This window comes from Tachypleus tridentatus, chromosome 7 (assembly GCF_004210375.1).
Source record: "Tachypleus tridentatus isolate NWPU-2018 chromosome 7, ASM421037v1, whole genome shotgun sequence".
Classification (NCBI taxonomy): Eukaryota; Metazoa; Arthropoda; class Merostomata; order Xiphosura; family Limulidae; genus Tachypleus; species Tachypleus tridentatus.
In genome coordinates, this window is record NC_134831.1 from 78,315,711 (window position 1) to 78,459,889 (window position 144,179).

General features: G+C 34.8%; 1 protein-coding gene across 2 annotated transcripts; it reads right to left on the reverse strand.

The window, feature by feature from the left end:
• Nucleotides 1-20,471: 20,471 nt before the first annotated feature.
• On the reverse strand, nucleotides 20,472-90,109 carry LOC143258031 (tachykinin-like peptides receptor 99D). Of its 2 annotated transcripts, XM_076517064.1 has the most exons (5): nucleotides 89,117-90,108; nucleotides 35,536-35,636; nucleotides 29,579-29,669; nucleotides 25,295-25,471; nucleotides 20,472-20,829 (listed from the first exon to the last, which is right to left on the reverse strand). In XM_076517064.1, the coding sequence occupies exons 1-4, from the start codon at nucleotides 89,897-89,899 to the stop codon at nucleotides 25,298-25,300; spliced, it is 1,149 nt and encodes a 382-aa protein (XP_076373179.1). In that variant the 5' UTR covers nucleotides 89,900-90,108; the 3' UTR covers nucleotides 20,472-20,829; nucleotides 25,295-25,297. The 2 variants fall into 2 exon arrangements, with proteins under 2 accessions (XP_076373179.1, XP_076373180.1); XM_076517065.1 differs by lacking the exon at nucleotides 20,472-20,829 and having other exon boundaries at nucleotides 25,028-25,471; nucleotides 89,117-90,109.
• Nucleotides 90,110-144,179: the final 54,070 nt, after the last annotated feature.

A 144,179-nucleotide genomic window follows, 5' to 3' on the forward strand; every position in this document is an offset into this window, starting at 1 on the left:
CATTAACATTGCTTTGTTTCAGAGTAATTAAAATAATTCTGATCAAAGCAAACTACCAACTTAAATTTAAACTAAAAATCAACCCAATAATGGGTATAACTAATGAAAGAAACTTTTTTTTAATATTCTTACATATAAAGGTGAAAATGATTTCTCATCTGTTAACGTCATTTTCTGCATAATGTTCGGCCAGCTTAGGAGATTTAGGATTATGAACTTTAGATTTAATATTGTAATCATTTTATTTAATATAATCAGTTTCTAAGGTTAACAAAATCCACGCCATTGTAAAATATTTCTGTACAATGATATTAAGTTTTTTTGTTTTTACCCACAAAACCTTTCGTAGTTATATGTCATTAGCTTATTGTACGTATTGATAACAATAAGATTAGTTGTTGTCAGTTTCTTCGACTATAGTAAATAGTCTGTATGTCGCTGTACCTTGGTACTTTAAAGTAATGTTACTGTTAGACGTATGTTATTCGACACGAGTTTCATTTTAAAGTCAGGTTTAGTACGTCAGGTATAAAGGTAATTAATTCTCATATATATAAAATCAATTATTGATTTCTGAAATGCATCAATAAAACAGCTACTGCTGAGAACAAACTTTTTAATGTTCACTTAAGAGTCGATTAATTTAAAAGCAACAAAACACCCCGTTCAGTTTAATACTTGAAACGTGGATTTGTAGCAGTATCTCAAAACTATGGCTATATTAAATAATTCAATGGTTATAGGCCACTTGGGTTTATTTTTTGCCGATAATAAGAATGCCAGTCTTTTGCTTGATTTAGTCTACAAACAGAAGCACTCGCAAACCATTTACAACGTGGGAAATTATTAATTCACTATACTTCTCTTATTCGTGATAAAAAAGACCATTACTGTAAACGTTAAAGCATTTCGTTTGTCTTTATGTGTCTTTTCTTCCACTTTCGTTTGTTTAATCTGGTATCTATTAGTTCGTGTTCTGCTGAAGAATGTGTATCTTTTCTTTGCGAAATGTTTATCATGAGAGAGTCATACATTGCTTTCGATCTCGTATATTCTCACGAGAAAGAAAAACGAGGCATCGTGCAATCTGAAGCAGCTACTGTTGCTTAAAGAAGAAAACAGTTTCGAGCCGGAGCAAATTTTCAAAGATACCATTATAACAGAGTGAATATTTAATTGAGCCACAGACTCGGGTAATGTTTTAGTAAAATGATAAAATAAGGCTATATTATAAGAATATTTTTTATGCTACCTATTTCTGCGAAATAATAATTTAAGCCTAGGAATTTAAACTTCATAAAAGTTGTTTTGGCTTAATAACGGATTTTCCATTTTCCATAATTCAGCTACGCAGTTTTGGAAAATAATATATATTTTTTTCTATCACGTAAGAGTTTTTTACCCGGAAAGACAAATTCTCTTATTGAAATTATTATTTCGTCTATCACAATGAACATTTTAATTATTTTCTTTGTTAATAAAAATGTGAATAAAGTGAAGAAAAGAGGAGAACACTGATGTCAAGCGAATGTACATCCTTATTTATCTCAATCTTATTTTTGTGAGATCTAAGTCTTTTAGTTTCAAAACTACGTGTGTTTTTTTATTTTTACATGTGGAGTATCTCGTTTGAACGACCAGCGGTAATCAGCCATTATGCTGATGTTCCGCCTTCCCTGATGTCTTGATGAAACATTTCCTTTTGTTCTTCGCTGATGGCACCAATATTTTCTGGGAAATAGTCAGTGTGTTAGAGTAAAAAATGAGCTTTGAAGCTTCTATCACTACCCATTTCTTTGAATTTATCAAACATCTTATTGATAGTTTCATAAATTGAGTCCATTTTGTTTCCTTAACATTTATGAATAACTTCTTTTAAAGACAATCCACGCTTCATTCATAATTTTCCTCATTGTCTCTTCGACTGTTCATCCAAAACCATTTTAATAATCTGAGACCCAGCAAAATGCATTCTATCAATAAGACCTTTAGAAGTTGCTTCTGCAAGCTTAGTTTTACGTGAAGTGTAGATAACAGGACTTTTACGTTCAATGTTTTTCCATCCTGGTATCAGACTGATTCTGCGTGGCTATTATTTCTTTATCCGGTAGTGATTTCATGTTCTGCTTTCCCATTCACACAGAGACAAAGGACTTTTAAGTCTCCACAAAGTAGCCAACTTGGTTCATAAACTGCATCTCCTAACATCGGTATTAATTGAGTAATATTGTTGAAACAAGTCAGTAAACCTTCTTGTGAAAAGTATGGTATAAACCTTTTTCACTTTTCTGTTTGTTTGTTTTTTTTTAATTTCGTGCAAAGTTACACGAGAGTTATTGCGCTGGCCGTCCTTAATTTAGCAGTGTAAAACTAAAGTCATCATCACTCACCACCAACTCTTGGGCTACTCTTTTACTAACGAGTAGTAGGACTGACCGTAATATTATAAATCCCTCATTGCTAAAAGGGCAAGCATGTTTGCTGTGACGGGAATTCGAATCCGTGTCCCTCAGATTACAAGTCAAACACCCTAACCACCTGGCCATGCCTACGATTTCTGTACTAGTAAACGGACATCATCAAAGAAAGTAAGTGGTTAGCCAAAATTCTGGAGCCCCAAAATCTCTAAAAAATCCTTGGAAGGCCCAAATACGTCACCAATTTATTAAATTCACCTTATATGAAAAGTTGTGGCTCACCAGAAGTTTCAGGTTGAAAACAATCTTTATAATTAGTTTTATTGATATCAGATTCATAATCAGACAAAACTGTACCAAGAATTAATGATGGAGTACGTATAAGTACATTACCGCCCTGAACAACAGGTCTTATATCAGAATGAAGGTTCTGATAAGAAATTTCTTTTTATTTCGAGTATCATAGTTGTCCACATTACATGAGCAAAAATAGCAGTTATTTACAGTGATTTCTATGATCACACCAGACCATTGGTATTCTAAGAGGCAAAGACTTATTCTTACCTTTAGTTCACTGTCTCAACACTCCAACACAAACAGTTCAAACTTTGTGCGAAGCTCATGATTAGTCTTGGTTCCCAAGTTTTATTCAAAATACTCGTAATACGCTTTTGGGTAAATTCTGTAATGTTTTGCGTTTTTTCTTTACAACAAATTTACCACAAATATAACAGAATACGTTTGGGTTGTTTATACAATCTTTGGTTGACTAGTGACGAATAAATAATATTGAAATGAAAAACATAATTTCAAAATGCACGTATAAACAAATACCATCCAGAAATGACACGTCAAGTGGCCTGTTAACCGTTCATATAATAGTGGTGTGATTTTTGTGGGTACTAGAACGATAGATAAGACTCTCATGCCACGATTGTTTTAAAGAACTCTATATCCAATGGTTGTTTACAACCTAACATAACAAAATGTAACACCTATTTCAATGAAAATTATTCACTTATGTAAAAGAACACATGACGTTTTGTGAAAAATGTGTACGTGATGGAGAAAAATGGATATCATTTTAGCATTCAGTGTATAGAAGTTACTGTAGAACATGTAAATCTTTCAAGACAATAAATCTATTGCAGGCCTGTGTAATAAGCATGGTATTTTCAGGTACATGATAACGTATGCACTACGATTTACTGCATTACTGTATAACATCTGGAGAATCCTTCTGTGTGAGATTGCGGACTTACAGCGCTAAAATCCGGGTTTCAATTCCTTGCAGTGGATAAACAAATTTCCCCTTTGTGGCTTTGCTCTAAAGCAAGGAAACAAAACATCTTGCAAGACCTCTGTATCAGATAAAAAAATCTGTTGATACTGAGGAAACTAAGAACTATATAAAGTTATATACGAACTATATAAATATGGTCATCACACTGAGAATGTATGCATTTATATAAAATAGGGTCATCACACTGAGAATGTATGCATTTATATAAAATAGGGTCATCACACTGAGAATGTATGCATTTATATAAAATATCATAAAATATGGGGTCATCACACTGAGAACGTATGCATTTATATAAAATAGGGTCATCACACTGAGAATGTATGCATTTATATAAAATAGGGTCATCACACTGAGAATGTATGCATTTATATAAAATAGGGTCATCACACTGAGAATGTATGCATTTATATAAAATAGGGTCATCACACTGAGAATGTATATATTTATATAAAACAGGGTCATCACACTGAGAACGTATGCATTTATATAAAATAGGGTCATCACACTGAGAATGTATGCATTTATATAAAATAGGGTCATCACACTGAGAATGTATGCATTTATATAAAATAGGGTCATCACACTGAGAATGTATGCATTTATATAAAATAGGGTCATCACACTGAGAATGTATGTATTTATATAAAATAGGGTCATCACACTGAGAATGTATGGATTTATTCCATAAATGAAATTGGGGAGAACAGAGATATCATTTTATTTTTACACTTGACTTCAATAGAGAACATACATAGTTTTAAAATACCTAGACTTTCAATTACAAGAAGAGTAAGGGGAAGAGTTATCTTACTCGTAGAAGCTCAACTTCTGAAATTATAACTTTTATATCAGTAAATACACTTCTAAAATCAGTAAATAATTTAAATGTGTATTCTTCCTTAATTCGTCATTTCAAAAGAAGTAATTTTAGCACACGATTCTCTGACTCGAAAATTTATAAATGAAATAAAAATAGCATTGTTGTTTTTGAAGGTAAATACCAAACTACACAATGGGATATCTATATGCTGCTCATCTCGTGGGTCTAAACACGGTTTCTATCTCGGTGCTTCTAGTAGGCATAAGAAAAAGGGAAACACTTTTGTTGATTCATTTACAGTTATTATAATAATATTTTATTGAAAATAATATTTTTTGTTATCTAATCTTTATATTAATGTGTTAAGTATTTTATCTATATAAATCTAATCATTAACAAAAGAAAGTCATTTTCTAAGGAACTATTCATGGATAACAAAGACTGGATGAACAAACATTAATTACGCATGTTGATTGGGTGCTGATTTTTATTTAAGATTTTTCAAAACTTCATGAAACTCATTAAAGTTTTTAAGATGTTTTATGGATTTAATTCATAAATAAAACAAGTTTCAGAAACAGAGTCTTTTATGAAAGCCTCTTATCAACAATCGTCATTTTAAGGAACAAATTTCGTCAGTATCAACAGATTTCCTCATGAAACATTTTCTAAAAAAATGTTCCAATATTTTTTACTTCTAATCATTAATGGTATACTTTTAAAGGTACCTAGGGTTTCTCGAAGGACAGATTTTCATGAAACGCCTCCATTATTAAATGTTTCACCATTTTTCACTACTAATACTCAATGATATATTTGTAATGGTATCTGAAGCTTCTCGTCATTCTCTGAAGTTGTTTTTTTCTTTTATTTTGTTCTAGACTGTGGGCGACTATAGTCCACCTGCAAGTATGAACTTGTGAACAAATAATTTTATTAAATCTACAGGTATCAGAATAGATGAAGTAACTAAACTATGCTCTTTAGAAGACCAACAATTATGCATTTAAATGTGATTTGATATAAATGTCACATTATTAATACAATTGTTTCTCCTCATGCAAATCTACTTACAATCTTCTCGCATCTTCTACGCTAACAAAGAGCGTCTTTGATAACTCTCAGTTTACTCACAGTAAGTGCTGTTTGATGTTCTTCTCAAACTGTTAGTGCTTAGTACAGTTTTATTGGCTCAACTGTGCAGTCTTGTGCAGTTGGTCTAAAATACACACGACGCGAATCGTCACTAATAGTTAAAAATAAGAAACTCAAGGATATTTTCCTAACGGTCTTGTATAGTCAAGTGGTTAGGGCAACAGAGTCGTAATATTATGGTCGAAGTTTCGAATTCCCGTCACATCAAACATGTTCTACCTTTCATTTGAAAGGAGATTATAATGTGACGGTCATTCATTGATGGAAAAGTAGTTCAAGTTTTACGATTAATGAACTATTCAAGTAGCTACTACGGTAAATGTTTCTCTTAAACTAGACTTCAATACACCTTACGCTACTAAATTAGGGACAACTTGCACAGATAGCCCTGTTGTAACTTTGCGCGAAAATTCATAACTAATAAGTTTTTCAAACCATTCTTTAGTTAAGACCTCGCTAGAAACTGACATCTATTCGTTTCTCACTTACTGAAGTGGTTTTCAAAGAAATGCCGTAAAGTAGTCCAAGTTTTAAAACTATCACCTAAAACAGACACACGTACTCTCTAATAAGGGTTTCTTGTCACTCCCTTTTTGCCATAGCTTACACTAATTTTTCCAGACTCTAACGCTTTTTCTGTATAAGCGAATACAGTTTCATGTTTGTGGACGTTTAATATTTAGTTTTGTATTTAATTACGGGAGTAGATACATGGTAGATGTAAGAAAAACATTCAAGGTATTTGGGTGAAATTCTGATTTAAATACTCGAACGATTAACTTACATTGTGAGTATTTTAATAATATTTAAATACTCAAACGATTAACTTATATTGTGAGTATTTTAGTAATATTTAAATACTCAAACGACTAACTTACATTGTGAGTATTTTAGTAATATTTAAATACTCAAACGATTAACTTGCATTGTGAGTATTTTAGTAATATTTAAATACTCAAACGATTAACTTACATTGTGAGTATTTTAGTAATATTTAAATACTCAAACGATTAACTTACATTGTGAATATTTTAGTAATATTTAAATACTCAAACGATTAACTTACATTATAAGTATTTTAGTAATATTTAAATACTCAAACGATTAACTTACATTGTGAGTATTTTAATAATATTTAAATATTCAAACGAATAACTTACATTGTGAGTATTTTAATAATATTTAAATACTCGAACGATTAGCTGACATTGTGAGTATTTTAGTAATATTTAAATACTCAAACGATTAACTTACATTGTGAGTATTTTAGTGACATTTAAATACTCAAACGATTAACTTACATTGTGAGTATTTTATAAAATCTGATGAACTTTTATAACCTTTTCTTTTTGTTGTTCTTCATTTCTTTGTTTCCGACCTAACAGGCTGGAGAGAGCTTGCTTGTTTTGAATTTCTCTCAGAGTTAAACGAGGGCTATCTGCGCTATCCATCCTTAAATTAGCAGTGTAAGACCAGAGGGAAGGCAGCTAGTCATCACTACCCATCGCCAACTCTTGGGCTACTCTTTTACTAACGAATAGTGGGAGTGACCGTAACTTATAACGCCCCCACGGCTGAAAGGGCGAACATGTTGGTGTGATAGAAATTCGAACCCGTAGCCCTGGGATTATGAGTTGAGTGCCTTAACCACCTGACCATGCTGGGCCCGGGGGCGAGTGGGGGAAGTGATCCCTTAATAATGTTTTAAGGTTAAGGTTTCATGCCAATGATTCATCAAAACAATAATCTAAGAAACTTATATTCTGACATTATCTTGGCGGAATTATTTTAAGAAAGGTTTGTACTTTATTATCGCACTTTCCTGAAAAGGAAAAAAAGAAAACAATCATAATATGCTTCAGTTTTTGAAACACATATCGTCTTACCTTAACCCACATCTCAGTCAATTCAAAACTGGAAAACAGTTTTATTACGTATTTTGAATAATCAACTTTCAGATGTTAATGATATAATAAACGTTCCTTAATAAACTAATAAAACTGATTGTGTTGCAAAAGAAATGAAAATATCAGAATTTCTAAATCATTTACCATAAAATCTATGAGTTAAACTGTAAGATGTTTTATTAGACATTGAGTACTTTAAGCAAACCATAACCAAATTATTTATTATAGCTAAATGAAAACAAATTCTAAGCTGCTCAAAATATTCGCTAAAGTTTTGAAAATTCAATTTTTAGATCCAGCAGATAAATATTTTTAACAAGTTAAGGTGAAGTTATTCTTTCTAACAAAGAGAAAGACCGTTGGAAGGTTATTACAGTCTGTGCTATAACATCGAGCCTTAAATTAAACCTTTAGGTTTTTCAGGTAATTTGTTTTTAATACTTTAAGTGACTAATCTTTGTGCTAAAACATCGAGCCTTGAATTAAACCTTTAGAGTTTTCAGATAATTTGTTTTAAATACTTTAAATGACTAATTTTTGTACTAAAACATCGATCCTTGAATTAAACCTTTAGCTTTATCAGGTAATTTGTTTTTAATACTTTAAGTGACTAATCTTTGTGGTAAAACATCGAGCCTTGAATTAAATCTTTAGATTTTTCAAGTAATTTGTTTTTAATACTTTAAGTGACTAATCTTTGTACTAAAACATCGAGCCTTAAATTAAACCTTTAGCTTTATCAGGTAATTTGTTTTTAATACTTTAAGTGACTAATCTTTGTGCTAAAACATCGAGCCTTGAATTAAACCTTTAGAGTTTTCAGATAATTTGTTTTAAATACTTTAAATGACTAATTTTTGTACTAAAACATCGATCCTTGAATTAAACCTTTAGCTTTATCAGGTAATTTGTTTTTAATACTTTAAGTGACTAATCTTTGTGCTAAAACATCGATCCTTGAATTAAACCTTTAGCTTTATCAGGTAATTTGTTTTTAATACTTTAAGTGACTAATCCTTGTGGTAAAACATCGAGCCTCGAATTAAACCTTTAGATTTTTTAGGTAATTTGTTTTTAATACTTTAAGTGACTAATCTTTGTGGTAAAACATCGAGCCTCGAATTAAATCTTTAGATTTTTCAGATAATTTGTTTCTAATACTTTAAGTGACTAATCTTTGTGGTAAAACATCGAGCCTCGAATTAAATATTTAGATTTTTCAGGTAATTTGTTTTTAATACTTTAAGTGACTAATCTTTGTGCTAAAACATCGAGCCTTGAATTAAACCTTTAGATTTTTCAGGTAATTTGTTTTTAATACTTTAAGTGACTAATCTTTGTGGTAAAACATCGAGCCTCGAATTAAACCTTTAGCTTTATCAGGTAATTTGTTTTTAATACTTTAAGTGACTAATCTTTGTGGTAAAACATCGAGCCTCGAATTAAACCTTTAGATTTTTTAGGTAATTTGTTTTTAATACTTTAAGTGACTAATCTTTGTGGTAAAACATCGAGCCTCGAATTGAATCTTTAGATTTTTCAGATAATTTGTTTTTAATACCTTAAGTGACTAATCTTTGTGGTAAAACATCGAGCCTCGAATTAAATATTTAGATTTATCAGGTAATTTGTTTTTAATACTTTAAGTGACTAATCTTTGTACTAAAACATCTAGCCTTGAATTAAACCTTTAGCTTTATCAGGTAATTTGTTTTTAATACTTTAAATGACTAATCTTTGTGGTAAAACATCGAGCCTTGAATTAAACCTTTAGCTTTATCAGGTAATTTGTTTTTAATACTTTAAGTGATTAATCTTTGTGCTAAAACATCGAGCCTTGAAATAAACCTTTAGATTTTTCAGGTAATTTGTTTTTAATACTTTAAGTGATTAATCTTTGTGCTAAAACATCGAGCCTTGAATTAAACCTTTAGATTTTTCAGATAATTTGTTTTTAATACTTTAAATGACTAATCTTTGTGCTAAAACATCGAGCCTTGAAATAAACCTTTAGATTTTTCAGGTAATTTGTTTTTAATACTTTAAGTGACTAATCTTTGTACTAAAACATCGAGCCTTGAATTAAACCTTTAGAATTTTCAGGTAATTTGTTTTTAATACTTTAAATGACTAATTTTTGTACTAAAACATCGATCCTTGAATTAAACCTTTAGCTTTATCAGGTAATTTGTTTTTAATACTTTAAGTGACTAATCTTTTGTGGTAAAACATCGAGCCTTGAATTAAATCTTTAGATTTTTCAGATAATTTGTTTTTAATACTTTAAATGACTAATCTTTGTGCTAAAACATCGAGCCTTGAATTAAACCTTTAGATTTTTCAGGTAATTTGTTTTTAATACTTTAAATGACTAATCTGTGTGCTAAAACATCGAGCCTTGAATTAAACCTTTAGATTTTTCAGATAATTTGTTTTTAATACTTTAAGTGATTAATCTTTGTGCTAAAACATCGAGCCTTGAATTAAACCTTTAGATTTTTCAGATAATTTGTTTTTAATACTTTAAATGACTAATCTTTGCGCTAAAACATCGAGTCTTGAAATAAACCTTTAGATTTTTCAGGTAATTTGTTTTTAATACTTTAAGTGACTAATTTTTGTGCTAAAACATCGAGCCTTGAAATAAACCTTTAGATTTTTCAGGTAATTTGTTTTTAATACTTTAAGTGACTAATCTTTGTGCTAAAACATCGAGCCTTGAAATAGACCTTTAGATTTTTTAGGTAATTTATTTTTAATACTTTAAGTGACTAATCTTTGTGCTAAAACATCGAGCCTTGAAATAGACCTTTAGATTTTTTAGGTAATTTATTTTTAATACTTTAAGTGACTAATCTTTGTGCTAAAACAAAGGGAAATTTAATGATGATTTGACATTTTTTTCTAAACGTTTGTTGTTGTTGTTTTTTTTCACTCAGTCGAAGAATATTTTGTAAGGTCTAAACAAGGTTATGATAAATGAAAAGTGGCCAGAAACTTCGCTAGAAATTCTTGATGTGTAATTAACCTTCTTAATATTAATAAGACAAAGATACTATTATAATCTTTAGACACTTTTATCGTTCAGTGAAAACAAAAGTGAATGTTATTATAAAACTCTCACTGTTTAGAACACTTGTTTATGCTATAATTGGATTATGATTTCATATTGTTCTCTAAGAATAATTCAAGTGGTTAAATCTTTGCTCTCAGTTATCCATAAAATAATATGTTTATAACAGTAACCTAGAAGCAGTGTTTCCCCAATATACGTAAAAATAATTAATTTTAAGTATCAGCTAAATATGCTATTATGTACTTGCAATTGATTCATATAGAAGCACTTTACTGTACTGTACATAATCAGTAATTACGTGCTAAAGCACTGTTCGGAAGAATCTGGACAGCAATTTATAAAATGTTTCATTATTTGAGTTGATTTTAGTTTTGTTCCTACTAGAAAAGGCTTTATTTATAAATAAAAACATTTTTGTTAGTTAATATATTCTTTCAACTATAAAATGCTTCTTACATAAACAAGCAACAAAAATTTCAAATTCTTACTTGTATTTAAACTAAAATATATTGAATATTGTATTGGCCTCTTTTATGGCTTAAAGGAAGCAATTACCAGTTCATCTTACTTCAAAATATATGAAAAATTGGAACTTATTGACAATTTATAGTCTATAGAGTGAATTATTTAAATCACTAAACATTTTAAGCGAAATAAATAATTTATAAATAAGTTAGCATTTCGTAATTAGTATCTTATAAATTAAAATGTACAATAAACAAACAAAATATAATAAGAAAAAATAATAATTTATAATTAATTTTCTTGTGATATTTGGAAACTTTTGTTTTTTCACGACCTGCACCTCGCGCTCGTGGCTGTTTGTTACTTCTCTGATGTCACGTGATGTATAGATGCTTCAAGCCTTGTATTAAATTATACTGTTATTTTTTGTATGCCTAAATGTTTTTGTGAAGTGTCACCCTTCAGATTTCAATATGTGCTGAAAACATAGTAGGAAAAATTGTAACTGTATTGTGGAAAATTTATTAGTGAGCAAGTTTAGTACAATGTGATAGGACATCTTGGTTAACTGCTTGTCCTAACTTGCAAAAGCTTTTCTCTTAACTATATTTATTATTTAACAGTGAATTTAAGACATGAAATTTAAACGGATTTGATAATTTAAATAATATGCATAAGGCAAATAAAAGACATGAAATTCCGCCAATCATATATTTTCAAATTTAGGCCTAGTTAGATTTGGAAAATCATGGACTGAATTCTAGCTAAATTACCAAAATAAATGTGTTGTTTTGAATTAAGCGCAAAAGCTTTTCTCTTAACTATATTTATTATTTAACAGTGAATTTAAGACATGAAATTTAAACGGATTTGATAATTTAAATAATATGCATAAGGCAATTAAAAAACATGAAATTCCTCCAATCATATATTTTCAAATTTAGGCCTAGTTAGATTTGGAAAATCATGGACTGAATTCTAGCTAAATTACCAAAATAAATGTGTTGTTTTGAATTAAGCGCAAAAGCTTTTCTCTTAACTATATTTATTATTTAACAGTGAATTTAAGACATGAAATTTAAACGGATTTGATAATTTAAATAATATGCATAAGGCAATTAAAAAACATGAAATTCCTCCAATCATATATTTTCAAATTTAGGCCTAGTTAGATTTGGAAAATCATGGACTGAATTCTAGCTAAATTACCAAAATAAATGTGTTGTTTTGAATTAAGCACAAAGCTCCACAATGGGCTATCTGTGTTCTGCCCACCACGGGTATCAAAACACGGTTTTTATCGTTGGAAGTCCGCAAACATACCGCTGAGCCACTGGGGGAGAACAAAATAAGTGTGTAAATGCACAATGAAAAGAAGAAGAGAAATATTGACTTTTTAAAGATTAATCTACGTAATATAAAGGAGGACTAATTAATATATAAATAAACTAAGCAGCCAAATATGTCTTGTTTTTTATCTTTTGACACGTAGTACATAATCTTAAACATGATTGATGACTACAAGCAATTAATTTTATCTTTATTGGCTATCCTGTATATATATATTTTTTTCATAATGTACCCTTTATGTTTTTGATTCCTCATCAGGACAAATAATAGCACGCCCCTTTTTAATAGTATCAAAGAAGTTAATTAAAAGGCTGTCTCAGTTTTACATATAAACCAGAGAAGTTTATTTTTTTCATTGCTTTATGTAGTAATAATTTTTTTGACACATTATAATCGAATAATTAATTCGGACTAGAAACATTAAACTATACTTTAGATAACATTGCTGCTGAATAGAATCAACTCTTTTTTATTTTTAGGGAATTTTAAGCAATTACAAATGATTTCGTCTTTTTTTCAGTAAAATACATGAAAATTCAACTTCAATAAATAACCTGTTTAATTACATCGCTTATAAATATTTTTTTTTTATTTCTTTTGGCTACAATAAAACAAGTAATCATTCTTTTAACCAGCGAGTTTGAAAGTTGTTTATATTTTGCTGAAAACAACAGGACTGAAACTTTTCGATAAGGAATATTTTGAATAAGCAAATCTCAAAAACAAATTTAATGGTTTTAAACATTTTCCGAAAATTAATTTCATTAAATAAAACACAATCGACTTAACCTTTCTTGCACATAAACATAACAAAGTTACCCTTTCTTATAATAAATACAACAGAGTTAACCTTTCTTACAATAAATACGACAGAGTTAATATTTTTTACAATAAACACAATAGCATTACCATTTCTTACAATAAACACAACAGGGTTACCATTTCATACAATAAATATAAGAGTTAACATTTCTTAAATAAATTCAACAGAGTTGCTCTTTCTTACAATAAATCTAACAAAGTTATCTTTTCTTACAATAAATACAACATAATTAACCTTTCTTAGAATAAACACAACAGAGTTACCCTTTTTTACAAAAAAATACGACATAGTTAACTTTTCTTATAAAAAACACAACAGAGTTAACCTTGCTTACAATGTTAACCTTTCTTACCATAAACACAACATAATTAGCATTTCTTATAACAAAAACACAACAACCAAAAAGGATTGAGTTAACCTTTCTGATAGGAATAAGAGATAAATATATATGTAAAAACGGCTGGTTTGGGTTGAGGAAATCTTTATGTAGCACTCAACCCAAACCAGCCGTTTTTACATATATATTTTTCCCTACAAGTGGGTTTTGTGGTCATCACTGATTAGAGATATTCATGTAGTTGAAACTTTCTCCCTAAGGCATTAAGTCCCTGGTTATAGGATTCAGACAACATTAGAAATATTCGATAAAAGATCCAAGATTTGATTTTTTGATGAGGTGATCGATTATAATATAATCAATTAAGTATTTTTCTTGTGTGGGATTTACATCCCAGTGTTGTTATCATTACTTCATTTTATCTTATGGGTTATTTTCTGAACAAATGGTGGGCTATTGCAGAAAGATCGTATTTGTAAGGTTTCATATCTTCATTGTGACCCCGAATTCTGACTATATTTTCTTCAGCTGTATCGGAGTCCAAAGTGGTAAACGGTGTCGTAAGTGGTATTTTTCTTCCATTGAGTGCGAAGTGACATTGGGTCTTTATGTGGTTTGATATGTGTCATCTGTAGTTATCTTACAGCTTATGGGCATTATTTGTTTCCTTCTTTAAATGTCCTTTGTACCTGTTGTCAAGAAGGGCCATAATGATTTGTTTTTCTTTCATTTTTATCATATTATGAGCTACAAATCTAGTTTATGCTAAAGATTAGACAGTCTTGAAGCTCGACTTTGCGATGTTGGAATAGGTCTGTGTTTAGTTCAAGTATTTACTGGTATTTGTGTGTTTTCGACAAACTCTTGCAGCTTACAAGCTGTGTGTCTTGATGGGATTTAGGTCTGTTAATGGGAATTACCAAATACTTTCTGTTTAGGCAGTAGATAAATTCTGAAAAAAGAGTGTGTGTATGTCGTCAACATATCTGAGCCAAATTCTGGTCCATAGAGAGCTGCTGTTTATAGAATTTAATTTTCGAATTATTCTTCGCAGGTAGGTGATAGCAGTGATTATCATTTTGGTTGTCAGTTGTGTAAAATACTCACTTTTCGTATTAAAACAGAAAGCACGTTTTTGGCATTCAAACTAAATTGTTCTTGTTCACAAAATATAAGAAAATTTTCAAGTAATCAAAAGGTTTGATGTAGAAGATATAAAACTAATTTTTTAGATGTCTTTATGAGATAAATGGAATTTTATATGATATAATTATATTAGTATTTTGAAAAAAAAGGATACATTTGTTACTAAGTACAAAGTTTCATAAAGGGTTGTGTGTGCTCTGCCCACCATGGGTATTTAAGCCCGGTTTCTAGAGGTATAAGTCAGCAGACATTCCGCTGTGCCACTGGGTATAGAAAAAAAATGGAACCATGATTGTGCGAAAAACTGTCATTAACACATATAGATTTAACCCTTGATTTTTGGTACCCATAACTGAAATACTTATTCAGATTATTACTATTAAAAGTTTACATTTTTCGTGAAACAATGAATATTTTCACAAAGGATGACTTATTTAATATTTTAAAAAAATAGAAAGCTAATTTAAATGCGAAATTATTTGTAAGAAACATTAATATAAAATAATGGATTTTTTTTTTCATTCGGCAAGACTGAATAATTTTTTTGTCCGGCAGAAGAAAGGCGCATTTAGACGTTAACTGTATAGTGAATTTTAACATTTGAAATGTGATGAGATGTACGATTTTGTTCGTCATTCCAAGAGGAAAGTATTTTTTAGAATTAGTTAATATTTGATAGAAATTTTAGTCCTACAATTTTGTTGATTGGATACTGAACTTGATAAACTGATTTGATAGTTCAGTGAAATTAAAGACATTAGAAAGCTGGTTAAACTGTTTCATGAAAACAGCAAGACTTACTTCTTTTGATTAACAAGGCCCTACATGGCCAGGTAGTTAAGCTGCTCGACTCGTAATTTGAGGGTCGCGGGTTCAAATCACCGTTGCACCAAACCTGCTCGCTCTTTCAGCCTTGAGGGCGTTATAATGTGACGGTCAATCCCACTATTCGCTGGTAAAGATGGCGGTGGGTGGTGATGACTATCTGCCTTCCCTCTAGTCTTACACTGCTAAATTAGGGACGGCTAGCACAGATAGCCCTCGAGTAGCTTTGTGCGAAATTCAACAACAAACAAACAAACAAATACATTACTAAATTAGGGATAGCTAGAGTAGATAGCTCTCGTGTAGCTTTGAGCAAAATTCAAATGACAAACAAACCTTTGATTCTCAGTGTCTGTGGAGTCACACCACTAGAAACCGTGTTCCGATACCCGTGGGTGGTGGGCAATGCATAGATAGCCCATTGTGTAGCTTTGTGCTTAATTGAAACAATTAATTAATTAATTGTGCTTAATTCAATTAATTGAAAAATCTAATCATATTATATTAATAAGGTGTTTTTTTTTTACCGAAGCCACCTAATTTCTTGTGGAAATTTCTATTTTTCTTACAGAATAAAGAAACATTTGAAAGAGATATGTCCTAATTGAGTATCACTTGTTTTTTTAGTGTTCCATGAGGAGTTGCTTGTTTGTTGGTTTTGTATTTCTCGCTAAGCTACACAAGGGCTATTCTCACTAGCCGTCCCTAATTTAGCAGTGTAAGACCAGAGGGAAGGCATGTAGTTATCACCACCCACTGCCAAATCTTTGGCTACTCTTTTACCAAAGAATAGTGGGATCTATTGTAAGATTATAACGCCCCCACGGTTGAAACGGCGAACATGTTTGGTGCAATGGGGATTCGAACGCGCGACCCCCAGATTACGAGTCGAACGCCTTAACCCACTTGGCCATATCGGGCCTAAGGAGTTGCATAAAATAAAGTAAATCAGCATTATATCGAGATACTTTAACAACAGTAAGTCATTACAAATATATTTGTACCTTTATGGATTTGCTAAATCATCTTACTCTTCAATGTATTGTAAGCGCTTTTTTTCATTTTCAAGATAGAAACTTATGACACAGATGTTTCTCTTTTGTTTCGAATTACCAACGCCATAAAGACACACCAGTAAAAACATGAATATTACATAAAAATATGAAAACTATATATCACGTTCCAAGAGCAGTTCTGTATAACACAAGCTTAACGTAATTTTAATATTTTATTTCCAAAATGTTTAAAACTCTAGAGTATTTTTATATCCATGAACGCTCGGTTTATGTTTTCATGCAATAAATAACTCCATTTTAAGGCAACAATTCTAAGAAATCGTAACAAAGTTCAGAATTCAACTTTGGAGTAAATCCCTGTTTATAGAATTGTTTTTTTAAAAAAAATACGAGGTCTGTTAAAAAAATACGTGGACTGTTTGAATTGCGCAACTCCAGTTGGTTCCAGGGAAATCCGCTTGCTGTCACTAGGTTCGCACAGGTCAGCTGATTACGACGCCATTTCCCGATTGCAGATATCTTCATTTGTGTATTAGCTACGCGGTTTTAAGTGAAGTGCGATTTTTTCGTTTGGCGGATTTCAGAATGAATGACCTGAAGGAGCAACGACTTGCTGTGAAATTTTGTGTTAAACTTGGAAAATCTGCGACTGAAACTTTTGCTATGCTTAACACGGCTTACGGTGATGTTGCTATGAATCGTACGGCATGTTTCAAGTGGCATGAACGTTTTAAGGATGGTCGACAGTCCATTGAAGATGATGAGCGTCCTGGACGTCTTTCCACGTCAACTGACGACCCACACGTCGACAAAATCAACACTCTGGTGCGGGCAAATAGACGTCTGACTGTCAGGGAGCTTGCTGAAGAGTGTGGGATATCAGTTGGATCTTGTTACGAGATTTTGACCGAAAAATTGAAGATGCACCGCGTTGCTGCGAAATTCGGCCCTCAGAACTCGTTAGTTTTTGGCCAAACACTCGTTCACTGTTCTTCCCCACCCCCTACTCACCTGACCTTGCTCCTTGCGATCTTTTCTTGTTCCCCAAACTCAAAAGACCCTTGAAAGGAAGAAGATTTGAGACGATACCCGAGATTAAGGCAAATGCGACGAAGGAGCTGGAGGACATTACAAAAGAAGCGTACCAGGACTGTTTCAACAAGTGGAAACATCGTTGGGATACGTGTGTGCGTTGGGGAGGAGAGTACTTTGAAGGGGTCCCAGACTTGTAACTTCTAAATAAAGTACATTTTGTTTTATGACGTCAGTCCGCGTATTTTTTGAACAGCCCTCGTACGTCAAGTCATAAGCAATACTTAAATTAAAATCTCAATTAACATTTTGAGTAGTATAATTACTAATTACTCTTTATATATATTAATATATATCTATATAAGTAATTAAATAAATATTTATATTAAGAGTTAATTTTTGGTACGGTCAAATTAATTTTCTCCTGTCAATATTCTCCTGTCAAGAAAGATTTGTTTATTTCAGTTGAAGAAATAAAATTACGAGTATTAAATGCAGAATTAACATCTGTAAAAATAAAGTTTCTCTTAACAAAGGTTTTTTTAAAATATACTTTCCGAAAGCTCTAAACCTTAAATTTTCTAAACCAAAATTTTTTTGAATTTCCAGAAGATACCGAGTAGTCTTCAATAGTGAAATAAACAACGTCTATTGTTTTATTCGAAGAAAAAAATGGACCCTTATCCAAGACTACAAAATATTACGCAACTTTTGGCTAAAACGTTCTATAAGTTTCACAACTGTCTTACAAACGACTTCAAGAACGTTTATTATTCATTTCTTTCTATTTAGGTTATGGAATAAAAATGTTGCAATTATTTTTGTGGCTTCGATATTCAAATATAGTTACTTGTACTTTAGTCTCGTCTGATGATTTTTGATATCTTGATGCAGCACAATGATTTCGTACCATATATACCGAAGATCAATGATTCAGCTTAGATAAGCCATCTTGGTTACAGAAAACGCTGTATCAGTTTATTTGTTTTGGATTTTAGCTTAGATCTACACAAGTGTTATCTCTAATTTTGGACTGATATTACAAAGGGAAGACAACTAGCCAATATTTCTGTTGTTCAGTTCTTGGATTCCACTAATGGATTAATGTTAAACACAATCAGTTTAACGTGAACTAAAACAACTAATTATGCTTTAACATAGTAACATATTCTAACCCATAACTTAGCGGGAATAAAATTAATTAATCATGGGGCTCTATTTTATCTATTTATTTTAGAGCATAGCCTAGCCATCCGCGAGAAAACGAACCGGATTATTAGTTTCGTAAGTCTGTAAACTTACCACTGTCCCACTGCATTAGGGGACAACTTTTTTTAAGAAAGTTATAAAAATGGCACTTGTGTTTTGGCTGAAAGTTGAAGAGTACTTACACTGTAGAACGTTTGACGCAGACGTATTGATATTTGTAAGTGGATACAAACGCCAAAGAATCAGTTAAAAGAGAAATCACTGACGAAATATTCGAGGAAAAAGAAAATGAGGTGTTTCGTCATTATATTGTAGAGAAGGAATGACGAAACACCTCATTTTCATTACGGTCAAAATCTCGTAACAAGATCCAACTGATATCCCACACTCTTCAGCAAGCTCCCTGACAGTCAGACGTCTATTTGCCCGCACCAGAGTGTTGATTTTGTCGACGTGTGGGTCGTCAGTTGACGTGGAAGAACGTCCAGGACGCTCATCATCTTCAATGGACTGTCGACCATCCTTAAAACGTTCATGCCACTTGAAACATGCCGTACGCTTCATAGCAACATCACCGTAAGCCGTGTTAAGCATAGCAAAAGTTTCAGTCGCAGATTTTCCAAGTTTAACACAAAATTTCACAGCAAGTCGTTGCTCCTTCAGGTCATTCATTCTGAAATCCGTTCTATCTCAGTCGCAAGGGGAGATTGTGCTATGTTTGAGTTAAAATAATCCGTAGCCAGTTATTTATGATTAAAGGGAAACACGTATTTTACTTAAAGATTTGTTTGTTTATTTTGAATTTCGTGCAAAGCTACACGAGAGCTATCTGCGTTAGCCGTCCATAATTTACCAGTGTAAGATTAAAAGGAAGGCAGCTAGTCATCATCACCCACCGCCAACTCTTGAGTTACTGTTTTACCAACGAATAGTGGAATTGATCATAACGTTCTAACGCCCTCACTGCTTAAAGGGCAAGAATATTTGGTGTGATGGAGATTAGAATCCACCACCCTCAGATTACGGGTCAAGTGCTCTAACCACCTGACTAAGACCGGCCTTTACTTAAAAGAGTAAAAACATGGATTGAACCTGTGCTAAAAAAAAATAAACGCCGTTTAGAGTAACCCCACGTGACAGTACGTGAGGATGAAGAATTGCAGTGAAGTTTGTTTTAGCTTAACCCCAAAGCCGAACAGTGGGCTAACTGTGTTGTGCCTCCGCAAGGATCTAACCTGAATGTTATAAGCTTTCTATCTTACCGTTTGGTCATCGAGGGACTGTTAGTGAGGAAACTGTATTTTTTCTAAAACATATCGCCGTTTCATTTTTTTTCTTGCATTGTATGGGGCGCAGAAACAGTGTTTTCATAACATGTACGGTAGTGCAGCGGGAAGTTTTAAAACTTACATCTTTTAAAAGCCATGGTTCGAATCCCTGCACTGGACACAGCAGATAGCCCAATGTGGCTTTTCCCTAAAATAACAACAACTCAATTTTGGAATAAATTCGACTATTTAGATAAGAAATAGAGAACAATGAATGATTTTATTGTTTTTATAATTTCGCAAGAAAACAACAACAGACAAATACACTACACCAAACACATAGTTAGTACATCGTATTTCTGTATATTTCACATAATTCAGACATATGTTGAGCCAGTTACTGTTATTTACACTGTCAAGGGAAAAAAAAAAGGAAGGCAGAAAGAGTTGTTAAAGGTGTAACGCCAGGAAGACTTCTTTCACATAGAAAATATGAATGAATGTTTATATAAATGGGACTAAATAAGTACAACTAGCTTGAAGCTGTTCGCTGCCAGATACTGTGGATGTGAGTACCTTCCAAGCTCCTTTCCTTGAGTACAAACAAATTATAGTTGAAGCTGATGTCAGAGTTCAATGCGTGTGTTTGACCAAGTGCTTCTGGCTGATGAAATATTCTGCGTAAAACAAAGAATACCAGAAAACGTTTAGAAGTAACAGAATTTGATCCTAAATAATCATTGCTATGGAAGATATTAAATAAATGTAAACGGAACGTGTTTGTTTAATACAACGATTAACTCATCCTGTAATTTTTTGAGTGTACTTACATTTCTTGTTACGTATTGGAATAATACTCTGTAAATAAAATTTAAACCTATGACTCTCTGAAATTATGGCTGAGGTCATGAATATTCCACGCTTCTGCAGAAATGCCTAAAATTCTCAGGAACAAAAAAAACATGTTCTTGAATTCAAGAGTTACATGAATATTTTTAAAGGAACATTTTTTTTTTGTGAAATGTGGACAACGTTACTAATGTGTCTTTGCTATTGTATGAACAATAGACACACATTAGTTTTCAATTATAACTATATATTCATTAGTAGGCACTTAATCTCAAATAGGCAATAGTTTAATGCCTGATATGATGAAACACAAATTTCGGAACGAACCTCAAAGGATAAGTTTCCATAAAGACTGTTGCAGGCCTTAAAATCTGGTGAACAATACAGTACCCAGAAAGGGTTTGTTTTTTGTTTTTTGGAATTTCGCACAAAGCTACTCGAGGGCTATCTGTGCTAGCCGTCCCTAATTTTGCAGTGTAAAACTGGAGGGAAGGCAGCTAGTCATCACCACCCACCGCCAACTCTTGGGCTACTCTTTTACCAACGAATAGCGGGATTGACCGTCACATTATACGCCCCCACGGCTGGGAGGGCGAGCATGTTTGGCGCGACGCGGGCGCGAACCCGCGACCCTCGGATTACGAGTCGCACGCCATACGCGCTTGGCCATGCCAGGCCACCGAGAAAGGGTACAGTAAGTAAAGCCTTCGGTAGCGCCCTACCTCCCTGAGATGAAGATTTATGCACTGTCTTTGTCGATATGGGAGTGCATATTCTAGGTAGCGCACCGATTCCCATCAAACATCCACCATTTATATATAAACTGACTGGTCTTTAACATCGTGATATATTTGCACGGTATATGTAATCGGACAAATGAGATATCGTATATGATTGTTTTTAAATCAAACCCTGAATTTTAGCGTTCTACGTCTGTGGCTATATTTTGTCCCATCGAGGAATTATTATGTATGAAGATGAATGTGGTGGTCAGATGACCTCATAACATAAGGACAATGTTGTCACGAATACTGAAAACCCAACAACTGCGATGTTGAATGTTCATATAATGGTATATTTGTTTGAAAGACAGACCAGTAAACGTGCCTAAATATGGAAAATGCGACATCGGTCAAATGACACTGTCAGGATTTTCTGGACACTTTCAAGTCACTTTATTGACAGAACAAGGTGAAGCAGTAGTTATGATGACACTGACGATAAAGGGTCAATTGACAAAATAACATGGACATTGTAGATCTCCGTATACTCTTTCACATCACATTTGCGTTTTATTATCGCTAAAATTGTGCATTGTGCTGGTTACAAGAATAACACAGTGATCCCACGTGTTTGTTTCTTCCCCAGTTTCTCCCTTAATAACATCCTGATAAAGTAAATACAGGTGTGTTTTGGTAGTTACATGCCAGGTTATCGTGTATGTTTCAGTGATTGAAATGGATAGTAGACCAAAAAACAGCCCTTACAGGGACCAGTCTTTTGGTCTGAATTTTTTGTATACCTGTAATAAATGTATAAAAGCAATTACACTGATTATAGTATTGTAATATGCGAAAAAAATATCTATATCTCTCTATATATACACTGCTGGCCAAAATCTTAAGGCCAATGAACATAAAGAAAAAATATGCATTTTGCATTGTTAGACTCAACCACTTATTTGAGTAGAGCTTCGAAAGATGAAAATAAGACAAGGGAAAATAAATATAAAAATTCTTTCTAGCATTTAATAGGAAAAATGTAAACACTGTGAAATTAGCCTAAATACTAGCTGGTCAAAAGTTTAAGACCATACTGAAACGAAGTGTTAATCGGTAAACACGTAACGAAATTTAGTCATTTGTGTTCAAGCATTAGCGTTGTCAACATCTCCTGTATTACTCTGGGTAAAAGCATTGCAAAGGCTAAAATGTTGACAGAGTTTGAACGTGGCAGAATTGTCGAGCTGCAAAAACAAGGTCTCTCTCAACTTGCCATCGCTGGTGAGATTGGGCGTAGTAAAGCTGCTGTTGTAAATTTCTTAAAAGACCCTGAATGATACTTAACGAGAATTTCAAGTGGTTGACCCAAGAAAATTTCGCCGACGTTGAGCAGGAGGATTCGACGGGTTGTCCGGCAAAACACTAGCCGATCGTCGAACCAGATTAAGGCCCTTACGGATGCAGAATGCAGCTCAAGAACAATAAGACGGCATCTACGAGAGAAAGGCTTTAAAAACCGTAAACGTCTTCAAAGGTCACGCCTCCTTCCACATCACGAAACAGCTCGGTTAAATTTTGCTGAGAAGCACCAAACATGGGACGTAGAAAAGTGTACGAAGGTTTTGTTCTCTGATGAGAAAAAATTTAACCTGAATAGTCCAGATGGCTTACAACATTACTAACACGATAAGGATATCCCACCGGAGACATTTTCTACACGACACAGTGGAGGAGGTTCCATCATAATCTGGGGTGCTTTCTCCTTCCATGGAAGAATGGAGCTTCAGGTTATACAGGGGCATCAAACAGTAGCTGGCTACATTGGCATGTTGGAGAGAGCATCCTTATTGACTGAAAGCCCTCGCTTGTGTGGACATTACTGGACCTTTTAGCAGGACTATGCTGCAATCCACAATGCCCACAGGACAAAGGACTTTTTCATGGCGAATAACGTGATTCTTTTGGACCATTCAGTGTGTTCACTCAAATTGAACCCCATTGAAAATGTTTCGGGGTGGATGGCAAGGGAAATCTATAGAAATGGACGTATATTCCAAACAGTGCATGATCTTCGTGAAGCCATCTTCACTACTTGGAATAACATTCTAGCCAGCCTTCTGCAAACGCTTACATCGACCATGCCAAAGCGAATGTTTGCAGTTATTCGCAATGACGGCCGTGCAACTCACTACTGAGATCTCTTGTTGGGCATTTCCTATCCTGTTTAGGACTTCTTTTTGGTATGGTCTTAAACTTTTGACCAGCTAGTATTTAGGCTAATTTCATAGTGCTCACATTTTCTCTATTAAATGCTAAAAAGTTTTAGGCTCGGCATGGCCAAGCGTGTTAAGGCGTGCGACTCGTAATCTGAGGGTTGCGGGTTCGCATCCCGGTCGCGCCAAACATAATCGCCCTCCCAGCCGTGGGGGCGTTATAATGTGACGGTCAATTCCACTATTCGTTGATAAAAGAGTAGCTTGAGAGTTGGCGGTGGGTGGTGATGACTAGCTGCCTTTCCTCTAGTCTTACACTGCTAAATTAGGGACGGCTAGCACAGAGAACCCTCGAGTAGCTTTGTGCGAAAACCAAAAACAAACAAACAAACTAAACAGTTTTTTTTATTTTCACTTTTCTTATTTTCATCTTTCGAAGCTCTACTCAAATAGGTGGTTGAGTCTAATAATGCAAAATGCATATATTTTCTTCATGTTCATTGGCCTATTCCCTGGGGATCATTTCAATTAGTGCAGTGTTTTTATTTTTATTTACTTTCGTTTCGGCTTACCTTTGACTATAACAAACTAGTATATAAATGTATATATATGTATGGAGAATGATGTTAAGTATTTGTTCAATATTTCTCTTCAAAAGTTTGTTTTTTTACCGTGGCTAAGAAAGCGAACGTTTTTGGAATTTAGAGTGTAATCGATTTCAGATACAAGTAATTCAAACCAAATCCCAGTTGTGGAACGATCATCTACCACGTGTTTGTTACAAACAAGAAGAAATACAATCAACAAAATGATTAATTAAAATTTTGTGTTAGTCTAATAACCTGGGTCATGTCAGTTTTGAATCGGTTTGTTTTTATATATTTACTGAGTTAAATACACTACAGGTGGCCATTTGTACAATTTCGTATCCATATTTCAGACAAATTAAACCGACACATATAATTCTTGGGTCATTTTAATAATTAAATTTTAAAATATAACCTCTTGAAAAGGGATTTTTAAAATTGATATACTGAAAAACTATTTGGTTGTTTTGCACGTGAAGAAATTTTAGGTAAAACAAGTTAAACTTTCATAAAGTTTCAGTGACGTAAACTGAGGCCTAAATTTATTGAACTCTTAATAGTAGAGCATTATATAATTGATTTAGTGTTCAGTTACGAAAGACCAAAAGTTGTTAACTGTGAACACAAACACACAGAGTCGTCTTAATGGGTGACTAATACCGAATCTCGGATGCTATGTAATCAAATCCCATTTTTTAATTAATAACTGAGCAATAAGTTAGACTGACTTAGCCTCACACATTACAGGCGAGGTGTAAAATATATCTCTACCAATCATAAAGCGGTAGTGAAATGATAGACACTTTGTCCAATTCTTGACCCTCGTGTTGACTGGCGCACGGAGAGAACCAAGGTGTTAGAATGATCCAGTTCATAGAACTGCTGTTGTCGTCGTCTCCTATGGCTGCTCCTGTGGAATTTGTGTCTGAACTCTCTCTTGAACCTTTCCTAAAAACATAAACAAACCTAGATGTATGTTTATTACACTAACTTTTGATTGGAGGCTCCAGTAAACAATTGTTTAGTAACTTTAGTAGAATTATAGGGAAGTTATTAACCATGTCAGTTAATACCATAATAGTTATATTAATAACAGTTATTGTATAATTATTTGTAAATAAAAAAATATTTATGTGGTAAACTTGATTTAGACCAAGGTTTCTGATAAAGTACGTAAATATCGTGTTTTGAATTGATTTTAGTGAACTTGATACATTTGAGTGAAGAAATAAGGCCTAGTTGAAGTGTAATTATCGACCGTTTATACTAAGGACTCGTTTGCACCAACAAAGAATAGTGCATTGAAAACTATTATCAGTTTTCTTATTAAATCTCCTTACGTTCTGAAAGGGTATTTTGCTGTTTAGCTTTGTGTTTGAGTCTCGAAAATCCAAGTGTATGTCAGAATATCTCTGCGTGAATTTTAAGTGCACGGGTATACGGTTTTAAATACGTTTTATTTGTACCGCTGTGACTCCTGGATTTAAGTTTCGAAAATGCAAAGGTGTCTCAAAATACAACCGTTTGTACTACAGGTACTCAGGCTAACCCTAATTACAATCCATTTTGTTGATTGCGATTTCCAGTTGTGCAAAAAAAACACAAAAAAAAAACGACTGGCGATAAGTTAGTGCACTTTATAAACGTTAAGCCTACATTTTAGTAGTTAACATTTAAAAATATGAAGGAAAAGCCAACATCACAGGACCACTCCAGTGGTAACGAGCTGTAAAAGTTCATAGCACGTACTAGTTACTATAACGCAACAATAAAACTCATGTTGATTGTTGTGTTATTCTATCTAACGTTATTATTACTGAATCGGGAATATATAAAAACAACAACATTTATTGCATTTAAAACAAACCTGTCTGGTAGGAATGCTTAAGTTAAGAGCAGTTAAGATTTATTCGAGTGAAATGACTGTGTTATAAGTAGTAATGATGAATTTAAGTTTTTTTCCACTTTCGAGAGATTAATCATTTTTAAAATAATCAATGACTCACAAACGAAATGTCTGAAAAAAAACGTCATTTCGTATTTTAAACATCGGCTAAAAACCTAGGCAAAAACAAAAAAGCCAAAGTACGCGCTGAACCAGATTTAGTACTTACACTGCTGTTGTTGTTAGGTATTACGTACAAAGTTACATAAAAGGCTGTACGTACTCTGCCAACCACGAGTATCGAAACCCAGTTTATAACAATATAAGTACGCAGATATACCGCTGTGCCACTAGGGGGCTAGTATTTATGATCAGCTTACTTCACGGATACTCTTAGTCAAATATCGAAAATGACTGTTACTTTTATAATGCACCCGGAGCTGCAATTGCGTAGCGTTTTCAATAGCAAACCGCGACTCGACTCAAACTTTAGATCATCCACTGAATGCTCAAGCTTTAGACCAAGCCCAGCCCAAAATAACCTGAACAGCTGTTTTCTTTTATTGACATCACTGTGTATTGCTTTATTTGATAAACACGTTAAAGTGAATGTGCATATATAGGAAATGTGCTTACTTACTGGCCATTATACACATTAATTATAGTGATTGGGGGAAGTGTATACTTCCTCCTTAATAATGAAGTTTCGCAAATATATTTTGCTCTTCTCGGTTTGAAACGATGGGTAGCGACTCAGTATTTTCTTCCCACGAAATACGCTTGCCCTTTCAGCCATAGGAAGGTTATAATGTTACAGTCAATTCTATTATTTATTGGTAAAAGCGTAACCCAAGAGTGGGCAGTGATGACCAGTTGCCTTCCCTCTAGTCTCTCATCACTAAATGAGGGACGGCTAACGCGGGTAGCCCTTGTGTAGCATCATTAGAAAAATTAAGCACTTTACATGTGGTTAGGGCTTGGTGGTCAGGGCGCTGAACTCACAACCTCAGGGTTGCGAGTTCCAATCTCGTCGTCGAACATACTCATCGTACGGGGTTACCAATTGTGCCAGTCATCCGGGTGTTAAAATTCGCCGACTCCAAACTAGATGGATTAAAATCGTAATAAAAAAGTAGATATGATTAAGATAAAAAATGGTAGCGAGCTCATACTGTAGCTGTTACTACTGAAATACAGTAAGTAGAGTTCTAAACGTTCTGAGTTGGCTCAGTTCTTTGCTTCTCCCAACTCAGATCTCCAACTATTTTGTTCAACTTATGCTTGCTTCTTCTGGTGATCATATTTCCGCATCATTACTAAACATCTCAGTTTCCACTGAAACAAGCTTTTAATTTTAGTTTTCGCAAACCTTCTATTGTACGTTTACAAAATTACAAGCGTACATAGGAGTTATATCAAGGTTGGTCCTCTCTCCCCAATGGCACAGCGGGAGGTATGTCTGTAAACTCACACCGTCAGAAACCGGGTTTCGATACCCGTGGTGGGCAGAGCGTAGGTAGCTCATTGTGTAAATTTGTGTTTAAATACAAACAAATAAAAGAATCAAGGTAACTGAGAAATAGGTGGTCCAACAAGATGACCATAATTCCGCTTTTTTTGTTAGCGTTTGTCAAGATAAAATTCTTGTATCTTTTTTAGTTAACTATACAAATGACTTTTTTTTTGGGACAGAGTATTTTGTTTTGTAAATATAATACCCTTTATTTTATGGGTGGTAACATTCTTTGGGATAAAATTAGGGGTATGGTTTCACAGCTTTCATATTAGGTTGAGGAATAATTCGTGAGCGTTTTTAAATAATTTCATTCAAGCATTACATGCAAGACTATACAATACTTCAATGCATGAACACATTACACCCAAAACATTTATTATGATACTTTATTTCATGTAATACCTTGGTATATAGTATGCATTGTTTTAAACGAAATTGCAAGAAATTAAATGCGAAAAGCAGATGGTGTCGAAAATGCTCGATTTTGTCCACTTGACATTCCATTTAATGAGCTGAAAGCAAAAATTAAAGACATATGAAAATCAAACACACCATCTATTAGAGCAAAAAATTATCCACCAAATGACATGAAATATTTTGCGAAAGCGTTTCATTTATGAATATATTTTTAACTTGAAAAAACGCTCACGAATTATTCCTCAACCCAGTAGATAATGTTGGAAACTACCTTTTTGGTTTTTGTTTGTTTATAATGCACAAATCTACGCGAAAGGCTATCTGTACTCTACCCACATTACCATAGGTCAGTCTGTGACGTTTCTGCTTATTTAAAACTACAAAGTGTGATGAATAAAGCTGTCCTACAAAACTGTATGGAAAGGTTTATCTACAGCATAAAGAGGTTTATCTACAGCACGGAAAGGTTTATCTACAGCATGAAGAGGTTTATCTACAGCATGAAGAGGCTTATCTACAGAATGGAGAGGTTTATCTACAGCACGGAGAGGTTTATCTACAGCACGGAGAGGTTTATCTACAGCATGATTGATCCTTTGTTTTGTTTTTGAAATGACTTAAAACTTCCATAAAATTATACATGAATTCAAACATTTAACTAATGTTTAGTTAAATCCAAAATGTTTTATATTATATGTAATTTGTTAAATCAACTTATGTTTTAGATGCTATATACATATAGACACTGCATAAATAACCGCTTGAATAAAATAATCTTTGAAATGACGTATGACACACACACACACGTATTCAAGCTGGTTACCATATACGGGCGATATTATGTGTTATATGCATATAACCGATTTACTTAAATTGTAGAATCTATGTGCTCTACTTTATAATTACTCAAGGTATGGACATTGTAGGTAACATACAAGATATACGTACTTAAGTTACTGATACTTTGCATGATGTACAAGATATATTAGACGTACTTAAGTTACTGATACTTTGCATGATGTACAAGATATATTAGACGTACCTAAGATACTGATACTGTGCATGATGTACAAGATATATTAGACGTACTTAAGTTACTGATACTTTGCATGATGTACAAGATATATTAGACGTACCTAAGATACTGATACTGTATATATACATGTTATACACACGCTCAAACTGCTGATATAGTAGATAACATTCAAGAAGTGATGTATACACTCAAATTACTTACATTGTAGATGGCGTAAATAAAAGGGTTGTAGCAGGAATTACTCATAGCCAACCAGTGACAGCAGAACCAGATGACGTTTATGTATTTATAACTGTCAAAAAAGAGAACAAAACGAGATTCAAAAGAAGAGTTAATGGTTGAATACGAAAATATGACGTAAATACTTTAAGGTCTAATAGTTACCATAAAACAGTGTTGTTCAGTTATTTTCCGTTCCCACAACGTTTCATTTTTCGATCATCTGAGTGAAGTGGGCTGATATAAAATATAGCCTTTTGATGGACAAGTTAAACAGCTTCGTCTGTCAAAATATTTTGGAAATTCAAAATAATACACGTTATAAATGTTGCAGAAGGGAAACAAAGCTAAGGATAAAGTACCATCAAAATTCCACTCACAGTACCATACAATTGCAATAACCCACATTCAGTGAAAATAACCCTATTTCAAAATTGCTTTTAAATTTTATTTTGGACCTTTGTTACATTATCAAGCATATTATTGTTTGTTATTTGCTTACCGCGCAATACTCTCAGTTTTAAACGAGTTCTACAGTGATTCATTTAGCAGAAATAATCTTTGGACTTTCTTATTCGTCGTTGCCAAGCGCAGGTTTTATAAGGAGAATTCTCATGGAGGAGGTAGTTAGCTTTATTTGGGAAACAGCGCTTTGTTCTTCTAACGTAAATCGGTGTACTAAACAGATAGCCCGATGTGGCTTTGCTATAAGAAAACACACACTCACACTAATAAATATTAATAGGCCCATCAGGAACCAATAAGTAATTTTTAAAACTTTATAAATAATAATTTATGCATCAGGCATCTACACGTGAAATAATATTCAGGTTATAAGCTTGAAATAATTTTACTTATTATATTTAAAAAAAACAACATATATTCAAACTAATCTAACAGTAAGGAACAAAAATTAAACTAGTTCAGGTTGACTTTCTCTGACCAATTTGTACGTTGAATAAATGAAATGTTTTATTCTAAGGCGAAGAGCGCAACGAACTTAGTTTAATTTTCGTCTCTAGGTTTTTAATCAAAGGAAGATGTAACCGTTAGCAAAGGGGGTTCGTTTAAAAAACGTAAAAAGTCGTTTCTTTGCCAGAGCTGGACCAAGATATGTTTGAATGCAATGAATGTTTTGTATTAGACGCCCAACATTTTCTTTTGCGCTGTTAAAAAAATTACGAAAGAAAAAGAACGAGAAAAACATTTTTTTTACTGTTCAGAAACACCAGTGATACACGTTAATGTTTAATATCTTACTTCATACTATATTCAGAAACACCAGTGATACACGTTAATATTTAATATCTTACTTCATACTATATTCAGAAACACCAGTGATACACGTTAATGTTTAATATCTTACTTTATACTATATTCAGAAACACCAGTGATACACGTTAATGTTTAATATCTTACTTCATACTATATTCAGAAACACCAGTGATACACGTTAATGTTTAATATCTTACTTCATACTATATTCAGAAACACCAGTGATACACGTTAATATTTAATATCTTACTTCATACTATATTCACAAACACCAGTGATACACGTTAATGTTTAATATCTTACTTTATACTATATTCAGAAACACCAGTGATACACGTTAATGTTTAATATCTTACTTCATACTATATTCAGAAACACCAGTGATACACGTTAATATTTAATATCTTACTTCATACTATATTCAGAAACACCAGTGATACACGTTAATGTTTAATATCTTACTTTATACTATATTCAGAAACACCAGTGATACATGTTAATGTTTGATATCTTACTTCATACTATATTCAGAAACATCAGTGATACACGTTAATATTTAATATCTTACTTCATACTATATTCAGAAACACCAGCGATACACGTTAATATTTAATATCTTACTTCATACTATATTCAGAAACACCAGTGATACACGTTAATGTTTGATATCTTACTTCATACTATATTCAGAAACACCAGCGATACACGTTAATGTTTAATATCTTACTTTATACTATATTCAGAAACACCAGTGATACACGTTATGTTTAATATCTTACTTCATACTATATTCAGAAACACCAGTGATACACGTTAATGTTTAATATCTTACTTTATACTATATTCAGAAACACCAGTGATACATGTTAATGTTTGATATCTTACTTCATACTATATTCAGAAACATCAGTGATACACGTTAATATTTAATATCTTACTTCATACTATATTCAGAAACACCAGCGATACACGTTAATATTTAATATCTTACTTCATACTATATTCAGAAACACCAGTGATACACGTTAATGTTTGATATCTTACTTCATACTATATTCAGAAACACCAGCGATACACGTTAATGTTTAATATCTTACTTTATACTATATTCAGAAACACCAGTGATACACGTTATGTTTAATATTTTACTTCATACTACATTCAGAAACACCAGCGATACACGTTAATGTTTAATAAGTTACTTCATACTATATTCAAAAACACCAGTGATACACGTTAATGTTTAATATCTTACTTTATACTATATTCAGAAACACCAGTAATACACGTTAATGTTTAATATCTTACTTTATACTATATTCAGAAACACCAGTGATACACGTTAATGTTTAATATCTTACTTCATACTATATTCAAAAACACCAGCGATACACGTTAATGTTTAATATCTTACTTCATACTATATTCAGAAACACCAGTGATACACGTTAATATTTAATATCTTACTTCATACTATATTCAGAAACACCAGTGATCACGTTAATATTTAATATCTTACTTCATACTATATTCAGAAACACCAGTGATCACGTTAATGTTTAATATCTTACTTTATACTATGAAGAGAAATATTGCGAGAGGCTGACAAGAAAGTCTCTACGATTTCCTTTCAAGAAAAATACATCAGCACATTAACTGGAAGAACGACGTATTTAACCTTCGTGCTATCCAGAAGGAAACGCATCAGCACATAAATGAGACAAAACCTAAGTAATGAGGCTCCCATGATTGGTGTAGTGATATAAAGCACGTTTGTTTTATTTATTGTTAACCACAAAGCTACAGAATGGATTATCTGTGTTCTGTTCACCGCGTGTATAGAAAACAGTTTCTTTTTTGTGTTTGTTTATTGCACTAGAAGCCCTCAGATTTACCAGTGAGCCAGTGACAACCAAGAACTTATATATTTATCCTATGTGTATGTATTCATTCAATTCCTTTTGTTGTTATTATTTTACTTGTTATTAGTGACAGAAAAAAGAAATTACTCGTGTGTGGTCTTCCTATTGCCTTCTTTCATTGTGAAGATTGTTAAGTTGAGACGTCGATCAGGAAGTCTTTTCCTCAGACCGTAACTTCTCAGTGTCACTTCTTTGTCCTAATTAATTATTTTGTATTACATATATCACGTTCTCTGTTCAACTGTTTGCATGATTAGAGTAATAAACATCAACTAACCAATGCTCTGAAAATCAAATTATTTTAATTTATTTTTTGTCTTTTTTTTTTCATTCCGGAACGACTTATGGCTCAGATTACGAATATATATTGCCGTGATAGGCACAGCACAGACAACCCACGGTGTAGCTTTGTACATAATGGCAAACTAATGAATATATTAACACTGTAAGAATGTTTTATTTCAATTTTTGCTCTTGGTTTATCTTACAATAGTTTCGTTAATGAAGTTTGTTTTTGTCTTTGAGATTCGCGCAACGTTACTCGAAGGCTATGCAGGTGTTTGAAAACTGTCAAGTAACACCTTTGAAAGACCCAGTAAAGTAGGAGACAAGAAGTTACACACAGGTAGATTGTAAAGTGTACTAAAGCAAACGATTTAACAATCAACGCGGTGGTAAAAATGGTTTTAGACTGGTTTTAATAAGAAAGTAAGAAACTGATTTAAAAGACTTAAAATTATAACATTATACATTGGAAAACTAAGTGCAATGAAACACTTCTTTATGGTCATGTAAAGTTATAAAGATATAATTAAAAACAAGAACACCCTTTGTGGTTCACACAACACAAACAGAACTTTGTTACATACTGTTTCGACGCTTTGAAACGGCCCAATCAGTAGTATTAATCATAAGAATAGTCACCAATTATGTCTTCTGTTCAATCAAGTAATGTTGTTATCTCGTTGTTTCATTTTACAGATCATCGCGCCATCTATTTGCATCCTGCCCAATTAATCTTTCACGTTGTTTAATACATTATTATTTTCTAATATTTAAATATCTACGATACTTCTTTTACTGTCATTTTTACGTTGAACTACTGAAATAATTTCATCCCACTGGATCACGTGCTGCGTTGCGCAAGTATATTCGGATAATGGTGAAATATCTTTTTGTTCGTTATTTTTAATCAAAGCGAAAATAACTTTATTTTCTCTAAACATTAATAAAATAATTCCCAACTGAAACTTTAAAAACTAAAAATTATTTATAACTTATCGTCTTATGCAAAATAAATTATTCCGTATTTTCTCGAGGCTGAACATAAATTAAAGTAGATGATAAATATTCTAAGTGAAGTACAACATTTTGATCACTTCTTAACGCACTATTTTCCGTACTCTCTTGGTTGTTCTTGTATTCGGGCGCAAAGCTACACAAAAGTCTAGCTAGCATTTCTTTCCTGAATTTCTAAATGATGGACTAAATGGAAGATGACTGTGAAAAAGCATTAACCGCCAACCTTAGAGCTATTCTTGCAGACCAAATAGTGGGATTTGACCGTCACTCCTAGAGCGCAACCAAAGCCTAACAGGGGAGCACGTTTTTGTAGTTAACCATAAACACTTGAATTATCAGACCTAGTGCTGTGAGGCTGTAATACAAACAGATTAAGTATTACCAAGAAAAAAACAACTGCATTAAGCAGAACATTACATGACAAGTCAGTAGATTAACACTTAACTAGCTTTAAGTAAAACGTATAAAATACAAATCAATAACAGAAACGACTTTGAAAACTATATTTTTAATGGAACAATGTGTCTTTTACCTAAGTTAAATGTGGTTAACTTTTCTATATATACTCGACAAAACATTTACATAGTGTTTAAATAACAATCATATGATAAAACGTAAACCACATTTGTTGCTTTTTAAGCGCCAATTTACGCAATGGACTTTATGCACTGCATCGAACCCAAAATTTTATCGTTATAAGTTTGAAGCTTCCTCCTCACTATCGAAGACGTATGAATTGCACAAACATGATAAAGATATTATTAAACATTATTTATTTTCGTTCCATTAACATTAGATCTTAGAGAAGGCAGATATTTATATCACAATAATTTAATATAATTGTTTTTCTTCCTCTTAATTTACATACATATCACTCGTATTACAGATTTAACAACGTTCCGTTATTTGTGAGTGTATTTTATTTTTGTTGTTTTAGTAGCGAGACGTTAAACACAAAAAAGAGAGAAAAGTTTGATTGACTAATACTAATTGCGTCACAAACAATGGTTAGTTTAATAAAAAGCCATACCGTTAAATACAATTAGATGAATTGATTCAATTTACTATAACAAATACTAATAAGGACTTTGATCTGGTAAATTAATACTGTTTTATAAACTAGTTAATCTTGAATAATTAGGATATTTAAATATTAAGTTTTTAAAATAATGGAGGTTTTTATTGAAGTCATCCGAAGATAACTCATATAATGTCTCTGAGTTTGTTTTTTTCACATACAAACTTTTAGCTCATAGCTCTACCTCTTGACCGATTTGAAATCTAATTACAACCGCGGTTATTGAGAATTCCCCTTTATTTTTCATCAGATTAACCAAGAAGATGCGAGAAATACTTAGCTTGATTGTTTAGGTGTGCTAAAAAAAAGACATTATTTAGTTTTATACCTTTAAAGTATGTAAATATTTCAAACATACTTACTTGTTAATTTGTGGGAATATATCCTGTAACAGGTTGTATGTTTGGAATGGGAGCCAACAAAGTGCAAATAGGGTTACAACAATAAAAAGCATTTTTATGACCTAAAAAGATAAAAAAATCTCTAATTAGTAAATTTAAGGTAACCTCTCTAAGACTATTTTAAAAGTCAATTAATTAATAAGTAAACACCGAATTTTTAAGTCGCTTTTGTTTTGAACGATTTTTGAGTATTCAACTCGTAATGTGAAGGGAAATTTACTATCAGTTTTTCAGAAAACAAAACGAATCTAATGTGCCAACAAATACGTGAAAAAGTACCTCTTATTTTCTCTTATTATACTGTTTAACTGAAACATTTTGCTTATTTCAGATCCTGTCTCAAGTTCGTTATTTAGGGGAAACGATTTGTTATACGACTACATTGCATACGTAGAATTATCACTTTCACGATTATTCTTTTGTTAATGGAGTCATCCGTAACTGTTCAGTAATGTACCATTACAAAATCGATTTTTTCCACATCGAGAGACAAATAATTGTTAAAGTATTTAGGTAAATAGTCTTACATGACTTTGAAAAGTATTTTCATTCAGTACAGTTTAATACACTAGTAATAATGGTTTAACAAAAATACTGTCATTTTTGCTAATAGTCTTATTCTGTGGCAAGACATTTGATTTTTTTTGGCTCGAAGATGATATACTTAGTAAAAGTTTTTATTAATTTTTTGTCTATCTCTTTACAATTGATTTGGATTTTTATTAGTACAATGCTAAATGTTAATACAAAGTTAGGAAAAACACAATACAACCATTTTCAATATCGAGTAATTATTTTTTGGTTCATCTAAATTTCTTCAAATTCATGCTGCAGTGGTTGGGTACATTATACTAAAACGATTTTGGAGTCCCACCTTGCAGTAACAGTCCATGTCGTGACGTTCAGTCGTGTTGTATTTGATGACAATGCGTCTTGGCAATAACCATACATTGTTGTTTTTATTGCAAAAGGTTCTGTCGTAAGTATGTTATGTTCAAAACACTCTCCTCCTCTCTGGCTGCTTTTCATACGTTATTTAGTTTTCTAGCGCTATTTTCAATTATGTGATCGTGTTTCATTCTTTCTTATAGATGACTGAACGAACATGTCTTGAAAGTAACCTTTGTACACATGATTTATGTCGCTCTTTTCAAACGAAGGTGATTCTTGGTATTGTGTAATGTTGTTTGGGATACGTGGACGGATTTTGCCACCGATTTTTATCTTCTTGTATTCTTATTTCTTATAAGACGTACAACTATGCTTACAACGACTGGGGTAGGACTTGTTGCAAGTGTCTTTCTGGAGAGTCCTGGTATCTCAAGTTGCTTCATATTCATGGATTTTCTAATCCATTAAGTACAAGAAATACTCCCGTTTTAGAAATTCTACATTTCCTATCAGAACACATCTTTGTTATCTTAGCGTATAAATAATTTACGGACGAAAAGGCTGTTACATTACCTTTTTCAAAGCGATACATTTTTCGGTAGCATCACACTTCTTACAAAGAAAACAACGACATCAAAATATACTTCTGATACACGACCAGTTACGTCACGCCCCGGGACACCAGGACTTTCTCTCGTCTATTTTTATTAATTATTTTATATTTCTGATTTAAATTTCTTATTACCAAAGATTTTCTTCCGGGTGGCACGAAAAATTATAGCACGCCCCGGGGCGTATCGTATAGGGGTTCAAAAAACGTATCACGTGCCTTTCTACCACGACATCATATTTGCTGTAGATTCCTTGCATTGTGTCGTTTTGTCCATTTAAAACCGTTTTGATAAACTTATTTAGCTCTCCGTATTTAAGCGAAAACGACCAACCTTTATTTACGTTGGCTTAGCATGGCCAGGTGCATTAAGGCGTTCGACTCGTAATCTGAGGGTCGCGGGTTCGAATCCCCATCACAATAAACATGCTCGCCCTTTCAGCCATGGTTGCGTTATAATGTGAGAGTCAATCCCACTATTCGTTTGTAAAAGAGTAGCCCAAAAGTTGGCGGTGGATGGTGATGACTAACTGCCTTCCCTCTTGTCTTACACTGCTAAATTAGGGACGGCTAGCGTAGTTAGCCCTCGTGTAGCTTTGCGCGAAATATAAAACAAAGAAAAATATTCGTAATTTGTTTCATTAATCTTTTTCTTATTGTTTTTGTTAAATATTGTCAGTTTCTGTGATTAACTGTATTCGTAGTATTATTAAGCCTCGTTTTATCAAAGTCTACACTTGGTATACAGTAGTTTGTGAACTTCATTAATCTTCCATGTCTTGAGCCGGAAAACTGACAACCTGAACCAATTCATCATTAAGATCATGATAGAATTCTGCTAATACCTTCATACTTAAGGTTACTTTTCAAGTTGGTTCATTACCTAGAGTTAATTATGTATGATCGTATACACCCTAACCCTACAGTAGACTGGTTTGTATTCAATCATATCAGATGGAAACAATGAAAGGAAATGTTTGAAACTTTATTCGAACTGTGTTTGTAATAACTTAAAATAAAACTAACGATTTTTAAAACCTTCAATAAAACTTCATTTAAGGGTAAAAGAGGTTAGTTATAAACTAAGTTTCAACCATATAAATTATTGTCCATATAATGTATGATCTTTCTGCAAATTTTCTCGCCGTTGTATGTTTTCGTATCTATAAAGTTCGACACATAATCGTGTCATTAAAAACAACATATAAAAAGTAATTAATGATTGTATTGGATATTCGCACAAAGCTAATCACGGGGTCTCTGCACTGGCCGCGTATTATCTTGAACTGATAGACCAAATACAAGGAAACTAATCAACAGAACCGACCACCAACTCTTGAGTTTCTGTGATCGAATAGTGCGATTTGACCAGTTCTGTAATAATGCTCTCACAAGCCTAAAATATGGAGTGTGGTCGTTCAGCAATTGCACACGAACCTAAAACTAACGCTTCGTAGTCCGGCATTCTAAATCTTAGGTCACTTGGCCCAAAGACGCTTTTTAAACGAAAGTAAAATAAATAATATTTTTCCTTTCTTTAACGCTAGTACTAAGTGTAGTAAATTTTTAATATAACTTGGATTTATGTGGATTTTTTCCTGTTAAGTCAGTAATTTCAAGATTAAAACCTCTATATTTACCTAAACATTTTAGCCAATCAGTGATCTTTATTATATATGTAAAAACGGCTCGTTTGGGTTGAGAAAATATTTTACGATGAGGAGCAAACAACGTTTCGACCTTCTTCGGTCATCGTCAGGTTCACAAAGGTTCACGAAGAAGGTCGAAATGTTGTTCGCTCCTCATCGTAAAATATTTTCTCAATCCAAACGAGCCGTTTTTATGTATATATTTCTCTGCAAGTGGGTTTTTTCAACATCACTGATTACTGACCTTTATTATATTATTCCAACTGATCAAAGTATAAAAGACATCGAATCTTCTTTGTGATGGGACACGGACTTACTTGCACCAAGTCTGTGATGAGCAAAAACAGTGAAAAATATTTTTTGCGTGTGTGTTTGTTTGTGTGTTTTCTTACAGCAAAGCCACATCGGGTTATCTGCTGTGTTCAGCAAGGGAAATCGAACCCCTGATTTTAGCGTTGTAAATCCGTAGACTTACAGCTGTCCCAGCGGAGGACAATATCCTTTGTAGGCTAATTAGAATAAGACGATTCAGGAATCTACAGCAGGCTCGCAACAGTTTTATGAGAATATGTGACTAAAACCTAAAAGGTTAAGATATTTATGAAACCCAGTGTTAAATTTAGGATTTGAGATAATATTTGCACATACCATGTATAGTGCGTTCTAAAAGCATATAGTTTTATACATTTTACATATTATGGGCCAAGACAAGCAAGTTCATGGTCACGTTCCAGTTTTACAAGCAGTTATGATTAATTAATTAACTAATGTAATGACTAGGACTCTTAAAGATGGTAAACTTGTCGACTACATACCTTATATAGTGTAGTGGTTTATTATGAAATTTCCCATTTTGTTTTAAAATAATATGCTTAAAATTTCTACTTATTTGATTGTTTTCAAAAGTAATACTGTTCGGTACACTTCCCTAATTTTTCGTGTCACTAATATTTAGTTGATTAAGTTCAAAAACAAATTTTCTTGCGACCTTCATGAAAGTCATTGGACAAACTCTGTTTGAGCTCGGATCAAGAAGCTGGTGCTGAGTACATCTAAACTGGTCGAGCATGGCCAAGTGGTTGAGGCACTCGACTCCTAATCCGAGGGTCGCGGGTTCGAATTCCCCTTACACCAAATATGCCGGCCTTTGCAGCCGTAGGGGCGTTATAATGAGACGGTCTATTCCCTTATTCGTTGGTAAAAGAGTAGTTAAAGAGTTGGCGGTGGGTAGTGATGACTAGTTGCCTTCTCTCTAATCTAACACTGCTAAATTAGGGACGGCAAGCAAAATTCAGTACAACTAAACTATAAGTGTTGGACGTATAATGTAAAATATGGATCGCCGAATAAGAACTGGTGACAAGATCAGAGAAACCCAATTTCCAACATTTCTAAGCAAGCGTTTGTTAATGAGAAAGACAGGTGGTGAGTAAGATAACAAACTGATCTAAAATTACCCTCGGTAACTAATCATTGAATAAATTTATTTGGAACAGTAGATATAATGCTTGAAAAAAACATAGACGGTTTAAAAAGAATAAAACTTTGTTTTATGGATAATAAAGGTTAGTTTGAAACCAAAATTACATATTTCAGTCTTGCATATTCAAGTAATCGTCTCGTATAATCTTTCTGCACAATTACTTGTTATTTCTTATTCTGTATAATTGTGTTCAAAATATCAAGCATATGGTAAAGGCCATAATTTTGGTATTCGTAACGATACTGAAGATATCTTTTAAAACTTTGATTTCGCTGTCTGAATCGTAAATTTATTTAGTTTCTGATTCTATGTTTACAGTAAATATAATTTATCAAAATCATCTTTCAGCAGTACAATTAATGAGAATAGTAAAACTAATAGACACGAAATTAACTAATTTGATTTTTTCATATTATTACAACTGGGGCTGTTATGGATAAACAAACGGTTACTGAAGATAAATCTGATGATAATGAAAGTTTAAGTAAATTGTTAACTGTTGGCTATTTTTTAAGGTGTTGGATAAAGAACTTGTAGATAATCTCACGAAAAACATTAACACTATTTTAAAACTTTGTTTTACTCTAACTATAATTAAATACTCAATTTTATAACCTGGGTCTGGCATGGCCAGGTGGTTAAAGCACTGGACTCGCAATTCGAGGGTCGCGAGCTCGAATCCCCGTCACGCAAACAATCTCGCCCTTTCAGCCATGGTGGCGTTATAATGTGATGGTCAATCCCACTATTCGTTAGTAAAAGAGTAGGCGGTGGGTGGTGATGACTAGCTGCCTTTCCTCTAGTCATACACTGCTAAATTAGGGATGGCTAGCGAAGACAGCCCTCGTGTAGCTTTGCGCGAAGTTTAAAGCAAACTTTACAACCTAGATTTTAATTTCCCACTAACGGTTTAATTTCATATTGTAAACGCTATGGATCTATTAAGAACAAAGGAAGAATTAAAACAGTTAACATTGTTTCCCATTAAACCAATGAAACTTTTGAGGCATGGGAATAGCGTATATACATCTCAAACATATTATACCTTTGTTTGTAAGCCACAATAGGTTGTTACCGTTGAAACCTGTCCCGGATTTTAGAGCTGTAAATCCGTAAATTTACTGCTGTTCTACCAGGGTACAAATTTCAAATCACCGGAACAGTCAACATACAACGATAAAATTGACTATGAATATTAAAAGTATACCAATTTACCATATTTTCAAACGTACATATTAAAGTAATAAACATCAGTGTCCTATTGCTTCTGCAGATAACGTAGTTTATCCGCGGCTATTGAGGATTCCCTCTTGTTTTTAAGGAGTTAAAAAGGAGATTTGTTTCTTTTTATTACACAAATCTCATTTGTGTAAGAAAGAACTTTTATTTCTTGTTCAGCCGCATAAAAATCTATTCACGATACTTAGCTGGTGCTGTCAGTCGTTGCTAGGTTACATGGCAACATATTCACGATGTGTGGTTGTTAGTACCAGCAGTTGCTAGGAAAAGAAGAAACTTATATCATTCATGTAGACAGCAGTCCAACTGGTAAGTACCTATGTTACAAGTAAATTTACGTACAAAATGAAAGAATCGCTATCTCAAAAGTATAGATTACCTAGGAAATCTATACTTGATATTAATACGACTGTTATTAGGTTATTTATTAAGTTAAGCCTCATTTATACATGAGACCTGTATAGCCGTAGTTATAGAGAATTCTTTACAAAATGAAACATGTGTTACTGTTTCTTTTGTTTCTCAAAATAAAGTTATTTTCTCAGCTCATTTAGTTCACTAGTTACAAATTCCATACTAGTTTTCGAAACATCTACTTTATTATATAAGTTTTCTTTGATATATTGTCACATTCCGTACCTGAATAAAGACGATCCCCTCTAGTTTTATATCTATAAACGATAGATACTGACATTTATTTAGTATCTTAAGCTCTGCGGTCAACAGAAGTTAACTGAGCAGACTTTAAAACAATTAATTTTTGTAATAATTAATTTGAACTGTTACAACAGACGAGTTGTTAACTTCTTGAGACAAAATTATAAGACTCGACTATAGCTCCACCAAGTGACTGAAATTAATATTTTAACTGAGAGATGACATAAAGTATTTAGAACCAAGAATTTCCTATCAAAGTTTTAGGACATAATATTATTTTGGTAGGAAATTCTGAGAACCTGTGGCATTATAACGGGACAGGTATTTCCTATTGTCTCACATTAATTCTATGATAAAGCGTTGTTAGGCCTTCTACCTCAAAACAACGTTCGAACCAAAAACACGAACATCAAAATCAGTTTTATTCTTCATTATTATCTAGCTTATTCTAATTAATTACGTATGTATCGTAAGTGGTCGATCAAATTTGCCCCACAATTCATCAGTACAATGAAAACGACACAAAGAATACAGAAATAATAATTGGAGCCAAATTTAATTGGGCATTTATATTCTTTCCCTAATCCGAAGATATTGAACGCTTTTGGGATGTTTAACTGAAAACAAAAGCTTCAAAATTTGACATTAAAATCTGCATAAAAATTGGAAGGAGAGGAAACAGGAAAAACTGCTTTCCTCACCAACAAACAAACTTGTCAACCGAACTCTGCTTTTTGTTAAACCTATAAATGAAGGAGATTTGGAGAACATTTAGACAAATTAACACCCTAAGGTCTTGTATTCACAGCTTCGAAGATCACTTGTGGTTTAAACAAATTTCGATGCTCTGCTCTATGCCTTAGACAATGTAGACGTTTAGGTTGAGATATTTGTCATTTGTAGCGAATAGTGTTGAACTAAACAAATAGAGATGAAAACTATATTTACCATAACGACACTGGTGGCATGTGCAAGCTCAAACTAGTGCATTAGCGTATGCAAATTGATCTTTTGGTGTGTTATTACCATTTTATATTAAATTTACTAATGTTGTCAGAAATATGGTTCCTTACTTCTCGGTGTTATTGTGGTTCATTTAGCGGGTGTTCCAAATTATTTGACAATAAATAGAATTTACTAACACTCTTACTAGCCTTAAATTTAGTAATATAGTACATAAATCTATAATTGTTGATTGTTCATTAATCGTATATATATACGTATACGATAACCAATTTTATTAGCATTTTAAAATATTTTACGGATTTTAGTCTGCAACACGTATAATAGCTGACATCAGACACCGAAGAAGCGTCTTGATTTCGAATTGATTCCAGTACATTCGATACACGAGGAGGGTGCTGCTAACGGTTGAAGCTTAGTGGAATTAGCTGTGCGCTCATCAGGTTTGTAAAAGCCTCTTGATGACAACCGTGACGTATATTAATGAACTTTAAATTGCCTTGTTTGTTCTGATTAGATAATCTACAACAAATCATGTGAAACATGATGTATATATGTATAGCATAGCCAACGTTTCGAGAGCGACATTTTTTTAATAGGCTCTCAAAATCACACACAAAAAAATAATATACACAAAAAATACATACACATGCATACGTGAAACTCAAATGATTTAAAAATACTGAGTTTTTATTCTTTAACTCATCATCAATCAATGTTCAAATGTCGATCTTCTTAAATCGTCTGTCGGTAACAACATCGAGGTTTGAACGTTATTATTGTACAAAACAATTTGTATTACAGCGTGTGGTCTATGAGACAATGTTACGTAATATAAGTTTTTTGAGAAGGATTTATTCAACACAGAGGTGAGATCCAAACTTCCTTATAAGATAGTCTTACTGAGTAATCAGTGGTATATAAAACTTGTCTGTTTGTTTTGAATTTCGCGCAAAGCTAATCGAGGGCTATCTGCGCTAGCCGTCCTCAATTTAGCAGTGTAAGACTAGAGGGAAGGTAGCTAGTCATCGCCACCCACCGCCAACTCTTGGGCTACTTTTTACTAACGAAAAGGGTGATTGACCGTCACATTATAACGTCCCCACGGCTGAAAGAGCGAGCATGTTTGGTGCGACCGTGATTCGAACCCGTGACCCTCAGATTACGAGTCGAACGCCTTAACCCACCTGTTCATGTCGGGCCCAAATAAAACTTAAACAAAATTTTGTTCTTTGTAGAATCAAAGTATTTTTCAAACTCAGGGGTATTCAGAGGATTTTAATTGTTACACTATTGGAATAGGGGCATTTACATTCGAAAAGTTGAAGGATTCAAGAAGCTTAGAACACTTTACTTTGAAATATTCATAAACACATTCAGTTCAAGAACATGGAGACGCTTAAACTTATTTCTCTCAAATATTTACAAACATTTGAAAATTACACATATAAATAATGTTATAGAATATTTTAAAATTTATCTCGAAGGATTTAAAACATTATAAATTGTTTTAGAAAAGAAATCCAAGAATAAGTTCATATTCCAATTTTCAACGCACGTTAAATCGGTTACTTTATCATTACAGTGCACATTGCGCGTGAATAATATGTATTCTCGATGTAAATGTACGTTTTGCATATAAATAGAAGAGATTTATTCTGTAAGCTCATATTACATATGTTGCAAAAGTTTACAGATTAGCTAGCACGCCAGACAAGCTTAGTTTACTACGATAACAAAACGAAACCGATTATTTCATTAATGATCAAAGTTTAATCACTCTAGTGGTTTCCAGTAGTACTTCGGTGTACCAGTTAAAATTATATGGTTACATATAAATATAGTTAAAATTATTATATTTAAATTGTTACAAAAATACGCAGATATATAAACTCAAAAAGTAAAAATAAATAAAGCTGAATTAACACTGAGTTTGATCCTGGAGAATGATTTTCACTTTTTTCTGTATTTCCTATGATTGAAATCAATAGCCATCAGGTCAATAAAAAATAAAGTCTAGCTGTAAAAATAATAACTTCTGCTTTATATGGTCTCTAGTTTGTGGGATGTGCTAATTGTTTTGTTTTAAAATTAAAATCGGGAATGAAGAAATTGAAAAGTTAGCCTGAGATAGTTTGAAGTTCACATGATAGTCATTTATAATTGTAATTGTTTCTGTGGTACTTGAACGAGGCCAGAAAGGATAAAATCTGTTTAAGATAAATCTATATATATATTTGATTTTTTTTTTCACAAATATCTTTATGCATGCGATAGCACTGACACAAAACGTAAGCATAATGTTACTCACGTTATTCACGGCTTCCTGCGATTCCACCGATAGGGGCAAGTGAAAAAAAGGCAAAATAAAAAAGAATATTATGAACATCGATTATAACCGATTTTCAAGTATTCTACATGAATATTAACGTTAAACATTTTTCTCAAAATACGTTTCCTAAAGTAACATTTGTTAGAAATATAGATATTACTATGCTATGTTGCTAGACTTTTTTTATATATGTTTATTTGTTCACTTTGGTGTGATAAATTTTACTTTTAGACAAAAAAGGACTGTATAGCTATGTTATGAGTTTAATATACATTAAATGTTCTGGAACTTTTCAAAGGCCATTCTCTCACTAGAAGCAGTTTCCATATTATCCCTAAGTTTCATATTAATTAAAATTTATACATGAATAACAGACTCTTAAAAGAAAGTGTCATGTGACGTTTTTGTTTGACAAAACTTTCCACTTTTAACGTGCATTTATATATATATATTTTGAGCGTCATTTGCTGTAATAAAATAAAACATAGCATTGAAAATAAAATATTAAATGTGTCTTCTTGATACTTCTTTAAGACATAATGATTGAATAATACAAACTTTCAGAGTGTAGATGTAGGTAGAAAAGGTGGTATGTATATCCTCTTAGTTGTTCCCAAGATTGTGTAACAATATATAAATAACATGCTTACCCTCTTTAGGAAACTAATGTTTATAATTTTTAAATATAAATTAATGTAAAGACCAGAAACGTAAAGTTTGAAATGCACAATATCAGTATATGTACGTACGTTTTCTTATTGCAAAGCCTCATCGGGCTATCTGCTAAGACCACCGAGGGGAATCGAACCCCTGATTTTAGCGTGGTGTTTGTTTGTTTTTGAATTTCGAGCAAAGCTACTCGAAGGCTATCTGCGCTAGCCGTTCCTAATTTTACACTGTAAGACTAGAGGGAAGGCAGCTAGTCATCACTACCCACCGCCAACTCTTTGGCTACTCTTTTACTAACGAATAGTGAGATTGACCGTCACCTTATACGGCTGAAAGAGCGAGCATGTTTGGTGCGACGGGAATTCGAACCTGCGACCCTCGGATTACGAGTCGAACGCCTTAACCTACTTGGCCATGCCGGACCTTTAGCGTTGTAAATCCGTAGGCTTACCGCTGTATCAGCGGAGGACAATACCAGTATATACTCTTTGTTCAATACACATTATGCTAATAAAGACGTGTTTCTTAGCAATATGAACATTGATTTGTCACTTAAACAATTTCAATCATTCGAGTGCAAAAAACAACAACAAGAACAATAAAATATCAAAGAACGAAAATTCATATAAAAAACTGATGAACAAACGTTTTCTGAACAATAATTTGTCTTCTTTGAAAAATACAAAGCGATGTTTATCGTAGAATGTTTCTAACTTTAATTATTATTAATTGTTGTATTTAATGTTCTTTTTGAGAAGTCTGTTATTACATTATTTAACTTTTGGTGAATTCACCTTAATTTGGTTATGGTAAATGTGAATATCTTTTATTTTGTGTTATCCCTATACACCCGAAGTATCGAAACTCTAACCGACATTAACTATAAATACACCAACATCGTGTAATTTGTACTCACATCCAAACAGTACAATACAGAAATAACCTGCAACTTAATATGAACACCTGTTAAAATTCATATTTGCATTATAAGGACGAATAAGCCATTTATTATATGATTACATTATACAGAAAAACATTACTATTATGACAAAGGGCGCTTATTCACTACACAGGTAAACATATAGACATTTTACAACAAACATCTTGGAGTCAAACGTTCAGATTTATTGTATTGACTTTTATATATTCGCAAAATTTGACAGAAAAACACGAAACGCATCTTATTGAAGAAAGGACTTGCAGAAGGATAGAAATACCTCAACCGAAGGAACATGTTTCTCATTCCAATGAAATAAATTTAGAAAGGTAGACAAAAGCTACTACTGATGAGTGTTTAGTAGTTGATATAAAAACTCTTTACCGTTGACACTAACTAGAGATAGACCGACATGAAAAGTCGGCATTGCTGGCATATACTAGATATAGAAACGTAATTATTCTTTCTAATGAGAATGGGATAGATACAGATCCAAACACAATGATAATTTATTGTAATAAAGATACGACAATGATGGCAACAAAAATCACTTGCAAGATAAACATTTACATCCGAAAGTAGATGGCGCAGTGTACATAACAATACCATATTCTCATCTGCGCTAAAATGTGACACTGTACAAAACTTTTGGGTTGTATTCTTATCTTACGTTAGTGTACTTGACCCTGTACAACACTCTTGGTTCGTATTCTTATATTACGTTAGTGTACTTGACACTGTACAACACTCTTGGTTTGTATTCGTTAGTGTACTTACACTGTACAACACTCTTGGTTTGTATTCTTGTCTTACGTTAGTGTACTTGACACTGTACAACACTCTTGGTTCGTATTCTTATATTACGTTAGTGTACTTGACACTGTACAACACTCTTGGTTTGTATTCTTGTCTTACGTTAGTGTACTTGACACTGTACAACACTCTTGGTTTGTATTCTTGTCTTACGTTAGTGTACTTGACACTGTACAACACTCTTGGTTCGTATTCTTATATTACGTTAGTGTACTTGACCCTGTACAACACTCTTGGTTCGTATTCTTATATTACGTTAGTGTACTTGACCCTGTACAACACTCTTGGTTCGTATTCTTATATTACGTTAGTGTACTTGACCCTGTACAACACTCTTGGTTCGTATTCTTATATTACGTTAGTGTACTTGACACTGTACAACACTCTTGGTTTGTATTCTTGTCTTACGTTAGTGTACTTGACACTGTACAACACTCTTGGTTCGCATTCTTATATTACGTTAGTGTACTTGACACTGTACAACACTCTTGGTTCGCATTCTTATATTACGTTAGTATACTTGACACTGTACAACACTCTTGGTTCGTATTCTTATATTACGTTAGTGTACTTGACCCTGTACAACACTCTTGGTTCGTATTCTTATATTACGTTAGTGTACTTGACACTGTACAACACTCTTGGTTTGTATTCTTGTCTTACGTTAGTGTACTTGACACTGTACAACACTCTTGGTTCGTATTCTTATATTACGTTAGTGTACTTGACCCTGTACAACACTCTTGGTTCGTATTCTTATATTACGTTAGTGTACTTGACACTGTACAACACTCTTGGTTTGTATTCTTGTCTTACGTTAGTGTACTTGACACTGTACAACACTCTTGGTTCGCATTCTTATATTACGTTAGTGTACTTGACACTGTACAACACTCTTGGTTCGTATTATTATCTTACGTTAGTGTACTTGACATTGTACAACACATTTTTTCATCTTTAATTAACATACATGACATTGTTTCACATTCCTTAATAGATCTTGACTTTGTAGTGTCACTAAAACGTTTTAATTCAGTGACTACAGAGTGTTAATAAGCGACGCCAAAGACAATCTCCTATGCTAGAGCTGCTATATGGTATTAAATGTTAAAAATAGAAGCTATGAAACCCTGGTGATCTTCATTACAATTATTTGAAACTATGGGGAACATGATTACAAACTGTTGGGCTTTAGTGAGTTTCATTATAAAACTATGAGACTCTGGTCTAAACTATTAGAATTCTAAGCTATTAGAATTGTGTGATCTTCAACACAATTCTAATGGCTTCATTATAAAATCTTCAAACTCTTGATAAATTTTATTACACTGTTTGAAACTCTGGTGAGTATCGTCACAAAAGTGTTCAAACTACGGTAAGTTTATTGTAAATTTTTGAAAGTGTTAAATTGTTTATAAGCGATGTATTAAAATTGTGGTAAATACCATTGGAGTTTTCAGTTCCCAAAGCTTTCAGTTTAGTTGTTATGTTGAGATAGTGCAGATAAGGTGGTTCAGTTAATGTTCATATATTAATATTTTTTTCAAGGCGAGGTTTAAAATTTTGCTCGGATGTCATGTGAATTAAAAATAGAAAAACAGTGTATAACGCCTCTTATTTTTAATACTAGTTTATAGAGAAAATAAATAATATTTCTTAATTTCGAACTTTCAACGATACCCTTGTGAAGCTAAAAAAATAGTCCAGAAAAATTAATTCGTTAACCTACGTACTATTTCAGTAACACTAGTGCTTGTTTGAAAGACCTTTTCATACAAAGAATTAAACACTAAAACGTTTGGTATTCGGTAGAGAAACAAATGTAACTTCCCTTTATTTAGTCTGGAACAGTGGTTCCCAACCAGGAGTGCGAGATAGCGTTTCAGGGGGTGTGAGATAATATTTGTTTTGGCCACCTTCACCTTTATTCTCAAAATAATTACTGCAAGGGGTGCGAGAACATATTAAAATTTTTTTAGGGGTGCGTGGCAGAAAAAAGGTTGGGAACCACGGGTCTGGAAGAACTCCATCGGAGTTTTTGTATCAAGTGCATTAGTTCTGAACTGGAAAACATTAATGTTTGGCCTGAAAATTTAATACGTGTTTAATTTAATACCTTCATGAAAAATGTCTATTTTCGCCCTGTTAAACGTTTCGAGAATAGACAATAAGTCGAAGGTTTTTCTCCATGATGTTTAGTAACAAGTAAATATCCAATAAAATGTGTTTCTTCACAATGTCTGGTATAAGACTTGGAGAGAACATCGTGTGTTTCTTCACAATGTCTGGTATAAGACTTGGAGAGAACATCGTGTGTTTCTTCACAATGTCTGGTATAAGACTTGGAGAGAACATCGTGTGTTTCTTCACAATGTCTGGTATAAGACTTGGAGAGAACATCGTGTGTTTCTTCACAATGTCTGGTATAAGACTTGGAGAGAACATCGTGTGTTTCTTCACTGTGGTCGAAATCGAAGTGAAGAGAACACTGAAGAAACGGACTAATTCACATTGCCTGGCACTGGAGTGAAGAGAAATTTTAAATATTGTTTTCAACCGCGGCATAGCTGCTCATATAATAACTCTGTTTTTGTTTTAATATTTTGGTTTATTTCTTTATCAAATACAAACTTTTAGCTCATAGCTCTGCTATCTCTTGACCGATGTAAGATCTAATTACAGTTTTAAACTTGGGAGGTCAAACACTTTCAATTTATATTTTTGATGAAACCCAAGTTCCCACAGATTAATTTACAATAATTTGCCCTAACATAATTTCAATTTAAGGAGAGACTGGCAAAGATCCACATGATTAATAAATCAAATCGAGTAAAAATGCGCCCCACGCTTGATATTGGTGACGTATTTTGGTTTGGCTTGAATTTCGCGCAAAGCTACTCGAGGGCTGTCTGCGCTAGCCGTCCCTAATTCAGCAGTGTAAGACTAGAGGGAAGGCAGCTAGTCATCACCACACACCGCCAACTCTTGGGCTACTCTTTTAGCAATGAATAGTGAGATTGATCCGCATTATAACGCCCTTACGGCTGAAAGGGCGAGCATGTTTTTTGTGACGGGGATTCGAACCCGCGACCCTCAGATTACTAGTCGAGTGCCTTAACCACCTGGTCTTGCCGGGCCTGACGGAGTATAAACACATGGCTAATAAAAAGTATCATAGATTAATTTACTCTAATCTTGCCTAAATTAATCCTGAGTGTCGCAACTATTAAATATTCCCTCTTTTTTCACATTGTCAACTCAAACGACAGGAAAACAAACTTTCGTTATCATAAACTATAGAGCTCCCCTCCAGTACGGCGGTAAATCTACAAACTTGAAACGCTAAAATCAGCGGATCGATTCCCCTCGGTGGGCCTAGCAACTAGCCCGATGTGGCTTTACTATACGAAAACTCACTCATAAACTATAGAACAGTGAAGAGACAAAGCATATATAGGTATATGTTTCTTCGCACAGTTTGTTACCAAATAAATGGACAATAAACTCATCCAGAATTTTCAACAAATTTTATAATCAATCTAAAATAAGGTATACTTTCTGGTGTTTTGAAGTACACATCCTTTAATTAAATTAGGTTTGTTTAGTTGAAAACAAACCGATACACCAAGTTATCTGTTCTGTATCTAACACTAGGAAGAAACACCGAATTATAGCGTTATGAGTTTGTTCAGTCTTACCGATTATGTACAAATGCTAACTGTCCACAAAGAACTTTGTAGTTCATCTTATGTGGTGGCTTTCAGTATTTGTTTAGCAACATAACACAAAATGTGTCATTTTTTGTTCACTAATGTAGAAGACAATGGGTCTCCGAAACAATATTTCTCGCTGATTGAATACCATAACAAGTGGAGATTTATAATTTTAAACAATATTTAGTCGGTTATAAGTTTATGGACTTAGAAGTTTAGTACTGAAGAAAAAATAAATGTTTTTCTTTATCACACTGATTAGTAACAAGAAAAAAAAACCTGATGGATCAGAAGTAAATAATTAGGTTTTATAACACTGAGATCAGATTTCGATTCTCGCAGGAGGAACAGCACAGATAGCACATGGTATAACTTAGTTCTTAATAACTACCAAACAAACAGAACAGTAATAAATGGACGACGATATACTAAAAATCTTTCTTCATCTTCTTATCATACAATGTAAACAAAATCTATAAATTCGACGTCTTCCTTAACACTGTTTACTGTGAATAGAACGTGTTTTCAACCACTGTACTCTTGATCCTGAAAAAAATGCATCATTTGCCGTCTTCCTTAACATTGTTTACTGGGAAGAGAACTTGTTTTCAACCACTGTACTCTTGATTTGTTTGTTTGTTTGTTTTTGAATTTCGCACAAAGCTACTCGAGGTCTATCTGTGCTAGCCGTCCTTAATTTAGCAGTGTAAGACTAGAGAGAAGGCAGCTAGTCATCACCACTCACCGCCAATTCTTGGGCTACTCTTTTACCAACGAATAGTGGGATTGACTGTAACATTATAACGTCCCCACGGCTGGGAGGGCGAGCATGTTTGGCGCGATTCGGGCGCGAACCCGCGACCCTCAGATTACAAGTCGCATGCCTTAACACGCTTGGTGTCTTCCTTAACACTGTTTATTATGAAGAGAACGTGTTTTCAACCACTGTACTCTTGATCCTGAAAAGAAATGCATCATTTGGTGTCTTTCTTACCATTGTTTACTGTGAATAGAACTTGTTTCAACCACTGTACTCTTGATCCTGAAAAGAAATGCATCATTCGGTGTCTTTCTTAACACTGTTTATTATGAAGAGAACGTGTTTTCAACCACTGTACTCTTGATCCTAAAAAGAGATGCATCATTTGGTGTCTTTCTTAACACTTTTATTATGAAGAGAACGTGTTTTCAACCACTGTACTCTTGATCCTGAAAAGAAATGCATCATTTGGTGTCTTTCTTAACACTGTTTATTATGAAGAGAACGTATTTTCAACCACTGTACTCTTGATCCTGAAAGAAATGCATCATTTGGTGTCTTTCTTACCATTGTTTACTGTGAATAGAACTTGCTTTCAACCACTGTACTCTTGATCCTGAAAAGAAATGCATCATTTGGTGTCTTTCTTAACACTGTTTATTATGAAAAGAACGTGTTTTCAACCACTGTACTCTTGATCCTGAAAAGAAATGCATCATTTGGTGTCTTTCTTAACACTGTTTATTATGAAGAGAACGTGTTTTCAACCACTGTACTCTTAATCCTGAAAAGAAATGCATCATTTGGTGTCTTCCGTAACACTGTTTATTGTCAAGAGAACGTGTTTTCAACCACTGTACTCTTGATACTGAAAAGAAATGCATCATTTGGTGTCTTCCTTAACATTCTTTACTGTGCAGAAAACGTGTTTTCAACCACTGTACTCTTGATCCTGAAAAGAAATGCATCATTTGGTGTCTTCCTTAACATTCTTTTCTGTGCAGAAAACGTGTTTTCAACCACTGTACTCTTGATCCTGAAAAGAAATGCATCAATTGGTGTTTTCCTTAACACCATTTATTACGAATCGAACGGGTTTTCAACCACTGTACTCTTGATCCTGAAAAGGAATGCATCATTTGGTGTCTTCCTTAACATTCTTTACTGTGTAGAGAACGTATTTTCAGCCACTGTACTCTTGATCCTGAAAAGGAATGCATAATTTGGTGTCTTCCTTAACATTCTTTACTGTGTAGAGAACGTATTTTCAGCCACTGTACTCTTGATCATGAAAAGAAATGCATCATTTGGTGTCTTCCTTAACACTGTTTATTATGAAGAGAATGTGTTTTCAACCACTGTACTCTTGATTTTGGAAAGAAATGCATAATTTTGTGTCTTTCTTAACTTTATTTAGTGTGAAGAGAACGTGTTTTCAACCACTGTACTCTTGATCCTGAAGAAAATGCATCATTTGGTGTCTTCCGTAACACTGTTTATTGTCAAGAAAACGTGTTTTCAACCACTGTACACTTGATCCTGAAGGAAATGCATCATTTGGTGTCTTCCTTAACATTCTTTTCTGTGCAGAAAACGTGTTTTCAACCACTGTACTCTTGATCCTGAAAAGAAATGCATCATTTGGTGTCTTCCTTAACACCGTTTATTACGAATCGAACGGGTTTTCAACCACTGTACTCTTGATCCTGAAGGAAATGCATCATTTGGTGTCTTCCGTAACACTGTTTACTGTGAATAGAACTTGCTTTCAACCACTGTACTCATGATCCTGAAAAGAAATGCAATATTTGGTGTCTTCTTTAACATTGTTTATTTTCAAGAGAACGTGTTTTCAACTATTGCACTCTTGATCCTGAAAAGAAATGCATCATTTGGTGTCTTTCTTAACATTGTTTACTGCGAAAAGAACGTGTTTTCAACCACTGTACTCTTGAACCAGAACATTGTGTGCTTTCGTTAATAATAAAGTTTAACATAATTAGTCTTTCATTATGCAGTTAATGCGTCGATGAAGTCACGCCAGGTGTAATCCCTTCCTTTGCACTGCTCAGAGAACAACAGATGAAGAATGTTTACAATTTCGTGTTTTTCATTCTACGTTTATTCATATTCAGTTAACAGAAAGTGTACCACACGTGGCACTTCATGTTACTTATCCTTGAGTGTCTAACAATGTACCTTCATTTATGGTTTCAGTGTCGCGAAACAATGAAAATATGGAACTTTCTTCTCGCTGCCCAGCACCTGTAATGATACACCATATACGGTATTCCTTTCACGCTCCACTTATTCTCTTAACAGAAAATTAAATAAGATGACGTAATTTATGACGTCAGTTGTTCAACATAGAGAAAACGTGGTTAACATTATATTTACCTTTTGACATTGTTCAGTATACAGTGAAAAAGAAATAATTGAGTTTCTACCAGAATACCAAATACTCAGAAAATAGGCAATAAATTGTTTAATGTATTTGCTTCCTTGTACTCGAAAAAAGCAAAAAAACAAATACAAAAAACAAAAACAAACAAACAACATCTCATAATTACCTCTATGAGCTACTTTCATGTGATTAAATATTTAAAAAATCTGAAAAAACTTGTTGGTTTTCAAGCGCTTAAAATTGTAGCTACCAAAACGCAAATGTTAATATCAGTGTAATTTATCGATCTATGTTAACATTTGTGTTCTAAGATCACAGTTACTGGAGCATAACAAAGTTTAGAAGCAATTGGATTAAATCAGTAAACCTTTAAAGTGAGGTGTTTCGTGCCTATTTTTGAAAACGTTTCTAACAAAATTAAACCTCTAACTGTTTATGCTACAGAGCCGAATTGTTAATTCAGCGTAACGTTCCTGAACCTTTGGAATTGTTCACATTTATAATTATGTACCGTCTTCCGTTAGGTAGTTAGAAAGATTTAATTTAAAATTTACTGTTGGTAATTATATATAGTACAGTAAGAAAACACTTAGTAGAACGATAGGGCTATACTTGTGACGTTTTGGGGTATTTTCTACGCTGTCCAATGAATAATGATATTAATTTTTGCAGTTTTTGTCATAATTAAACAAACGTTTGAAGTTATTTTGTGTTTTTATTTTCGTTAGTTTGCAGATTAACCTACATCCGGGATTTGACCAGCTATTTCTGACAGCAGAAGCTATAATAATAATTTTTTTACCTAATATCATTAAGAAATTTCTCATAGCCGTAACTTACATTTGTTGTCATTTTCCCAATTGGAAAATGGGACCAAGCACCAGGCGTTCTGAATTGAGCAACCTAAGACTAGATGAAAGGCAGCTAGTCGTCATTACCCAACGCCAACTTTTGAGCAACTATTTTATTACATAAATAGTAGATTTGACTGTCACCTAATGAAAGCCCCCATGGCTGAGTGATCGAGCGTATTTGGCGGGATAGAGATTCAAACCCGCGACACTCAGATGGGAAACCTCACTATGTATTCGAAAGTTCACGGTTTACAGCCAGTTTCCGCAAATACGTACTCTGTATTTCATCGCCAAAGGTAGGCTATAGGAGTAGCAGTCAAATCTCAATATTCGGTCAGAAAAGAGCAGCCTATGAGAAAGTAGTGAGTATTTTTGATGAACACGTTTTTTCAAAAATGAAGGAAAATAATCATGGCTGACGTTTCATTGCTTCATTTGTTTTCCTTGGTTTCCTGGTGGGACAGCGGTTATTTTACGTTTGGCAAGGCTAAAATTCAGGAGACAGTTCATGCCGGTTGACACAGCAGATAATCCAGTGGCTTTGCTCTAAAATAACTAAACAACCAGCCTGTTTTTTTTCCTAAATAAATATGAACAGTCTTCAGTTAAAGACAAGTTTTAGTAATATTGAATTGGTGTATTTTAAATGTTTTTTTTTTGTTTCGCGTGTTTATATATATCATTACAAATAATACACTTACAAAAGGAATTGTTCAAATTACGAACTTATCTTGACAGCCCTAACAAAAGTAGAACATATTACTTACGTCACAATATTGTAAGAGCTTTCATGATACACACATCACAAACATAAATGCTGGAAAGAAAACCTCTTCAGACGTTTGAAAATTACGAAACATTCAAACTAAACTTAAGATCTTTTTAATTAATTATCTTAAATAATAAAACTCCATTCCAGATTCAATATCATATAAAGAATTTTAAATTGTTTGTTTGTTTGTTTTGAATTTCGCGCAAAGCTACATGAGAGCTATCGCGCTAGCCGTCCCTAATTTAGAAGTGCAAGACTAGAGGGAAGGCAACTAGTCATCATCACCCACCGCCAACTCTTGGGCTACACTTGTACCAACGAATACTGTGGTTGATCGTCACATTATAATGTCCCACAGCAGAAAGGGCGAGCAGATTTGATGTTACGGGGATTCGAACCCTCGACTCTCAGATTACAAGATGGTTCGGTGGGGTGGGCCTGGCATGGGCAGGTGGCTAAGGCACTCGACTCGTAATCCGAGAATCGCGGGTTCGAATCCCCGTAACACCAAATCTGCTCATGGGAGCATTATAATATAACGGTCAATCGCACTATTCGTTGGTTAAAGAGCAGCACAAGAGTTGGCGGTGGGTGATGATGACTAGCTGCCTTCCCTCTAGTCTTACACTGCTAAATTAGAGACGGCTAGCGGAAAGAGCCCGTGTGTGGCTTTGCGCAAAATTTAAAATAAACAATATATCGGTGGGGTGTCCTTATCTATGTGGCAAATGAAACGTTATAGGAAGATTACCAAGGCACAATGTTCGTCTAATATCAGATTTTTCAGAGTTGATGAACCCGAAATTTATAACGAATTTTGTGTCCCTTCCGGATATCAGGGCACCATGGTTGAGCCAGTGGTCATACCTTTTCACAAGTTAGCGAGGCCAATCTTAACAAACGCGTTTTGCTATTACACGTTATAATTTCTTTCTGATACTAACAATAAAATCAATTGTGGATAATAGAGTAGTCCGGTCGGTGCATTGGGACGTCTCTGAATCATTAGTGGAACTTTGAATCCGACAGAGGAACGCTTATATCTCGTGCTAGTCCAAGAAAAAACATCAGTGTTTGTTTTTGAATTTCGCATAAAGATATACAAGGGCTATCTGTGCTAACCGTCCATAATTTAGCAGTGTAAGACTAGATGGAAGACAGCTAGTCATCACCACCCACCGCCAACTCTTGGGCTACTCTTTTACCAACGAATAGTTGGATGGACCATCACGTTATAACGCCCTCACGGCTGAAGGGGTGAGCATGTTTGGTGTGACGAAGATTTGAACCCGCGAACGTCTGATTACGAGTCGAACGCCTTAACCCACCTGGCCATGTCGGGCTTGACCATCAATGTAATACAACATATTGATTCTTGTATTTTTTTGAAATAGTGACCACAGTCAATTTCTAATACCATACAACTTTAAATAAAACGTAACTAATGCTTGTATTTGTACTGAACTTTTCTGGATTCAGCTATTTTATAAATTCAGAAAAAATATTATTAAAAAATAAAATGATTATTGAAATATAAATGCTGAATAAAAATTATACAAATGTCTCATACATTACCCAACAGATGGCGATTTGGAGTAGACGCAGAATGGAAGTTTGTTTTTTGCTTTCAACTGGTTGGTAATAAAATGAATTTTGGTAACCAAAATGGTGCACAATCATTCAATATAGCATTTACATAATCTGCTTACCTACGTAACCATAAACGTAACTTAATGGTTTGCTAAAATTCTGTATATTATGTTTTATTTACAAAGCTTACTTTGAGGAAAGTATACCAGAGTTCAGATTATCGCAGCCAGCGGATTATGTGCATTGAAAGTGTTAACATTAAGGAAATTCTGGTGTTTAATTTCACCCTTAAAATAAGTTTGTAAAAATAAGATGGACAAGTGATATCTAGTTTTTTGGTACGTTAAAACCTTTCTAGAGGTAAAAATTTAGTTTTTCGGACATTAATACAATCTTATCTTTATAGTTTTTGTTTCAGTTTGTGTTAAGGAACTACACTACGTTTAAAAGTGATATACCTGGTATTCTGTGAATATGAATATATATTAAAAAGAAATGAACATACTAACTCCTCACTCGAAGTTTTTTGACTTTTTATTTGACACCCAGTTTCCAATAAATATTCATTCGAGACGACGTAGTTGTTTTTGCCCATATTCTCAACTGAAATACACATTACCTCTCAACAATCAATCGGACAGCAATAAGTTTTCTGAATTACAACAATAAACACAAGATTAGATTCCCAGAGGTGGACACAGCAGGTAGCCCAATGTGTCTTTAGTCTAAAACAAATAAACTTAAATATGTTATTTTTAGGCTTAGTTTTAGAATCAAAAAATTATTCTAAGAAAGAGGGGTAAGTAGATATACATAGGTTTATTTATAAATAATTGGATTGATTGATTTATAATATAGCCTAATCGTGCTCTGCTCACCACGGATGTCAAAATCCGATTTATACTATTGGGAGTTCACAGACATGCCGCTATGCCACTGGGGCGCAGATAATTGGGCATATATATATATATAAGTTTTCATGGAAGTAACTCATTGTTTTTCTATTAACTAAACTTGTTAAAATAAAATTAAGTCTCATAAATACGTATTAAGATTTCCTGTATTTATATATATATTAGTAAAATTTAATACATTTTGATAAAGTTAAGTAAAGCAAATTACAAGGAAGGACTGCGTTAAAAACAACAAATCCAAACCTCTGATTCACAGTTATGAATAAAGTCATTTAACAACTTGACACAACTTTATGCGGATGTACACCTAGAGCATGATAGTAACAGTTGACTTAATAATTGGATGGTGGTTGAGAGCTATACTAGTTTGTTTAAGTGTATGGATGGGACGCTTCATACTAGAATAATTCGTCTTTTGTGCTATCAATTAGTGCCATTCTACCATACTGGGGGCTGGAATGCTAACTTCAAGAGGTAAGTTTTCAACTTACCAACCCTCAAATTGTAGTACCTTATTTTTATATATTCTTACTTCATTTAATATTTGTTTTTTACTTTGGAGAGCACTCACCTTCCTACCACTGTTTGCAGGCAGTGAAGAGTGATATAGATGAGGAAGGTTGTGGGTTTGAGCACCCACATTTTCCTCTGTTAATTTTTGTTTCTGTATCTATTGCTACTCTTTTATTTTATTTTTTTTATGTGAGACTAGCGAATGGAGGTTAAAACTGATAGATGATGTATCTCCACCGCAATGTGGGCACTACATCAGTAATCACCTCCAGTTCTAAGGTACATTTTATAATCACAGATTATAATTTGTACCCTGGGATATTTTCAATTAGCGTAGCGTTTTCTATTTCATTTATTTTTGTTTTGACTTGTTCTTTTAAGAAATAACAAACTGATCCATATGTAATAATCTTTTCCCACAATAAGTTCTATCATAATCCTGACCCTAAACACAGAAACAGTAGATGTAAACAATATCAACTTTCCTCTTAACTTAGGTTTGTTTTCTCCACCTTTTGCTGTATTAAATTAATTCAAACTATGCGTGGAATTTCGCGAGTGGAAAGACATGGTAAATCAAAGTCGTTAGATTTTGCCGATTTTCCAATTTCCAAGAACTTTTATTTTTTCTAATACAGACTTTATTCTTCTCTACCAGTAACAGAAGTTTTCGACGTCAATGTAACTGTTTATCGGAAAGGGTTAGTTCTAAAAAAATACAAAAAGCATATTCATAGTAAATTGACTCGACAGCTAAAAATACGTTATAATGTTTTTTTAAAATAAAATATTCAAAGGAAACAAGACATGCCTTACAAGAAAGAATACTAACAATAAGAAATGTTCTTACTGAGTTTTATTTTTAAAAAAACGTCGTAGACTGCAAATTTTATAGTAAGGAGGCAATTCCGCCGAACAAATTCATGTGAAACACGCGATTTTGTTGATGTCAACCGAAACTTTTACAATAAAAGAAAGTTTCTACTTGAAGTTATAGTCGAGATTATTCAGCGTTGAATTAATTACAATTTTTTTTTCATTTCTCTTGATCACTCTTTTAGTAGCTTTAGATTTTAGAGAAATTCGCAAACGTGCGCAGACGCATAAGGTCGAGCGTATAATGTATCTTTACTAATAGTTTTCATAGAGGATATTTCCAAATCATTGTTAATAAGCACCGTAATACTTAATAGTAGGTTTGTTTGTTTGTTTTTTTGGAATTTCGCACAATGCTACTCGAGGGCTATCTGTGCTAGCCGTCCCTAATTTAGCAGTGTAAGACTAGAGGAAAGGCAGCTAGTCATCACCACCCACCGCCAACTCTTGGGCTACTCTTTTACCAACGAAAAGTGGGATTGACCGTCACATTATAACGCCCCCACGGCTGGGAGGGCGAGCATGTTTGGCGCGATTCGGGCGCGAACCCGCGACCCTCAGATTACGAAGCGCACGCCTTAACGCGCTAGGCCATGCCAGGCCTCCTTAATAGTAGGAATCGTCAAGAATTTTAAATAATTCACCAAGGGTCCAGCATGGCCAGTTGGTTAGGGCGCTCGACATGCAACCTGAGAGTTGCGAGGTCGAATCCTCGTCACACCAAACATGCACGCTCTTTCAATCGTTGGGGCGTTATAATATGGTGGCCAATCCCATTATTTGTTGCTAAAAGAGTAGCTCAAGAGTTGGCGGTGGGTGGTGATGAGTAGCTGTCTTTCATCTAATCTTACAGTGTTAAATTAGGCATAGTGACCTGCATAGCTAAATGAAGCATTTGAATATTTCAACTGATGTTTGAATTGAGAACTGTTTTAAAATCCAACTAGTATTACTTTACTTATTTGTATATTTTTACTCTGTCATTTATTTTGATTGGAATACTTCTTATTGCGCGGCCTGGCATGGCCAAGCGCGTAAGGCGTGCGACTCGTAATCCGAGGGTCGCGGGTTAGCGCCCGCGTCGCGCTAAACATGCTCGCCCTCCCAGCCGTGGGGGCGTATAATGTGACGGTCAATCCCACTATTCGTTGATAAAAGAGTATCCCAAGAGTTGGTGGTGGGTGGTGATGACTAGCTGCCTTCCCTCTAGTCTTACGCTGCAAAATTAGGGATGGCTAGCAGAGATAGCCCTCGAGTAGCTTTGTGCGAAATTCAAAACAAACTACTTATCGCAGGTTCGACATGGCCAAATGTGTTAAAGCGTTCAACTCGTCATCTGAGGGTCAGAGGTTCAAATCCCCATCGCACCAAATATGCTCGCCCTTTCAGCCGTGGAAGCGTTATAATGTGACGGTCAATCCCACTATTCATTGGGAAAAGAGTATCCCAAGAGTTGGAGGTGGGTGGTGATGACTAGCTGCCTTCCTCTAGTCTTACACTGCTAAAGTAGGGATGGCTAACGCAGATAGCCCTCATGTAGCTTTGCACAAAATTCAAGAAAGCAAATAAAGAAACATCTTATATCAGTTCTATGAATAACTAATAATTTATTTGTCCATTAAAAGTTTATTATTTTCATATTTATATACTAAAAATGGATTTTAATTGGTTCCTTGTCATTGCAAAATACTGATATATCTGAAAGTCAACTGGTGGTCAAACGTACTTTCAATACGTTTGATATGATTTTATTGCTACATTATAAATAGTTTATTGTTATAATAATGGTATGTATGATTCTTTCTGTACGGCTTACTTTGCAACACATTAGTATCAACTTGAAGTTATCTTGACAGTGGAAAGCTCTGAGTTGTAATCCAATTCAGCTAAATTACCAGATTTTTAATGGTAATATTTTCATTCCTCAATTATTTTTAGAAAATTAGTATATTTATTGTCATCAACAAAACTTCTATGTATTTATCTGCTTATGTTTAAAGGTTTTCTGTTACAGTCTGTATCACGACCTATTTTGAGAAGCTGATTGAATGCTAGAAGAATTCGGAAACACCCGCTAAAATTTTCTGGGGAAAAACAATAAATTTAGGACTTACAGTACTAAAATACAGGGTTATATTCCTTGTGTTGGACACGGCAGGCAGCCAAAACAAATACATTTTGTGCCCAAGCGGATAAACTGTAAGTTTATGACCTTACAAAGCTGAAATAACGGGGTTTGAGTCCCCTTTGTGGACACTTCAGATAACTTAACATGGATTTGATCATTAATAAAAAAAAAACATACAAAGAACAAGTTTAAATAGAGAAGCAACCAAATGGACAGTTCACTTCCGCCAGCTTTTAAATATTGACACTTCATTATTTGTACTAAGACTCAACTGTCCCCCACTGTTACAGCAGTAAGTCTACGCATTTATAACGCTATAACCAGGGGTTCGATCCCCCTCAGTAGACTCAACATATAGTCCAATGTGGCTTTGCTATAAGAAAAACACACAAGACTCAACTGAGCAACGAGGACTGTAAGAAAATACTTGAATCTCCGTCAAATGAAAGTAAAAGTTCATGCAGGTTATAACATATGTACCTTTACACTGGATGAACGGTTCGTATGTCATTGCGCACGAACAAATTGACTGAAGGCTCAGAATAATAGAAAGGGTGGCCCACCTCACCATTTATAACACTTCCTTTTTAAGTTCGGTATTACCAGATATTTTTTATTATTTTATTGATATCTTCCCCAAAACATAATGTTTTGTTCTCTTAAAATAAATCAAAACAGAAAGCATTCTGCTGAAAAATCCTGTATTTTTAAATTTCTTTCAGTTCATGTGTGTCAGATATAAAAGATTGTTTAGTGCTATATTATCAATTAATTTATTTTGAGTACGAAATTAAATTATCTCGAGGTTATTGAACATTGTGTTCACAACCCATTGATCCCGAGGCTATAAAGGTTTTAAGAATCCTAAGTAATAAAGGTATAAATAGCTACGACCAGACAAGCGGAATTAGAGTAAGCGTAAAGTCACTGGAAAGAGAAGTTTGGTCATAGAAAAGTTTGAAAAGGTGAAGTTGTAGGAGTGAACGGCCTAGCTGTTGCTATATTTTACAGTGAAATTAACAGTTTGGAATAGATATAAAAATAATTTGTCTCGTCAAAGGGTGTTCTAAGCTAATTGAATTTTCCTGCGTGGTCTTTGACAAGATGGCAGATCATAATTTCAAAGTACAAAGGAGTAGATGATTATTGACAGTTTAGGATACAACTGCAGTAACTCACACGACAGCTTAAGTGAATTATTCTCGGCTACTATTGCAATCGAAATAGAAAAAAATAGTTAGACTTGTCAACTGACTTCTAAAGCAAATGATCTGATTTATGTAGATTTTTGAAAGAAGAATAGAACTATACAGTGTTAAAAATAAAACTATGATCTTCATAGTGTAATTATTGTATATACGTTTATCTTGTTTTTAATATATATATATTTATTATTTTGAAAACAAATGGAGTGCGTGCTGTTCCTTTATTGTTGCATTTATCATAAAAAATATACATTTTGCGTTGTTAAACTCAACCACTTATTTGAGTAGAGCTTCGAAAGATGAAAACAAGAAAATGGAAAATAAAAATAAAAAACTTTTTAGCATTTAATAGGGAAAATGTGAACACTATGAAATTAGCCTAAATACTAGTTGGTGAAAAGTTTAAGACCATACTGAAACGAAGCGTCAATCGTTAAACACGTAACGAAATTTAGTCATTTGTGTTCAACCATTAGCGTTGTCAACATCTCTCACTGACATCCCCTGTGTTACATGGGTAAAAACATGGCAAAGGCTAAAAAGTTGACAGAGTTTGATTGTGGCAGAACTGTCGAGCTGCAACAGCAAGGTCTCTCTCAACGTGCCATCGCTGAGAGATCGGGCGTAGTAAAACTGCTGTTACAAATTTCGTAAATGTCCCTGAGGGATACAGAACGAGAATTTCAGGTGGTCGACCCAAGAAAATTTCGCCGGCGTTGAGCAGGAGGATTCGACGAGTTGTCCGGCAAGACACAAGCCAATCATCCAATCAGATTAAGGCCCTTACAGATGCAGAATGCAGCCCAAGAACAATAAGACGGCATCTACGAGAGAAAGGCTTTAAAAAACGTAAACGTCTTCAAAAGCCACGCTCTCTCTTGCCACCACTTCTGAACCTTGTAACCTTAGGCCTTCCAAAACTACTGTTTTTTAGTCTTAAGTTTGTTTCGAATTTCCGCGCAAAGCTACTCGAGGGATATCTGCGCTAGCCGTCCCTAATTTAGCAGTGTAAGACTAGAGGGCAGGCAGCTAGTCATCACCACCCACCGCCAACTATTGGGCTACTCGTTACCAACGAATAGTGGGATTGACCGTAACATTATAACACCCTCACAGCTGAAAGGGCGAGCATGTTTGGTGCAACCGGGATTCGAATCCGCGACCCTCGGTTACGAGTCGAACGCCTTAACACACTTGGCTATGCCGGGCCTTTTGTCTTAAGATTCTTAAAAATATGTTGTAAACATGAATACATTAATCGTCAGTTATTATTCATCAAGTACATAGCAGTAGAAAGGGGCTTCAAACCTAATACTGCAGAGAAAGGTGTTAAAAATAGAAAAGAATGATTTAAAATATTAAGTCAAAACCATGTGCAGAAAAGTAAAAAAAAAGTTCTGTTATTTATTCCTTGTTTTTCCTCGTAAATAACGAAGAAAACCAAAAAAACAAATTATGTTTTCCGATAAATGAACCGATAATTAAAGTTAGCCTAATTATTAATTTAACTAAAGATAAAATTAATTTAATGGAAACAATTTGCTATATATAAAATATCATGTGAAAACGTCTACATAAAACAAACTAGAATAAATTTATAATACAGAAAAAATAAAAATGAACACAAGAGGAATGTTAGGAACAATAACATTGTTCTTTAACCACTAGAAAAACACATTAATGAAACTAAAAACACAAGTCTATGGGGAAAAACTGTTATTTTAGTACAATCTTAAAATATCATTAAAGTGATAGTCTCACAGGGTTTTTTCTTTTACCCTGTAAATTGATGTTTTGTCTTATTTTTGAGACTAGAAACACTCTTATTTTTAGTAGTGTGTACAATAAGTTGTTGTTATTTGAAAATAATATTTTGATATGATCATTTACGCGAGCATTATTTGAATATTAAAGACTATATATTGATATTTATATAAAATTGGCTCGACTAGTCAAAATCTCGTATTTATATCAGGTCATCCCATAAGTAATGTCCGATTTTAGGTTCAGAAAAAGAGAAAGGATTTCAAACGCTTTTAATGTTAGTTAATCAATATTGTATGTTCCATTATTATTAATTACTTCCTGCCAACAATTCACAAGCTTCTGAATATCACTTATATAAATTATTGGGGTTTGGAGGAAAAGAATGTAGAGAGGGTAGTTTTGACATCTTCATGTGTTCCAAGCTATTTTTCATCAAGATAGTTCTGCAAACTTCGGAATAGATAATAATCAGATGGTAAATGAGGAGGATATGGAAGTTTTCCCCAGTCTAGCTTTTCAATTTTTGAAGATGTGATCCTTGCTGTATGTGGCCGTGTATTATCCTGGTGTAACACAACACCTTTACAATAGATCAAAGCAGGCTTCTTTTCTTTCAGTGCAACATTTAAGCCCTCTAACTGTTGACAATATGTAACTGTTACATTGAGTGGCAGCAACTAAAAGTAGATCACACCAACAATATCCCATCAAATGCTTAACAAGACTTTCCTAGAGTGGAGGTCCATTTTGGACTGTGCCTTAGTCAGTTTACCTGCACTGAGCCAATATTTTTATAAATTAGTCATTTTTCATCTTCAGTCACTAAACTGTCCAAAAGAGGTTCACAAGAGTGCAGAGAAGTGCAAGTGTCCACTCCTGTTTTAAGGTTAGCTTCTGTCAAATCATGGGAGACCTATTTTCAAAGTTTTGACACTTTTCCAAGTTGTTGCCGATGACGGTGAACTGTGAATATGGTTGAATTAAGCTTCTGTGCTAGTTCTTCAACTATTATAGCACATTCTTCATCAAGTGCAGCCAGCAGCAAGTCATCATTAAACTCAACAGGACAACCTGAACATGGTGGATCACTTAAGCTGTAGTCACCTGATCTGAACTCCTGAAACCACCTTCGACATTTTCTTTCACTGAGAGACTCCACACCATAAACACCTTGAATGTTTCGTGTAGTTTCTGCTGCACTATTGCTTTTTTGAAACTGATAAAGCATTATGTGCCTAATGTGCTCCTCAGACACATCCATCTTCATAAAGGTTTATTTGATAAATGATCTGAAAAATGGAGCTAGGTTAGTTTCTTTTATTTGTGTGAACATTTGTATACGTGTCTTACTACATAGTTTAGTCATTAAAGCCTTCTATAAAAACATAAATGATGATACACCTTCTGTATTAAATTTTCGGACATTACTTGTGGAATGACCTGATATATATATATTTATAAATCTTTGATTTATGAACAATGATAAAATTACAAAGAAACTAAAAAAAATCAAAATTAATTTTTCTATTACCAATCCTTCTTGTCATTATTAAGTCCTCAGTAGTACAGTGATATGTCTGCAGATGTACAGCGCTAGAATCCTCGTTTTGATACCCTTTGTGGGCAGAACACAGATAGCCCGTTGTGTTGCTTTGTGCTTAACTTAAACAAGAACAACAATGATCATCATTAAAACTCATAACGGATTAGATGTGTGGTCATATCACTCAAAAGCGTTGGATATATTTCATCTATCAGACAAAATCCAGGAAAATCAGTGAAGAGTTAGGAGTTGAGTGCTTAAACCTATAAAGTTTCAACTTGTACCACTTTTCTTTGTCTACAGCCTGTGTGTATTATTTAGATACAGCGTTAAAGTAGAGGGTTAGGGTGATTTAATTCTATTTAGAATTTCAAACATGGGGATATCATTTGTCCTTAATGGCGTTGGAAAATAAAGGGATATGAATCAACTTAGGGAACTAAAGAACCTGCAACAAGTCATACCACAACTGTGATAAGCAAAGTGCGAATGTTTTTTACAAGTGAGAATCTATGAATACAAAATGCAATGACATAAGCAGTTGACGTGACCTATGCCAGTACGCAACATAATGAAGAAGAACCCATCACCTGATAAAGGACATAATCTGATTCCAAGATATGTCTATTCAATATGTCTATTCAACCATTTGATAACTCAAATAGCTGGAGAATGAAACAGGTATTCGAGATATTCCACACGAAGACGTACAGGTGAGGTTGCTGGATGCAGTGCCTATGGATTTTGGTCCGATTGGACAGTTGAAACGAGATCAAGGAAACTGCGGTCTTCCTATGCTAAAAATATTATGGACAGCAGTAGAGAGTAGAAGCAACGCTCGTACATGGCAGCTTTACGATGAAGACTTTTACAACAAAACCTATGCTGCAGGATTATTGTCAAGATGCACAATCGTAAAATAGGTCATACTTGGACATGAAAATTTGGATTACGTGATGTATCGAGAGCAAAAAATTAGTTTTAATACAACTTACTCAACCTCAGCTGGTTTGTTTTGAATTTCGCGCAAAGTTAAGCGACAGCTATCTGCGCTAGCAATCCCTAGTTTAGCAGTGTAAGACTAGAGGGAAGCGACTAATCATCACCACCCACCGCCAACTCTTGACCTACTCTTTTACCAACGAATAGTGGGATTGACCGTCACATTACAACGTACCCAAGGCTGAAATGGGGAGCATTTTGGCGTGATGGTGATTGGAACCCGCGACCCTCGGATTACGAGTGGAGTGCCTTAACCACCTGGTCATGCCGGGCTTATAATTCAAATAGACGAAACCATTTCTTTATTTAATTCGTTAAATTTTGTTAAATAAAATGAAAAGCTCTGATCTTTAGCTCCAATAAAGTTGATAAATCATTACTTGTCAACATCAAAGCACGTAATGCACATCAGGAGTCCTTAACTAATTATAAAATACCAGAAATCTGTGAACACTGTATATTCGTGACCTGTGCACTTCTCTCATCATTTCCAATATTGTATATGTACGTTTGTAGCTTTTTATGTAAAACCTCTGAAAAAAGATTTATACTTTTAAATATAACCCATTTGTTATTTTCTTTACAATAAAAAAAATATTGATTTATCTCCAAAGCTACAAACCAAAGTATTTTAATTCTCTGGGGAGATAAGTAGGAAATCTTACATATGTTTTATTTGCTATGCACGTAATATTTACGCTAAAACACAACGGGCAGTTTCGTGATATCTGTCAAATAGAATGATGTGTGACTATAGAATGAAAGGCAATTTGTAAAAAAAAAGAAAGAAAGTTTTTGTCAACCTGCGAAATAAAATGGGTGTGGATATCATGGTTTCGCAAAATCTGTCCTGTGATCGTTTGGTTTAGAGCTTTCAGAAGACTTTTAATGTTATTCTGCCAGATTGTTTCATTTTAATGGCATTCAAGAGTTTAAAGAGGCCATTAAAACAGTAGTTACTTTTATGACTTCGTGTTAAACTGAAGTGAACGATCACCAACTTTCACTTCAATTTGAAGAAACAACATAACCGATTGTAATGGTTTAACGTTCAGTTAGTGACTAATCAACTAAATGCTTTTCCTCTTGCAGAATAAGTACATGTTCGCTTCATTATTTGGCAAGAAAAACAACTGATGATCAGTAATATTTGACATTTACGTAAAATAATACTGACCGTAAGAGTAACAAAAACGCTTAAAGAACAAAACGATCATTATATTAGAACAAATAAAAATTTGCTGTTAGTCAGATGGAACAATAGCGATGTGTGAACGAAAACAAATAACAGTAATTTATTGGAAAGAATAACAGTAAACTAATAGGCCTAGCATTTGTGGTAATACTGATTTGGGGTTGATTTTTGAATTTCGTGCAAAGCTACTCGAGGGCTATATACGCTAGCCGTCCCTAATTTAGCAGTGTAAGACTAGAGGAAAGGCCACCAGTCATCACCACTCACCGCCAACTCTTGGGCTACTCTTTTACCCACAAGTATTGGGATTGACCGTCACATTATAACGCCCCACAGCTTAATGGGCTAGCATATTTGTTTCGACTCGTAATCTGAGGGTCGCGGTTCGCATCCCCGTCGCGCCAAACATGCTCGCCCCTTTCAGCCGTGGGGGCGTTATAATGTTTCGGTCAATCCCACTATTCGTTGGTAAAAGAGTAGCCCAATAGTTGGCGGTGGGTGATGACTAGCTGTCTTCCCTCTAGTCTTACACTGCTAAATTAGGGACGGCTAGCACAGATAGCCATCGAGTAGCTTTGTGCGAAATTCAAAAAACAAACAATCCCTGCTGTAGAAATAATTTCTCAAATATATCATTTTTGGTTATCGCCTTACCAATATTCTACAATTCAACACATTTCTGATATTACAATGTATTAAAGGAAAGACGAAAATTACAGTAAGGTAATTTTTCATTCATGTCACGATCTTATTTTACATTTTTATTTATATTATACTGAGCTGGTGGGATATGGTAGATTTAAGGCTCACACAATAACAAAAAATAAACATGGTTAATGAAAAACGTGATCTAACATCAAGCGCTTAAACGACAGAAAAATGAAAAATGAGGTATTTCAAAATTTCAACTAAAGAAAAAATTGAAAGGTCATATTTTCTTTGTGTTTTAATGCTTTGTTTGTTTTGTTTCTGAATTTCGCGCAAAACTACACGAGGGTTATCTGCGCTAGCCGTCCCGAAGTTTGCAGTTTAAGACTAGAGGGAAGGCAGTTAATCATCACCAACCACTGCCAACTCTTGAGCTACTCTTTTATTAACGAATAGTGGGATTGACCGAAACATTATAACGCCCCCACGGCTGAAAGGGCGAAAATGTTTGGTGCGACGGGGATTCGAAACTGCGACCCTCAGATCACGAGTCGAACGCCTTAACCCACCGGGCCATGCCGGGCCGTGCTTTAATGCAATTTATCACACGTGATGCAAAGAGTCAAAAGGGACAACAAATTGCTGGGTACAGAAACGTGTAGAAAGATTCATATTTTAGATGTAATTTTACTGAACATTTAAACTAAAAAATTAATTATTATTCTCTTAAGAAAAAGTAGTATTTGTTTTATGTTAAGCATAAAGCTGCCGCAGAAATTGAAACTTGATTTTTTTAAGCGTTATAAACCTTAAGACTTACCTCTAAGCCACCAGGGGGAGGTTGCAAAAAAGTGATCACACATTGAGCTCTCTTTCAATAAATCGCTTTAAAAATATAAAAATTATTCATTGGAGTTTCTAAGCATAAAATAATATTACTAACTGTTTGCTTACACATATTCCAGATAACACAGTATTGGGTTCTGAGTATACTCATTAAAGTGAAACAGCATTAAGACAAAACAGAACTAATAAATCATATTAATTTGTGCAAAAAATAAAATTGATGTTAATTTAGGAGAAAGTAATTTTGTTTACAAATGGATACAACAGCAGAATTGTTGTTATGCTTTATTGAACCCAAAAAGTAACAACCGCAAAATATCATGAGTGCATATGTACACGTTAAGTTGACTTGGTTGTTTTTTGAATTTCGCACAAAGCTACATGAGGGCTGTCTGAGCGAGCCGTATCTTAATATAGCAGTGTAAGACTAGAATGAAGGCAGTTAGTCATCACCACCCTCTGCCAGCACTTGGGCTACTCTTTTACAAACGAATAAAGGGATTGACCGTCACTTTATAACGTCCTCACAGCTGAAAGAGAGAGCATGTTTGGTGTGACACGGATTGTTAACTGCCATCGTTTTTTGTTAAAAAGTAGTGCTACATGATTTTACCAGAACAAGGAAAGCATGTTTGCATACTGTCATTGGCCACACAGTCGTTTATAATTGGAGTAGAATATCAAAACTTTTTTCTTTTTTGTATTTAAGATAATCTGTGCTACGTTAACTTACGCGTGGATAGCAAATTAATGTGAATGTTATTCAAACATTTGATTTTTGTCTGACGTATAAATGTATAAATATATATATATATCATTCACGTGAATGAATAGTATTAATATTTTAACCTTATTATACTGGCGGGATCACATGTTACAACGAATTGTAATTTTATATTATTGCTTGTTACAACACTTTTTCCAAAAACTGACTAGAATATTAAGCGAAATTACTCATTTGTTACTAAACTACACAGTGCGCTTTAAGAGTATTAAGTATAATTAATCACAGTGTTTAGTGGGGATAGTCACAGTGTTGTTACCGGAAGTGATCACAGTGTTTAGTTGAATTAATCAGAGTGTTATTACCGGAATTGAGCACAGTGTTTAGTAAAACTAACCACAGTGTTAATGATGTTAATCACAGTGTTTAGTATAATTTATCACAGTGTTAAGTGAGGCTAGTCACAGTGTTTAGTGGGGTTAATCACAGTGTTTAGTGAGGTTAATCACAGTGTTTAGTAAAACTAACCACAGTGTTAATGATGTTAATCACAGTGTTTAGTACAATTTATCACAGTATTAAGTGAGGCTAGTCACAGTGTTTAGTGGGGTTAATCACAGTGTTTAGTATAATTAATCACAGTGGTGATGATATTCTAATTTAGGTACTTTTGTTACTGAATGGTTTTTCTCCTTTTCGTATAATATGAATTTAAGTTATCAAAGTTCAATGAATTTTTGAGTTTAAAATTTAACACACATAATTTTTTTTCCGAATTTCAATGATTACCGATTTACAACAGTAACTGTTTACGGTTAAACTAGTACGTGTTGTCTGTTGAAACCTCTGAATTCCTTAACGAAGATTGTAACAGTTTGTAACGATATAATTCTTGTGACGAATTAGGAGCAAATATTTGTTAAAACTTAGATCGTGATTTATGCTTAAAATCACCGTAGACAAGTTTGTATACACTGTAAATCTTTCTAATGACCACAGTTAACTTTCAGTTGGTTTCCTAAGGTTTTACGTGTTGGAATCCCGTCTTTTGTACAATTCAATACTATACACATCCAGTAAGTGATATTTCAAGCAAAGAAAATTAACTTTCGGAATAAATTAGTTTCAAGTCACTTCTCTCGAAGTTTCTGTATCCTCTAAATAGAACATGTTTCATTCGGAATTTAAAATATCTACATTGCTTGCAGTTTACGCCAACCTCCCATTATCAGTTGCGAAACAAAATCGCTTATTGACAAAATAAATTTTGGTCAGTATGTCGTAATCGTATTTGATGACGGTTTAATCAGAGACTTCGCTCGCTAACGGTCTCACTTCCTAGTACTGTCTACTTCAAATTACGTTGTTTTTCCCTGGCAATTTTGCACGTCTTTTTCGACTGTTATGTCGTCTGCTCGTTGTCTCCATAAACGTTTCTAATTGTAAACCCGTGCTTAACGTAGATGCATTTTTAGTAAATAGTGAATTCATCATTATTTGCATCCTTAAATCAAGGACAGGTCATCGACGGAAGTTGTCTCACTGAAGACGTGTATGATAGCATTGAGGCACAACATAATAAGTTTAGCAACAAAATACAGTTGAAGAAACGTTAAGTACAATCTAGTTTAATAAAAATAAACACGTTCGATGAGTATATTCCAACAAAACTAGTATTGCATGAAGTAGCTTATTCTCTGAACTCTTACTAAGTTCGATTCCCGTGTCAAAATATTAGTTTTTTTTCCTTCGGTTTCTGTGCTATTTGAATGTAATGTTATACATTTAGTTCAATGTCTATATTTTTTCAGTTTGATGCATGTAACGTATGGTGTTAAATGTGTATTGCGCAAGTTCCGTCTGTTCTCCAAATTTGTACAATATCCTAGAGAGTAAGAATCAATATATGTTTTATGAAAATACTAGTGTATATTCGAACGTTATTGAACATTCAAAACTTTCGCCTTAAAATATATAAACGAACGCGCCGAAAGCATATAGAGAATATTGTTTTGTCACTATAGTCATTATTCTCTAAGTCTCGGAAGCTATAATTGTAACAAACTTTTATTAATCGGAAAATTACAGATATTTGACCAGGAACGTTTATAGATTTTGAACATGACAAACTTTGGTGAATCACCTTCAAACGTTAGCATTTCTATCAGAACATTAGATACTGTCATCGGTGAAAACTTTATATACTGACTTTTCTCTGACGAATATATCTAATGTTTTCATAGAAATACTAACACCCGAAGTTAATTCTCTGAAGTAAAATGGTTTGTAATATTCGATTTGTTTGTTGGTTGTTTGGTGTTTAATGGTACAAACCAACTAGGTTATCTGCGCCAAACAACCGGTAAAAAATGCAAAATTCAAATCTTTACAAAATGTAAAAATGAATTAAGATAAAACTAAAGACAGTTCAAGAAAGCAAGTAAAAAAACGTAAATAGAAATAAAAAGGCCAATTGATCTTAAAATGTAAAAATACAAGTAAGATGGACTGTGTCACCATCACCAATGACACTGTTCAGCATCATGGGTAAAGCCCATGGAAAAAAATAGTCTTAAATGATGTCGTAACAACGGCATGGCAGTAAAACATGAGCTATGTGTCACAAAGGTCACACATTGAAAAAAATGATGAACAACTTTCTTTTTCCTATATGTTTGAGACGGAGTTCAGGATACTAACTTTCGAGCCTCGGGGTAAGAAATGTTCTTAACTATTTTCAAATGCTGCAGCTTTTTCTTCTCCACCAACCACGGGCCAGATCGAAAGTAAAAGGAATGGTAACTAATGAATTAAACACAGTATGTTCCAGTTTGCACTCGTATGCGTCGTGGTCTTTGCCATCACAATGAGTACGTGTCAAGGAACAACGAAATGATGCCTCTGAATGTCCGAACTGCTGGCACTGTAAACATAGGAGAGGGTTAGAAATGTATAGCTGAACCTTACAGTTCAGATAACCTGCCTGAACAGAGGCAGGTGGATGTGGTGATGTAAATGCCAAAATTAATGCACTGGTTGGCAGCTTAATTCCATTCGTGTGAGAGGAAATACGGCACACAACAGGAATGTCTTGGTTGGAGAAACCAGCGATGATGTTTTTCAAAACTTTCTCAACTTTACTTCTCAGGAGGAATTTAAAGTAGGATGGGGTATATCCCCAATGGCCTTAGAATTCAGAAGTGGTTCACTGAGTTTTGTAGTAGATGTTTTCACCAAGGCGCCCCCAGAACGTAGCTTCTTGACAGCTTTTGGAGAGCCAACAAGCCACTTTAATCCTTTTTGGATGAAAAAGGGAGGCATTCATCCCAGTAATTTGTCTGATAAAGAGTGCAAAATTAAAAATCGTAGGATAGGTTCTGAATGTGATTCTTATTTCGTAATAGAGTCATATATGCATGGTCGTTTACTATTTTTTATGAGATTATTTTTTCAACAATTGGGGAAATCACAATTAATAAGGGAAAATTCAGTGTCCATTGACCACACCCACCATGGGGCCATACGAGGGGATGCATTACAATACCAAACAAGAACAATGCAGCAATGCCAGGGTTCTGTGATCATTATACCCAAACACCAGCATCAGACATAATGTCCAGAACACCTACTGAGAATGCCCAACATTGGTACTCAGTTGACCCTAGCTCAACAGGATCAGGTAATTGACTCTGAAGAGCACTCTAAGGTCAACTTTCTACTGGAATTGAAGGCCAAAGTGGCATGTTAAGGTTGGAGCCCTCAATCACTAGGATCCTCTTCTTTGCTACTTCACGAGTGACACGCATGGCAAACACGTGGATGGAAGTTCAGATCCCAGAGAAGGTGAACTGAAAATACAGAACTTCTTCCCTGGGAGCTCCCATCACCATATATGTACAGGTATCCATACCAAGTGGTATAATTTTCAAAACCTAGTGAAATATCTGTAGTTTTCAGATTGATAAGCGTTTGTCACAGTTACAGCTTCCGGGATTTACAGTATGCTAACTGTAGCAAACCAATAATAATAGCATTATACTGTCTCTCGGTGTGTCGATTTATAATGTTTAAGCGAGGTTGTCGAAAGGTCAGCTGGCCTAACAATACGCTTTCATAGAACATATATCGTTAATTCTTAGACTCGAGAATTTTCTACAAATTTAGGAAATAGGCAGAAATTTCGCAATACAGATTTAACAGTACAAGCTACATGCATTTCTAAATATATATATTTAAGTGAAACAAATATTGATATTAAAATAAATATATAACAGTAAATCCCTTACATTTTTATTACGCCTGACCCTGTTTATGTTTTAAAAGTTTGAAACTGTGCACTTTTTAAAATGCTATTAAGGTCCTAAACAAACGGTTTTTAATCACGATACTGTCAAAAACACATAAGGTTACGGATAAATCTGAATAACAGAAATTCGGTAACAGTAAACATCATTTTGTAAAGGCAAGGCTTAATCTAACCTATATATAAGTCAGCGTGTGTCACTTATACTTGATTTCTCGAAATAGGAGGAGTCCTAAAAGTCAACATGCCTTTACGAGATAGAACAGTTCGACTACTGACTGTCCATTACGACTTTAGTGACAAGGTTAAAAGGGATCGTAGGAGGGATGACGAGATACCTTATAAGTGTAGTGAGCGTTGGTGTAATAAGCCTAAATAAGGAAGTAGTGTGGTATAACCTAGTCTAGAGCCAAGTGCATAAAAGTTATCATGAAAGTAAAAATATCGATTCAAGTTTAATCTTATATATCGTTTCTGAATTAAGATATTTTCTGCTATATCATCAATATTTTTATTTAAATAAAAATTTAAATAAACAAACTTCTTTAATCAACTGAGACTCTAAATTAAGAAATCAGCAAATATTTTTTCAAGTTTTGTTGTTTATACATTTGATTTTATACTTTCAATACATGTTGGTAAAAGAGTGGCCCAAGAGTTGGCTTTGGGTGGTGATTACTAGCTGCCTCTAGCTACGAAATTACGAACAGTTAGCACAAGTAGCCCCCGTGTAGCTTTACGTGAAATTCAAAACAAATCAAACTTTCCACTACAAAGGCTAATACAAATATTAGGCTTTATTTTTGTTGCCAAGCAATATGACATAAAAGCTACTATTGGAACATGGTATTGCGAAAACACACTGGCTTTTCGATATTTTAGAAGTTGTTAATATAACTGTCTTTTAGCATAATTATTCTATGAACACGTCACGAATTCATTTCATGAATTATACCAAATTATATTGGCTCACAAATGAAATTACCGACGTTTGACTGCCTCGATGCGCCCGGCATGGTCAGGTGGTTAGGGAGCTCGACTCGCAATCTGAGGGACGTGAGTTCTTATCCTCATCACATACATTTTTAGGTATGTAGCAAAAAATATCATTGCAAAACATGGGCATTAAGACTCTGAAACCTAACATTCATCTTGTAATTATCTGCCATTCAGAACTGAATACATCATCAGGCATTACGAAATTATATCTGAGTTTATATCAGCCTAATGAACATAAATTTTTCTCTGAAACTTATGTTGTCTTTCTTACCTCAAAACGAATAAAATATCTTGGCCAACGTGAAATAGGTTCAGCTCTATTACTTCGTGATAACTACAAAAACAGTATTTACTGGAACAAACATTAAAATAATATCCAAATTTTATATCATTCACACAATCACAATCCCTGTATATCTTAAATCAGATTTTCTAAAAGTGTAGTAAATGTACCTCCAGATACCCGGCAAGGGCGAAAAAGAAACAAGGATAACCGCTCTAAAAAGTTTTTGCTCCTGAACCCGAAAGTATCTTATAGACGTGGAGCCACATCTTCGTCTCAAGATCACATACATCTAAACAGATTTCCTTGTCTTAATGTGTGGTTACAAGCAGTTCCGCACATCGCATAGAGCAACTATCAACTGGTTTATTTACAGGTACATATGCAAATTTGAGTGAAGTTATTATTACTTCGCTATTACGTTTAATGGGTAACAGTAATAAAGTTCGTAAGCTTCTATGCATTTCAACTTGTACATTATGTGTATTATTATGTGACTGTTTTCCTTCCCAGACAGCAGTTGGACAACGCTGACTACATCACTCCTCCGGTGGTCCATCGATATGGAAAGACAGTCACAGACCATGAGAAATATATTGTCATTAATGTATCGACCAAATGAATTTGATTTTTCGAGAGAATCTCAACAATCATAGATAACTCCATATTGTACAATACTTAGGTTTCTATTCAAAGCTAACAAACAGATAACTCCATATTGTACAACACTTAGGTTTCTATTCAAAGCTAACAAATAGATAACTCCATATTTCACAACATTTAGAACTCCATCCGACGCTAACAAACAGATAACTCCATATTGTACAACACTTAGGTTTCTATTCAAAGCTAACAAATAGATAACTCCACATTTCACAACATTTAGGGCTCCTTCCGATAATAACAAACAGATAACTCCATATTTCACAACATTTAGAGCTCCATCCGACGCTAACAAACAGATAACTCCATATTTCACAACATTTAGGGCTCCATCCGATGCTAACAAACAGATAACTCCATGTTTCACAACATTTAGAGCTCCATCCGACGCTAACAAACAGATAACTCCATATTTCACAACGTTTAGGGTTCCATCCGACGCTAACAAACAGATAACTCCATACTGTATAACACCTACCCAAATTGGTTATTCTATAAATAAAATGGCCCTCATAAGAGTGTTTGCATTTAAAACAGTATATAAAGTCTTATGTCATTGGGTTCATGTGGTATTTTGTCATGTTTAATTTTTTATTTCACGTACGTTGTTTCAGGGTTTCGATTTTTCTTGTCATTTTCTTTTTTAAATATTTTTATCCTTCTTCACTCTCTTTATTTTACACGCCAAAAGTCTCCTACCGTTTCCAATATAGGAAATCACTACCATAAAACTCTACTTTGTAATAAAATAATACCTACATCCATAATTCCACATCGCCCAAATGGGTCAATAACAAAGTTATTGCTTCCGAAAAGTCACTAAAAATAGCATGATTAATACGTTCACGTTCTGTTCGTTCTCAGTTCAATATTAGCGAGGAAAAAACTACCTTCATTAAGTGGTTGACTTATCATTTGCTATAACCAAAGACTAGTAGAAAGAGGCTTACAAGAAAAACAATTCTATTAATTCCTCGGCTAAACAGTGGTTTCACGTGTACTGGATTTACTTCTTAGACGAATATTTTTAAGTGCATTGACACATTACTCCAACAGTCAGATATTATTTATTACTTAGCTTTCGTGGAAAATTTATCTTAAATTAATCATTTCGTAATTAATCGTTCTCAGGAAAGCGTGGCTTCGGCCACAGATGCACTCTACGAAAATGAAAAGAAAAAATATATGTTATGAACAGTTCTTAAAGATAAAAGAATATTTATCAGTTAAGTTAAACCATTTTTTTATGTTCAAGATTCGTTTTTATATCTTTGTTATTTTTTGCTTTTCTGACGACGAACAATCAAAACACTGAATCCAAAATGTAGAGAAAGATAAAACTTTAATTGATCTATTTTTTAAATAACTTAGTTTTATCTAAGCACATGGCTCACGATAGACTGTTGCGTCTTTTGCATGGATTAAATTTCAAATTTTAGCGCCGAGTACGCTAGAGCTACTAGGTTGCAGCTCCCCCTGGGCTCATCTCCTTATCTCCCCCAAGATTGCTGGAGACTAAAAGGTATGTTTGTTTTTATAATCTTTCAAAATAGGTTTGGATTTAAAATAGTGGCCAAGAAAACTATGACACATGAGTGGAAGTACTTAATTGAGCACGTAAAAAACGTATTTATTAATAGTGTTTTATGTTAGAGTTAATAGCTCTTCCTTTAGTCTTTCGGTTTCCAAAAGATTCTCTCCAATATAGTCATTACCATTTCACCCTGTGAAATGCTACAAAATCTTAAGCTGATATCTTAGAAAGAACCATATCCATCATAACCTCCTTTAAAGCTCTTGGGTCGCCATCCCCATTTGCAGAATAGAATCCTAGATCCTGCTTTTCTGCAATAGATGAAGAACAAGAAACATAAGAATACAATACATGGATTACGTCACCCATATACCAAAAGAACAATCGCTAGTGTGGAGGCGCCAAAAACTACAGAGAATGAGAGCCCGCCAAGTCAAAAAGAGAAAAGAAGTCATTATATTTTTACAAAGCGGTTTAGATAATGCTTTTGGTTATTTACCAAAACTATAACTTTTCACTTTAAAACTGCCCTTTAAGAGAAAACTTGTTATATTTTCCTTTTCTTAAAATATTGTTCTTACAACTTTTAAGCTATATCGCTTAAAATAATCTTTTAATGCACATTTATCCTAATCAGTGCGTTGAAAACAGACATATCTATGAACCACTACACTGACCTACAATAAGTTATTTTGCAACAAATCAAACAAAGTTCTTTTCTTTAGGAGAGAAGCCTCTTCAAGTTTCCATTTCCGAGAGAGGGTCGGTGATAAAAATTTCTCAAAAGAGATTCTGCTCCAAAGTTTGGCGTAAAAATGTTTTGGAAAGAAGATTGTTCTTTTCTTTATCCCCTTGTGTGAAATTGTATGATTATATATTTAAGTTTTGACTTAGAATGTTTTTGTCTTTAAGATAGTATTAGTAGTCTGTAGATTTAGAAAGGGATCTTCATCTGAACACTTACCGAGGTACAATAGTGTAATACCAATACAGGCTTGTTAAACACCAAAAGCAATACCCATTATTATCTGTATGCGCTTTAGTTTGATTTATTATTTCAAAACATAAATAGTGCTTGCCGGATTCATGTGTATTTGCACTCCACTAAATTTGAAGTGTATATTATTCAGCGAGGAGCGAGCCAGAAAGGCTGTGACACACTGCACCTATTTCGTTACTGTCACACTGCACCTATTTCATTACTGTGTTCTATTAAATGTGCGGAAAAAGTTATACAGCTACCTTTCCTGAACATGCTGGACATTTCCAGAACATTCTAGACCTTCATCTTTAAGAACGTTCTGAAAAATTAGAGAGTATTCTCGAAGCGGTTTGAAAGACCCTGTAAGTCAGTGAGTAACTTCGATTGTCATCGTTACTGTGTATTCAAGTATCAGTATCCAAGGGTTATCATGCAAGTATGTCGCGTAGAGCCATTATCAATGTGCTGCAAAAAGAAAATGAATGTAACGTGGAAGAAAGCAGTGGATCAGAAAGTGAATATTGAAGAACAGTAGATAAAGAAGTGATCGCTTCATCTGAGTCAGAACAAATAGAACCACTATCCTAGAGAAGGTAGAGAAAAAAACGGTCGAAGTACTAGCGATAAGGCTTTGATTCCATAGTGTTGAAATATGTTACGTAAATAAATCTGTTTTTCTGGTGTCTGTTGTTAAACGTTGAGAGACGACATGACTGGGTAATTAAAAAGGCTTTATTAAAAATGTACAACATTTCAACAAGATTATGTCGTCTTTAGGTATAAGCTGTTTACAGTTTGTTTGTTTTGAATTTCGCGCAAAGCTACACGAGGGCTATCTATGCTAGCCATCCCTAATCTAGAGTGTAAGACTAGAGGGAAGGCTGCTAGTCATAACCGCCCACCGCCAACACTTGGGCTATTCATTTACCAACGAATAGTTGGATTGACCGTCATATTATAACTCCCCCACCGCTGAAAGGGCGAGCATGTTTGGTGCGACCGGGATTCGAACCCGCGACCCTCAGATTACGAGACGAACTCCTTAACGCATCTGGCCATTTCGGGCCAGCTCTTTACAGACACACGTATGGAAGAAAGATGTTATGTGGCCAGAAGTTGCTTAACAGTTTAGTAAAGTTATCTTGGTAACCAGGAGTGTTTGTTTAGGGTAGGGTTGTTTTGTTCAATTAAGCTAGCTTACTCTATTCTGTGTTCATTAAAGTTTGTTTAATATTAAAGTGTTTTGTACTGTGGTTTTGTTGTTGTTTTCTTTTGAGTTGCGATGTTGGTAAACATGAAAGGGTTCATTATTTGTTTGTACTTTGTGAGTTTAAGTAATTTGTTTACTCGTCAAAGTTCAGGGCCGTTTTTCTGAGTGAATTTCAAGTTAAAGGAAATTTTATGCCTGATGTCAAGTGTTCTCCAAGTTTTAATTAATTTGATTTGAGTTTTCTAAATGTTTACTCAGTTCAACACAATATTACAGCTTTAGTGTTGAAGTACACATGACCTCAAGTGTTATAATTAAGGTTGAATGTGTCATTGTATACGTAGGGTTAAATCTACATTTGTTGGTATTATTTTCTTCATTCGCGACGTAATATTCCAAATATCTGCTTAGCTAGTGCCACATGTTTAACTCTAGTGTGATGTATAGACACATATACGGACATATAGGTTTTAAAAATCTCAGGCTTATCACGTAAATATATTTTATCTTCAAGTAAATTTATTTTTGAGAGAGTTCAGCTTGATTTCTCTTTCTTTTTTTAAATTTTGAAACACTATACAATCATTTGTTGTGAAAGATTGTTTCTTTGTTTTGAATTTCGCGCAAAACTACTTGAGGGCTATCTGCGCTAGCCCTCCCTAATTTAGCAATGTAAGACTAGAGAGAAGGCAAGTAGTCATCACAACCTACCGCCAACTCTTGGGGTACTCTTTTACTAACGAATAGTGAGATTGACCGTAACATTATAACCCTACACAGATGAAAGAGCGAGCATATTTGGTGTGGCGGGGATTCAAACCCACGACATTTGGATTACGAGTCGAGTGTCTTAACCACCTGGCCATGCCGTGTCTGTTGTGAAAGAAGCGAAAGAAAAACGTTTTATTTTGTTATAGTTTTGATCATTGTACATCGGTGGGGCAGCAGTAAGTCTTCGGATTAACAATGTTAAAATCAATTGTTCGATTCTTTTTTGTAGACGCAGCAGATAGACTAACGTGGTTCTGCTGTAAGAATAAATATATATTTTTCTCATCATCATGGCGATTGTACGAGAAGTGTAAGTACTTGTGTTTTCTTTCTGTATTTGTACTTATCTGTTACCATTATGTCTGAACTAGCATACCGTACACCACTATTAACTGTACACGCTCATACGATCGTAAAGAAACTAAGAAACTTAAATCAAAGAATTATCAATAGAAGAAATGACATCCATTTCATTCAACAATGTAGAAAGGAACAACTAACCACTAATTTTGTAAAGGTAAAACTTTCAAAAAATTTTAATACATTCACAAACATTATCCAAAATTTACAGAAAAAACTACTTAAAGCCATGTTGAACATGAAATACAAAGAACTACATAACTTAGAGAAACAAAAAATGAACCTAGACCATCAACTGGCATGCTGCATTAAACCAGAGATTTACGGACTTATACAACGAAACATAAACCAAATCAACACTAGGAACTACAGGGACAAAAAGATATTTCACAACAAAAACTAGAGAAACTAAGATGTAAACAACAGAAAAGACACCAACACGACAAATTGTTGACTAACCTCATAATTAACAGATCCGACCGACAATTAAACACAGACGAGATACATCTACTTAACAAAGGACTCAACTTCGCAATACTACCTAGGTACATTCCAACCTTAGTAATTGAAACATGATTAGAAGACCTAGTCAGGAGACTTGCGATACTTACCACAGAACACAAAAACAAGAAAACAACCGAAAACAACCAACAGAAAGAAGACAACTTCAACAATTTTATTGACATCCAACAGCCAAACTTCCCAGAAAAAATTAAAAATATTTTCCAGAAACACGTAAAAACAACATCTTAAACAATTTTTTCAAAGAATTTTCTCACAAAACCGTCAACATAATTTCACAAAACAGAAAGCTAAAAAACAATCTTACAAAAAGAGACATTAATTCTATTAAAAAACTAAAACAAGACAAAAACATAAAAATTATAAAAGGAGATAAAGGAAACGCTGTAGTCATAATAAACACGAATGAATACATCCAAGAAATGAAGAACATTCTATCAGACACAAACAAATTTAAACCAATACACACAAATCTAACAAAGACACACGAAACGCAACTGAACAAAATACCACTAACAATAAAAAAACACAATTTCACAAACACTTTATTCCTACCTACGTAAAACTGACTCACACACACCACAAATATACGGCATCCCCAAACCTCATAAACCAGATTGTCCATTACGACCAATAATGTTCACATATGAATCGTTTAATTACAATTTTAGTAAATGCATAACATGGGCATTCTCCAAATATGTAACATCAGCTCACTCATTAAAGACTCCTTTAATTTCAAGTCTGATCTTAATCAACTTAATCATAAAGCCTTAATGGCCAGTTTCGATGTTATATCCCTCTTTACAGAAGTCCCAACCGCTGAAGCCTGCAAGATAGCTGTAGAACGCTATATCCGAGACCCTAACCAATCAATAACCATTCCCAGCAACTAATTAGCATCCCTCGTAGAATTCACCACGATAAAGACAAACTTCATGTTCAACAACCAAAACTATATACAAACAAATGGCTTAAACATGGGCAATCCAGTATCACCAGTTCTAGCCAATATTTTATGACACAAGTTGAAACACAAGCAATACCACTATACTGGTAGAGATATGTAGACGACACGATTGCGGGATTCACATCTACAGAACACACACTTAATTTTTTCAATCACATTAACTCTATACATCCCAACATTAACTTCACATGTGAATAGGAAGGAAGCAATCAAACATTATTTCTTAACCTCAAAATTACAAGAATTGATACTAGACTGTACATTCCTTGGGACTCAGCACATGAAACAAAACAAAAACTCAACATACTAAGAAACCAAATAAACACAGCCATAAAACTATGCTCACCAGATAAAATTAACAACGAATTAGACAAAATAAAACAATACTTCATCAACATCAATAAGTTTCCTCCACAAACCACAGAAAACATTATATGCACACACCTATACAAAAAGCAAAATCAACCAACAAAAGTAAATATATTCCACAAATTAAAAAATCATGAAACCATATATTGCTGCATACCATATATTCCCGACATCAGCAGAAAAATAACCAACATTTGGCAAAAACTAGTAACAAAATATGATATTCCAGATATCAAATTTATTCAAAAACCAGGCGCAAAACTAAGATCTATAGTATGTAAAAACTACACTGACAAACATTACACCAACATTATTTATAAAATACAATGTAGAAACTGCAACGACTTCTATATTGGAGAAACAAGTAGAAAAATGGAAGTCAGAATGAAAGAACACAAAATGTCACCTTCACACATTTTCGAACACTGCGAATCAAATAAACACAACATAATCATAACAAACACCCAAATACTAAATAAAGAAACAAACATAAACAAACGCAAAATTAAAGAAGCCTTAATTATACAAGAACTCAAGCCCAAAATAAACCAATACAAAGGAACACCTTTATGCCTATATTAATAAATATAATCAAACACCTAAGCACGCCCTCTACACTCCTACGCTGAATTACACAACCCTCTTCAAACATGTGGTCAGCTATCGGTCAGTTATATCTTTCTTTCTTTGTGAACCTGACGATGACCGAAGAAGGTCGAAACGTTGGTCGCTTCTCTACATAAAATTTTCTCAATCCATACCAGCCGTTTTTAAATATATATAAGTCACACGGTTGTTGCTTGCCTGATAAACTCCTTATGATAAGTAAAAATAAAATCTGCAAAATATAATCCATTTACAGGAAAAACATTTTCACTAATTCTGTGATAATTCTAAAACAAGGAGAAAAAGAGACTTGTATATTAGCGAGATAGTGGAGAGACAGAGAAGGACTTTTTTATACAACTACTTGTTGACTAACAAACTGCCACAATATATCAGAGAAAGAGATAGAAAATTATTTCTAGTTTAAATACTTGCAGATTAACAAGAAAGTAGAAAGAAAGAAAGAAAAGCTTTGTTGTCTAACTGCTGGTAGACTAATGGAAAAGTGGAGAGAGAGAGAGAGATTTTTTTCTGGCCTAGTTGTTGGTAGACTAATGGAAGAGTGAAGAGAGAGAGAGAATTTTTTCTGGCCTAGTTGTTGGCAGACTAATGGAAGAGTGAAGAGAGAGAGAGAATTTTTTCTGGCCTAGTTGTTGGTAGACTAATGGAAGAGTGAAGAGAGAGAGAGAAATTTTTTTTCTGGCCTAGCTGTTGGTAGACTAACGAGAGAAAAGAAAAATTTTTTCTGGCCTAGCTGTTGGTAGACTAACGAGAGAAAATAAAAGTCTTTTTTCAATCAATCTTTGCTGGAAGGCTAACAAGAGAAAGTAGAGAGAGAGAGAGATAAAGTAGTTCTTTCCACCTAAGCTGTTGGTAAGACGGTAAAGGAAGAAGAATTATTCCTTATATTGTTCTTGTTCTCGGTAGACTAGCGTTCGTTTGAAAAGTTTCGCACATTAACCATCTTGATTTTTAACTGAGAGCTAAAACATATCACCTTCAGCCAATCCTTGGACTACGACTGTCTCACTGAAGAGTGAGATTTGATCTTCACTCTTGTTATGCACCTAATCTCCAAAGTGCTGGCTCGTTTCTGCGACAACAAACTGGCAAACAGGTATTCTCAGGTTCACATTCCAGGAATGCTAAGCATTAGACCATGCTTGTATCAGTGAAGATCTGATTTACATTCCAGGCATGCTAAGCATCAGACCATGCTAGTATCAATGAAGAGAGAAAGTCTTTCCAACCAACTCCTGCTTATTGGCTAGCAACAAAGTGGAGAAAGACTAGGAAGCACTATTTTGTTCCATAAACTAATTTATGGTTTATATAAATACAACCAAACCTATTTGATTTCGAAAATTATACATAACGTACCTAATATATATTCTAAAATCCTGAGTTTATGGTGGTCTTCAGAAAGATGAGATTGTATTTGTTGTACTGTTTTAAATCTCCCGGAAGAAATGCGGATAATTTGAGTAGGATACAAACTTATGTGTGTAATAATAATAAACTTCATTTCGATCAATTGAAGTTTGTTTTAAAAATCTGCAACGAGATTTCATAATACAACAAAAATTCACCTAACTCTAAACAAAATGTATAAAAATTGTTTTTGTGTCCTCCTTTAAAAGTCCTGCTTTTCAGTTACACGTGAAAACTATATGGACTTTATAACGCGTTTATTTTGCCATTAGAAACAATCAAAATATATTCGTTAATAGAACAGTAATTAATCTTCTTCGTATGGAGTTTGTACAAAAGTAACTTAGAACTGTTTATTCAGGGCTGAAATCCAGTTGACAACAACAGGTGTTACCCGAAAATCAAAGTTTATGGCACGAATCTATAAAGCTTTATTAATTATGGGACCAGTAATGGTGACTTACTGTTGTGACGAGTGGGTCATATAGAAAAGTCCAGGGAGCATTAGTTGGTAGATTTATCAGAGAAAAGTTTTATAGGAGGACCACGTGAAGGTTGGTACCACCCTTCAGAATGATAATTAATGTATCAATATATATATATATATATAAGTAAGATGTTTATTAGGAACGCTACTGAATAATTGACTACTTTTCTTTCTTTCACTTCTATTATAACACAAGATAGTTCTTCCATAATTGCTACTCAGGTTTTCTTGAAAAAGAACATAAGCTGATAAAGTTTAGTTTTGAAGCTGCAAGCTCAGTGTTATTTAGAATAAGTGGAACATCTTTCAATCAGCCTAAAACGGTTTGAACTCACGAGATACTCAAGGGAAACTTTCACGTGAGCAGTTCATTAATTAGACTTCAAATCCCAAAATAATAGCTTATGAATGTGATATATGCTGTGTAATTTTCTAACCAATTAACTTTTTTATCTTAAGGTTGATAAAATTGGAAAAATCGTCTAAGGTCAAGTGGAAACTCAAGTACTTTCGTTAAAATTACTACATTTGAAGACAGCTTGATATTCTATACATTTGATCCACATTTATAGACAATTTGCTAATCCTTACTTCTTTACGTAAAAGCAGTATGTGTATATTAAATTATACTGCAGTATGATTACTACACTTATATAGACATCCATACGTCCTCATGTATATGTTACACTTGAATAACTAAAATACGTCTACTGTAAGCTTACATTTTTTACTTTACACCACGTCTACAAAAGGCATTGAGAGATAGGAGTTAACAAGACTGTCTCTGTAATAACTTAAACAATTTGATAAATCAACAAATATAAATCGGTGAAAGATGGCGAAGAGAGGAAGGAACGGGATTAATGAATCGTTTTCTTCACAGCCTATAACATTAACACGAATGAAGTGAATCTGATTATATTTTGTTTCTGTCGTAGTGAGTAAAACTGAGTGAAAATATTACGTTAAACAAATAAGCTTCTTCAGTTAAACAATTTTTATTACCTAAGGCCCAGTAAAGATATTTGTTTAGACTTATTAAAGTTTTTCTTCTTCCGGATGTGCTTGACGAGTATCTTTAATATTGTGAACAGAGTTTCGGCGCATGTCAGAAAAAAAATTGATTATCCAAATAAAAATATAAAACTCTAGAAAATATCGAAACATAATTATGAAGCCTATTTCTCATGTGAACGGTAAGATATTTGAGCTCTTGTAATAAATTATATTTTGTTTTCAAAACTTTGCAAGAGAAAAAAATACCACGATTACTACTCTTATAAATATCAGTGCAAATTTAAACAGCTTCTTACAAGAGATAAACAATAACAAACACCACTAGATATTTTACTTCACAATAAATCAAAATATTACATTTAATAAAATAATTAAATTAGTTCAATGACACTGGTACATATTCTACAGGCTTTTAAGAAAATAAATTGTTTTGAGACATATATATATATATATATTGTTTTCATATAAATATCTACATCGATTTAAAATATTCATAGCAAACTTCAACTCAATTAATAGTAAGTTTGTGTTTGAAAACAAATAAGTACGTAAGTTATTGCGAGAACCAGTCGTTCTAATTGAAAATACAGACTGTCTCATGTGTGTGTTTTTTAAGTTAAAGTCTAATCACGAGGGTTATTAATATGTGGTAATAATTTAAACTCGCAACACCAATAAAAAATTCTAATGGAATTAGCTGCTATTAAAATATTATTTTCTATACCTAGGCATTGTTTTCACCACATTTGCATAACAATTATGTTTCATGCGTTTGAACGAGAGGTTACATAACAGCCGTTATTATGAAAACAAACCACAGTCGAATCTATTATTTAGAAAAAAACTATGGCCCAGTTTTTCACAACAACAAAGCAACATTCTATTTTACCCATATAAAAAAGACCGAAATGTATTTAACAACGTTTTAGTTCGGTACAGACACTAAAGTATAATTGAGAAAACAAAGCTCATGAAACAGAGCACACATCTTTTTGACTGTGTATAAAACACGTGCATCTTTGAAACCTTTTGGGTCTAGCATTTAAACATGGTTATGGTAATGTTTACACACTTTCATCACAACGGAAAGGGATATATTTTGTTAATTTGTAACTCTATAATTTTATCATATTAAATTATCATGGAGAATGTGACTCAAACAATTGAATTTATTTAAAATATTATGTACTCTGGTTTACCTACTGAGTGGCAGTTCTAAATCACAAATTATAGTTATCATTAGTATGGAGGTTAAACCTTATAGCATTCTGTGTTACGAAAGGTTTGTGTATAAATTAATGGTGGCCGGTGTTGATGTAAACTGTTTATGATAGCTACCTTTCTTTTGTTCCTGAGGATCCCTGCGTCTCGTGTCCCTTCCGCGTTGCCAGGAGTTTGGGCATCTTTGAGTTTGAGACCCATGCGACCATAGGCGTAGCTTATAACCACCAGGGGGATGAAATATTGTAAACAAACCAAGATCGGGTTGTATATATTCCAGATTAGTTGTGGTATTCCTACGTTGTTACAGAACGGTTTAGTATAGTTCCCTGTTACAGGATCAAACACGTGTGTCACTCTCAGAGCCAAGGCGTACGGTAGGCTTGCGATCGTTGCGAAAGTCCATATTCCAAGGATAATAAACTTAGCTCTCACTTTCGATGTTCGAGCTTTGAGAGGAAACATTACAGCACGATAACGATCAAGGGAAATAGCCGTTAAAGTAAAAATACTAACGTTAACCGATAAAGTCTGGACAAACGGGCAGAAAGCGCACATGAATTCGGGCAGAACCCACCGCTGTAGTAACGCAGCTTGAAACTGGAAGGGAATAGAGAAAAGTCCAATAACAATATCCGCACACGCCAAGTTAGCAATGAAAAAGTTAGTCACTGTTTGCATACGGAGACTGGTGGCCACAATCCACAGTACGGCAAAGTTTCCCATCACCGCCAACAGTGATACTGTCCCGTAGCAAACGGACAATAAACTGGTAACACCTGCGGGAACATCGTAAATCTCCACGGTCACTTGTTGCTGAACAGATACATTTACATCAGGGTTGAGAGTCGTGTTACTGTTTAAAGCAGGTAGAACCACGGGCAAGTTGAGAGAATTCATGGGTGAATTGTTCAGTCCAGTTTAAAATATTTAAATATTCACGGTTTGAGCGATTGTGCCGTGAAGAGTTTGTATGTTGTTCTACTGATTCAAATTTTCCCATAAGAACTCTATTTATAATTTCCGAGCCTTCAACAGCGCATGCACAGTGCATCCTATGTGCACTCAACATCTGTGACAGTTGTGGCCGCGCAATTTAAGCGGCAGTAGTGTGCGACACCGGTTCTCAACAGAGAACCCGTGGGAAGTAATCGATTATGGATACTTGGCAATGAGATCTATTAAAACAACCCAGAATACTTTTCCAATTTAGGTGAATTTTCTTGTTTTGTTATGTTCAAGGTTTGTTCACGCTTATTATGTTAGATTATTAGATAGTTAAATGTATTTCAGTAACACATGTGTTCGATTATTAGTTAGTTAAGTGTCGCACAGTAAGAGTTAACATGCTCGATTATTAGTTAGTTAACCCTCATACACACGGTGGGGGTCAAAAATGGGCCCACTTGTGTTTAAGTTGTTATAGAAATATCAAAGGTGTAACTTTCGGGCCTAAAAATGTACCTAATTTAATCTATACTAATAACATACTATACTAATACGTTTAACATGTATTTTATGCAAATGGGGTATTACACCCCTTGTCTAATGTCGAAATTCACGTTTTCCACATTGGGGGTCATTTTTGACCCCCGTTTAAAAAACTCAATTGCATTTCTGGTAAACAATCAAATAATATATTGATATGAAATTTTGTGTTCTAGAACATTCTAGAACACTCTATAAATGTTCTCGAGCATTCTAGAATATTCTTATCTACGTTGCATAGAGAGCCCTCAATCGATGATGAATCAGGAAAACCTGAAATAATATCATACTATAACTCCACCAAATGAGGAGTCGATACACTAGACCAAATAGTTAGATTCTTTTCCACAAAAAAGAAAGACCAGAAGGTGGCCAATGGCACTATTTTATAACATTCTTGATGCTGCCGCATACAATGCTTACCTTCTCTATCGCCAGTGCCACCCAGAATTCGCATCAAAGTACCAAAAAAGAGCAAGATGTGAATTTCTGAAGTTGCTTACTGATGAATTACTGCCTGAAGAAGATACAAATGAAGTGATCCCTCCAAAAAGACACAAAGTTGCTGAAGAGAACGTTAGGAAATGGTGTCAAATATGCGCACGTGATTCAAGGAAAAAAAACTTCTTCAAAGTGTATCAAATGTAGTAAAATGGCTTGCAATGACCATAAAGTTACTCAGAGTGTATGCATAAATTGTATAGAATAAATATTTTGTCCAAATTTATACTTTGCTTATATGAAAATAAATTTTTTTTAATATTTTTGGTGGGGGTCAAAAATGACCCCCAATGTGGGCAACGGAATTTTTTTGAGTGTGTGTACTAGGGTTAAGTGTCGTTAGTTAAGTATAATGCAGTAAAACTTAACATGTTCAGTTATAACTTAGTTAAGTGTCATACAGAAAAACTTAACATGTTCGATTATTAGATAAAGTGTCATGTGGTGATACTTAGCATGTTTAATTATTAGTTAGTTAAGTGTCATTCAGTAACACTTAATATATTCGATTATTAGATAGCTAAATGTCACGCAGTAACACTTAATATGTTTGATTATTAATTAGTTAAGTGCCATTCAGTAACACCTGATATGTTCGATTATTAAGTAGTTAAGTGTCACGCAGTGAAACGTAAATAACTGAAATCGAACATCATATACCTCGAAGAATGTTAATAGAATGTATTAGATTCACGAACACAGTTTTCTTGTTTACATAATCAAGAACACGATTGACATAAAGTCATGTACTTTTTTTCATACGATCGAAGTTTTATTACACACCCACAATCCCCTCCCACCCCCACCCTTACACACACACACATATATATTTGTTATGTCTTTATTTGTGTAATACCTAAAGTATACCAAGACATAAATATCTAAATGCCAAACATTAAACAAGCTACACGAGTACTATCTGCACTAGCCGTCCCTAATTTAGCAGTGTAAGACTAGAGAAAAGGCAGCTTGTCATCACCACCCACCGCCAACTCTTGGGCTACTCTTTTACCAACGAATAGTGGGATTGATCGAACATTTCAACGCCATCACGGCTGAAAGGGTAAGCATGTTTGGTGTGACAGGGATTCGAACTTGCAACCGTCGGATAACGAATCGAATACCTTAACCACCTAACCATGCCGGGCCATGAATATTGTAAAGCTAAACGAATCCATGAAACACGTGACGACATTACATTGTAGGAACAAGAGATCAAGTACATCTAAGGTGGCCCGGCATGGCCAAGCGTGTCTTTAAGGCGTGCGACTTGTAATCTGAGGGTCGCGGGTTCGCATCCCCATCGCGCCAAACATGCTCGCCCTTTCAGCTGTGGGGGCGTTATAATGTGACGATCAATCCCACTATTCGTTGGTAAAAGAGTAGCCCAAAAGTTGGCGGTGGGTGGTGATGACTAGCTGCCTTCCCTCTAGTTTTACACTGCTAAATTAGGGACGGCTAGCACAGATAGCCCTCGAGTAGCTTTGTGCGAAATTCAAAAACAAACAAACACACATCTAAGGTACTATCTATTACTATGGTAACGGAGTGTGGGAACTAAAAATGAATAACACGATTTTAACAGGTTGAAGGAATTAAAGGAAACTGGTGGGGAATAGTCATGTGGCAGTGGCGTCATCCTCTACTCTTCATCTCCATGAGTAGATTGTATAAGAGTCATTATATTTCTAGAGGCAACTGAGTTAGCAATACCATTGTGGATACACTGATAAAAATAGAATTGTCGCTGATGTGTGGACTGTAATTCTGAGAATTAGATTTCTTCGCGTGTGCTTCGCCTTCTAAATATGCCTGGATTCATGATGTGTAACACTTATCGGCTTAATTTTTGAACCTAATAAAACTTGTCTTCATGAAATGCTAGTAGAACGTACAGCTAGAGCCATGTTTTTCTGCTTTAAAAATGATAGGCATGTGCATTATAACTTACTGTGCCATATACAGTCATGTAAAAAAGTTAGGACACCATATATTTAAATAGTTAGTAGACCAAACTTTCTTACTTTATTAGAGGAGATAAAGGTATATTGATAAACGTCATGCTATTTTTGCAGCATCACACCAACCAGAACTCATGCGGTACAAGGGAACATGTTATTCTTGTACGGAATGTAATAAAAATATTTTTACTACATACTTTATATCACGTTGACAACTATCAAAAGTTTTCAGCAATTAGTTTGACATCCAAAGGATTAATATGCATTTTTTCAGATCTCCATTAAAATTATTAAAACGCTTATACGGATGTCAACAGCCCATCGTGTTGGTTTTGCTTAGCTTCAACAACATTGTAAAATCCTGTGAATAAGTTGGAGAAATGATGTGAAGGTCTCAACTCTTGCTATCTTAACCTGAGTTGAATGATAAAAAAATAAAACGAAACCGACATAAGTATAATCTGCTTAGTAAATATATGTGTGTCTGTATGTTTAGTTGTAACAAAGCCACATTGGGCTATCTGTTGAATACACCGAGGGGAATCAAACCTCTGATTTTAGCGTTGTAACTCTGTAGACCTACCGCTGTACCAGAGGTGGGGACAATGCGTTTGCGTAATTATTTGTATTTCGGCAAATTTGTTTACATAACGAATAAAGAAGTTTGTTTTCTTTGCAAATCTACTTGAAGACTATCTGCGCTAGCCGCCACTAATTTTGCAGTGATAGAGAAGAGGGAAAGAAACTAGTTAACGTTATCAAACTCCAGCAATTTGGTTATTCTTCTCAGAATAAATACTGGATTGACTGTTATTCTTATAACATACCCCTGGCTCAAAGTGATTTTGGTTTGGTTTCTTAAGAACTTAGCGCAGAGCTATATGAAAACTATCTGCATCTCTAATTTAGCAATGAAAGATAAGAGGGAAGGCAGCTAGTCACCGCCACCCACCACTATTTCTTAGACTATTCTTTCACCAACAAAACGTGAGACTGATCGTGACTCTATAATACCCCACGGCTGAAAGAGCGAGCATATTTTGATGGTATGAGGATTCGAAACCGTACCCGTGACCCTCATATTTCGAGTCAAGCGCCCTAACCACCTGGCCATGCCAGACCGTAATTTTTGTATTTCCTTTTCGGTAACGGGATGCGAACCCTAAACAATCAACACTGCAATAGAGCATTTTAACTATTGGTTAGTGTTCAGACCTTTTGAGAAAAATACCCATGAGCCATTCGAACATGTGGCCTTATCCAGCAACATCCTGTACAAACGAGTAACCTCGAGCAACGTGGTGTATAACAAGACAAACGCTTTAATTCAGGCTACTTGAAATCTTAATACTTAGAATACGTAACATAATAAATGGGAGACTCGTCCGATATAAATTAGAATACCTAACAGCATTCATTAAGGTTTGTTGCTTGAAATAGTTTACCATATTGAAGTTATTAGATGTGCTTTATCAAGTAAAGAATCGCAGCTCTTGAAGTGTAAGCTGAGTATAATCAAATATAGTTACGGTGTGAAACACTTTTCCAAGTTGGCGAGGCATGATTATAATTAATTACATTTGTTGTAAGACATCAGTAATTAAACTTATAACACATTTTCGGATATTTTTGGGTAAACTGAACTTTCTAGAACTTCGCCTAAATATTATATATTAAAGCGCCAAGAAACGGTATAATATTCATAGTCTGCTACAGTGAGTGAACTATAACCCTGGAAACCACGGTTGTGACAAAATACTTGGCCCAGCATGGGCAGGAGATTAAGGCCCTAGACTTGTAATCTGAAGGTCGCGGGTTCGAATCCCCGTCATACCAAACATGTTCGCCCTTTCAGCCGTGGGGGCGTTATAATGTGACGATCAATCCCACTATTCGTTGGTAAAAGAGTAGCCCAAGGGTTGGCGGTGGGTGGTGATGACTATCTGCCTTCTCTCTAGTCTTACACTGCTAGATTAGGGATGGCTAGCGCAGATAGCCCTCGTGTAGCTTTGCGCGAAATTCAAATCAAACCTTTATTTTAAATTAACATTTCATTTTATTGCTTGTTTTCACCATTTCACAAAAAAAAATGAAACATGAAACATGAAAAGTGAATTTATAAACAGCACTACGTTTCAATAACCTAAGAAAATGAATCTTCTAAAACATCTCGCAGCCCCAATAGGGCCCGGCATGGCCAAGCGTGTTAAGGCGTGCGAGTCGTAATCCGAGCGTCGCGGGTTCGCATCCCAGTCGCGCCAAACATGCTCGCCCTTTCAGCCGTGGGGGCGTTATAATGTGACGGTCAATCCCATTATTCGTTGGTAAAAGAGTAGCCCAAGAGGTGGCGGTGGGTGGTGATGACTAGCTGCCTTCCCTCTAGTCTTACACTGCTAAATTAGGGACGGCTAGCACAGATAGCCCTCGAGTAGCTTTGTGCGGAATTCCAAAAGACAAACAAACAAACAAACAGCCCCAATAACTACACGATTAACATATTGATTGAATGATAATCTCCAAAGGCTTTCAGAAAACCTTCTAGAGTATTCTGAGCACAATGGAAGAACGTTTGTATTATCAGTTCTTTTAAGCCACTTTTTGTCTTAACAAGTTTTTTTCCTCGAAATTCATAAAATTCGGTGTTTTATTTTTACTTAGAAAAGTTATATGTTTTTTTGGTATTAAGGACAATGCTTCACAAAAAGCTATCTGTGTTCTACCCATCAGGGGTATCGAAACCCAGTTTTTAGCGGTATAATTCCGCATACCACAGAGCCACTGTGGAAGCTATTTAGAAAAGATGGATAAACCTGTTCGCATTGTAACGGGTTTAATATTATTTTAATATCTAGGTTCGTTTCAGTTTATTACATATTTAGAAATTTATGCAACTTGTTAAATATGTTTTGCTTAAGTCCCGCCTGTTCTCTAAATTTGTAAAAGATATTGAGTGTAAGAAGCACGAGCGTGTCTTCGAATATTGTTGAGCAAATTGAACTTTCTAGAATTTCGCCTAAAGGCTATAAATCGATGCGCCAAGAGACAGTTATAATATTGTTGGTTTATTACAGTCAGTATACTATAAGCTTTGGAAGATATAGTTGTGATAAACGCTTTTCAATTGAAAAACTACAGATATATGAGCAGGAATGTTTATAGATTTCGAACATTACGAACCATTCAACTTCAGAGGATTAACTTCAGACATTAGTATTTCTAAAAGTTTATTAGATATTTATTTTCCTCTGTGAAAAGGAAGCTTCTAAACAAGAGTAGAGCTACTTACCATTCCAGTCAAGTGAAGTGTATCTGTGTATCAGCAAAAAATTAATTCGCTCATCGTGGACCTGGACCGTCGATAAAATATTTAGTTCCAGACCAGATAGTAGGTGAATATTGTTTGTGAGTTTGTAAAATTTTGTATTTAATAATATAAATATTATAAAGTGCATTGTTGTTTGCATATTAATATATATTTATATTAAGAAATAAAATTGTGTGCATCACTCTTGTTGGTAAATATCATAAATTTGATACATATCGATATTTAATTAACTCCTAAATTAAAACTAAAATTTCTGACTATTTGAAATTTTCAATCTTAATACCTAGTGTACATAACGTAATAAATTAGAGTCTCGTCCGAGGTAAATTATAATATGTAACACGTTTCATTAAGATGTATTGTCTGGTTTAGTTAAGCATATTGATGTTATTAAACGTGCTTTGCCAAGTAAAAAATCACAGTTCTTGAAGTGTGGATTAATTGTAATCAAATCGTCGTAGTTACGGTGTGAAAATCTTTTCCAAGTTGGCGAGGCATGATTATAATTAATTACATTTGTCATGAAGCATTAGTATTATATCTATTACAATTTCACTCGACATTTTTCATCCTGTGCCTTAGGGATTTTCAAGAATTAGAAGAGTTTATAAAGCTAAAAAATCAAAATTTGATACCCGTGCTGGGCAGAGCACAGATAGCCCAATGTATAGCTCTGTGCTTAACAACAATTTATTAACCTTTATAAATTATGTACACATTTTCTTTCCATTGACTAGTTTTTCACACTATTTACGAACGTTGGTGCAGCTGTAGTTGTTTAGTATTAAGCATAAAGTTACACAAAGAGCTACCTGTGCTCTGCCCACTATGGTATCGAAACCCAGTTTCAAGTGTTGTAAGTCCGCAGACGTACCATTGTTCCACTGTGTGGGTGCATACTGGTGCTAATGAGCTGTTAGAAAAATATAGATGTATAACAAAAACGTATATACTTAATAATAACATGATTGTCAATATTTTATCTGGATAAAATGTGATAAGAAACGGCTAATATAAATTTGAGAATAAACGTTCGTATAGTTCAGTACGTTATTAAATATTTACATATAGATGTTGTTTTTTTGTTTATAAGATATTAGCATCTCCTGATTATAAGTTTACAACACATTAAATATATGATTTTAAGCTCCCTTTCTAAGCATGTATTTACATTTAAAAGAGTTTCAAGAATTCTCCTAACCGCCAATATTCCTTTGCGTGTGTGTTTGGAGACTTGCCCCTCGGTGTAGATTCCTGTACCTGGTGAGGGGACTTCCCAGAGAATGTTCTATACTTTCATTTTACCTACTCTGGGATCTAAACATCAGCCCACGTGTCTGCCGGGCGACCCGTGAAGGGAAGGAAACGACCCTGAAGGTTGAGAATTCCAACCCTAGCACATCACTTTCTTTGAATTCCAGTAGATGGTCGCTGTTTGGGTGGTCCCCACGTTCATCGACTGGTTATCTTTCCTCGTGCATTTAGCGCTCTACTTCATCCCCCACATTTTTAGTCATCAAGACATGGGCAGAGCGAGTACCTCTTTTCTTTCAGACTGATCGTCTCTATGATTATAATCGCCCCTTTACACTGGTGGAACTAAACCTGCTCTTTATTGGCTATACAGTACTTTGGTTGGACCTGAAGATATTCAGTACGAGATGCTGCGCTATCTCTCATCTGCCTGTTTTACTATTCTTCTGGTTGTTTTTAATCATATCTGGCAGGAGAATACTTTTCCTGATGCTTGGCACCATGCTATTGCCCTCCATTTTTCTAAACTGCGAAGAATCCCCAGATTCCTTCAAACTACTGTCTAATTGTTTTGTCGAACTGTCTCTGTAAGACTTTAGAAAGGATAGTTAAGGCTTGTCTTGTTTGGTTCCTTAAATCAGACAACCTCTTCTTACCCAGCCAATGTGGGTTCTGACGACAGTATTCAACTGTGGACCATTTGATTCAACTTAAAACGTCAATTAAGGAAGCTTTTCTCAAGTGACAATATCTTGTTTCTGTATTTTTACCTTGAGAAGGCTTAAGATACTACGTGAAGGTATGGCATTCTGTGATATTTCCATTCATATGGGTTGCGTGGCCATTAACCCATTTTATTATTTTTATAATGGACTGACAATTCCAAATACGTTTAGGCTCAACACTTTTCCTTTCTTTCCCACAGGAGCTTGGTGTCCCTCATGGTTGTGTCTTGAGTATTATACTTTTCATTATAAAGATTAATACCATCATTTGAGAGCTTCTTCTAACAGTTGCAAATTGACTCCATGTTTATGACTTCCACATCTCGTGTCAGTCATAAAGCATGAGGTTTATTCAACGGCAACTACAGACTGCCCTCAGTCGCTTATTGAAGTAAACTACGGAAGCCGTTTTACCTTCCCTCTCTCTCAAATCACTTGCCTGCACATTGCCACCAACGAGGTATTCACACCATCCTGACCTCTGTTTGAGTGAAGCTATGCTTCCTGTGGTTCCTGAGGTAAAGTTCTTGGGGCTTACATTTGACTATGTGTTGACTTTCTTCCATATATCAAGCAGCTACGTGTCAAGTGTAAAAGGGCATTAAACACCCTCCATGTTTTCTTTTCCACCTCTTGGGAAGTTGAAAGATCTATTGTGCCTTCATTTAATCAAAATCGAACTATGGAATTCTGGTATAGGTTCTGCTAGGACCTCGGGCTTGAAGATGTTAGACCCATCAGGGGCTTACCACACTTCCCCAGTTTGTACACTGAGTCTCATGAACCTCCATCACACCTTTGCCGTTTGCAACTTTCTTTTATCTTTTCTTCAAAACTTCGAGCCTTAACACAGCATTCTACCTGGGGATGTGTCTTCTTTCCCGAATGGTCTATGCCTTTTCAGAATAGACGGTCATCCATCGTTTCTTTTGGCCTTCGTATCCAGACATAGCTGGTTGAATTGGGTCTGTTCTTGAATAGCATTGCTGTCTCCACTGGTCAGCCCATCCCACCATGGTTTATTATTATCCCCAAATGCGATCTCTCTTTGAGACATCTGAGAAAGGCAGATACTCCCGATTGGAAATACTGTCTTCTATTTGTCGAACATCTTTTGAACCATCCTTCCATGCCCAGTTATAGCAATTGTTCAATATCAGGTGGCTCTGTGGGCTCTGTCATGCTTTGTTGTGGTTTGGTGGTTACACACAGAATCCCATCTATAGTTTCTGTGTTTAATGTGAAATTGTATGCCATTTCTCTTGCTCTGGATGACGTAGAAGCTATGCAGTACACGAATTGCACTATTTATACTGACTCGTTTAGTTGTCTATTGGCCCTGAAATCGCTTCACGTTAGTTCTCACCCTGTCTCGTAGATATTCAAAATCGACTGGTCCATTTCTCTTTATCATCTACTTCTATCCAGTTCTTCTGAATACCAGGCCACGTAGGTATTCCTGGGAATGAGCTCACTGACACCGCAGCTAAGTCTATTTTTCTCTTGGGCTATTACCGCCATGCCTCCCCCATTTATGAACTATAGTCCTGTATTCAAGGCTCGACTTTGTGCCAGTTGGCAGTCGATTTGGAGTGAGCAGCATTATAACGATGTTTTCCAGATCAAACCTTCAGTTGCTCTTTGGCCGTCTTGTTTCCGTAAGGATCGGAAGAAAGAAGTTGTCCTGGCTAGGTCACGCATTGGTCACAGCTTTTTAACTCATTGTTTTCTTATATCTGGGACTAATGCACCAATGTGTGGTCTGTGCGACATTGAAGTCAAAATAGCCCACGTTTTACTGTCGTGCCGTCGTTACGACTCCAAACGACAGCACTGTTTCAGACATGTTTCGTTCACAAGTTTACCCCTGACGCTAGACAGTATCATTAGTAATGATGACACTGTCTACTTTCCAAATTTATTTAAATTTTTAAGTCCATTAGTCTTTTTAATTTTATTTATTTTTTTATCTACTGTGTGAAGTTTCTTTATTTTTAATTTGACTTACTTTAACATTTCACAAGTAATTAATTTTAAGTTTTGTTTTTCTTTATTTTTGTTTGTTTTTTAACGGTTGTTTGGCGCAGATAACCAAGTTGCTTCACGCCATAAAACTCCAAACTCCATTGTACACTTACAGTTTGCTTGTTTGTAATTAAGCACAACGCAGCACCATAGGTTTCTTTGTGCTCAGCCCATTCCCATCATGCCCAGGAGATTAGGTTGCTTGACACGCAATCTGCAGGTTGAGGGTTAGAATTTCCATCCCACCAAACATTTTCTCTCTTTCAGCCTTGGGGACGGTATATGTTATGATCAATCCCACTATTAATTGGTAAAAGAGTAGTTCAAGAGTAGATGGTGGGTAGTGATGAATAACTGCCTTCCCATTAGTCTTTCATTACTAAATTAGGGACAGCTAGCACGGATAGCTCTCATGTAGTTTTGCACGAAATTCCAAACAAACCAGATCTGTCCATCAAATGTATCGAAACCTGGTTTCTAGCATTGTAAGACCTTAGATGTGCCGCTGTGCTACTAGAAAGCAGGAGACTCACGGTTTGTTTGTTTGTTTTGGAAACCGCGCAAACAACTCATGGCTATTAATAAGTCATAATAAATTAGAACTGATAGGTTCAAGATAATCAGCAAGTCCATGGCACCCACCGTCAACTCTTGGGCTACACTAACCTAATAATCAAGTCCATGGCAACCACCGTCAGCTCTTGGGTTACACTAATCTAATAATGAAGTCCATGGCACCCACCGTTAGCTCTTGGGCTACATTAATCTAATAAATAAGTTCATGGCACCCACCGTCAGCTCTTGGGCTACATTAATCTAATAATCAAGTTCATGGCACCCACCGTCAGCTCTTGGGCTACACTAATCTAATAATCAAGTCCATAGCACCCACCGTCAGCTCTTGGGCACTAATACAAGTTCATGGCACCCACCGTCAGCTCTTGGGCTACACTAATCTAATAATCAAGTCTATGGCACCCACCGTCAGCTCTTGGGCTACACTAATCTAATAATCAAGTCCATGGCACCCACCGTCAGCTCTTGGGCTACATTAATCTAATAATCAAGTTCATGGCACCCACCGTCAGCTTTTGGGCTACATTAATCTAATAATCAAGTTCATGGCACCCACCGTCAGCTCTTGGGCTACGTTAATCTAATAATCAAGTCCATGGCACCCACCGTCAGCTCTTGGGCTACATTAATCTAATAATCAAGTTCATGGCACCCACCGTTAGCTCTTGGGCTACATTAATCTAATAATCAAGTTCATGGCACCCACCGTCAGCTCTTGGGCTACATTAATCTAATAATCAAGTTCATGGCACCCACCATCAGCTCTTGGGCTACGTTAATCTAATAATCAAGTCCATGACACCCACCGTCAGCTCTTGGGCTACATTAATCTAATAATCAAGTTCATGGCACCCACCGTCAGCTTTTGGGCTACATTAATCTAATAATCAAGTCGATGGAACCCACCGTCAGCTCTTGGGCTACACTAATCTAATAATGACATTTGATCGCCGCTTTTATTACGCATCACACGTCTTCAAAGAGTGTGGAGTGTAATTTAGAATTCAAAGGGCCGCGAGCCACGAACCTTTTAATTCACAGTTAAACACGCTATTAGTAGACCATGCGGGCCTTATGAGGCAATAAAAGGTATGTGATAAGGAAATAATTTCTGTTAGGGATGATGCTTCGTAAATTCAGTTTTAATCATATTTATATATTATTAAACTAGCACTAAAATATTTTCTCATTTATGTCGCTTTTCAATCGCCTGTGCTTTAAAACTCAAGAGAGGGGTTGGGTGGTGAGACAAAAACAAAACAAAACTGTTTTAAGGTCGTTATTCACGAGACATTTTCAAATAACAATGACGTGCCCTTACTGAAATCCGTGCCCTCATTACGTTTAAAAAATTGCGATACGTTACATCTTGCAGTTGATATACAGATATGGAAACGAACAGCGTTCTAAATATATGTTTTGCTCTATTCGAATATCGTTTCCAATTAACTGCATCATTAGGGGTTTCCAGTAAGCCAATTTCGCTTTTTTTGCCCGTTATGTTTCGTTTAATGTTTGAAAAGAAGTACAAATTTCTTTTCCGGAATCAGATGTAAACCATTTTCTCTAATTTATTCACTAATAGAATTAGAATGAAAGGAAATCCTCCAATACAAACATTGAAGTATGTGTGTGGATTTGGAACTGGCTTTTACCAGTCTTATTGTTTTCTAGATACTATGCACAAAACAAGATGTTTACAGTCCAAATAGAATAAAGCTCTACGTACTACCCCTTTGGATAAAACTACATAATTACTTGTATACTTTAGAAATTACAAGTAGTTCGGATGTACACGCCATTAGTCATTACCGAACGTCACGAAGTGGAAGAATCTGATTGGTTCTCTGTAAATTCGGAAACAAGTCAAACGATGTAAACGGTAACCGAAGAAATAATGAGTAAATTATTAAAGTATTAGTAGTTTTTGATGAGGCGTTTAATAACACAGATGTGCGGAAGGTGGCGTTGAACCATAAGAGATAAGATGAGTAGGAAACATTGTAATGCAATGAACATTTTTCCTTGTGTTCTGTCGTATGTTTATAAAATTAATTATTATTTTGTATGAATTTTTCGTTAAATTTCCCAGTGTCATGACAAATCTGTGACACGTAAAATAAAAGACTAATAAATTTCAACACGGCTGTTATGGGTGTTAAAACTTTTATTAAAATAAAGTAGTTTGTTTGGAAATTTCGCACAAAGCTACTCGAGGGCTATCTGTGCTAGCCGTCCCTAATTTAGCAGTGTAAGACTAGGGAAGGCAGCTAGTCATCACCACCCACCGCCAACTCTTGGGCTACTCTTTACCAACGAATAGTGGGATTGACCGTCACATTATACACCCCCACGGCTGAGAGGGCGAGCATGTTTAGCGCGACGCGGGCGCGAACCTGCGACCCTCGGATTACGAGTCGCACGCCTTACGCGCTAGGCCATGCCGGGCCCCAAAAATAAACTAGAGAACAACGTTAATACCCATACCAGCCGTGTTGAAATACGTTTGTACATCAAGTGGGCATCTCGCTAGTACAGCGGGAAATGTCTACGGATTTACAAGGGTTCGATTCCTCTCGGTGAAATCAGCAGATAGCCCGGTGTGGCTTTCCTATAAGAAGGAACATACACACGCTTCAAGTAGGTTTCTCGTCATCACGTAAAAGATCAATAGCAAAGCAAATGAAACACTTTAAAATTTCCACGAGAAACTAACAAAACTGGCCCGACATGACCAGGTGGTTAAAGCACTCGACTCGTAATCTGAGGATCGCGGGTTCGAATCCCCGTCACACCAAACATGCTCACCCTTTCAGTCCTGGGGGCGTTATAATGTTACGGTCAATCTCACTATTCGGTGGTAAAAGAGTAGCCCAAGAGTTAGCGGTGGTTGGTGATGACTAGCTATCTTCCCTCTAGTCTTACACTGCAAAATTAAGGACGGCTAGTGCAGATAGCCCTCGTGTAGCTTAATGTAAAATACGAAACGTTTGAAGAATTTCAAAACGGTTTTGCTTCTGATTTCTGCTAGTCTAATATCAGAAAATACCATGTCATATCAACATCAACATCGTCTGGCGAAAACCTAGAATTTGTACATGTCATTCAAAGCTTATTTATACTTCCATTCCACGGTTGTAGGGTTAAGTCAACAAATACGCACGCTTTCATGTATGTGTAAAGAAGAATTATACCCCAATACGTATCATTAGCCTTTGTAAATGACGCAGTTTATCAGTAATTACAAGACAATGTTTTAGTATTTAGGACTATTTCTAAAATTCAGCATAAAGTAAGAAAATAAAAGAGGAGTCATGTTACAGAAAGACACTGATCGGTTGTATCAGAAATACAAGATGGGCTAAAGTTGTTTCCTTTAAAACAAATTTTAATTTGTAGCTATTACTTTGAAATAAACAATAATCAAACCAGTTTCTACTGTCTTTACAATATTTCCTTTAGTACCAACCGTATATAAAATATCAATTATATAGTAACTGTTATTTTACACTAACTATTGTTATGTACAAATAATATGTTGTGACCTAAAATTAATAGTAAACGATGCAAAACCTCTTGATGTTAATGAAAGCACCATAATACAGAAAATAATGTATATGTATGTTTATTTGTTTCTTTGTTTTCCCGCAAAGTTTCTTGAGGGCTATTTGTGCAGCAGTCTAATTTTGAAGCGATATGCTAGTGGAAAAGCAACTAGTCAAAACAATCCTCCACCAACTTTGGAGTTCTACTCTTTACCAACATAAGGTGAGGTTAATCGAAATATTATAATACCCAAACGGCTGAAACAGCGAGCATGTTCAACTGCGGATTTAACACTTTGGAATGCATATTGGGTGTCGAGCGCCCTAACCACCAAGCCATGCCATGCTCCAAAATGCAGATGGTAGAAATACATAAAAAATAAGTTTTTAACCTACAATATAATTAAAAAAAATATAATTTAAAAAACAAATAAAGGAAAAATAATCAAGCTTAGAAAGAAACTGAATAGATTAAAAATAGAAAAATGTCAAAAGAAAAAGAGAAACAAAAAATGATTAAAATGTGATAAAAATGATTTTGAATCAAACCATAAAAATCAAGGATTTTTGCTCAAAGTTAAGAACCTTCATCAAGTAAAGAAGTAATATAACCACACTTTAGTTCAGGAAAGTGGAAACTCTCTATCCATACGACTTTACATTCTTCCCAGTGGCTTTACGGTATGTCTACGGACTTACCACGCTAAAATCCGGGTTTCGATACCCGTGGTGGGTAGAGCACAGATAGCCCATTTTGTAGCTTTGTGCTTAATTCAAAACAACAACAACAACGGCTTTACGTTTCATCCTTTGTTGTTGGCGAAGAAAAAACACGCCATTACGGTTTGTTCGATTTTGAATTTCGCGCAAAGCTGCACGAGGGCTATCTGCACGAGCCGTCCCTAATTTAATAGCGTAAGACTATACAGAAGGCAGCTAGTCGTCACCGCCAACTCTTGAACTACTCTTTTACCAACGAATAGTGGAATTGATCGTCACATTATAACGCCCCTAAGGCTGAAAGGAAGAACATATTTGATTTGACGGAGATTCTAACACGCGACCCTCAGGTTTCGAGTCGAGTGCCTTAACCACGTGACAATGCCGGAAACAAAAGTAGTAAAAACGTTCGCAGCTACTTGGTTTAAGTGGACGACTTCAATTCCACTGAATTAATTACCTGTAACTTCTGCTCTGTTTTATAAAGAAACTGCTGACTTTGGGGATTTGGGAAAAACAACAACACTTTGTTATATAATAAGAAATAATGTATTTTAGAAAACTTATTATGCAGGTACCGCTTCTTCGTGTTACATATTAATGATAGCATTCAACAAGAAATGATTTGCGAAAAAAAGTGTTTGCGACTTGTTTACTATGGTCTCAGCTGTTTACTCGTTAAAATTAAGTTATTGCCTGTGAAATAACCTGTACAAAGTACCTAACGTTTGGCATCTACAAAGTACATTTATAATATAAAACATGATTTACAATGGAAAACAAATGGCACTGTGATACTAGTTGAAAGTTGTAATTTAGAATAATGAAAAGTCTCATTATTTCAACTATATTAGTGACAAATGATGGGGACCTGGCATGGCCAGGTGGGTTAAGGCGTGCACTTCGTAATCTGAGGGTCGCGGTTTCGCGCCAGAGTCGCGCCAAACATGCTCGCCTTCCCAGCCGTGGGGGCGTTATAATGTGACGGTCAATCCCACTATTCGTTGGTAAAAGAGTAGCCCAAGAGTTGGCGGTGGGTGGTGATGACTAGCTGCCTTCCCTCTAGTCTTACACTGCTAAATTAGGGAAGGCTAGCACAGATAGCCCTCGAGTAGCTTTGTGCGAAATTCCAAACAAACAAACAGACAAATAATGCAACATGAAGGCTTTACGGAGAGGAAGCTTGGAAGTCTTATAACATCCTCTTTCTTATTTAAATTATCCTATACAGTTTCTTTTGCCTACATATTTTGTTTCATAATGCATTTAAAATAATATTGAAATAGTTATGCGTGAAAGTTTGGATACAAACAAACAATAGCATTTATAATTGCTAGCCTTTTTCTATGGAATAAAAATGTTCGTAATCATGAAACCGGTGAAGCTGGAAGTATGATGGGGTTTCTCTCATTATATCAGTTTTCATGTATTTCGGATCGGCTATGGAAACAGGATTGAATGAGCAAAGGGTATTACAATGGCAAATTCCACCAGGAATTATAGCAATAACTAAAGCTGTTAAACTTTATCAGTGGACTTGGAATAGATAATTAACAGTATTCCTTTGTACCTTATAACTATCTTAAGCTGTTAAGGGGTTAAAAATAATGAAACCTGTATATCAAATAAAACAGGTTTGATAGGTTTGTATGCTGGTAAGTGAAAAGCTGCCAAACTACATATGTGCGCCATGCCCTCCTCAGGGATTGAACCCCGGATCTTAAATTTATGAGCTCTTAGCCCAACCGCTGAGTCACCTTAGAGGCGCAGGATGGACGTATTTTATTTGGAAGAAACAGAAACAGTATGCATCTATCCACTCATTTGGGTCTTTCATAACTCTTTGAATAGAAAATTCAATTCTTAACAGTTTTTAAGCTCACAGCGACTGTGACTGGTCACTGTGGTCAATAACATGTCAACATAACAGAAGACATTGAGACTGGTATATTTATAGGTGTCGCCTGTTACGCCTTAAACTTCAGATGTTTAGAATGAATGATGTGATGGGAGATGTGATGTCAAGTTAGATTGAATTATAAGAAGCTATTCTCCTGTTTCCTGACATTATATGCTAAGATCAACAACCCTATTCTTTTCAGGAGACAAGTACTAGCTACTCACGAGATTGAGTGCCACTTACACTTTACAACAAGGAAGGTTTTCTTCCTGGATCACCATCTGACCTGCCAATAGAAAAGATAACTGTAGATTTCCATGAAAAGTGTTTTATGTTACAGAAATCCTTTCCTAGAGAATGTATATATGACAACCTTGTTGAATAGTCTAAGGAGTAGCTGTGGTGAGAGAATATATACTGTCATTATATATCAAGAACACATGCTTAGAAATTTCGAAGGTGCAGGAAATATCAGATGTCGCGAATTGAAGATGGTAACAAAGCTTAAGATACAATAGCTTTTAATATCAATGTCCAAGCTTACTTGGTCCGGCATGGCCATGTGGGTTAAGGCAATCGAATAGTAATCTGAGGGTTGCGGGTTCGAATCCCCGTCATACCAAACTTGTTCGCTCTCTTAGCCGTGGAGGCGTTCTAATGTGACGGTCAATCCCACTATTCGGTGGTAGAATAGTAGCCCAAGAGTTGACGGTAGCTGCCTTCTCTTTAGTCTTACACTGCAAAATTAGGGGTGCCTAGCGCAGATAGCCCTCGTGTAGCTTTGCGCGAAATTCAAAAAACAAACAAACCATGCTTACTTGATGAAGGATATATTATTCAAATCTTAAGTAGAAGAAACGGGTTACTAAAACTCAATTTTTTACACACCTGTCCCATTATTTATACTTAAGATAAACTCAACTAACTTTATTGTACATTTTAAGATTCAAATCTCATACGTTTGTTGGTTTTTCTAGATTATTTTTCTTTAATTTAAACCTCCAAATAATTCGTGCCGACAAAAATAAACAATAGAATATATTTAAAGAGAGATTCTTATTGGTAAAGTCTTTTTGTGCAGTATGTCAAAATGTAATAATGTATATTTCATTTGAAATCCATTCTACAGTTAAATCAAGAAAACTCCTAACCGATAATATAGAGTTCCTAATTTTATATTAACGTGGATCCACTTCTAAATAGACATCACAATTTGAAAGTAAAACCTAGGATACAAACCTTAGGACTAGAATAGCAAAATGTATCTTAATAAGATAAGTTAAAGTTACTTCTAATGAAACAGCAAAACAAATAAAATAATAAGAAAAGGTGAAGAGAAAAATAATTGTTAAAAGCATATCACTGTGGGATGTTAAGAAAATTCTTCCCTGGCTTTGACAATATGATTTCCATAATAGTTATGTACCTAAAAGAATAGATTAACAAAACTTAACATGTTAAACTCATTATGTACCACTGTTCAGTAAAGGATATTCTTCTTTGTTTGTTTACATTCGCAAAATGTATTTGATGGGTGTATGTGCTAGCCCTCCATAATTTAGAAGCGATAGACTAGAGGGAAGATAGCTAGTGAACATCATCCACTGCTAGCTTTTGGACTACTTTTTACCAATGAAAAGTGGGATTGACAGTGACATTACAACGTCTCCATGACCAAAAGAGCAAGTATATTTGATAACTGGATTCAAACCTGTGATTCGCAAGTTACGAGTCGAGCATTCTAACTATCACGTTATGCCAGACCTTTAGTGAACGAAAATAGAATTTTAGTAACTTCAATAATACACCATTGTTCAGATTACGTTATATTAACAACTAGGAGAATAACTGAGGAATAAATAGGTTCTATTTCACCATTTATTAATCTTCTACTTAAACTGTACGTGTTCAGTATTCCATCTCTACACGGCCCGGCATGGCCAAGCGTGTTAAGGCGTTCGACTCGTAATCCAAGGGGCGCGGGTTCGAATCCAGGTGGCGCCAAACGTGCTCGCCCTTTTAACTGTGGGGCGTTATAAAGTGACGGTCAATCCCACTATTCGTTGGTAAAAGAGTAGCTCAAGAGTTGGCGTGATGATGACTAGTTGCCTTTCCTCTAGTCTTACACTACTAAATTAGAGACGGCGAGCGCAGATAGCCCTCGAGTAGTTTTGCGCGAAATTCAAAACAAACAAATAATCATCTCTACAAACATATACACAGCATACTGTATAAACATTTTAATATTCGTACCTATCTCGTTTTCAGTTACTGTCTGTTTACTCCCTTTTCCTTAACCGCGGTATCAGAGTTCTATACTGGATAAGTTGAAATTGTAATGTAATGCTTCTGTATTATTTGCTGAGTGGAACTTCTCGAGACCATCGTCGACTTTGTCTTCTCTCAAGCCTCGCTATGGAGACTGAAACGTTGTCGCCCCCCGCTAGCACAGCGGTATGTCTCCGGATTTACAACGTTAAAATCATGGGTTCGATTCCCCTCGGTGGGCTGAGCAGATAGCCCGATGTGGCTTTGCTATTAGAAAAACACAAACATACTGAAACGTTGTCCTACACACACAAAAAATAATAAGGTAGGAGTACTCTGTTGCTTATGAAACACATTATGTTCTCTTATGCTTTCCTTGATTTCCAAACGCAAATATTTATTTTAGAAAACTTCTAATGTAAGGACTTTAACATGGATGTTTTGTAATAGGTTATTTTTGAAATAAGAGACCGACGATTTTAAAAAGAGATAAGCTGGTATCAGCTCAGGAAATGGTTGGTTCATTTGTTTAAAGCGTCGTTTTTCGATGTTATATAATGGATACAACTTTTTATGTCACACTTGTGATTCTGTCTTGATGATGTGAAATAATTTCCCTAGGTTAATCAGAAAAGTGTTATTTTAGTATTTTTCATTTGTGGTACTATATCTAAAATACTATCGATATCACTTCAGCTATAGAAGAAACGTAAAAAATGCTATGAATATCTTCTTTTATGACATTATATCTGAAATATTATTAGAGTTTTATTTCATTTGTATCATTAAATGTAAGATACTATAAATATTTTGTTTAATTTATAATAGTACGTGTAAACTACTGTTAATACCTTACGTATACTATGTTTATTTGTTTTTGAATTTCGCCCGCAAAGCTATACTGGGGCTATCTGTGTTAGCTGTTCCTAATTTAGCAGTGTAAGACTATAGGGAAAGCAACTAGTCATCATCACCCATCGCCAACTCATGGGCTACTCTTTTACCAACCCATAGTGGGATCGGCCGTAACGTAATAACGTTGTCAAAAACATGTTTGGTGTGAAGGGGATTCAAACTCTCGACCCTTAATTACATTGCGAGGCGAGAGCATTAATCACCTGGCTATGCCAGGCATTTTCCTCTGCAACTACGTCTAAAATACGATTGGTATTTTATTTCCCTTGTACCACTATGTATAAAATACTGTATTTTATTTTATCAGAAGCTCAAGATATATTCAAATTATAATTACTTGATTATTGTTTGTTGTTTTGAATTAAGCACAAAGCTACACAATGAGCTGTCTGTACTCTGCCCACCACGGGTATCGAAACTCGGATTTTAGCGTTGTAAGTTCGCAGACAAACTGCTGAGCCACTGGGGGGCTGATTACTTAATAACGTGTTCACCGAGCAAATGATCACCTAGCGCATTTCATTTAAAATCATTGTTGGATTTATAACGACAATGCATGATCAAATGTCTATGATCCACAACAAGCTATAATGCGTCAGTAATTAATTGGCAACACACACAATTTGTCTGTTTCTTTTTTTTTTTTTGTTAAAAACCCGGCATGACCATGTGGATAAGTCACTCAACTCGTAATCTAAGGGTTACGGGTTAAATATCCTCCACACCAGACATGCTCGCTCTGTCAGTCGTGGGGACGTTATAATGTGACGATCTATTCCATTATTCGTTGATAAAAGAGTAGCCCAAGAGTTGGTGGTGGGTGGTGATGACTAGTCTTACATTACTAAATTAGTGCAAATAGCCCTCGTGTATCTTTGCGCGAAATTCAAAACAAACCAAACCAAACTTTCTGAAAACAATGTCCCATAGTTATTAATAAAATAATTTGGTAAAAATTAAGAAAATCGAAGTGAATTAATAACACCATAATAAATGTTATCACATGCTAGCGCAGGTAGTTAAAAAAATGTTAATAGTTTGGCCTGATGCTAATAATACTTGGCTTTAAAAAAAAAAAACACTTTAATTTCAGTCCCCCGCTGGAACAGCGGCAAGTCTGCGGATTTACAACACTAAAATCAGGCGTTCGACTCTCTTCGAAAGACACAGCAGATAATTTTGCTATAAGAAAACACCCACACATTTAATTTCACTGGACGGTATGTAAATCTATAAATAAAAGAGTTTTCATTTTGGACCACTGGATAGTCCGTCGAATATATCATTCAATGCTGTAGTCCCCTGACACTTTTCGACTGAGCTGCGTGAGCAATTCCAGTTTCAATTACTGGTTAAGAAAATTCTAAAAAAAAAAAAAAGAACAGACAGTTTCCAGTCTCTGTGAAGAAGTGGATGACGGGTGGAGAACACAGGAACATTATTTACGTCACATGACATATCAAACCATTGACAGGCTTCTTGTTTTCTAAGAACGAATTTGTTATTTCTTTGTATTTTTTAAAAACCAAAAATACGTTTCTTCAAATTATAATCTTTAAGTCGCATAAAGAAAAAGAAACGAATAGAAATCTTCACTTTCGACTCTAAACTGATGGTAGTATGTGTATTTTGGGAGTGCGTTTATAATATTGGAGATATATGTGGTCCTCTAGTGACACAGCGGTATATCTGCGGACTTATACCCGTTAGAAACTGGGTTTCGATACCTGTAATGGGCAGAACATTGTTGATAGTCCATTGCATAGCTTTGTGATTAACCAGAAACAAATGTGAGACGAGATACATGTGTGCGTCTATTGGAAACTTTAAAATGATGTTTTAGATATACTTTCTTGCACTTATGGTAATTTTTACAGTTGCACCGTTCAGATCTTTCAAATTTCCTTGGGAAAAGACATGTCTTTGTTTCCCACAAGTTTAAATTCTTTGTTTCTCTATCGTGACCATTACTAAACGTATTCGTAAAATATTTTATGTGGATAGAGGTCTTGGTGATAAGTGAAAAACAAATTATTTATGATAAAAATTATGAACCTTCAACTCAGTGGCGCAGAAGAATGTCTGCTGATTTTTACCTCTAGTAAACGGATTTTGATACCCATGGTGAGCAGAGTATACACATCCCTTTATGTAGCTTTGTACATAGTAACAAACATATTCTTTTTTTTTCAAAATACTGATATAATTGTATCAAGTACAATATAATAAAGACATAAAAAACTTCAAGTTTTATAGGTTCTTCATCAAACTTTTGATTAATTTAAAATTTTCCGATCTTTCGTAATCAAGGATAATTGAGTTTGAGTGCGATAAAACTGCTTTCTGTGCTTTATTCCAAACAAACATACAAAAGATTATGAATGCAATACAGGGTTGAATATCAGTCTCAAACTATACAAACAAGTATTTATTCGGCAATAGGTTTTTAAAAAGCTGCATCGCCATTGTTGAAATAAATTCAAAGATAGCCGACATGAAGGACAAACAAACTTTGTAAATAAAACAAAAAGATAATAAAATCCCTTTTTAACATATTATCGCTCACTAGTTCATCACTATGCAAGACATTTGGAAAAACAAACTCTGGTCTATTTTTTTTTCTAAATCAACTGAAGGGCATAGAACTGTAAATACTGAGAGAGAAAATGTTTTCTTACATTTTTCATCAACGAACTTAGAATGATAGAATAGTAGCATCAATCAATACTGTATAGCCTTCAAAACTACACGAGAGCTACCTGCGCTAGCTGGCCCTAATTTAGTTGTGAAAGACTAGAGGGAAAGCAGCTAGTCGTCACTACCCCCCACCAGCTCTTAGGCTACTCTTATATCAATGAATAGAGAAGATTGACCGAACAGTTTAATACCTCCTCGACTGAAAGGACGAACTTGTTTAATAGGACGGGGATTCGAATCCACGACACTCAGATTGTGAGTCAAACGCTCTAACCTCCTGACCAGGGTTGAATTAGGTCGAGTAATCATTTCGAACCAACAAAGGTGAAATAAGCAGCAAATTGATTAATTTAAAATGGATCTGAGGTTCAAAGACCAAAATCATACAAAACTCCATACCTTCTACTGCAGCTACATTTGTAATGAAATCTTCTATGACTTTCTTTAAAAGTATCACTTTGAACTAAGTTCTAAACTATCATTATTAGACAATTCGAAGAATAAGAGTCTTGCAACCAGTAAAATATTAAAGGAAAAATTACGTTTTCTTATAATTTATCTCAATGTTCCAAATGTGATAACATTTTGATTATTTTTAGGTAATTTGCCTCCTTTCAGTTCCATCTGTATCCATTCTTTAATGTATGATGAATGGTAAATCATGGAGAAATAAATTTTTAAAAATGACCAATATCACCAAAACTGACATACCATATAAAACAATACTTTAAACAGTCTACATGCATTTATTCAAGAAATGTTTGAAACATTCAATATCTAGTGTTACCTCCACGAGCTATGATACACTCCCGACACCGATTTGGTGTAGAATCAGTCTATCGATGTTATCTTGGGGTATGGCAGCTCACTCTTCTACCAGGGCTTGTCGGAGTTCATGTACATTCTGAGGAGGATGCTGGCGTTCACTAACACGCCTCGTCAACATATCCCAGCAATGTTCAATCGGACTTAAATCTGGAGATCTGTCGGGTCACTCAAAAGTCTCTATTCCTTCCTCGTTAAGGAGGTCTATACGCAGTCTGGCGACGTGGGCTCGTGCGTTAACCTGTATGAGAATAAACTTATCGCCGACAGCACCGGCAAAAGGTCTCACAATGGGTTCCAGAATTTCGTCTATATATCGATATGCATTCAGAGCACCTTGTCAGGTATGAGTAAGTCCGTGAGGCCACCTCAGCATATGCCTGTCCAGACTTTTACAGAACCTTTTCCATAAAGATCGACTTGCACAATGTTACAGGTTGTAAATCGCTCTCCTCAGCGTCTTCACACTCTCGCACGTCCATCATCACGAGACACAGTGAACTTGCTTTCGCCTGTCCACAGCACGGTGGTCTATTGACGAGGTTCCTAGTTCAGGTGCTGACGAGGAAGCTCCAACCTGACTGCACGGTGGCGTGCTGTCAGAATAACTCCCCTTGCAGGCCGTCTGGTCCTAAGGCATCCTTCGTGCAGACGATTGCGAATTGTTTGAGTTGACACACGGGTTCCAATAGACTACTGAAGGTCATTTCGCAGTGACCGAGCTGTAGCTAATCTGTCCCGCAGAACGGTAGTAACGATGTAGCGGTCATCTCTGGCTGTTGTGCAGTTACGACGGCCTTTACCTGGTCTCCTGCCATAAGAGTTCGTCTCCCGGTGGCGTCGCCAAAGTCGATTGCCACCTTCCTTTGGGTCTGGCCATCTCGTTCTCTGTCAGATGGCGCCTGACTGCTTGGGTACACAAGATGAAGGTACACACTAACAAAACGAGCCGCAAAAGATCCATGTTGGTGTTTGTCACGAGAATTAATGAGGAATGCATAGTTTCCCGTAACAGCCTTATATAGGACACCTTGAGTTGTATTCTTCTTGATGAGTTTCGTTTGAGTTGCTTCAAACTTTACTCTCCAAATTTAAAAAATACACTTGTAGATGAACGGATATGTTTCTCATACATAAATTTAGTTATGACAAAAATATTCTGAAATATGTTCTTGTTCCTTTAATTTTTTGAGAATTATTTTATCATGGTTGAATTCGTTATGTATTATTTAGACAATATTTGAGCCTCACTACATCATGATTTTCCTTCCCGTCACGCTCTTTATGAAGACCGTGCATTTTGAAAATAACCCTAAACCGTAGTTTCTAGTACAAAAAAACTCCGTCATAAAACTGTAATTTCGAAATTGTTCCAATTTTCCTTGTTTGCTTTCCATATTCTATGCAGTTTACGAAGATGATCGTTACCCAACGCTCATTTCGACAGTTTAATCACACAGATGTCCACAGACTTTGACTACTTTTCCAGTATGTATTCATAGGGAATAGCATGAATACCTGTTTCATTCTCCAGTTGCCTGGGGTATGTGACTATTTGATCTAATGCTATTGAAACAGCTTATCTTGTGTAGCTCTTCCAGGTGGTTCATGTTCTTAACCATCTTAACCTTCATGTTCGGATGAAAATACAACTCTTCATTTGCTGTGTTTGTTCTTAACCTACTATTGTTTCTAATGCAAAACTGTAGAAAAATTAGAAATGAGAAAAAAAACTGACAGTGTTTGTCATCCTTTTGATGCAACATTAAAATTACTATAATTTCTGTACAATTTCAAATTAACATTTGTCACACATAAATCGAATTGGGCGTACGCACGCTCCATACTTGGTATTGCTAGTGCACAAATATAATACTATAAAACTCAGTGTGTGTAACGCACTGATGTGATAGTAATTTATTATGCAACTTACGTGGTTTGGCGAGTAGTCTATGACTGATCGATAATTTAACATATATTTAGAAAAAAAAGTGCAAAAAATTGCATCATTATGAAAACAGAACGTTAACACGTTTCTTAACTATAATTTAAAGGTTTAGTCTGCATTCAGTTAAACACTTAAGCCTTATTTTAACACTGTAAATTTAAATCTCTACCCTGTTTAAGTTATTTTAATCATAATTCACTGACAAAACTATGCAACACGTTTGTTAACGTCTAAAATCTAATATTGAGTTAATTAATTATTTTCTTATCCACAGACAGACACGCATATGCTTGTTTCGAGCGCATCTATTTAATGACGCAATCATGAGAAAAGAAAACAAAAATATTGGTATCTTATATAACTTACAACGTATAGAAAACCAGTGAATTATGGTAACAACGCGTTCAGAAAACTTTTATGACATGTTGCTTGACAATGAAAGTATAACCAAATATGATTGTTAAGAGATCTATGTTCTGAAAGTATAAAACAAAATGTATAAACTATAAAATTGAATTTTTTTTCTAATTTAGTGGTTCCGTTAATTAAATTTGTTTTGTTGTTGTTTTGAATTACGCACAAAGCTATACAATGAGCTATCTGTGCTCTCTCCCCCACGGGTATCGAAACCCGGTTATCAGCCCGTTGACATACCGCTGACATACCACTGGGGGACTTAGTTTGTTTTTTATTATTTGTTTCCATTATTTAAGGGCCCGGCATAGCCAATTGGTCATGGCACTCGATTCATAATCCGAGGGTTCGAATTCCCGTCACACCAAACATGCTCGCCATTTCAGCCGTGGTGGCGTTGTAATGTGACGATCAATCCCACTATTCGTTGGTAAAAGAGTAGTCCAAGAGTTGGCGGTAGGTGGTGATGACAAGCTGCCTTCCCTCTAATCGTACACTGCTAAATCAGGAATGGCTAGCGCAGATAGCCCTCGTGTGGCTTTGCGCGAAATTCTAAACAAACCAAACCATTAGTTAAGATTAAAATCTAAAGACAAGATAGAATGAAGTTACCGTTATAAACGGGCCACATCCCCTAAAGGAGGAACAAAATTGTTTAGGTTATTTTTATGCTAGAATAGCTTAGGAATATACACACTGACATAATTACTTAGAATAATTAACCTAATTATTCCAAGGGGCTGGATACTTTTGCTAGTGTAGCTTATAAATAGGTCTCATAGATTAATTTACTCTAATCCTGTCAAAAAGTATTTCAAGTGACGCGACTAATGAAGATTCCCACTCTTTGTCAGAATAAGTGAAACACAAAATTAATATAACATGTTTAAAATAAACCTGTCTTCCGGTAACTGTCTCTATCGAGAAAACGTAATGTGAAATACAAACGTAGAAAAGGATGGAATAAGTCAGTTAAAAATTCCTTTAGTCATTTATGATTAAAAGTGTGTATAGAAAAGTTTATTATGCATCAGAGTACTATTACCTTTGGATTACCCACTAGTGGCTCAGCAGAATGTTTGCCGATCTACAATGCCAGAGACCGGGTTTCGATATCCGTGATGGGCAGGACCAGAATATTTGTTTGTTTTCTGAATTTTGCGCAAAGCTACGCTTGGGCTTTATGTGCTAACCTTCCCTAATTTAGTAGTGTAAGACCAGAGTGAAGTCAGTTAGTCGTCACCAGTCACCGCCAACTCTTGGACTACTCTTTTACCAACGAATATATATACAGTAATATTGACCATCACATTATAACGCCCCATTAGGGAAAGAGGAGCATTTGGTGTGACGGAAATTCGAACCCGCGAGCCTCAGATTACAATTCGAACTCCCTAATCACGTGGCTATACGCGACCAGGCATAAATAACCCACTGTGTATCTTTGTGCTCGGCTCAGCATATCCAGGTGGTTAAGGCACTGGACTCGTTATCAATGGGTCGCAGGTTCGAATTCCCGTCACACGAAACATACTCGCCCTTTCAGCCGTGGGGGCGTGATAATGTTATAGTCAATCCCACTACCCGTTGGCAAAAGAGTAGCCCAAGAGTTGGCGGTGGGTGATGATGACTAGCTGCCTTCCCTCTAGTCTTACTGTTGTTAAATTAGGGACAGGTAGCGCAGATAGCCCTAGTGTAGTTTTTCCGAACTTCAAACCAAATCAAGCTTTGTGCTTAGCTACAAACAAACATTTGGGCTACCACATAATTTTCAAGAGTACATAAATTCCAGTTTGTTAATGACTGGGAGATTAGCTCTTAACGTCAGTTTCAGCAGAGGATTCGCTACACTTATTAGAAAATATAGAAAACATCCCATAACACTTCCGTGTTCAATGGACTATCTTTCACGTCGAAATTCTGCAGCCATCTCTATTACTGTCAGCAGAAATGACATTAAGTATTTTTATCTCTACTCGATGACCAACTTAAGCTTATTGGAAAGAGGAAGAAATCTCATAAGCCTTTTATGCAAGAAACAAAAATCCCTAATGACTATAATCATATACGATTGATGTAACTTTGTCCAACAATAGATAAATGAAAATAGCTATTTTCAATCATCCTTTTAACAACGTCGGAATTATGTATTATTCGGATAGGAACAGAAATCAAAGTTTTTCTCTAGGCATTAAATAACAGTTTCCGTTTGTCTACCATAAAATTAGGTAATACATTCTGCATTTATTTTTACACTTTCTTTTTCCAAAAACTTCGAATGTTACAGAAATGTTAACAAATATTTCTTGATTGACAAACTATTTTAAAGGCTTAACTCATGTTTTATATCAAACCACTCGGTAATTTTAATTATACCTTAAAAATGATGAAATAAGAGAACAAAAATATAAAGTAAATTCGATAAGTTCAAACTTTTGAAAATAACTTTCTTTTTAAGGAAAGTATAAAGTATTTTACGTCCATAATACATGAAATGCATCAAATGTAATTTTTCCAGAAGATATATTAACTTGAACGTCGAAAACTGGAGAATTTGCTTTCGTTTCGAATTGAAGTGTTCATTTTTTTCCCATTTGGTACTGCTAAATAACAAAAATGTAGTCATATAACGTTACAAGCATGATTGAGAAAACTTGTATTTTATGTTCTTTCTCTCTGTTTATATACTTACAAGATGAAATGCCCGTCAACTGACAGGGAATATTTTAACGTAATTGTAATTGTAAGTTTAAGGGCAATTATATGTTTCACTAACTTGAACATAAGCTTTCTCTCAATATTTTGAATTTATAACAAAGGTTTTTTTTTATAAAGAACATTTACAATTTGCTTTTTCTCTACAAAGAAATAAATATTTTGAGGTGACCTCACTCTTCAACACTTTACATCTCATTGTCCATGAGAAAAAGATGATTGTTTGAGAAAGAATCCAGCAACTTTCATACTTTGACCTTTAATTTTAGCGTTGTAAAATCGTACACTTGCCGCTGTCCCACAGGGGGAATTTTGAAGAAAAGAGTACTTCTAATTACTTTAACAGATTTATGACTTGAAATAATAGACAATATCATCATTAAATGATTTGTTGTGAAAAAACGACAATTATATTCATTATTATTTTACTAGAATTATCTTGTTTTTAAAAATATTGAATATTAGTTGTAAGTGTGTGCAGGAGCTGATAATCTTGAAATTTAATATCTAATCATTTCGAAGGCATATTTTTCAAATCGTAGACTGAACATTTTTAGTACACTTATTTTCAGTGCTAAATTTTGATACAATTAACATTAGATGATTTTTTTTCGAGGATTCAGAAGTTGACTCAGTGGTATTTGTGATGTACACTACATCGCGAAAACTATGTGGACATCCCTACTAATTAGTGTGTTCAGCTATTTCAGCCACACCCATTGCTAACACGTGCATACAATCAAGCACACAGCCATGCAATCTTCATAGACAAACATTGGCAGTAGAATAGGTTGTAATGAAGAGCTCAGTGACTTTCAACTTGCCACTGTTACAGGATGCCACCTTTCCAACAAGTCAGTTCGTCAAATTTCTGCTCTACTACAGCTACCTCGATCAACTATAAATGCTATTATTGTGAAGTGGAAACGTCTAGGAGCAACAACAACTCAGCCACGAAGCGTTAGGCCACACAAGTTCACATAACGGGACCGACGAGTGCTGAAGTGCGTAGCGCATAAAAGCGTCTATTCACCGTTGCAATACTCACTACCGAGCTCCAAACTGCCTCTGGAAGCAACGTCAGCACAAGAACTGTTAGTTAGTTGGTAGCTTCATGAAATGGGTTTCCATAGCCAAGCAGCCGCACACAAGCCTAAGATCACCATGCGCAATGACAAGTGTCGGCTGGAGTGATATAAAGCACACCACCTTTGGACTCTGGGGAAGTGGAAAAGCGTTCTCTGGAGTGATGAATCACGCTTTGTTATCTTGTTGTTTGACGGAAAAATTTGGGTTAGGCGGATGCTAGGAGAACAGTACTTGTCTGAATGCATGGTGCTAATTGTAAATTGTTCTGGAGGAGGAATAATAGTCTGGACTGTTTTTCATGGTTTTGGCTAGGCTCTTTAGTTCCAGTAAAGGGAAATTTTAATGCTTCAGCATACAATGACATTCTAGAAAATTGTGTGCTTCCAACTTTGTGGCAACAGTTTGCAAAAGGCCCTTTTTTGTTTCAGCATGACAATACCCCCATGCACAAAGCGAGGTCCATACCTGATCTCAACCCCTTCGAACACCTTTGGGATGAATTGAAACACCTCCTGCGAGCCAGGCCTTCTCGCCCGACATCAATGTCCAACTTCACTAATGCTCTTGGGGTTGAATAGGGACGAATCTCCGCAGCCATGTTCCACAATCAAGTGAAAATCCTTCTCAGAAGAGTGAAAGCTATTATAGCAGTAAAGAGGGGACTAATTCCATATAAATGCCCATGGTTTTGGAATGAAATTTTCAACAAGCACATATGGTTGTGATGGTCGGGTATCCACACACTTTTCTAGTGTACTTATGCTAACTTTCCATAATATTGAATTGATATAATATAAAGAAGGCAGCTGGTTAAAAAGAGTTAAGTAAGAAAGAAACATAAAAAACTTACTATTAATTTCTGTGAAAATTCTAACATGTAGTCAGGGAGACATTTTTGGTGGGTTTGTCCCTAAATAAAGCTTTTTTGTAGTTTTTTGTTTGTTTAAAGTATGAATAGAGACTTGAGCTCCTTCTGATATCTGTAGCCTGAATAGGTTTTCCCGAATTCGCCCTAGTTTCCAGTCTATAAGGTAGTGAACCTATATCCTCATCCAAACCCCGACACAAAACACAATAGTGACTCTAAGTAATGCACGACTCATTAGCTTTTAATACTGTGGGTTGTGGTTGCGATACTTTTCTGGTATAATTTGTAAAGTGGTGTGAAAAAAAAAAAGGTTTTGATACTGATGTGTTTTTGCTTCCCTTTTGCGACAATGCGTAAACCACAAACGTTTGCAAAAGTAGTACCAGGACATATCCAGCCGCCATTGTCCTTTATAAGATTATTTCTGCTAGAAACCTTAGAGAAATAGTAGATAAGTCAGTCACAGGAAGTAGTATGGTGTGTGAAGGACGATATAATAGCAATATTAACAGAGAAACAAGAGTAATCCCAATAACATGAAGTAATAGTAGCATGACAGCTTGAGTAGTATCAGTAGCAGAGCTATAGTAGTGGTATCGTCAGTACCATTAGTAGTAGCTATAGCACCAGATCATCATCATCGGCACTGCACATGAGGGAATATCGACCAGTTAATGACTTTATCTCTGATTTGAGCCAATCAAGATGTAATATTCATAAGAGTTTTTTTTGTTTGATCAGTTATGACCCACCAGCACGAGCACTTTTTTTTTTTACAAGAACAAAGTCTGACCAACCCTAAGAACTCCGCATCTTAATGGCTGAACACTATTGAAAAGTTAGTTTTTTTCGCTGTAAAACGTGCTTTTATAAAATTAGTTGATTGAGCACTTTGTCGCACTACATTATTTTAGAGTCCTATTACCAGAAACCGTGATACTCTTTGTTCGTCTCCCAGGCTCTGTCCAATTGTCCAAATGGGTGTTAAATCCATCCTTGAAAGCCTTTAACTAGAATGAGATATAATTATTGAAAACTAAGTTTAATGCCAACATTACTGGCATCACGCAAGACATTTTCTACACGACACAGTAGAAGAGGTTCCATCATGATCTGGGGTGCTTTCTCCTATATAACCTGAAACATGTCCTGCTGAAAGATCCAGCCATTTCCACACAAGCGAGGGCCTTCGGTCAATAAAGATGCTCTCTCCAACATGCTAATGCAGCCAGCCGCTGTAATCCACAATGCCCGCAGGACAAATGGCGAATAACGGGATTCTTTTTACCATCCTGCGTGTTCGCCCGAACTGAACCCCATTGAAAATGTTTGAGGGTGGATGGCAAGGGAAGTCTATAGAAATGGACGTCAGATCCATACAGTGCATGATATTCATGAAGCTATCTTCACCACTCGGAATAACTTTCTAGCCAGCCTTCTGCAAATGCTTATATCGACAATGCCAAAGCGAATTTTTGAAGTTATTCGCAATGACGACTTTGCAACTAACTACTGAGACCTCTTGTTGGGCATTTCCTACCTTGTTTAAGACTTCTTAAACTTTTGACCAGCTAGTATTTTGTTTAATTTCATAATGTTCACATGTTCCCTATTAAATGCTAAAAGGTTTTTAGTTTTATTTTCCCTTTTCTTATTTTCATCTTTCAAAGCTCTACTCAAATAAGTGGTTGAGTCTAACAACGCAAAATGCATATTTTTTCTTTATGTTCATTGGCCTTAAGATTTTGGCCAGCAGTGTATATGCAAAAATCTAGTGTATTATAAGCTTGGAACACACAAAGTCTGTAGTAGGTAAACACGCGTTTGACCGTTTCTGTTACATTAATTTGGCGTTGGTTAAACTTCGAGGGCATTTAGTATAAACGTAGTGTTTATGCATTTATGATTTATCGGTTGTATTGGTAATTGTCCAAATGGACAACCAGCATATTAAAAAAAATAATTTTAAAGCTTTAGATAAACACAACTTAATTTTTTTTTTTTGACACGTAAAAATAATAAAATTTGTTTAGTTTTTCTTGTACACTTTTATTTGTTTGTTTTTGTATTTCGGGGGACATCTGCGTAAGCCTTTCCTAATTTAGCAGTGTAAGACTAGAGGGAAGGCCGCTAGTGATCACCACCAACTGCCTACTATTTTACTACCAAATAGAGAATATTATATCGCCCTCATGGCTGAAAGGCGAGCATGTTTGGTGTGACGAGGATTCGAGCTCGCGACCCTGAGATTACGAGTCAAGAGCTCTAACCATTTGACCCTGCCGGGGCACTCTTATACACTCTTAATGACGATCTTAAAATATAAAAAGACAATAGAAAAGTGTCCCTTGAAAGAAAAACAAAACTATAATTTGTTACCGATTAAAAAAAAAAAGTTTGCTTTGAATTTCTCGCAAAGCTACACGAGGGCTAGCTGCTCTAGTCGTCCCTAATTTAACAATGTAAGACTAAAGGAAGGTAGCTAGTCATCACCATCCATCGCCAACTCATGGGCGACTCTTTTACCAACGAATAGTTGGATTGACCGTCACATTATGCCCCCCACGCCTAAAAGGGCGAGCATGTTTAGTGTGAAGGGGAGTCGAACGCTTTAACCCACCTGGCCATGCCGGGCCGAGAAGAAAAAGATGTATTTTAGTTAAGTGGTTTTACATCACTCTATGCAGCAGACTATAAACGTATATACTAAGAAGGATAGACATCGATTAGTTAGATTTATTTATAAAACGTTTAGTAGAATATACGAATTATTTCTACACTTATGATATCTGTATTTAGGGTAAAATTTATGTGTTACATAAATTTAAGATGTTATAAAGCATTTTTGAAAACTATTTCGTATTTGTTTGTCGTTAAGCGCAAACATACATAACGAGCTATCTGTATGCTATACACCACAGGTAACGAAATACGGCTTGCTAGCGTAGTAAATTCGCTGACATGCAGATGCTCATACACTACAGCCCTGACAACAAATAATTGCTACAACGTATATTACTGTTGTTAGTAGTACTTTTGAAATTAGAATTTTCAAAGCTCTTTCAATTTTTTTAAATGTTAATTATTTAAGCAATACTTTTACTTGTTTGCTTTGTAATTTCAAATATGATTTTTGCTATAAAAATATGAAGTTATAATTGGTGGTGGTTGTATTATAAACGTACAAGTATTCATATGAATTAGTTGATTTATCCTAAAATTTAATAACTAACTCTTTGCATAAGCGCTGGCTAAATCACAATTCAGAAATAAGTCGTTTTGCTTCAGTAAAGCTTACAAAACTGCCCTCAATAACATATTCCATAATATCATAAATCTTAGTTGGAGAACAAACACAAAAGTAAAATGCTTTGAAAAACTAAGAACACCCAGTTTGATTTTATTGAACGATGTTTCAGTATAGGTAGAAATCAATAAAACTCACTATCGATTACCCATGGTGCCAGTGCTCACATGAGGTAGTAAGGATGATAGCTCATGGTGTTTATGAGCGATTTTCAGCCTTCTATATTATTCCCTGATGAAATCTTTTTTTTTTATTCTTGTCCAATAATAAAAGATATTTACTTAGCTATTGGTGAGAAATGTGCATAAGCAACATGCTAATTTATTGCAATACTAACCTAGACTCTCAAGACCTTATCTTATCATCCACCATTCAATTGGTGATTTTCACTTTTTTTGTTGTTTTGAATTAAACTCAAAGCTACACAATGGGTTATTTGTGCTTTGCCCACCAAGGGTATCGAAACTCGGTTTTTAGCGTTGTAAGTCCGCAGACATATCGCTGAGCCACTGGGGGTCCACTTTTTCTTTTTTTGGTTATTTGAAATTCTGAAAAAAAAATCTTTTTTTTTCAGGAATGTATTTGTGATTTTCTTATAGAAATCCCCCGTTAGTACAGCGGACAAGTCTACGGATTTACAACGCTAAAATCAGGAGTTCAATTCCCCTTGGTGGGTTCAGCAGATAGTCCGATGTAGCTTTGCTATAAGAAAAACACAAACACCTCTTATAGCAAAGCCACTTTGGACTATCTGCTGTGTCCACCTAGGGGAATCAAACCTATAATTTCGTCGTTGTAAATTCGTAAACTTACCGCTGTTCCAGCGGGAGACATTTATCGAATACGATTTTTCTCAAGGTAGGATATAAAGTTGGAAGGTATGATAAATTACATAACAATGAAGACAATATAAACTCAATAAATAAAGAATATCTAAGATGCTAATTCATTTACATTGTTTGTTTTACCTTTCACTTCATGTTACTTAACAATGATTTGAGTGGCAAGCAGGGAGTTATTCACCCTTCATGTCAATATATTGATGGCATTATCTGGGATTGTGGTTATGGTGAATTTTCCTCCCTCCCTGCCACACATGTCGGCAAATTAACCTTTATGTTTCACCATAACTGGCATTGATCATATATTTTGCAATCACCAACTATAATAATGTTTAACCAAAAATTACACTGATACACTTTGGTTTTATCAGTTACTGTGCTATTAGAACACAATCAGTTTTGTTTTTTCGAATTTCCGAAGCAACAAGTATGCAAAATATAACAATATCGCACAAATAAAAGCAAACTACAAAGTATAAAACGAAACTAAAAACTACTAACTACGTATACAAGCTGAATAAATAAGAAAAAATAGATCGGGTTGAGTGTTTTGTAAAAAACCGTATTTAATAGAATGTAAAATTCAACCCATTTTTCGAATTTCAAAATACACCACCGAAGAAACGGAAATGACGATTCATGACGTCATACACGTTTGTAAACTTCACGAGATTTTTTCCAAGTTTTTCTCAATATTTGTTCACAAATAACAATTTTTCGCTTGAAAATTGGGTAGATGAAAGAAAATGATAACACAAAACTGTTTCTGACGCTGAGAGCGAACTGATTTTCACGCTTTGGATTTTGTTTTTTTAGCTCATTTATTTCGGAACTCTCAGACAATTCATTTGAGTATTTATATAAGTTAAAGGGATTCTATTCCAGACAATTCATTTGAGTATTTACATAAGTTAAAGGGATGCTATTCCAGGCAATTCATTTGAGTATTTACATAAGTTAAAGGGATGCTATTCCTGGCAATTCATTTGAGTATTAACATAAGTTAAAGGAATGCTATTCCAGGCAATTCATTTGAGTATTTACATAAGTTAAAGGGATGCTATTCCAGGCAATTCATTTGAGTATTTACATAAGTTAAAGGGATGCTATTCCAGGCAATTCATTTGAGTATTTACATAAGTTAAAGGGATGCTATTCCAGGCAATTCATTTGAGTATTTACATAAGTTAAAGGGATGCTATTCCTGAAATAAGCAAAAAGCTTCTTCGATTTCTTCTCTCTGCGTGCTGGCTGTTCTTACACGCACATATCTTGTAAATATATTCTGGATGTGAAAGTCCCAAACTCGTTAGTATACGTTTTTCCAGAAAGTATGTTCCGAATACCTTCGTGTTCCCATACGTGAGCTGGGGTTTAAAATGTGGGAAGATAAACGTCAACGAAACAAAAAAATAACTTTTAGATATCCATATTGCAGCTGTAATATCGTACGAAGAGTTAGAGCGTTAGAGCATTAGATGCAAATGTACCATCGTATGCAACGGATACTGGTTCTTCTGCTTCGTTCTACAGAAACATGTCGTATCTTCCATAATCATTTCTTGGGAAAATAAAGCACAAAGTTGCATAATGAGCTATCTGTGCTCTGCCCACCACGGGTATCGAAATCAGGTTTCCAGCGGTGTGCGTCCGTAGAAATACTTCTGTGACACTGCGTAGTTTTGTTCTGAAAACTTCATCAAATCAGATGTAATGGAGAAAATTAATATTAGAAAATATTTAAATTTAATTATTTTAAAATATCTGTTTTATTGTGTTTCATATTCCTGACCTAAGCTAAAATGTCTAACAAATTACATATCTTCGGATATCATCCTCTCCTTATACTGAGCTATCTATCGTTTTTGTTTTGCTTAAAATATTAATAAATGTACAACAAAATCCGTTACAGCTGTTAGGAAGCAATTATAACCAGCTAAGTCCTGAATTATACATGTTTCATAAAAAATATGAAGGAATATATAAACTGTAACATTGATGTATTTCGATGTAAATGTTAGTTTATATTCCGTTTTTTGTTTGGCTTTCACAGCCTCCTAATTACACTAATTTTCTAACAATTTAGGTCCTACATTCTTGGACGAAATAATTTTACTGTCTAATTTAGTACAACGTTTCCATCTCTGTCGTACCCACTGCACAGTTCGCCTCCCGAATTTTTGACTGACAAGCTATCAAGGTTGCAACTGAACCACTACTTCTGAGATGAATCTTTTAAATAAACCTGTTACCTTTTCTACAGTACCACTGAATTTCGAAATGTAAAAAAACACATAAGTAATTACTAATTTATGAAATACGCTCCACTATACAAATTTTTGCTGTCATTTGGTACACAGTAATCAAAACTAACATACCAGTAATGGTATATAAAATTCTTTTTTCTTTTCGTTAGTAATTTACTTTTCTTAAGAGAGGTTATATCTATATCTTGTAAGTTTCTAGAACGACATTACACCTAATACAGAAGCACAAGAACTCTTTTACAATATCTGGTGTTTCTTTAATATAAAATTCGATAATGGTAAGAGGAAATAGATTATACCCCGTTATGTACGGTCGTATAACAGAGCTTTGTCACTGATTCAGATATAAAGCAGTATAACTCAACTTATCTACACTGATAACTTCGAAAGACACCAACTACATCTTTGTAAAGCGTTGATTAGTTCGATAAAATAACAACTCTAGCAGACTTGGATGTTTTATTAATAAAATATATTTTTTTAATTTTGCAAAATGATCTCAGGGTTCTCTGTGTTAATTTCCAAATTTTATACTTTCTTAAGTCCATTGGATGATTTTTTAATAAAACTTGTTTTAGATAAAATAAATCGTAGCTTTTTAATTACAAAAATTATCTTAAGCCTTCAAAGTTACCATTGACTTTCCTTCAACATTTTAAAAATTTATTTATACTGATGTTCATTAGTATACTTTTTCTTTTCTTTAAATTAAGAATTGTCTTCTGGAAAGTTAGCGGAAAATTTACGAATATACAATGCATAATCCGGGGGCTCGATTCCCCAAGGCGGCGCAGAACGTAAATAAACAATTAGTGTAGAGTTGCACTAAAAACAAAAGAAAAAATTATTTGAAAATCACCATTATAAAAGTTAGCGTATTATACAATTTAAAATACCAATATTGTTTTTTTATTTCTTTAAATGAGTAATATTTAAAAATAAAACGAGATTATACCTGTGTATCAATATCATAAAGCTTCTATTAACACCAAAAAAACACGTCCAAAACGCTTAAATCAACCCAGCCGTTCTATTAATGACGTCATTTTTATAACATTGAAACATGTTTCAAAAATGTATATAAAAATCTTATGTGAAACTGGTACTTTAAATACTGTCCGGGCCCGACATGGCCAGGTGGGTTAAGGCGTGCGACTCGTAATCTGGGGGTCGCGGGTTCGAATTCCCATAACTCCAAAAATGCTCGCTCTTTCAGCCGTCGGGGTGTTATAATGTGACGGTCAATCCCACTATTCGTTGGTAAAAGAGTAGTCCAAGAGTTAGCGCGGTAGGTGGTGATGACTAGCTGTCTTCCCTCTTGTCTTAGACTGTTAAATTATGGACGGCTAGCGCAGATAGCCCTCGTATAGCTTTGCGCGAAAATAAAAAACAAACAAATACTGTCCGATCTTATTCGATAAACAAATAGGTGTTAAAACCAGTAACCCTAGACCCTTAATTAATTCCCTGACTGAAAAGTTCTTTATTTTTACGTCTAATATTTCTTATTAGTTATTAGTTATTTATTCACGATAATTTTCCATATTTGTTTTTTATGTTTTTAGTTCTTTGTATTCAGTAACAATATCATATTCTTATTTTACTTCCCCAATACACGCTGTAGTTTCCATTTTAAATTAATTATTTGTAAGAAGAACTTCTCTAACCCTCTTTATACCTAATGCCCTTCAGTGGCTTAGAAACAAATCTACAGACTTATAACGCAAAAACAACAACAACAAACGGGTTTCGATACCCGTGATGGGCAAGACACAGATAACCCATTATGTAAATTTGTGCTTAACTACGAGGCCCAGCATGGCCAAGCGTGTTAAGGCGTGTGACTCGTAATCTGAAGGTCGCGGGTTTGCATCCCCGTCGTGCCAAACATGCTCGCCCTTTCAGCCGTGGGGGCGTTATAACGTGACGGTCAATCCCACTATTCGTTGGTAAAAAGAGTAGCCCAAGAGTTAACGCGGTGGGTGGTGATGACTAGCTGCCTTCCCTCTATTCTTACACTGCTAAATTAGGGACGGCTAGCGCAGATAACCCTCGAGTAACTTTGTGCGAAATTCAAAAACAAACAAACAAGCTTAAATACGACTAAATTTTTATCTAACATTATCTTTTCATGATTCGTTTTGTTCTTCCCGTACTGCGCAACGGAAAGTAGTCACAACTGTAACATTCATTTGCAAGCCAAGTAAGCATTTTCGGATTGTCACGGTAATGTACTTCAGGTAACTATGATGTAGCTTCACGTTTATCTCCTTCATTCTTGTTCCCACTGAAAAATATCAACACCGTGTTAATCGATTTTTTGAATCAGTATTTTTTCCTAATGTTATGACTAATGAAAAATTAATAGGTTTTTGAAATCTGAATAAGATATTATAAAGATAAAAGGTTTTTAAAAATCAAAATGGATGTTACAGGATCATTAGAGGTTTGGTTTTGGTTTGTTTGGGAATTTCGCACAAAGCTACTCGAGGACTATCTGCGCTAGCCGTCCCTAATTTAGCAGTGTAAGACTAGAGGGAAGGCAGCTAGTCATCACCACCCACCGCGCTAACTCTTGGACTACTCTTTACAACGAATAGTGGGATTGACTGTCACATTATAACGCCCCCACGGCTGAAAGAGCGAGCATGTCTGGTGCGACCGGGATTGGAACTCACGAACCTCGGATTACGAGTCTAACGCCTTAACACGCTTGGCCATGCCGGGCCTCATTAGAGAGAATTTTATAAGAGCAGAAAATATAATATCCCCACAAAGTATTTTTTGAGGCGTTAGCCGTCCCTAATTTGGCAGTGTAAGACCATAGGGAAGGCACATAGTCATCACCACCCACCGCCAACTCTTGAGCTATTCTTTTACTAACAAATAATAGGATTGACCATTAAAGTATAACGACCCCACGGCTAAAAGGGCAAGCATTTTTGGTGTGATGGGAATTCGAACTCGCCATTCTTGAATTAGGAGTCGAGTGCCTTAGCCACCTGGCCATGCCGGGCCGGTAAGGGGGCAAAATCTTAAAATTAAAAAAGGGCCAATGGCAGATCGAATAAGCTTTTATAGAAACGTAGAAAATTATGTTTATAAAATCTGATTAGTATAACTTATGAAAGAGAAATAACGGGTGGGTAAAACTTTAAAAGGAGGAAGTAAATATGAGTTTTAAATGTTTTGTAAAATTTAGAATTAAAGGTTGTTCCTAAAATCCATATTCAATCTTGAAAAAAATGTTTCTGCGAATTTTAAGAATAATTCTATACATAAAGTAAAAAACAATAACGGGTCAAATATTGAACCTTCAGTAGGAGGTTTCATACTTAACATGGTTTGAGGACAAAATGTGAAACTTTTATTTAACAATTTTATGCTCAATGTGGACAATAAGTTTCCCATTTGTTTTATTCTTTATATGATTCCCAACAAAACTAGAGTCTTTTCCATGTCTGCAACGTCACTTAATGGGTAAATCTTAATGTTCGCTCACCTGCTACACTCGTTTAAAGATTTCTATTCTACTGAGAATATATTTAACTCATCTGTTAGATGAAATTGTAAGTAGTAATTAGTTCATCTGAACGAAGTAGCTACAGTTTCTATGAATTCTTATACTCTATACTAAAACAGTAATATTCTTAACGTTTGCTGATATATAATTTATCAGTTGCGGATGAGAATAGTTGGAAGTTTTCCATTCTCCTACAAGTATAACGAAAACAAACCCTGAGGAAAATGAGTTATTAAAAAACTTCTGAGGACGTAATACCTGATACATTACACATATCTATTTTCTGAATCTCTACAGTTGGTAGAATATTTACTTCGATGAAATATTAATAAAACTGTATTCGGATAAACACAGTATTTTAAAAATAATTTGTTTTGTTTTCTCAATAATTCTGTATAATTTAATGCTAAATGCTTCATTGTGATAATTATTCTATGGTCGTATCTCATGTCTACATTGACATATACTCCTTATAAATTATCCATGTACATACTCAAGATGTTTACTTTCACTGTGTTATTTTATACTGTGTAAGGCCTGGAGTTGTCAATGTATTCGGATTATGAATGTGAGGATTCAGTGTTCGCGATCCTTTGTTTGTGGGTGTTGAATCATAGGAGTTACAGTCATATTTCTCTATGTGATTACAAAAGAGTAATGAAACAGTTGGTGGTGGGTGTTGTTGATTAATCGACTTCTGTCTAGTCTAGGATTTCAAAATTAGGAACAGCCATGTGCAGACAGTCTTTATGTGTCTTTGTGAAAAAGTTTAACACGGACAAAGAAATTGATTGTATGTGTGTCTAATTGGCAACTTAATAACATCCATGTTGTTCGACAGGTGTCGCCTTCAAATTTAGGGTAAATTACTCCGCATTTTAGTTTTATTACTTACAAGATGTAAAGATAATATTGAAAACTGTTTATTTTGAAAATAATATTTAATTACTTGGTGAATCATATTTTAATTTTTATCTAAAAATTATATAATCAAGGGGAAAATATTATGTATTTAATCCTGAATGTTTTCTTTAGGCCCAGCACGGGCAGATGGTTAAGGTTTCACCGTTTGATTTGATTGATTTTGTAAAAGAAGCAACCCTCTGTTAATTAATGAGATTAATTAAAGAGATAGTCTTTGCTGTTAATCACGACAAACAAACTGGCGACGAATAATTTGAAAAAAATATTCACGAAAAAACTTTTAAGCAATTTTTTTGAGAATACTAATAGCTAAGTGGCGCCCAAAACCAGAATGGAGCCACAAGCATCAAAGACGAAGAGAAGCTTTACAAAATAGTTCAACTAAAAACTGTTTAGAATAAGTAACTTATGGTAAGTATTCCTTCTTTCTAAACTTGTTTTGTAAAACTCAGTTTTTAGTAGTTTTGTTATCGTATATTTTTATAAAATTTTTTATTTGAAATATTTATGTCATTATTCAATAAAGTACATGACATTCTAAGACTGCTTTGTTTGGAATTTCGCGTAAAGCTGCACGAAACATATCTAACCAAGTCTTTTCTAATATAGCAGTAGAAGGGAGGGCAACTACTCATCACCCCCCAGCTCCCTCTTTGGCTACTATTTTATCAACAACTAATGGAATTGATTGTCACATTATAACGCCCACACGGCTAAAAGGTTGACTATGCTGAGAGTCACGTGGATTCTAACCCGCGACCAGCGGTTTATGAGTCAAGTGCCTCAACTACCTGGCCCTATCAAGAGTGGAGAAAGAAAAGATAAATCGAAAAATTATTATAACATGTAATCACACAAACACACCCATGAACATGAACATGAACAAGTAGTAATTAATTTGATTCAATTACACTTTCACGCTTACTGTAGCTGATATTTATTAAACGTGAAATCAAAACGAATGAATACGAGATCGTTCGAAAGTTTTCTGAGTTGAACATATTTGTTCAAAGGAGACAGTTATAGTAAATCTACAGCGTATCTAAATGTTTGAAGGAAACAGTTAAGGTATGGCTAATTGTTTGAAGAGGCTATTTATGGTGTGTCTAAGTGTTTGGATGTGGCAGTTATGGTGAGTCTAAGGCTTTCAAATAAACAATCAGGTGCGTTAACTCAATAATAATTATTAGGGAATGGGTTTGGATTTTGATACTTGAGAAGGCCGATTATGATGACCCAAAAGCGTTAAAGAAAACGTTTATACTGATACTAAATATCTGACAAAAAGGACTGTAATGAGCTTTAATGCTTTAGAAGAACATCATGTTTATTTAGTCAATTACATAAAACAATAAGCCTGAAGTGCATTAAAGAAACGATTTATGTGACCTTAGTCTCTTGACTAAGACTTAGCTACCGACTTAAGTGTCACGAAGGAGGCATGTGTTCCTCGAAGCTATTCATCTTCATTATTCATATAATGTTTTTGTTTCTTTCTATTGTCAGTTAGCATACAGCTTTCCTATTATGGAGTAAACCTTGTTTACGAATTGGGTGAATAACTGGATAGCCTCTGCACACTTTTCAGATTTTGAAGGAGAGATTATAATAATTTTTACTGAAACTAGACAAATGAACTAGGTGATTTTATTGAAACTAAACGCTTGAAATAGATGACTTTTATTGAGACTAAATGCTTGAAATAGATCCCTTTAAGTACGACTAAGCACTTGAAATAGTTAGTTTACTGAAACTAAACACTTGAAATAGTTGATTTTATTGAAACTAAACACTTGAAATAAATGCCTTTTAGTGAGTCCAAACAATTGAAATAGTGAGTTTACTGAAACTAAACATTTGAAATAGGTGTTTGTACTGAAACTAAACACTTGAAATAGTTGCTTTTATTGAAACTAAACACTTGAAATAGGTGATTGTACCGAAACTAAACACTAGAAATAGTTGCTTTTCTGAAACTAAACACTTCAAATAGTTGCTTTTATTGAAACTAAACACTAGAAATAGTTGCTTTTTTTAAACTAAACACTAGAAATATTTGCTTTTTTGAAACTAAACACTTGAAATAGTTGCCTTTATTGAAACTAAACACTAGAAATAGTTGCTTTTTTGAAACTAAACACTTAAAATAGATGATTTTATTGATAATAACAATAGCGAGACTTTTTATAGAAATTAAATACTCGATAAAGTTGCACTGAAGAAGTTTTTTAAAGACAGCAATAACAACAACGTTACTTTCTTAATTAGATTGATTACAATTAGTAAAATCTTGAACATGGTCATATCATGGTTAACATTCGAAAGACAGCGCTATTGGTACAAAGAAATTGTTTAACTTTTTTAGGATGGTTCTGAGAAACGTAATTACATGAAAAATAGTAAATGTTTTCTTTGGTAGATGTGTAAAATTTAATTAAATCCTTTGTAGGAATATATAAGAATGATGTATTTTTGTAAAAGATTCTGCCGTTATTTAATTAGATTTTTTGAAGAAGTTTCTAAAACAAGCGCAATTGTTAAAAGATTTTGATGACGATTTTTATTAAAGTCTGGTTTAATGACAAAACAACAACTCCGAAGAACTTAGCTTTTTAGCATATTTATTATTTTATAGTTATGTATTTAAGTGAATACAACTTTATTTTTAAGATAAGAGTTGCGAACCGTAAATCCTACGATTCACAGCTCCACTTCGCTAGGCTTAGGTAAGGCACTCGACTCGTAATCCAAGGGTTCCGGTTTGAATCCCCGTCACACCAAACATGCTTGTCCTTTCAGCCATGGGGGCTTTATAATGTGGCGGTCAATCCCACTATTCGTTGGTAAAAAAGTAGCCCAAGAGATGGTGGTGGGTGGTGATGACTAGCTGCTTTCCCCTCTAGTCTTGTTGTTGTTCTTTTGAATTAAGCACAAAGCTACACAATGGGCTACCTATACTTTGCCCACCACGGGTATCAAAACACGGTTTTAGCGTTGTAAGTCCGCAGATGTACTGCTGAGCTACTGGGGGGGGGGCTCCCTTTAGTCTTACGCTGCTAAAATATGGACGGATAGCGCAGATAGCTCTCATGTAGCTTCGCACGAAATGCAAAACAAACCAAACCAAATCAACTGAGCTAATCACCTGGGCCACACATTGTGCTAGGTAGAATGATAAAGCACATCGTTGTACAAAAGAAAGTACATGTCGCTTGAGAAACAGAGTTGGCATGATAAAATATTACGGACAACAAGGATTTGTTTGATTTTTTACAACTGTTCTTGGCCACACATACTTGAGGAAAAACCACAAACTTAAAACTTAAGTCTACTCTTGGTATGGCCAAACGTGTTAAGACGTGCGACTCGTAATCTGAGGGTCGCGGGTTCACATCCCGATCGCGTCAAACATGCTCGCCCTTTCAGCCGTGGGGGCGTTATAATGTGACGGTCAATTCCACTATTCGTTGGTAAAGGAGTAGCCCAAGAGTTGGCGGTGGGTGGTGATGACTAGCTGCCTTCCCTCTAGCCTTACACTGCTAAATTATGGACGGCTAGCACATATAGGCCTCGAGTAGCTTTGTGCGAAATTCAAAAACAAAAAGTCCATCCTTTATTTTATTTTTGAGGAATTCATCGATTCCCTTCTTAAACGTATGTTACGGCAGTATTTCAAAAGGTAACTTTGATAGGAAAATGTCTTTCTAAACCTAAACCTTGCTTTTTTCACTTGTTTCTTCTAGTTCTGTTGTCTTTAGTTCACAAAGCAAAGAAATCGGAAGTCTATGTCGTGGTGATCACCTGGACAAGCTTATAAAACTCAGTCAGATCATAGGACATTCCTAAAACAATTCTTACATTCCATGAATCGTTGTATTAACTCTTCTCTGAAAATTTCCAGTTTGCCAATATCCTTTGTTTATGAGACGTTAGTTGGCTCTGTAGTACAGTTATGGATTTCGTAACTGGAGAGGCAGGATCAAATGCGTTCGATATTACAAAATATTCCTCACACTTTAAGTTGTGAGTGTGTTATAAAGTGGCAATCAATTCGTTATCGTGGATCATGTGTGATAGGGTGCTACTGACCGGTTGCCTTCCCTCTCGTCAGTAATTCGAAATTGGTAGGTTTGCCATAAACACAACACGAGTATCTTTATCAGATAAGGAGGCCAAAACTGTACATAATTCTCCACGTTAAGACAAATCAGTTATTTGTTTTGTCTTGTAAACAACATGTCTACAGATAACAGCCTCAAGTGTTATTAGATTTATTACTGGAAACAACGAACTACCTTGATGGCTTAAGAGACTTCTGTCATTATGCCAAGATTTGTTTTTATTTTCTTTTATTCTGGTCTGCGGGCTTTTATTACTAGAAACTGGATTTCGATACCCGTAGTGGGCAGCGCACAGGTAGCTCTTTATGTAGTTTTGTGTTTAATAACAAACAATAAAACTTTTATTCAGTCATACAATTGGTCCATTCATTTTGCAATACTTCATAATTTCATATTTTGTTTATTCGTATGAACTTATACCTTATCCCTTTCCTTGTGATTACCATTGCAACTCGAAAGGAACTACATCTGAAAACTCGAGAGTCCAAGAACATCCTATTGTTAACGGGTCTTCTGTGGTCTGCTGATTGCACGTGAGATATCACAGTACTCAGGAGGAAGAGATATTGATAACACTTCCTTGTCAGCGTGCCTAACTTATGTGGTCTGCTGTTTACACGTGAGATACCACAGTACTCAGGAGGAAGGTATATTGATAACATTCTATTGTTAGCGTGTCTGAGTTCTGTGGTCTGCTGTTTACACGTGAGATACCACAGTATTCAAAAGTAGGAATATTGGTAACAATCTCTTGGGTAAAAACATTTAAAAACTCAATCATCTTAAAATCTCCAGCGAAAAATTCGCATCCTGATTACTTAAGGTCCAATCCTAACGTTAACACTTTAAAATATTTTGTTATTAATCACAACATTATGAACCTCATAAGCCGTATTTGATTTCCTAATCTCAACTATTCCAAATCTATAAGAGATCCTATTAATGGCATCTGTAACAATACATTATTGTTCCTACAGACGTTCTTTGTCACTAAATTATATTTATTAAAAGTAATTTGATGAAGGAATAAAAATGAGCTAAACGTTTTCAGTTCAGAAGACCTTCTGTCCAATAAGAAAATGAACTCCAAGTTTGTTCTCATTTCTTTCTGAACTTCCTCTGCACAAGTTCGTTTGGGTAAATCTAAACATTTATGTTATTTTATTGGAATTTTAGTTTCTTTTCTTTCACATTTTTTCCAGTAAAACATAGCTTCTCTTCTCGTGTTCCCACTAGTTTTCCCACGTAATGTCAAGTAACTTAGTAAACAGAACAAAGAAAATGGATGTAGGACAAAAACAACTGATTCTATTTTAATTATATTTAAATCTAGAGAAGACTTAACTCTCTTTAGGTCTAAAGTATAATACATTGTAAAGAGTATGTGAAAAAAAGAAATATTTATATAGAATTTGGTTTTCATAGCACATTATGTGTTATCATAAAAAAATATGCTAGGAATACTCACTGCCAAAACACTGGAATGACAAAAGAGATTACGAATGAATTCCGTTTTTATAATCTGTTCATGAATTAGACTGTTTGAGAGTCCACATGTCTGTTGAACGAGTCACACAAAGCACTGTGTGCAAAAATAATCTAAATATTGTTATTGCTACTATGATCTACTTATTACTGGAGATTTCTCTTTATGTTACCTACAAAATGACTAATTCATTTTTGATATTTCTTCACACCGAGTGTTGTCACGCACGGTTACTCAACGTGATGTACAACATGTTCTCCTTTCGTTTGTGAACGGTATGGAAACAAGGCGATATTTTGAGGGTAAAGTAGAGCGATGTCTTAAACAACTAATTAACCAGCGTAACTTACTGGTTAGCCCGTCGGACTGTGGATGTATTTTGGGGCCATGAGATATAAGTATGAACTATCACAACGCTATTACAGTATCCCAAACGTTAACGGTAGGTGATGTTGAGTAGCTGCTTTCTCTCAGCTAGGCATGGCCAGATGGTTAAGGCACTCGAATCGTCATTCGAGAGTCGCAGGTTCGAATCCCTGTCACACCAAACATACTCGTCCTTTCAGCCGTGAGGGCGTTATAATGTGACGGTCAATCCCACTATTTGTTGGTAAAAGAGTAGCCCAAGAGATGGTGGTGGGTGATGATGACTAGCTGCCTTCCCTCTAGTCTTACACCGCAAAATTAGGGACGGCTAGCCCTCGTGTAAGTTTGCGCGAAATTCAAAACAATTTACGCCTTCTCTCAAGAATAGCGCAGATAATCTTAAGTGGTTTTGAGTAAAATTCAACAAACAAACAAACGCCTCATTTTAGTATTATTGATGCCTGTTTATTATTTAACAGTACCCTTTTCAGACTGAGAGAAGGAAGTTTTGTTCCTTGTACAACAAACGTTATTTGCAGCATCGCGAACACTAATAATTAAAGTCAAATTAATCATGATATACAAGTTACCTTCCAGCTGTTTACTAGTTAAGGTTTTCCATTTATTTCGACCAAGTGTTTCACTCATTATGTTGTTTGGAAGAGATAAATTTATTATTATTATTATTATTATTTTACAAAAATAAAATATGACACGAAACCTAAAAGGGCTAAAACAGGTTTCATAGATCGTTCTTAATTTTTTAAAACAATAAAACTATTTTGGGAGATTCATCAAGCAAGAAATATGTTTAACTACCCAATTGAAGATAAAACATGGTAACCTAGCCACCATAGGTATATTTGAGGTAATTATTTCATCTTTTTTTCAGTATGTTATATGTGTGTTGCTTAAATGTTTTTGTTTTGTGTATTCACGTGATTCTGATTAAAATAACAAAAGTTTACATACATTTTTTTCCTGCAAATTCTAAAAAAAAAAAAAACCGAGTCATGAAAACTAAAAAAGATGATAGCCAACGTAATCTGACCCTGATAGAAACTGTGATTACAGCAGAGCATGGTCGTTTCGATTTCTGCCATTGAGATACGAAAAACATATGAAGCGATCGATGCGAAAAATGAAAAAGTTTTGTATCTGAAGGCCATTTCGGAATATTACGTAATAGTTGAAGACCATTCTTAGTTATGGATCAAACACAATTCTTTTTCTTTCAATTCATCATTATAGATTTATCTTTATCATACTACTGTTATTTTCAAAATCTTAAATAAAATTCAAAATATTCTTAATGTTTAGCGTTACCGTTGTAAACTACGCATCAAAATACAATAAATAAATAAAGTATTTAGAAATTCATTGGGTCCACGTATTCTTTGTTTTTTAATTTATTTCGAGCATAGTTACACGAAGGCTATCTGCGCTAACCGTCCTTAATTTAGTGACCCGACGTGGCAAGGTGGTTAAGGCGCTGAACTCGTAACTTGAGGGTCGCGGGTTCGAATCCTCGTCACAGCAAACATCTTCGCCCTTTCAGGCGTAAGGGCGTTATAAGGTGACGATCAATCCCACTATTCGTTGGTAAAAGAGTAGCCCAAGAGTTTGCGGTGGGTGGTGATGACCAGCTGTCTGCCCTCTAGTCTTACACTGCTAAATTAGGGACGGCTAGCGCAGATAGCCCTCGAGTAGCTTTGCGCGAAATTCAAGCTAGATCCACGACCTAATTTTTAATAATAGAAGCAGTATAGAATATTCCCCTTAAAATTAAAGATGTGATGAATAACAGTAATGGTCTAACACTGTCATTATCATTTACGTATTTTGTTGAAAATACACTTTTGGACAATACTATTCTCTCGCATTCTAAGAAAGTATGTGTAGAATAAAATTATATGTATCTAAAACCTTAGTTTAACATTCATCTTATAAGTCTGAAATCAGTTTTTCTTATACAAATGTTCACTACTCGTACTATGAGGGGCGCAGGTTCGATTCTGCCTCACTCCAAAGATGCTCGCTCTTTCAATAATGGGATTGACCGTTGGTAAACGAGTGGCCGAAAAGTTTGGCGGTGAATGGTGATGACTAGGTGCCTTCTCTCTGGTCTTACACTACTAAATCAGGGTTTGGTTTGAAACCAAATGAATTAGCTATGCAATGGCTATCTGCACTAGCCTCCCTAATTTAGCAGTGTAAGATTAGAGGGCAGATAGCTGGTCATCACCACCCACCATTAACTCTTGGGCTACTCTTTTACCAACGAATAGTGGATTAACCGCAACCTTATAACTCCCTGACGCCTGAAAGGACGAAAAAGTTTTGTGTGACGGGGATTCAAACCCGCGACCCTCAAATTACGATCGAGTACCTTAACTGCTGGGACTCGTCGGATCTTCTTAATTGTGTAACACAAATGCTTACACACTGTGTTCGTTAATTTTCAGTGTGAGAAAACTCAAGATTGAACTTTAACGAAACAACAAAGACAAAAAATAAAATCACAACAGTAATTAAAGACGCAATATGAATATATTTCCATGTTCTAGAAGAAACTCAATTAGGTTAATGAAGCCAATTATAAAACTTTTTTTTTCCACGTACAAATGTTACTACACCGAAAATAAAGTTACGAAAGACAGCCAACGCACTTAAAATATTAAAACAAAGAATTATTAGTTTTCCTATTCAGGCATGCCGTTTAAGTTTCTCAACCAATCTCGTGCAAAATATGGACAATAAAACTTAATCTGTGTTAATTGCCAACTAAACATTAAAAGTATTCGCAATAAAAAAGGGATCTTTTCTGTTGCCATTAGAAAATTGTATTGCATACATGCTATTCTTTTATATTTATATGGATTGTAAAGGTCGTTTTCTTCTCGACCTTTGTCAAAAGGGACATTTTCTCTAAAAATGACCATGCTATATGTTACTAAAGCTGCAGAGTGTTGGTCAGATGGATTTCTGGAAATCGAAATTTTCGCCAGTTGTGAATGCGAAATGTGGCTTTATTTTAAATACATCGGGTTTCTTTAAATTATTATCTGAGGTTATTTATTATCCGTTTTCCAACCATTATGAATTTAATATTGCTTTTAAATTATCATAATTATATATACTTATTGGATCATTATAAATTTATATAGTAATCTAATTTACTGAATTAATAAGATTACCAGCTATAAACTAATAATTATATACTTGGCCTCAATTATTCTAATTTAATGTATAGTTTGAAGGGTAAAACAATTGTGTAATTAATTACACATACCATCAGGATAACTCTATCATAAAACTATTGTCCATATGACCTCACAGAAAAATGGTGCTCACCAGTGGCACAGCGCTTTGTCTGTGGACTCACACAGCTAAAAACCGGGTTTCAATACCTGTGGTGGGTAGAACACAGATAGCCTACTGGGTAGCTTTGTGCTTAATTCCAAACAAATAAAGAAACATAAAATGATCCACTAAAGTCAATGGGTGAACTAATAGTATAATGAAACTCAGTCACAACACTGATCAGCAAAGAATGTGATAATATTTTTTTAACTGATCTAAACTATAATATGCACCACAGAAGAACGTTTTTATTATTTTACTGACAACAAATATAAACCGTGACTAACACAATACATTGGATAAAAGAAACAACGAACCAAGAGCTACTTCGATTTTTAATTATCACGAATTTTTAATTGGTCTTGAAGAAAAGATTATATATTCTTTTTTTACGAGTGATCTTTGCAAATTCAATAGCGATATCTTTATAGCCTTATAACTTGTTACGTTATAAGCTCATTAAAGCGCTCTTTTGGTGTTAAGAAGTACAGGCTATCTAAATTATAAATTATTTTGAAGACAAGCACAAAGCTACATAATGGGCTATCTGTGCTCTGCCCATCACAAGTATTGAAACCCAGATTCTAGCATTGTAGGTCATATCACTATAAAAATTTAAAGCGTTATTTACTAGCTTGTTTAGAGTTTTTCCAACTTGTTTTTCTAAGGACTGGATATACTTTATAAATCAGTTGCAACCCTTTTTTCTTTGGGTTAGTATAACTGGTTATTAAGAAAGTAGTAATTTGTGAAAGACTTAAACACCTTATATCATCAGTCTAAAAGCTGACTCAACCTTGGTGCTTGAAAAAGGAATTATAATGACACGTCAGAAATGTTAAGCTCGGGATGACTTATTCAGAGATGCGAACATTTAGTTTTGTTTCTTTGTTTAGAATTAAACACAAAGCAAATTAATGGACTATCTCTGCTAGGCCCACCACAGGTATCGAAAGCCGGTTTTCAGTATGTACGTCCACAGACATACCACTATGCCACTGGGGCCCAGAACATTTAGTAAAATGCATACTGGATATTCAAGAACTTCATCATTCGAAATATTTGTTGTAGTTACTACGTACGAGTCTCCAATTTATTATGTTACGTAATGATTTCAAACTGCTTGAAACTGAGTTGAATTTTAATTCAAAATTAGAAATTAATTAAATGCGGAGATTATGAAATTTACGATATTTGCCCACAAGATTGATACACACAGTTTCTTTTCCTAATACAAATGTATTTTAATATACAAACTGTAATAAGATATATATTAAAAATTATTACAAACAATGATTTATATACAAAGGTTTTACAAACTTACAAACAGTATTGAGTCTTCTACCTGGCCTGGAACTGAGTGTTTTATTGACGATTCACAACGAGCGAATTACGTTCTAGTTTATATCGGTACAGTTCACTAAACGGGTAGCTAGTGAGCTCTCTATTCTTTGCAGGTCTCACGGCATTTATAAGCTGACAATTCACCGCTGAAGTAACGTAATATTTTTCTAGAAATATTGATGTCTAGTCGGAACTTACTGAAGTTCAATATTTTATAACGTTCCAGATCAAATATATATATATAGTTTTCTGATTAATAAGCATTCATCATAGTTATGGCTTCCACAGCTTATAGTATACCAACTGTAACAAACCAAAATATATACTGTCTTTCCATTTGTTGCGATGGCTATCTTTGATGATCGCTATGCGAGGTTCTCGAAATTTCATTGGCAGCACTACTGGCAGTCACTAGCACTTACATACACAAGTAATACATTGTTGATTCTTTGATACTTGAGAATCTTCTACGAATTTACCAAATAGGCGGGAATTTCGCAATACGTATTTAACAGTATAAGTTACATGCATTTCTAAATATACATTTAACTAAAACAAACATCGGTATTAAAATTATATAAGAATCCGTTACGTGACACACAGATTAATCATAGAAAACTTAAGTAAATTACTTAAGTAAAGGATAAATAATAATTTAATTTGTATTGATATTTCTGTTTTATATTTATCGTGTATCAAACATTTGAAATCGCCACCTATTAGCGTAATAAATGTGATTAAAATAAGTTTTGACTTAATAATATTTATTTTTGTAATATTCTCAATAACTGTATTGTCAAGACAGCTGGTATGTTTCGACCATCTTAGGTCATATTCAGGTTGTTTTGCACTTTACTTTAATTAAAGTTTTAATACCCAAACCAGCCGTCTTGAGAATACATTTTAACTTCAAATGGGTTTCTCGTTATCAAGAACTTTTTAATAACCGTATTATGGATTTCAAATCCGAGATTGGGGTCGCGGGTTCGAATCTCCGTGACACCAAACATACTCGCCATTTCAGCCATGGGGGCGTTATAATGTAACGGTCAATCTCACTATTCCGTGGTAAAAGAATAGCCTAAGAGTTGACGGAGGATGGTGATGACTACCTGCCTTCTCTCTAGTCTTACACTGCTAAATTAAGGACGACTAGTGCAGATAACCCTCGTGTCGCTTTGCGCGAAATTCAAAATAAACAGAATGAAATCTGAGTTCAATGGAAAAAATATTTCATACTTTTATTTTTAAGCCAATAAAAATGTACCTCAACATTTATTTTCGAAATCTGCAATGAACTAATTAATAGAGTTGTTGGAAGAAGAAAAGAATGTTTATATTTAAAAGTGCTTTTTTAGGCTTAAAGCATCTCATTATTTTTCATTACGTCTCACACTTTGAAATGTGTATAAAAATTAATACAGTTTTATTAATAAAGAACAGAATTTTCAGACAAAATCAGAAAGTGAATTTATTTTACACGACAGCGATTTTCGAATGTGTTTCAACAGTTTGCATATATTCCTGTAACAACAGCATCATTACGTAAAGCCAAAACTTCCTGCGTATAAGTAATAAACACTTAGAACCATTTATTTATTCTCTAATTTTTTGCGTTCTACAATATGCTTTAAGTAATTTTATGTTTTGCTTTGGACTTTTACACTTTCAAACCATTTTCCACGTGTATGTTTAAATCAAATATTTATTTTAAACTTCAAAAGAGTTGTTTATATGTTTACATTTTTCGTGTCATTTTCTCTGACGTTTTTGGTCACGTGGCTAGGACTTTCGACTCGCAAACTGAGGATCGCGGGTTCGAATCCCCGTGATACCAAACATGCTCGCTTTTTCAGCCGTGGAGGGCGTTATAATGTT

What these genes read in the sequence shown, in the direction of transcription:
- LOC143258031 (XM_076517064.1), bottom strand. Translation starts at nt 89,899, where the DNA reads ATGAATTCTCTCAACTTGCCCGTGGTTCTACCTGCTTTAAACAGTAAC. An exon ending in TCCTCAGGAACAAAAGAAAG is followed by an intron (nt 35,637 to 89,116) that starts GTAGCTATCATA and finishes TTATCTTTTTAG; the next exon opens with GTCATAAAAATGCTTTTTAT. An exon ending in ATATTCCCACAAATTAACAA is followed by an intron (nt 29,670 to 35,535) that starts GTAAGTATGTTT and finishes CTTTTTTGACAG; the next exon opens with TTATAAATACATAAACGTCA.